At 42.8% G+C, this 143,848-nt stretch overlaps 7 protein-coding genes across 14 annotated transcripts in view; 3 read left to right on the top strand and 4 right to left on the bottom strand.

Moving 5' to 3' along the window:
* The window catches only part of LOC139374137 (N-acylneuraminate cytidylyltransferase-like), a 19,626-nt gene extending 4,453 nt beyond the window's left edge, over positions 1–15,173 (top strand). Inside the window, exons 4-8 of the mRNA XM_071115140.1 lie at positions 8,004–8,134; positions 8,517–8,611; positions 9,986–10,157; positions 12,622–12,784; positions 14,044–15,173. Coding sequence (XP_070971241.1) covers positions 8,004–8,134; positions 8,517–8,611; positions 9,986–10,157; positions 12,622–12,784; positions 14,044–14,261 — 779 coding nt within the window. The 3' untranslated portion in view covers positions 14,262–15,173. The remainder of the gene's footprint in view (positions 1–8,003; positions 8,135–8,516; positions 8,612–9,985; positions 10,158–12,621; positions 12,785–14,043) is intronic.
* Positions 15,174–18,532: 3,359 nt separating this feature from the next.
* Positions 18,533–22,712, bottom strand: LOC139374136 (sialic acid synthase-like). Its single transcript, XM_071115139.1, has 6 exons — positions 22,452–22,712; positions 21,292–21,507; positions 20,335–20,434; positions 19,974–20,128; positions 19,502–19,768; positions 18,533–19,154 (listed from the first exon to the last, which is right to left on the bottom strand). The coding sequence occupies exons 1-6, from the start codon at positions 22,581–22,583 to the stop codon at positions 18,945–18,947; spliced, it is 1,080 nt and encodes a 359-aa protein (XP_070971240.1). The 5' UTR covers positions 22,584–22,712; the 3' UTR covers positions 18,533–18,944.
* A 107-nt stretch (positions 22,713–22,819) lies between these two features.
* Positions 22,820–32,446, bottom strand: LOC139374135 (sialic acid synthase-like). Its single transcript, XM_071115137.1, has 6 exons — positions 32,315–32,446; positions 31,607–31,822; positions 31,389–31,488; positions 31,067–31,221; positions 30,449–30,715; positions 22,820–26,191 (listed from the first exon to the last, which is right to left on the bottom strand). Exons 1-6 carry the CDS (start codon positions 32,444–32,446, stop codon positions 25,988–25,990), a joined length of 1,074 nt encoding a protein of 357 aa, XP_070971238.1. The 3' UTR covers positions 22,820–25,987.
* Positions 32,447–44,466: 12,020 nt separating this feature from the next.
* On the top strand, positions 44,467–55,685 carry LOC139374854 (clathrin light chain A-like). 3 transcript variants are annotated; one of them, XM_071116009.1, is made up of 7 exons: positions 44,543–44,834; positions 48,947–48,984; positions 49,279–49,396; positions 49,706–49,817; positions 50,918–50,971; positions 53,045–53,080; positions 54,625–55,685. In XM_071116009.1, the coding sequence occupies exons 1-7, from the start codon at positions 44,642–44,644 to the stop codon at positions 54,794–54,796; spliced, it is 723 nt and encodes a 240-aa protein (XP_070972110.1). In that variant the 5' UTR covers positions 44,543–44,641; the 3' UTR covers positions 54,797–55,685. The 3 variants fall into 3 exon arrangements, with proteins under 3 accessions (XP_070972112.1, XP_070972110.1, XP_070972111.1); XM_071116010.1 differs by lacking the exon at positions 53,045–53,080 and having other exon boundaries at positions 44,544–44,834; positions 54,625–55,035; XM_071116011.1 differs by lacking the exons at positions 50,918–50,971; positions 53,045–53,080 and having other exon boundaries at positions 44,467–44,834.
* Positions 55,686–62,157: 6,472 nt separating this feature from the next.
* Positions 62,158–104,254, bottom strand: LOC139374853 (bifunctional UDP-N-acetylglucosamine 2-epimerase/N-acetylmannosamine kinase-like). Of its 2 annotated transcripts, none has more exons than XM_071116008.1 (13): positions 104,001–104,254; positions 77,398–77,609; positions 76,821–77,067; positions 76,188–76,395; positions 75,127–75,279; positions 74,305–74,517; positions 73,864–73,951; positions 71,917–72,130; positions 70,425–70,554; positions 69,727–69,948; positions 67,571–67,753; positions 67,235–67,354; positions 62,158–64,780 (listed from the first exon to the last, which is right to left on the bottom strand). In XM_071116008.1, exons 2-13 carry the CDS (start codon positions 77,589–77,591, stop codon positions 64,545–64,547), a joined length of 2,208 nt encoding a protein of 735 aa, XP_070972109.1. In that variant the 5' UTR covers positions 77,592–77,609; positions 104,001–104,254; the 3' UTR covers positions 62,158–64,544. The 2 variants fall into 2 exon arrangements, with proteins under 2 accessions (XP_070972109.1, XP_070972108.1); XM_071116007.1 differs by lacking the exon at positions 104,001–104,254 and adding an exon at positions 83,541–83,750.
* Positions 104,255–111,221: 6,967 nt separating this feature from the next.
* Positions 111,222–124,198, top strand: LOC139374134 (complexin-1-like). 2 transcript variants are annotated; one of them, XM_071115135.1, is made up of 4 exons: positions 111,222–111,542; positions 113,991–114,108; positions 118,186–118,364; positions 122,970–124,192. In XM_071115135.1, exons 2-4 carry the CDS (start codon positions 114,078–114,080, stop codon positions 123,162–123,164), a joined length of 405 nt encoding a protein of 134 aa, XP_070971236.1. In that variant the 5' UTR covers positions 111,222–111,542; positions 113,991–114,077; the 3' UTR covers positions 123,165–124,192. The 2 variants fall into 2 exon arrangements, with proteins under 2 accessions (XP_070971236.1, XP_070971237.1); XM_071115136.1 differs by lacking the exon at positions 111,222–111,542 and adding an exon at positions 112,884–113,162 and having other exon boundaries at positions 122,970–124,198.
* A 365-nt stretch (positions 124,199–124,563) lies between these two features.
* LOC139374866 (tropomodulin-1-like) lies at positions 124,564–143,027 on the bottom strand. Of its 4 annotated transcripts, XR_011627738.1 has the most exons (11): positions 142,685–142,982; positions 140,528–140,740; positions 138,762–138,918; positions 136,508–136,624; positions 134,493–134,582; positions 131,832–131,962; positions 131,276–131,383; positions 129,825–129,968; positions 128,728–128,872; positions 127,158–127,433; positions 124,564–126,872 (listed from the first exon to the last, which is right to left on the bottom strand). XR_011627738.1 is itself a non-coding variant. In XM_071116044.1 (10 exons), exons 2-10 carry the CDS (start codon positions 140,651–140,653, stop codon positions 126,814–126,816), a joined length of 1,077 nt encoding a protein of 358 aa, XP_070972145.1. In that variant the 5' UTR covers positions 140,654–140,740; positions 142,685–143,027; the 3' UTR covers positions 124,564–126,813. The 4 variants fall into 4 exon arrangements, 2 of the variants coding, with proteins under 2 accessions (XP_070972145.1, XP_070972146.1); XR_011627739.1 differs by lacking the exon at positions 140,528–140,740 and having other exon boundaries at positions 142,685–142,944; XM_071116044.1 differs by lacking the exon at positions 127,158–127,433 and having other exon boundaries at positions 142,685–143,027.
* Between the last annotated feature and the right edge of the window lie 821 nt (positions 143,028–143,848).

Raw genomic sequence — 143,848 nt, 5'->3', positions numbered from 1 at the left:
CGTTTTTGAAGTTACTAGTCTGAAACCTTGAATATAGACTGCTGACACCCTGTGGAAGCCATAGGAATGATGACCTAATATTGCCATTCACAGGGTTAGGGTTAGGGATAGCGTTAGGGTTAGATTCTGGTTGGTTTTTCTTTGGATTTTCTCCTACCATATCTATTGTGTTATATTATCTATCTATTATATATATATATAACATAATGTTAACTTTCACTGCTATGCGGATGACACACAGCTGTACATTTCAATTAAACATGGTGAAGCCCCAAAATTGCCCTTGCTAGAAGAATGTGTTTCAGACATAAGGAAGTGGATGGCTGCAAACTTTCTACTTTTAAACTCGGACAAAACAGAGATGCTTGTTCTAGGTCCCAAGAAACAAAGAGATCTTCTGTTGAATCTGACAATTAATCTTAATGGTTGTACAGTCGTCTCAAATAAAACTGTGAAGGACCTCGGCATTACTCTGGACCCTGATCTCTCTTTTGAAGAACATATCAAGACCATTTCAAGGACAGCTTTTTTCCATCTACGTAACATTGCAAAAATCAGAAACTTTCTGTCCAAAAATGATGCAGAAAAATTTATCCATGCTTTTGTCACTTCTAGGTTAGACTACTGCAATGCTCTACTTTCCGGCTACCCGGATAAAGCACTAAATAAACTTCAGTTAGTGCTAAATACGGCTGCTAGAATCCTTACTAGAACCAAAAAATTTGATCATATTACTCCAGTGCTAGCCTCTCTACACTGGCTTCCTGTCAAAGCAAGGGCTGATTTCAAGGTTTTACTGCTAACCTACAAAGCATTACATGGGCTTGCTCCTACCTATCTCTCTGATTTGGTCCTGCCGTACATAGCTACACGTACGCTACGGTCACAAGACGCAGGCCTCCTAATTGTCCCTAGAATTTCTAAGCAAACAGCTGGAGGCAGGGCTTTCTCCTATAGAGCTCCATTTTTATGGAACGGTCTGCCTACCCATGTCAGAGACGCAAACTCGGTCTCAACCTTTAAGTCTCTACTGAAGACTCATCTCTTCAGTGGGTCATATGATTGAGTGTAGTCTGGCCCAGGAGTGGGAGGGTGAACGGAAAGGCTCTGGAGCAACGAACCGCCCTTGCTGTCTCTGCCTGGCCGGTTCCCCTCTTTCCACTGGGATTCTCTGCCTCTAACCCTATTACAGGGGCTGAGTCACTGGCTTACTGGGGCTCTCTCATGCCGTCCCTGGAGGGGGTGCGTCACCTGAGTGGGTTGAGTCACTGATGTGGTCATCCTGTCTGGGTTGGCGCCCCCCCCCCCCCCCCCCCCCCCTTGGGTTGTGCCGTGGCGGAGGTCTTTGTGGGCTATACTCAGCCTTGTCTCAGGATGGTAAGTTGGTGGTTGAAGATATCCCTCTAGTGGTGTGGGGGCTGTGCTTTGGCAAAGTGGGTGGGGTTATATCCTTCCTGTTTGGCCCTGTCCGGGGGTGTCCTCGGAATGGGCCACAGTGTCTCCTGACCCCTCCTGTCTCAGTCTCCAGTATTTATGCTGCAGTAGTAGTTTATGTGTCGGGGGGCTAGGGTCAGTTTGTTATATCTGGAGTACTTCTCCTGTCGTATTCGGTGTCCTGTGTGAATCTAGGTGTGCGTTCTCTAATTCTCTCTCTCTCTCTTCCCTCGGAGGACCTGAGCCCTAGGACCATGCCCCAGGACTACCTGACATGATGACTCCTTGCTGTCCCCAGTCCACCTGGCTGTGCTGCTGCTCCAGTTTCAACTGTTCTGCCTTAATATTATTCGACCATGCTGGTCATTTATGAACATTTGAACATCTTGGCCATGTTCTGTTATAATCTCCACCCGGCACAGCCAGAAGAGGACTGGCCACCCCACATATGCTCTCTCTAATTCTCTCTTTCTTTCTCTCTCTCGGAGGACCTGAGCCCTAGGACCATGCCCCAGGAATACCTGACATGATGACTCCTTGCTGTCCCCAGTCCACCTGACTGTGCTGCTGCTCCAGTTTCAACTGTTCTGCCTTATTATTATTCGACCATGCTGGTCATTTATGAACATTTGAACATCTTGACCATGTTTTGTTATAATCTCCACCCGGCACAGCCAGAAGAGGACTGGCCACCCCACATAGCCTGGTTCCTCTCTAGGTTTCTTCCTAGGTTTTGGCCTTTCTAGGGAGTTTTTCCTAGCCACCGTGCTTCTACACCTGCATTGCTTGCTGTTTGGGGTTTTAGGCTGGGTTTCTGTACAGCACTTTGAGATATCAGCTGATGTACGAAGGGCTATATAAATAAATTTGATTTGATTTGATTTGATTTGATATTCTCCGACATTATTTTAACATTTCTACAAACTTCAAAGTGTTTTCTTTCCAATGGTACCAATTATATGCATATCCTGGCTTCAGGGCCTGAGCCACAGGCAGTTTACTTTGGGCACGTCATTCAGGAGGAAATTGAGAAAAAAGGGGCCTAGCCCCAAAATGCAGGTGTAGCAAAATGCATGTGTTCCAAACTCCAAAAGTGAAGTAGTATCTAACAATTCACAACAATACACACAAATCTAAAAGTAAAAGAATGGAATTCAGAAATATATAAATATTAGAGCAATGGCTGAGTGGCATTCACTAAAATACAGTAGAGTACAGTATATACAGTGAGGGAAAATGTATTTGATCCCCTGCTGATTTTGTACGTTTGCCCACTGACAAAGAAATGATCGATCTATAATTTTAATGGTAGGTTTATTTGAACAGTGAGAGACAGTATAACAACAAAAAAATCCAGAAAAACACATGCCAAAAATGTTATAAATTGATTTACATTTTAATGAAGGAAATAAGTGTTTGACCCCTGTGCAAAACATTACTTAGTACTTGGTGGCAAAACCCTTGTTGGCAATCACAGAGTCAGACGTTTCTTGTAGTTGGCCACCAGGTTTGCACACATCTCAGGAGGGATTTTGTCCCACTCCTTTTTGCAGATCTTGTCCAAGCTATTAATGTTTCAATGCTGGCGACTCAAACCTTCAGCTCCCTCCACAGATTTTTTATGGGATTAAGTTCTGGAGACTGGCTAGGTCACTCCAGGACCTTAATGTGCTTCTTCTTGAGCCACTCCTTTGTTGCCTTGGCCGTGTGTTTTGGGTCATTGTCATGCTGGAATACCCATCCACGACCCATTTTCAATGCCCTGGCTGAGGGAAGGAGGTTCTCACCCAAGATTTGATGGTACATGGCCCCATCCATCATCCCTTTGATGCGGTGAAGTTGTCCTGTCCCCTTAGCAGAAAAACACCCCCAAAGCATAATGTTTCCACCTCCATGTTTGACGGTGGGGATGGTGTTCTTGGGGTCATAGGCAGCATTACTCCTCCTCCAAACACAGCGAGTTGAGTTGATGCCAAAGAGCTCCATTTTGGTCTCATCTGACCACAACACTTTCACCCAGTTGTCCTCTGAATCATTCAGATGTTCATTGGCAAACTTCAGACGGGCATGTATATGTGCTTTCTTGAGCAGGGGGACCTTGCGGGCGCTGCATGATTTCAGTCCTTCACGGCATAGTGTGTTACCAATTGTTTTCTTGGTGACTATGGTCCCAGCTGCCTTGAGATCATTGACAAGATCCTCCCGTGTAGTTCTGGGCTGATTCCTCACCGTTCTCATGATCATTGCAACTCCACGAGGTGAGATCTTGCATGGCGCCCCAGGCCGAGGTAGATTGACAGTTATTTTGTGTTTCTACCATTTGCGAATAATCGCACCAACTGTTGTCACCTTCTCACCAAGCTGCTTGGCGATGGTCTTGTAGCCCATTCCAGCCTTGTGTAGGTCTACAATCTTGTCCCTGACATCCTTGGAGAGCTCTTTTGTTTTGGTCATGGTGGAGAGTTTGGAATCTGATTGATTGATTGCTTCTGTGGACAGGTGTTTTTTATACAGGTAACAAACTGAGATTAGAAGCACTCCCTTTAAGAGTGTGCTCCTAATCTCAGCCCGTTACCTGTATAAAAGACACCTGGGAGCCAGAAATCTTTTTGATTGAGAGGGGGTCAAATACTTATTTCCCTCATTAAAATGCAAATAAATGTATAACATTTTTGACATGCATTTTTCTGGATTTTTTTGTTGTTATTCTGTCACTCACTGTTCAAATAAACCTACCATTAAAATTATAGACGGATCATTTCTTTGTCAGTGGGCAAATGTACAAAATCAGCAGGGGATCAAATACTTTTTTCCCTCACTGTACATATGAAATGAGTAAAACAATATGTAAACACTATTAAAGTAACTAGCGGTCTATTTAAAGTGATCAGTGATTCCATGTCTATGTACCTAGGGCAGCAGCCTCTAAGGTGCAGGGTTGAGTAACCGGGTGGTAGCCAGCTAGAGATGGTTATTTAACAGTCTGATGGCCTTGAGTTAGAAGCTGTTTTTCAGTCACTCGGTCCCAGCTTTGATGCACCTGTACTGACCTCGCCTTCTTGGATGATATGGGGGTGAACAGGCCGTGGCTCGGGTGGTTGTTCTTCTTGATGATATTTTTGGTCTTCCTGTGACATCGGGTGCTGTAGGTGTCCTGGAGGTCAGGCAGTGAACCCCCTGTGATGCGTTGGGCAGACCGCACCACCCTCTGGAGAGCCTTACGGTTGTGGGCGAAGCAGTTGCCGTACCAGACGGTGATACAGCCCGACAGGATGCTCTCAATTATACATCTGTAAAAGTTTGTGAGGGTCTTAAGGGCCAAGCCAAATTTCTTCAGCCTCCTGAGGTTGAAGAGGCGCGGTTGCGCCTTCTTCACACTGTCTGTGTGGGTCGACCACTTCAGATTGTCAGTCATGTGTGCGCCGAGAAACTTGAAGCTTTTCACCTTCTCCACTGCGGTCCCGTCAATGTGAACATGGGCGCGCTCTCTCTGTTGTCTCCTGAAGTCCACGATCAGCTTCTTCGTTTTGTTGACGTTGAGGGAGAGGTTATTTTCTTGGCACCACTCCGCCAGGGCCCTCACTTTCTCCCTGTAGGCCAGGGGTGTCAAAGTCAAATGGACGGAGGGCCAAATAAAAAAATCAGCTACAAGACGAGGGCCGGACTGTTCGAAAGTTCATTGAAAAATTTTTAAATGACGCATATAGTCTAGTGAACCTAATTGAACCTACTGAAAACCTAACAAATATATTACAATATGATCAGATAAATAAAGCAATATTTTCTTATGGCTCTGTCAGTAATCTTTAATTTTCAACAGACACAAAAGACAAATTTCCTTTATATAAATATCCCCATAACATGAACATTAAATGAAAGAAACCGGTATTCAAGGCACCATCAGTAGACTATATTTTCTATTTTAGCAAAAGTGGGCTAAATTTACTTCAAAGAAAAAACAATAATAGCAATTTTCTATCATCCACTCAACTGAAATATTTTTAAAATATAATTGGATTGAAATACAAAAAAATAAAGTGCAAAAATCTATTAATCAAAAACAACACTTTGTTTAAGGAGAAGTAACATGCAGTGAAAACAAATATTAAATTTTAACTTTTAAACTTGAACTGAGTAAAAACTCTAAATATGTGATTGCACAGTAATGTTCACTTGTTTGAGGTTGAGGGTGATACTTGGTGGTGTCCCATCTTTTCCACAAGTTCATCAATGTTCGGGGTAAGGCTCTGAGCTGAAGAAATCCTCAGAATTGAGTGGAGGTGTTCAGCAGTAAGTCGACTTCTGTGTGATGTTTTGTTCAGGTTCATCAAAGAAAACAGTTGTTCACACAGGTATGTGCTGCCAAACATAGACAACGTTTGAGCAGCCTGGATGCGCAGCTGGGGCATTGTGCCGGGGAGGAAACGGGCAAACTCCGCAGCACCCACTGCCGCATATTTTTCCCTCAGTGCATCATTGCATTGGAGGTCAATCAACTCCATTTGGAGGTTTGGTGGTGAGCTTTCCACGTCAACAGCAAATGGGTTACCGAGCAGTTCCAACCTGCTTTTTTGTGCTTCAAAGTCAGCAAATCGGCGTCGAAAGTCAGTGGTAAGCATACCTATTTTATCAGCCAACTGTGTGCTCGGGAACGCACTGGTAGAGAGCTTCTCTTTCATGGTCTGGCAGCTGGGAAAGTGGCTCAAATTTTCTTTCCGCATCTGCGTCTCCCACAGAGTCAGTTTGGTTTTAAATGCCTTCACTGTACTGTACATATCAGAGATGACACGATCCCGACCCTGCAGCTGCAAGTTTATTGCATTCAGATGACTCGTAATGTCACACAGAAAAGCCATTTCACACAGAAACATTTCGTCTCGGAGTTGTGTTGTGTCTTTCCCTTTGCTGTCCAAGAATAGACAAATCTCCTCACGAAGCTCGAAACATCTTTGAAGCACCTTTCCCTGGCTTAGCCATCGCACCTCTGTGTGATAAGGCAAATCACCATGCTCCGTTTCTAACTCCGTCAGAAATGCCTTGAACTGGCGGTGATTCAAACCTTTGGCTCTGATAAAGTTAACTGTGCGCGTGATGATGCTCATTACATGCTCCATTTTCAAGGCTTTACCGCACAACGCTTCCTGGTGTATGATACAATGATAAGCTGTCAGCTCACCTGTCGCGTTTTCCTCTTGCATCTTTTCCCGTATCTTCGCCACCAGTCCGCTCCTGTGTCCACACATCGCAGGTGCTCCGTCGGTTGTCAAACCCACGAGTTTTTCCCAAGGCAGCTCCATCTCATTTACACATCTTGACACCTCTTCATACAAATCATGCCCCGTAGTTGTGCCATGCATAGGACGTAAAGCCAAAAACTCCTCTGTCACGCTTAGGCTGGAGTCCACTCCGCGGATGAAAATTGACAACTGGGCAATGTCAGAAATGTCGGTGCTCTCATCCACAGCCAAGGAATATGCAATAAAATCTTTTCCCTTTTTCACAAGCTGCTCTTTTAGATTGATGGACAACTGGTCTACTCTCTCGGCAATGGTGTTTCTGCTCAGACTCACATTTAAAAAGAGTTGCCTTTTTTCTGGGCAAACTTCGTCACAAACTTTAATCATGCAGTTTTTGATGAAATCCCCCTCCGTAAATGGCCGGGCTGATTTAGCGATCTCTTCTGCCAAAATAAAACTGGCCTTGACAGCAGCCTGGCCTTGTGATTTGGCTTTTTTGAACAGAGCCTGTCGAGATTTGAGGCCTCGTTTTAATTCCTCTGCCTTTTGTAGCCTTTGTTCCATGTCCATATTCTTGTTTTTGTCCGCGTGTTTCGTTTCATAATGTCGTCTCAGATTATACTCTTTCAGTACCGCCACACTTTCTCCACACAGAAGACACACAGGTTTTCCAGCTACCTTCGTGAACATATACTCCGACTCCCACCTTGTTTGAAACCCCCGGTTCTCAGTATCCACCTTCCGTTTTGCCATTTTTGATGGGTATCTGAAAGTTAATTTTACTGTGATGCTGACGACTGCTGTGCCAATAAATATTGAAATGAAGCAGCCTACTGCTCGGTGCGTCACCTTTGCATTGTGGGAAATGTAGTATTGGTGCGTGTAAAAGATCTGCGGGCTGCCGGCTTGCTGCGGGCCGGTTCTAATAATAAATCAAGATCATCCCAGGGGCCGTAAAAAACCTTCTTGCGGGCCGGATGTGGCCCGCGGGCCTTGACTCTGACATATGTGCTGTAGGCTGTCTCGTCATTGTTGGTAATCAGGCCTACGACTGTTGTGTCGTCTGCAAACGTGGTGATTGAGTCGGAGGCATGGCCACACAGTCCTGTGTGAACAGGAGTAAAGTAGGGGGCTAATTACACACCCTTGTGGGGCCCCTGTGTTGAGGATCAGGGAAGTGAAGGTGTTGCTTCCTACCTTCACCACCTGGGGAAGGCCAGGACCCAGTTGCACAGGGCAGGATTCAGACCCAGGGCTTCAAGCTTAATCATAGTATTAACCCTAGTTAGAACCTATTAACTGATATTGATTATTTTGCTCTCTCCTCTTCAGGTAGTGTAGCCACCAAGCCACTCAACCTTGACCCGTCTAACAGGCCCCGGAGACAGGACTGGGATGGAGAGCTGTGTGAGAACGGATCTTTCTACATTCATACCAGAGCGACAATAGAGGAAGGCCTGCAGGTAACTGCCACTATACCCCATCGGGGCCCATAGTCACAAAGTGTTTCAGGATAGGATTGTTGGTCCAGGATCAGTTTTCCCTTTTCTATCATTATTAATGAGATTGTATGGGCATGGAGGACCTGGTTCTAGATCAGCACTCCTATCCTGAGACGCTTTATGAACACTGGTCCTGATGTGCATATCTGCTGCTGGAGGTGAACCTTATTTTCCTCAGGTGATCAATAATGTTTAGTCATTCAGCGGATGTGAGCTTGACCAGAGACAAAAGACACACTGAGAAATCGACTTACTGATCTATAATTCTAGATCTTCTATTGTCAACTGCCGTTGTTTCAAATGATAATTGAAAATCACCTTTCTCTTGCATTGTCTTTCTCAGGGGGGAAAGTGGGCTTACTATGAGATGCTGCCAGAGTACAGTGTGGATATTGATGTGGATATCGATTGGCCCGTGGCAGAACAGAGAGTACTGAGGTAGTCTGAAGTCACTGACTCAGAGCTTCAAATTCTCTCTCTCTCTCTCTCTGTGTTTACTTGAACAAACTTTATCGGTGTCCCTTCCACAGGACGGTTGAGCTAACGTAGGCTAATGCGATTAGCATAAGGTTGTAAGTAACAATAACATTTCCCAGGACATAGACATATCTGATATTGTCAGAAAGCTTCAATTATTGTTAATCTAACTGCACTGTCCAATTTACAGTAGCTATTACAGTGAAAGAATACCATGTTATTGTTTGAGGAGAGTGCACAATTTTGAACATGAAAAGTTATTAATAAACAAATTAGGCACATTTGGGCAGTCATGATACAACATTTTGAACAGAAATGCAATGGTTCATTTGGATCAGTCTAAAAATTTGCACATACACTGCTGCCATCTAGTGGCCAAAACCTACATTTCAACTTGGCTGGAATAATACATTATGGCCTTTCTCTTGCATTTCAAAGATGATGGTACAAAAAAAATACAAAAGAACAGTTGGTTTTTTCTTTGTATTATCTTTTACCAGATCTATTGTGTTATTTTGTCCTACGTTCCTTTCAAATGGTAACAATAATATGCATATCGTTGCTTCAGGGCCTGAGCTACGGGCAGTTAGATTTGGGTATGTCATTTTAGGCGAAAATTGAAAAAAAAGGGCGGATCCTCAAGAGGCAACACAATTAACATTGATGTAACACAGAGGAGTCATTATACAAATGCATTTCCCTGTGTGTTCTGGTACAACAACTGCTTGGCATTCGACCGCAAGGCGCTACGAAGGGTAGTGCGTATGACCCAGTACATCACTAGGTCCGAGCTCCCTGCCATCAAGGAACTTTATACCAGTCGGGGTCAGAGGAAGGCCCTAAAATTGTCAAAGACTCCAGCCACCAAAATCATAGCCTGTTCTCTCTGATACTGCACTGGAAGTGGTACCGATGCACCAAGTCATGAAACAACAGGACCCCCAAGCTATAAGACTGCTAAATAGTTAGTTAAATAGCAAACCAATAGCTACTTGGAATATCTGCAATGACCGTTTTTGTAATAATCTCTTTTGACTCATCACATGATGTTTATCTAGCCCATTGTCCTAGTCACTTTATCCTTACCTATATGTACATATCTACCTCAACTACCTCGTATCCCTGCACATTGACTCGGTACTGGTAGCCATGTTATCATTACTCATTGTGTATGTATTACTTGAGTTAATTTTTACTTTTTTTCCCTCTCTCTCTGCATGGTTGGGAATGGCCCGTAAAAGTGAGCATTTCACCTTTAGTCTACGCCAGCTGTCTGCGAAGCATGTGACAAATAAGATTTCTTGATACAATTGTATTTGATTTGTTCCTCTCCAGGTTTGGTTACTTTGGCCTGGACAAGCCTGAGGCGGTGCGTCTGCTGCTGTGTAACGTCTCCGGCTGTCTGACTGACGGCCGCGTCCTCATCTCTCTTTCTGGAGAGGAGATGGTCTCTGTCAACACCAGAGATACCACGGGTATCCGCATGCTGCAGGGAGAGGGCGTGGAGGTACGTCGACTGTAGATATAGAACACATAGAACATATAGGACATACACCAGAGAGGGAAAGGAGATACGGTTGCAAAGATAACTTCGATGAATACGGATGATGGAAGATCGACGTCGATTCGTCGTTGGAATTTAAAAGATCACATGTGGTAACAGCAAATAGTGACAGACAGGCTTTACTTTATTTTTTTTAATTTTTTTTACAGTTGAAAGAGAATCCCAATCATGTGATTACTGCTTCCACAAATACATGTGTTGTCTATGTTGTAAATAGGAATTTCCAGGTGAACAAAAAGGAGAGGGTTGGTAAAGTCAATCTAAAATATATCGGTTTTATTACAAGTTGCAACAGGGAGACACCATCTAGCCCAGAAGCAGAGAAAATGTCTAACTGACCTCTTGGAGACGGGACCTTTCTATCCTAATCAGACAGCGCCAAATGTTCTGTAAACACCAGCCAGAGAGGCTTGTAGGAAGACAAAACAAAAAGGCAGCGACTGTCAGCTGCTACAGAATCACAGTGTTCACAGGATGTAATCAGTACAATACAACAGTGAATAATCAGTGTGTCCTTGTACATCCCGTCTGGCGTCAACCACTATCAACAGATAGGAGAATAATCCATAACATTCAGTATCAAGTCTAGTGACCATCAACCTGCACCTTGAGTGTCACAAATAGAACACTGGAAATCATGTGTATTACAGGAACTCAAAATATGCTAAACATTGTGTTGATCACTCCAAACCAAAGATGAACTTTAGTCATCTTAAATTTCCCAATTACATATGAAAAAAAGGAGACAATTCATTGTTTTGATAGTGAAGTTAGAGGTCATCCATACTCAACAGGGGCGGCAGGTAGCCTAGTGGTTAACCGAAAGGTTGCTGGATCGAATCCCCGAGCTGACAAGGTAAAAATGTGGCGCTCTGTCCCTGAACAAGGCAGTTAACCCACTGTTCCCCGGTAGGCCGTCATTGTAAATTAGAATTTGTTCTTAACTGACTAGTTAAATAAATAAGAATAGGCGGACTGTGATCTGGACCCAGAACGGGGTCAGTACAGACTGCGGGTTCTGACCGAGTTTTTAAAATAATAATTATATAAATATAAATACAGTTTGGGGGGAGGGGGACATTTTGTCAGGATTTGACTCATGGTATGATCTGAACACACATAAGACATGGAACATGTGTAGAATTGCAGGCAAAGAGTTTTAAAACTGCACATTTTTCTCTCTGCCAACAGGAGGGGTGCGAACAGTTTGGGGTTGCGAGGTAGAGGTTGGTTAATATGCTGATAAATGACAATATCCATCCGAACCTTTGCCATCTCGGAAATTTGTGTGACCGTACCTTCTGAAATAGTATTCGAATATAATGACTTTATTTTTCCAGAAGACACTTCAGTTGTGGCAAGTCAGATAAGATAAAGATATATAGTAAACAAAAAAATGGCAACATTCACACGACAGTGACAAATTCTTACAAGATATATATACACTTTGTGTACAAAACATTAAGAATACCTGCTCTTTCCATGACAAACCCACTGGGTGAAATATGATCCCTTATTGATGTCACTTGTTAAATCCACTTCATTCAGTGTAGATGAAGGGGAGGAGACAGGTTAAAGAAGGATTTTTAAGCCTTGAGACATGGATTGCGTATGTGTGCCATTCAGAGGGTGAATGTGTGCCATTCAGAGATTGAAGTGCCTTTGAATGGGGTATGGTAGTAGGTGCCAGGCACACCGGTTTGTGCCAAGAACAGCAACGCTGCTGGGTTTTTCACACTCAACAGTTTCCCGTGTGTATCAAGTGTGTACCACCACCCAAAGGACATCCAGTCAACTTGACACAACTGTGGGAGTCAACATGGGCCAGCATCCCTGTGGAACGCATTCGACACCTTATAGGGTCCATACCCAATGAATTGATATTAGTAACTCAATATTAGGAAGTGTGTTCTTAATGTTTTGTGCACTGTGTATATATTAGATAAATATAAGTCACAAACATCTAATTTCCTTTAAAAGCCATGCTATAGAAAAAAAATAAACCCCTGTTAGATACCCAAGTCCAGCACAGTAGCCAAGTTACTGTCTGCCCCTGGTACGTCTAGATAAGCCACAGCTCAACACTGAAACCACCACCCATTAAACACACACAGGCTACTATTTACTCTAGCTGTCATGTGTATCATGTTTCAGGAGGAGACCCAGATGCCGACAGTGTTGAAGTAACACCGTTTATTGCTAGAACAGGGGGCAGGCAAAACGACAGGTCAAGGGCAGGCAGAGGTCAGACATCCAGATCAGAGTCTAAAAAGGTACAGAACGGCAGGCAGTCTCGGGGTCAGGCAGAGGTCAACATCCCCCCCCCCCCCCCTAAAAAAAAGCACACATCAGAGCTTGCATAGAACACTTAGACAATAAATCAAGTGTTTTATGCTGTCTCCTCCAGGTGATCCTGATCTCGTCCAGTGAGGACCTGACCAAGGCCTTGGCTGACAAGCTGTCCCAGAGAACGGGCTGCGAGGTCAGACAGCTGGGCAAGGACATCCAGGGTGAGGCCAAAGCCATGATGGACGACAGGGATCTGGGCTGGAAGGAAGTTGCCTATATGGGTAAACTCACTATTCTTTTCACTTAACTGACTACTAGTACTAATATTACTACTACATTTACTTGTTTAGTGATCATTTGTAAAGTGGCTCTCTATTTGCCTTCTGCATGTAGGTTAGGCTACCACTGCAGAAAACTACTGGCATTGTTCTGAGTTCATGTCACTGTCAGTCAATTGATATTTATGGGCAATGTCAGCTGTCAAGTCCTGGAGAAATTGAGATTCAATTTCTATACTGAACAGAAATGTAAACCTAACATGTAAAGTGTTGGTCCCATGAAACATGAGCTGAAATAAAAGATCCCAGATATTTTCCATATGTACAAAATGTTTATTTCTCTAAAATGTTGTGCATAAATTTGTTTACATCCCTGTTAGTGAGCATTTCTCCTTTGCCAATATAGTCCATCCACCTGACGTGTGGCATATCAAGAACCTGATTTAAACAGCATGATTGTTACACAGGTGCACCTTGTCCTGGGGATAATAAAAGGCCACTATGTGCCGTTTTGTAACAAGTTTTCTCAGGTTTTTGAGGGAGCATGCAATTGGCATGCTGACTGCAGGAATGTCCACCAGAGTTGTTGCCTGAGAATTTAATGTTCATTTGTCTACCATAAGCCGCCTCATCTGGCACATCAAACCGTCCTCATAACCACAGACCACGTATAACCCCGCCAGCCCAAAGACCTCCACATCCAGCTACTTCACCTTCAGGATTATCTAAGAACAGCCTCCCGGATAGCTGATGAAACTGTGGGTTTCAGAAACCGTCTCAGGGAAATTGTCAGAAACCGTCTCAGGGAAGCTTATCTGCTTGCTCGTCATCCTCACCAGGGTCTTTACCTGACTGCGGTTTGGCGCCGTAACCGACTTCAGTGGGCAAATGCTCAACTTCAATGTCCACTGGAACGCTGGAGAAGCATGCTCTTCACGGACAAATCTCTGTCTTTATTTCAATTGACTGATTGCCTTATATGAACTGTAGCGTCAATTGTTGCATGTTGCGTTTATTTTATGTTCAGTGCATGATTTCAGTAATTCATTTTTAAGATTTCCCTAAACCCAAAATTGGAAACTATTCATAAAAAAAAATCAATTTCTATGATTTCCTTAAATCATGTAATGTTTTTGCATATTTTATCCATGTTGTGTTTTTGCAACATACTAATCATCCTATGAATACTTCCAGAACCACCTTATGGACACTTTAATAGATAAACAAACTCATCTCACCCCTCCATTCCATCCCTCCTACAGGTGCACCAGATGCACCAGATGTTGACTGTCTGAACCTGGCTGGGCTGAGTGCAGTACCCCGGGATGCCCCAGTGGTGGCAATCAATGCTGCTAAATACTCCTGCCACAATGTTGCAGGCCTCGGGGCTGTGAGGGAGTTTTCGGAACTCATCCTGCTGCTCAAGAAGAAGGCCAAGTCTCAGATGGAACAGGACCGCATCCACAGAGATACATTCTAAACTCTAGAATGGGTTCTAAAGTCACAGAGATACATTCTAAAGTCACAGAGATACATTCTAAAGTCACAGAGATACATTCTAAACTCTAGAATGTGTTCTAAAGTCACAGAGATACATTCTAACGTCACAGAGATACATTCTAAAGTCACAGAGATACATTCTAAACTCCGGAATGGGTTCTAAAGTCACAGAGATACATTCTAAAGTCACAGAGATACATTCTAAAGTCACAGAGATACATTCTAAACTCTAGAATGTGTTCTAAAGTCACAGAGATACATTCTAAAGTCACAGAGATACATTCTAAAGTCACAGAGATACATTCTAAACTCTAGAATGTGTACTAAAGTCACAGAGATACATTCTAAACTCCAGAATGGGTTCTAAAGTCACAGACATGCATTCTAAACTCTAGAATGTGCTCAAACTCTAATCTGGCTCAGATATGTTCTAAACAAAGAGTTGCATTCTTGAAGCCTGAGTGCCAGTCTGTCTTTACTCGCTTGCCAGCTCCTTGTCATTCCAAACATATTTGGCATTACAATTCCAAAAAGAGTTAACTAGAGAGCAGAAACAGACGGGCACTCAGGTAATTTTATTCTAGACTATCAGACAAACCTAAACTCGTGCCTGTGCTAAAGATTAGGCTAAATGACTTTGAAGCTTATTGACAATCCTCAATACTTTCTCTGGAGTATTTACTCACTTTCATGCACTTAGCTCAGGCTGAGCTAACACCTTATAAACTCAGCAACAAAAAAGGAACGTCCTCACTGTCAACTGCGTTTATTTTCAGCAAACTTAACATGTGTAAATATTTGTATGAACATAACAAGATTCAATAACTGAGACAAACTGATCATGTTCCACAGACGTGACTAACAGAAATGTAATAATGTGTCCCTGAATAAAGTGTGTGTGTGTGTGTGTGTGTGTGTGTGGGGGGGGCCTCGGTGTAACGCTCATTCCTTTGGTGATAAATGGAATCTGACCATCACCCCAGTGAGACAAAACCGCAACTCTTCAGTGAAGAGCACTTTTTGCCAGTCCTGTCTGGTCCAGCGACGGTGGGTTTATGTCCATAGGCGACGTTGTTGCCGGTGATTTCTGGTGAGGACCTGCCATACAACAGGCCTACAAGCCCTCAGTCCAGCCTCTCCCAGCCTATTGCGGACAGTCTGAGCACTGATGGAAGGATTGTGGGTTCCTGGTGTAACTCAGGCAGTTGTTGTTGCCATCCTGTACCTGTCCCGCAGGTGTGATGTTCGGATGAACCGATCCTGTGCTGGTGTTGTTACACGTGGTCTGCCACTGCGAGGACGATCAGCTGTCCGTCCTTTCTCCCTGTAGTGCTGTCTTAGGCGTCTCACAGTACGGGCTTTGCAATTTATTGCCCTGGCCACATCTGCAGTCCTCATGCCTCCTTGCAGCATGCCTAAGGCACCCTTTACAATGTTTAAACCCTTACAATGAAGATGTGTGAAGTTATTTTGATTGTTACGAATTATCTTTGAAAGACAGGGTCCTGAAAAAAGGGACATTTCTTTATTTTGCTGTGTTTATCAAAAGGTGTGCATAATTATTAGGCAGCTTCATTACCTCAGGTAAAATGGGCCAAAAAAGAGAGATGTAACTGACACTGAAAAGTCCAAAATTGTAAAATGCCATTCAGACGGATGCAACATTCTTGAAATAGCTAAACTATTGAAGGAATGACCACCGGACAATCAAACGGTTCGTTTGCCAAGTGTCAACTGGGGCGCAAAAAACGCAAAAGACTTGAGAAGAATTAAACGTCAAGCTACCAGGAACCCACTCTCCTCCACCATATTCCAGAACTGCTACCTACCTTGGGTGTCCAGAGGTACAAGGTGTCAAGTGCTCAGAGACATGGCCAAGGTCAAGAAGGCTGAAACACGATCACCGCTGAATAAGATTCACAAGTTAAAGCGTCAAGATTGGGCAAAGGTATACCTGAAGACAGGTTTTAGGGTCAGATTAAATGAGTGTGACTGTTGATGGACCAGGTGGATGGGCCCGTGGCTGGATCAGTAATGGACACAGGGGCACCACTTTGAGTCAGGCACCAGCAAGGTGGAGGAGGGGTACTGGTATGGGCTGCTATCATTAAGGATGAGGTAGTTGGACCTTTTTGGGTTGAAGATGGACTGAAACTCAACTCCCAAACCTGCTGCCGGTTTCTGGAAGATTCTTTCTTCAAGCAGTGGTACAGGAAGAAGTCCTCAGCATTCAAGAAGCCCATGATCTTTATGCAGGACAATGCTCCATCACCTGCATCCAAGTACTCCACTGCTTGGCTAGCCAGCAAGGGCCTCAAAGATGCCCGAATAATGACCTGGCCCCCTTCCTCACCTAATTTAAATCCTATTGAGAACTTGTGAGCCCTTCTCAAATGTGAGATTTACAGTGGGGGAAGAGAATACACGTCTTTGAACAGCATTTGGGAGGCGGTGGTTGCTGTTTCAGTGAAGTTGATCGTGAACAGATCAAGAAACTGACAGACTCCATGGATGGAAGGCTCATGACAGTTATTGAAAAGAAGGCTAGCTATATTGGTCACTGAAAGGCTATAGTTGGAGCGAAAACCTACAGGACAGTAGCTCACTTGGGAAAAGTTTGGAGAATCCTGACTATAGTAGTCTAATTGCATCGCAACAATTAAGTAATTTTCTTATAAAACTTTATAACATGCCCAATTTTGCCATACTTGTACCATAATAGTGATTTGTTATATTATCACATCCTAGTGGGCATAAGTGGTTAAAAATGTATTTTCTAACAGTTTTGCGGTGTTAACGTCTTTTGAACCAGTTTTGCTCACTGGGATATACAGCGCCTATGGAAAGTATTCAGACCCCTTGACTTTTTCCACTGTTAGGTTACAGCCTTACTCTAAAATTGATTGGTGAGGGGAAAGAAAACAAAATCCACACATTATCTCATAATGACAAAGCAAAAACAGGTTTTTAGAAATTTGAATATTTAGTCAAAATAAAACATTTACATAAGTATTCAGAGCCTTTACGTTGTTGAAGCACCTTTTGCAGCATCGAGTCGTCTTGGGCATGACGTGTCAAGCTTGGCCCACCTGTATTTGGGGAGTTTCTCCCATTCTGCTCTGCAGATCCTCTCAATCTCTGTCAGGTTGCTGCACAGCTATTTTCAGGTCTCTCCAGAGATGTTCGATCGTGTTCAGTCCAGGCTCTGGCTGTCCAGGTTCTCATGGTCGGCAAGTCTTTGGGTGCCTTTTGGCAAACTCCTAGCGGGCTGTCATGTGCCTTTTACTGAGGAGTGGCTTCTGTCTGATCACTACCACAAAGGCTTGATTTGTGGAGTGCTGCAGAGATGGAAGAACCTTCCAGAAGGACAACCATCTCTGCAGAGGAACTCTGGAGCCCTGTCAGAGTGACCATCGGGTTCTTGGTCCCTGACCAAGACCCTTCTCCTCCGATTGCTCAGTTTAGCCGGGTGGCCAGCTCTAGGAAGAGTCTTGGTGGTTCTAAACTTCTTCCATTTAGGAATGAGGCTACTGTGTTCTTGGGGACCTTCAACGCCACATAATTTTCCCCCAGATCTGTGCCTCAACAAAATCCTGTCTCGGAACTCTACAGACAATTCCTTCGACCTCATGGCTTGCTCTGACATGCACTGTCAACTGTGGGACCTTATATAGACAGTTGTGTGCCTTTCCAAATCATGTCAAATCAATTGAATTTACCACAGGTGGACTCCAATCAAGTAGTATAAACATCTCAAGGATAATCAATGGAAACAGGATGCACCTGAGCTCATTTTCGAGTCTCATAGCAAAGGTCTAAATACTTATGTAAATAAGGTGTATTTTTAATTAATACATTTGCAAAGTATAATTGATTGATCTTTCGTTCTCAAATGAATTCCTGGTAAATCTGGTTGAGAGAATGCCAAGAGTGTGCATAGCTGTCATCAAGGCAAAGGGTAGCTACTTTAAAGAATCTCAAATATATTTTGATTTGTTTAACACTTTTTGTTAGTACATTATTCCATATGTGTTATTTCATAGTTGATGTCTTCACTATTATTCTAAAATGTAGAAAACAGTAAAAATAAAGAAAAACCCTGGAACGAGAATGAGTGTCAAACTTGACTGGTACTGTACATACGGTATGTTTTCACTTTTGACACTCATTTGTACCAGAATTTTATCACAAAATAATATAATTGCAATCAAGGAGTGTGATTTCGGATGAAAAAGGTAAAGATGACAATCATTAGTGTTTGGCATTTTGTATTTGACATTTTTGTAGTGCAATCAATTGTGCAATTTAACAAAAATGGCCATTTCATTTATACATGAACAGTTAAACATTGAATTAGAATGCAATCATTTCAGCCACTACTGAACATAGTTTGTATTTTCTCTTCTTAACTAGGCACTTGTAGTCAAGTCTGAATCATTGAATGTTTGTTTCCATCTAGTAAAAAAAAAAACATGAAACCAGAAAAATAAAACATGTCCCCGAAACTGAGACTTCTAGGCCTCTAAATAATATCTATATTATCGATGTTCCCACAACCACCTTTTCACTTTTCTCAGCCTGTAAAAGTGCATTGTGTTGTTTGGCATTGTGGTTAAGGTATTACAATGGTTACAGTAGGCTATTACCAGGGTGATTACGCAACTCAGCACTTGATCTTCTTGCCGTAGCTTTCGACCACGTCTGGGGTGATACTCTCGTCCTCCTCCACGTCCTCTGTGACGGACTTGCCCACCAGCTGGTAGATGTCTTCGGGGGGAACGCCCTTCGGCTCGCCCACCTTCACCCCCAGCATGTCCATATTCAGCACCGTGCCTTTGGGGATCGGCACCTTGGCCACCACTGATTTCCCCAGCTGGAAGAGGACACAATGAATATATTAAAATAAGTTCTGACATCCTTTCCTGTTTGAAGCAACATTATTGGGCCCAGTACTTTGGTATAACAACAAACCAAGAAACCCTAAAAATCAAAGATCATATAGCCTATAGGGTACAGAGTTTTTCCAGGTCAGATGACAAGATTAGGAAAAAAAAACTCCTAGCCCTAACACACACCCACCCCTGAATTGGAATAAATGCTAAATAATGTTTGTAAAAATAAATACCCCATTGTCTTGCATCAGATTGCCATTAATAATTGCAGTTGGCCGTCAGGCTATGTGGTAAGAATAACAATGAAAAGTGCCCATCCAGGAAGTACCTTATCGTGGCATGGCTTCTCACAGGGCAGCATCTGCTTGATGCTCGTCCCCAGAGACCTCTCCACCAATCGGATGGCTTTCACCAGCTCTGTCAGCTCAGAGGGCTCCAGAGAAGCTTCGTGGTCACTTCCCTTCCAGCTCTTGTCCAGGGTCACATGACGCTCAATGACCTTTGCCCCCAGCGCCACTGCTGCCACGGAGATGTGGACCCCAGACTCGTGACCGGAATATCCGATGGGAATATCAGGGAATTCCTTCTGGTATTCCTATGAACAAGATTATGGGTCATTCTCCTGCCTCGAAACATGTATTCTCTCTGGATTTAGCCTTAACCACAGACTAGCACTAATGGTCCATTGATTTATAACATAAATAAGATGCACCGTGTGTTTAGGGGTGACAAGGTTGACAGCCAACTTTCTGATCTTGCCTGAAACAACTCCTTCGTTCAAACCAATGAAAAACTCTTACTGCGATGACACGCAGGTTGACATCTTCAGCCTCCAATGGGTAGGCACTGGTGCACTGCAGGATGCAGAAGTTCTGATTGTGTTTCTTGACTGTCTGGTAGACCCGTCTCATTGTCTCCATCGACTGCATCCCACTGGATATCACCATGGGGCGACCTAGCATTAAACCAAAGAGATTTGAGATTCATTTCATCAACAAAAAAAACGCTTTGCTTTATCCTCGATATTCAACATTTTTTACTACACTTTCAGGGGTATAAAGTAGACCAAATAATCAAACTACCTCAGAAGCTAAAATGTTCATTTTTACATTTAGCAGCCAAAGACAAATATCTATCATACTGTAAACTTTAATCGCTGACCTTTTTTAGCAGTCTTTTCCAGATAGGGAAAGTTGTTGGTGTCCCCTGAACCGACTTTGAAGAAAGGCACATCAAGCTCATGTAGAAACTCCACAGCCATCTAACAAGAGATACAACAAATAACGAACAAATAACTAATACAGTTTTGATATGCATTATACAGGCCCATTCAATATAGTACCACAGGAGTCAATAGACCCAAAAAAAGCCTAGCAGTCAAACAGGGAAATGGTTCCAATTGTTTTTCCCCCATTAATTTTTCCCCATAGGGGATTTCAGTAACACTTAAAATAAGGGCTGAGTTTCATGTAGGATTACCCTGGTGTGCCGTTTTGATAACTGTTTAAATCTCTCTAGGACAAGGTGACTTATCAATATATTTGCCTGTATTTACCCCACAAAAATGAAATGCTAATTAGCAGCTAATGTGGCCATCATAAAGAACTACAAATGCCATGATGACATGAGTCGAGGCAAAGATAAGAATCTCTGGATTAATTTACTAATGTTAGCTAAATGTACCAGTGAATAAATTGTCTACACGTCTTTAAAAATGTACAATCCTGTGAACTGTCTTGTGCAAGTTTTAAATTGACAATATCTGTCAGCAAAGGTGTCAGTTGGAGACGAAGTTCAGGAGTGCAGGGATTTGTTGTTTTGCATGATGTCTACTTTGATGCTAATTAGCATTTTTGAATCTGAGCATAAATAGAGCTGAATATGTTAATAAAAGTCACCCTGTCAGATTGAGATTTACATGGTTATCAAAACACCATGCCGGGGTAAAGATACAGGAAACACAGCCCTTATTTTAGGTGTTTCTAAAATTCCATATGGGAAAAATGTATTGTGAAACAATTGGAACCATTTCCCTATTTGACTGCTAGATTTTATGGTTATTATGACACCTCCACTATGGGGCTCTATGGGCCTATTCCACATCAACATCATTCTTACCTCATCCATTCCTGAAGCAGTAAAGAAAATTCCAACCTCCTTTGCATAATTCTGCAGCTCTACGTATTGTGTATGACTGAACTCAAGGTGGCGCTTGTGCTCTCCGTAAGTCTTTCCCCAGGATTGTTTGGAGGTGTAGGGACGCTCCAGAGCACGCTTGTTGAACTTGTACTCAAGTTCACTCTTCTGAAACTTGGCGCAGTCTGCCCCACAGTCCTGTGAATTGATTTCCAATATGAGTAGGGTCACATAGTTGTAAAATGTGTTACCAATGACGATGAGAAGGGAACCTTGTTTCAAATCTTCTCTCATTGATTGAGACAGGTGGGTCCACACCCCAAAGTGCCCCATGCCATGATGACGCTCACCTGTCTCGAACAATGAGAGAAGATTTGAAATAGACAAGATGGCGACAAAGACGTTGTTGGATTACTCATGGAGCAAAACATGAATACATTTAAACGCATCACCTGCAACTGGACACTGACATTTTAGAAGATGGATGTTTGGCTGAATCAAAAACAAAGATAGTATTGCCAAGTTAAGGTTGGTTGAAATGTCACTGTGCTACACCAAACAGTACCTAACCTGTAACTCAGGCAAGAAAGGCATTTCACTGTACTTGTGCACGTGAAATTAAAAAGCTTAAACTTGACTTGAATGGATACCAAAAATCTTTGGTTAGATCACATTATAACATAAATCTGTAGCTTACACAACTACTGCCTTTTCATTAAACAGTCAAATGGTGTGATAATTGTGTGTATATGAGGTTGGGTATCTGTTGTGCCACATCTCTGACTCAGGTAGGAAATCCGTATCCACCAATATCAATCCTTACTAAATTGACCAATATATGCCCATGGTCTCATAAATACAGCCCCAGCAAGCAACAGAGCAGTTAGTAGCAGAGCTACTGTCATTTTACAGTCCTGTGGGCACTGGAATCGATCATTTCCTCATTGGCACAGTAGCAGGACAGTAGTTAGACACGAAGCAGCGTCATTCAAAGAGACTGGACTGTCAATTGAAACTGCCAAATTGGTCAAATACATGTATACTAAAGTAGCTGCTAGTTTACTAGCAAGTAAGTCAGTACCATGGTCCCCAATACAGCAGCTGGGCTATGAAAACTGATTAAAACATTCTACTAACATTACCTTGGCCATCTTTATCATTTTCTTGGCAATTTCGATATCTCCCTGGTGGTTCTGTCCAATTTCTGCAATAATGAAACAGGGGTTAGAACCCCCAATCATCCTTCCAGGACAAAGCTCGAATTTCAGAGGCATTTTGGAAATGTGATAAATCCGGTTTCCTAAAATTTTTGTTGCGGTAAAATGTTCGCTTGCTCTGAGCGAGTGGTACAGAGACGGTCAGGTGCGGGTTCTCGCGGAAAAAGTCGAGCTAATTTCCACGTTGCACATCCGGAATCCACGTGGTTTCCTCTCCAATCATGTTTCAAAATAAAGGTTCTCCATTCACTCACAGGTCATTTCAGGATTCTCAAGAGTCAAAATGTGAGACACTGTAATGAGTAATATTTTATTATTATTATAGGAGCAGTCAATCATTATCTGTATACATTGTATTTTACTTTTTAACACCAAATTCTATTTCACATCCTCTGATATAGAAAAGTAAACATCCACCACATGTATATAAATACTTGTACCTTATATAGACAGTCAAGTCTACTATATTCGGATCTAATCTGTTTGTTCCCTAACTTGCTTCTGACTATACATCGCCCAGTGCCATGTTCAGTAGCCAAACGTTGCAGATAGAAATGCAATGAATAGAGCCGAAGTGATTCCTAACATGCAAACCAGGCATTACAACGTAAAGTGATGGGCCAGGTTATATGTTTGGCTAGCTCAATCTTGATGTGACTTGGATTTAAAAGAATAATAGCCTAGACTGGTGCAATACATATGGTGGAAGGAAACTCTCTTGCCCATGTTTACACCAATCCAAAGCTTTAAAAAAAACTTTAGTAGTACATGTAAGAAGAATCAAGTAGACTACCTTTACTTAAGTGAAAGACAGAGAGGGGGTGGGACGGGACAAATTAAGTCAAGGCACATGTTATGCTTATGCAACATTGTAGAATTTTGAAACTGAAAAAACAATTTTTGGATGACAGCCAGGTGTATTTTGTTACGCCGAAATTAACATCTGTTTTTAGAGGAATGAGGATGAACAGTCCGCCACACAAACCTTTTTAAAATTGTCCACAATGAACGCTTGTGATGCAGTGTAAATATTATGTAACTAATAACATTTTCAGCCAGAGTTTATTAAGGTTAAACGTAAGATTCACTAACACCTTCAAATAAGGTTAATAAAAAACAGCTGCAACAAAAGCAACAAAAAAAAAACAACAGCAAAAAAAAATCCACATTTAACATGATATGTTTATGTAATATTGTAGAATTTTGCATCTGAAAAACATATTGAGTGACAGCCAGCAGTATTTTGATTGTTGACAGAAATGAACATCCGTTTTTTTAATGATGCAGGTCAACAATCCACCACACAAATGTTTTTAAATTGCCAACAATTAACACTTGTTAGGTAGTGTTGAATACTCCTGGCTCCTCGCATAGTCTTTAGACGTGACAGACTCGATTAATAAATTAAACAGTGCTTCTTCTCTCTTTTTAAACTAATTTGAATGAGGTTGCCAAGTTTCTGCTTCTGGTTGCCGTTGACGTGGAGCTAGTAATAGCTGGAGGCTGTCTCACCTTGACTTCATCTTAATTTTATTTAATCTCTGTTCGACACTGGCTGCCATCTTCTGACACTACAATACATTTCCTTTTGTCCTTTCCAGGAATGTACTCTAAATAATCTCATATGGGGTTTTGACTTTCTTCACTGATAACTAGTGATGCACAAGCTAGGCCTATTTGAAACATCACCATCTACTAGAAGCATTTAAACCGCCGGAAACTTGAAAACCAATGACGTATATATACCCTGGATTGCTATTGGTACTCCCTTGTTGGAGAAGTCCTCCATAGGAATGAATGTAATTCTACAGTATTTCAATTAAATATTTAAAGGAAAAAATGATATGTATTTAAGTATGTTTTGTTGTTGTAGTGGGCACAGTAAAAGTAGTACTCTCTCTCTAAAAAAGACTAAGAAATGTTTTATATATTTTTTCATTTTTTATGTTTAGCTCACATAATATAATTTCAAAGTATGCTTTAAGGTGTTAATATAATACACATGTCAAAAACTAATGTAGACATTAAAAAATGCATTTCTATAGCTTCCAAATGAGGAGTGCCAAGATGGCTATGCGGTGGCTTCAATACAGCGCCCCCTGTCAGTAATCCAGGGTTTATACACATCAGTGTCGAAAACCCCAGTAGTATTTTTTTTTTTTTAAGGTCTTGAATTGTAGTTTCAGTATAGTTTTAGTTTTTCAAATATTTGTCTTAATTATTTTATTTCAAAGATACAAACACACGTTGATTCTTGAGGAGGAGAGATTCATTAAAGATAATTAACTAGGTTTCTCTTTTCATCTGTGGTGTGGATTTATCGTTGGAGTAGAGAAACACACGATTTTGTACGACTCCGGGTCAAAATTGTAACAAAGAACCAGCTAAATTCAGGAAAATATGCATGTCAGGCAAAATACCAACTCAATGTTCATCTCCCAGGACAAACTATCTAGCAACAGATAGCGACCTAAATGTCTATGATTGTTTCGAACTGTCCACAAATGAATATAGTTTGTTCACAGTTGCCTTTGATATTTTAACCTGAGTGTCATGAGTCGCATCTGATGTGGATGGACAAAATCAACATGCGAATGCATGCGTGTGGCCGCTTCACCAAACCAGCCCCTCAAGTGCACACACCATGCGCACATGTTGATTTCGACTATCCCCATCAAAAACGTTCATGACAAGCAGGTTAAATTAGAAAAACAAACTACAGTATATTAATTTGGGGACAGGTTGAAACACACGACTCATTCACGGATATTTAACTATTGCTAGCTAATTTGCCCTTGGACATAAACATTGGTTTGTTAGTTTAAATATGGGGTCCCATTTTTTGCTGGATCTTTGCAGAATTTTTTGTTGTCATACAAAATCATGTTCTCTACTCCGACAATTAATCCACAGATGAAAGGGGAAACCTAGTTCGTTTAATCTCTTCTCGTTCATCTTTCAATCACCCACGTGGGTTAGTATGTTTGTGAAAACCAATGAGTAGATGGGAGAGGCGGGACTTGCAGGCATTAAGGGTCTGAAACGGAACCAAGTTCTATTTATCGCCTGGCTATGCCCATTGATGCGCATGAGCAGTTAAATGATTGAATAATGGGTACATTCATTTTGCGACACCCCAGCACGCAACGTGGCTGTCTGGTGATACTGATCATATGTCGGATTGATGGTCTGTTTACATAGCGGGTTGCGGTAATTAACGTGGCAGGTTAGGTGAATTAACGTGGCTGATTAGGGGAACCAACACATTAGGTTTGGTGAAATAACAGCAGGTTATGAGACTGAGGTTAAAGTGAGGAAAATAATTGGGGTTAGGCGTTGCTACAATACTGACATGACCATTAGATGAAGATGTATGCCTACTCAATCTAGCCAAAATGGTAGAAATGTAAACAGACCATCAGTGTCATAACACTAGTCTAGTCAGCATGTTAACATGTTTGTCAGCCCTTGTTGTTGTAGATGTCCACCATACGTTGTGTGATGCTCCCATCCTCCTCCACGTCCTCTGTGACGGCCTTGCCCACCAGCTGACCCATGTCTTCAGGAGAGACACCCCTCGGCTCGCCCACCTTCACCCCCAGCATATCCATACTCAGCACCGTGCCTTTGGGTATCGCCACCTTAGCCACCACTGACTTCCCCAGCTGGAAGAGAAAATAATACAGAGATTTCCTCCTACAGTATGTGCTGTTGTAGGTTATACAGTACAAAGATAATACTTGATGTAAGGGAGGTTTATGACAAACATAATGGGCCTACCTTTTAAATGAAAGTGAATATAACATAATTTTTGGAGAAAGTTATTATTACAAATGTCAATGGGAAAAATATTTATTTAGTATATTATTGATATATGTTGTATATTTTGTATATGTAGTGCCTTCGCAAACTATTCAGAGCCAAGCACTTTTTCCAGATTTTGTTACATTACAGCTTAACTCCAAAATGTATTAAATAAAACATTTTCCTTATCAATCTACACACAATACCCCATAATGACAAAGCAAAATCAGGTTTTTAGAAATGTTTGCAAACATAAATACCTTATTTACATTAGTATTCAGACCCTTTGCTATGAAACCCGAAAAGTGTATTTTGTATTTGTTATGAATCCCCAGCTACTCTTCCTGGGTTCCAGCAAAATGAAGGCAGTTTATACAATTTTAAAAACATTACAATACATTCACAGATTTCACAACACACTGTGTGCCCTCAGGCCCCTTCTCCACCACTACCGCATATCTACAGTACTAAATCCATGTGTATGTATTGTGCGTATGTTATCACGCGTGTGTTTCTATGCATGTGCCTGTGCCAATGTGTGTGTTGCTTCACAGTCCCCACTGTTCCATAAGGTGTTTAAGAAAAAAACATTTTTAAAAATCAAATTTTACTGCTTTAGTCAGTTACTTGATGTGGAATAGAGTTCCATGTAGTCATGGCTCTATGTAGTACTGTGTGCCTCCCATTGTCTGTTCTGGACTTGGGGACTGTGAAGAGACCTCTTGTGGCATGTTTTGTGGGGTATGCATGGATGTCTGAGCTGTGTGCCAGTAGTTTAAACAGACAGCTCGATGCATTCAACATGTCAATCAATACCTCTCACAAATACAAGTAGTGATGAAGTCAATCTCTCCTCCACTTTCAGCCAGGAGAGATTGACATGCATATTATTAATATTACCTCTCTGTGTACATCCAAGGGCCAGCCGTGCTGCCCTGTTCTGAGCCAATTATTGCAGTTTTCCTAAGTCCTTTTTTGTGGCACTTGACCACACGACTGAACAGTAGTCAAGGTGCAACAAAACTAGGGCCTGTAGGACCTGCCTTGTTGATAGTGATGTTAAGCTAGAGCAGCGCTTTATTATGGACATACTTCTCCCCATCTTAGCTACTACTGCATCAATATGTTTTGACCATGACAGTTTACAATCTAGGGTTACTCCAAGCAGTTTAGTCATCTCAACTTGCTCAATTTCCACATTATTTATTACAATATTTAGTTGAGCTTTAAGATTTAGTGAGTGTTTTGTTCCAAATATAATGCTTATAGTTTTAGAAATATTTAGGACTAACTTATCCCTTGCCACCCACTCTGAAACTAACTGCAGCTCTTTGTTGAGTGTCGCAGTCATTTCAGCCACTGTAGTAGCTGACGTGCATAGTGTTGAGTTATCCGCATACATAGACACTGACTTTACTCAAAGTCAGTGACCCTCAGCACACAGAAATTGAGCTCAGGTGTGTCCTGTTTCCATTGATCGTCCTTGAGATGTTGCCGCAACTTGGAGTCCAACTGTGGTAAACTAAATTGATTCGACATGATTTGGAAAGGCACATACCTGTCTGTATAAGGTCACACAATTGACAGTGCATGTCAGAGCAAAAACCAAGCCATGAGGTTGAAGGAATTGTCTGTAGCTCCAAGACAAGATTATGTCGAGGGACAGATCTGGGGAAGGGTACCAAAACATTTCTGCAGCATTAAAGGTCCCCAAGAACACAGTGGCCTCCATCATTCTTAAATAGAATAAGTTTGGCCAAACTGAGCAATCGGGGGAGAAGGGCCTTAGTCAGGGATGTGACCAAGAACCCGATGGTCACTCTGACAGAGCTCCAGAGTTCCTCTGTGGAGATGGAGGACCTTCCAGAAGAACAACCATCTCTGCAGCACTCCAGCTATCAGGCCTTTATGGTAGAGTGACCAGACAGAAGCCACACCTCAGTAAAAGGCACATGACATCCCGCTTGGAGTTTGCCAAAAGGCACCTAAAGGACTCTCAGACTATGAGAAACAAGATTCTCTGGTCTGATGAAACCAAGATTGAACTATTTGGCTTGAATGCCAAGCGTCACGTCTGGAGGAAATCAAGCACCGCTCATCACCTGGCCAATACCATACCTACTGTGAAGCATGGTGGTGGCAGCATCATGCTGTGGGGATGTTTTTCAGAAATAGGGACTGGGAGACTAGACAGGATCGAGGGAAAGATGAACTGAGCAAAGTACAGAGAGATCCTTAATGAAAATCTTCTCCAGAGCGCTCAGGACCTCAGACCGGGGCTAAGTTCACCTTCCCACAAGACAACGACCCTAAGCACACAGCCAAGACAACGCAGGAGGGGCTTCGAGCAAGTCTGAATGTCTTTGAGTGGCCCATCCACAGCCCGGACTTGAACCTGAATGAACATCTCTGGAGAGACCTGAAAATAGCTGTCTAGCTGTCCTCATCCAACCTGACAGAGCTTGAGAGGGTCTGCAGAGAAGAATGGGTGGAATACGCCAAATAAAGGTGTGCCAAACTTGTAGCGTCATACCCAAGAAGACTTAAGACTGTAATTGCTCCCACACTCTTGGCATTATCTCAACCAGTTTCACCTGGGATGTTTTTTCCAACAGTCTTGAAGGAGTTCTCACATATGCTGAGCACTTGTTGGTTGCTTTTCCTTCACTTTGCGGTCCAACTCACCCCAAACCATCTCATTTGGGTTGAGGTCAGGTGATTGTGGAGGCCAAGTCATCTGATGCATCACTGTATCACTCTCCTTATTGGTCAAATAGCCCTTACACCGCCTGGAGGTGTGTTGGGTCATTGTCCTGTTGAAAAACAAATGATAGTCCCACTAAGCACAAACCAGATGGGATGGTGTATGGCTGCAGAATGCTGTGGTAGCCATGCTGGTTAAGTGGGCCTTGAATTCTAAATAAATCAGACGGTGTCACCAGCAAAGCACTGTTACACCTCTTCCTCTATGCTTCATGGTGGGAACCCCACATGCAGAGATCATCTGTTCACCTACTCTGTGTCTCAAAAAGACACAGCGGTTGGAACCAAAAATCTCAAATTTGGACACATCAGACCAAAGGACAGATTTCCACCGGTCTAATGTCCAATGCTCGTTTTCTTGGCCCAAGCAAGTCTCTTCTTATTGTTGGTGTCCCTTAATAGTGGTTTCTTTGCAACAATTTGACCATAATAGGCCTGATTCATGCAGTCCTCTCTGAACAGTTGATGTTGAGATGTGTCTCAACATCAAGTTAACTTTAATGAACTTATCCTCTGCAGCAGAGGTAACTCAGGGTCTTCCTTTCCTGTGGCGGTCCTCATGAGAGCCAGTTTCATCATAGTGCTTGGTGGTTTTTGCGACTGCACTTGAAGAAACATTTGACTGACCTTCATGTCTTAAAGTAATGATGCTTATTTGAGTTGTTCTTGCCATAATAAGGACATGGTCTTGTACCAAATATGGCTATCTTCTGTATACCACCCCTACCTTGTCACAACACAACTGATTGGCTCAAATGCATTATGAAGGAAAGAAATTCCACAAATTAACCTTTAACAAGGCACACCTGTTAATTGAAATGCATTCCAGGTGACTACCTCATGAAGCTGGTTGAGAGAATGTCAAGAGTGTGCACAGCTGTCATCAAGGCAAGGATGGCTACTTTGAAGAATCTCAAATATAAATATGTTTTGATTTGTTTAACACTTTTTTGGTTACTACATGATTCCATATGTGTTATTTCATAGTTTTGTTGAAAATATTTAAAATAAATAAAAACCCTTTAATGAGTAGGTGTGTCCAAACTTTTGACTGGTACTGTATGTACATGTATTATTTCAGTTTTACATTTTTTATTAACTAGCAAAAATGTCTAAAACCCTTTTTTTTGTCTTTGTCATTATGGGGTATTGTGTGTAGCTTGATGAGAGGGAAAAAACAATTTAATACATTTTAGAATAAGACTGTAACATAACAAAATGTGGAAAAAGGGAAGGGGTCTGAATACTCTCTGAATGCACTGTATGTCAAAAATATACTAAATAAATATTTTCCCTTTACCATTCAAAAATTATGTCGTATTTATTTTCATTTAAACCTTCTGAGGCTAACTCACCTTAACATGGCAGGCTTTCTCACAGGGTAGCATCTGTTTGATGCCCGTGCCTTGGGCCCGCTCCACCAAGCGGATGGCTCTGACCAGCTCTGTCAGCTCAGAAGGCTCCAGTGACGCCTCGTGGTCGTTGCCCTTCCAGCTCTTGTCCAGGGTCACGTGACGCTCCACGACTTTTGCCCCCATTGCCACTGCTGCCACAGTGATGCTGATTCCCCTCTCATGGCCAGAATATCCGATGGGAATATCAGGGAATTCCTTCTGGTATTCCTACAGTATGTAAGGAAAAGGGAGAGTAAAATTCCATGGGTCAATTCATTTCCTTTAGTGGTGGCCTGAACAGAAATATGTTAAATTCTTGTTCTCTCTCCCGCTCTCCCGCTCTCCCGCTCTCTCGCTCTCCCGCGCTCTCCTCTCCTCTCCTCTCCTCTCCTCTCCTCTCCTCTCTCTCTCTCTCTTCCTCCCTCCCTCCCTCCCTCCCTCTCCCTCTCTCTCTCTCTCATTGCTGTGCACTTGACTCAACCTATGTTTCCCTATGATGTTACTCTGGGGTGACAACAGATATCTTGCTGATCCTGCCTGACAACCCTTTCCTTGTACTAAACCAATGGGAAGTCTTACTGCTATGACACGTAGGTTGACATCCTCAGGGTCCAATGGGTAGGCACTGGTGCACTGTAGGATGGTGAAGTTCCGATTGTGTTCCTTGACCGTCTGATAGACCCGTCTCATTGTCGCCATTGACTGCATCCCACTGGATATCACCATAGGCCGTCCTGAGGTTCAACAAAGTTGTAATTTCAACAGTAACTGACTTTACTGATATGCCGCACATTACCCATGTGGACTGCACATTCAGAGTATAACATTTCACTTTTACCACAGTCACAGGTGATAAAGGTGTAGTACATATATAACACAGTGTTAACTTAAATCACTTCACCTTTTCTTGCAGTCAGTTCCAGATAGGGGAAATTGTTGGCATCGCATGAGGCAACTTTGAAGAAGGGCACATCGAGCTCATCCAGGAACTCCACAGCCATCTGACAAGCGAAGCGAAGCAGTTGGGATGGTCATGCATGTTTTGCTTGAAATCCGGAATATCTACACAGTCGCAGCAGACGAATTCAATAGACATGTATTAATGGAATGACCTCTTACCTCGTCCATCCCAGAAGCGGCGAAGAAGATTCCAACCTCCTTTGCATATTTCTGGAGCTCTCTATATTGTTCATGACTGAACTCTAGATGGCGCTTGTGGTCACCGTATGTCTTTCCCCAGGAATGTTTGGAGGTGTAGGGACGCTCCAGAGCACGCTTGTTGAACTTGTACTCAAGTTCACTCTTCTGAAATTTGGCGCAGTCTGCCCCACAGTCCTGTGAATTGATGCCAACATGAGTAACAGCACCAAACACACACACACACACACACACACACACACACACACACAATTTCCGTTTATGCAAATCCACGCACAGCAGCAATAGAGTATCAGGAACACAGCAGAAAATACCTCCCCCTCAGTCCTGCCATTTCTACATTAGCTTTTGATTTGAGGTTATTAAAGGAAGATTTACATGGGAGGGATGCAAGATGAATAAGATGCTCCACACTCATACATGTATATGTGTGCCTTTCTATCCGATTCTCCCAGAGAATCTTGTCACCCAACCTATTATATTTAACTGAAGCTTAAGCCACACTAAAGGGCAGTTACGCTGACACAGATTAAGCCTTGTCCTGGACAACAAAAAAAAAGACTTTCAATGAAGACCATGTTCTGTATTCAGCATGCTTTTTGTCCATAACTGTGTCCAGGAAACCAGTCCTTAAAGTCTTACAATGTCTCTTCATTTAGCTTCCATTACCTTGGCCATCTTGATCATTTTCTTTGCGATTTCAATATCTCCTTGGTGGTTCTGTCCAATTTCTGCAATAACGAAACAGGGGTTAGAACCCCCGATCATCCTGCCAGGACCAAGTTCGAATTTCAGAGTCATTCTCAAAATAAAAGTGATAAACTAAGTTGGTAAATGATTTAAAGTCTATGGCAAATAATTTTTTAAGGGTGAGATTGTCAGAGGCAATCTTGCACGGTGGAAAAAGGAAGAAATTGCTTATCGTCTGCCCTTTTATCCAAATCCTTAAAGTCAGCCCATCCAATGATATGCCAGTATCCTGACCAGTTATGCAAAAAGTGACAGGTAGGGCTTATTGTTTTTTTTTTGTTGCCTGGATGCCAGTCTGTTTCTTTTCACCTTATGGAATTGTTCTCACGTTATTGTCATTTGACAAGAGCCCAAACAAATCTGGAACCAGGCAACAACAACAAAAACGCAAATAAGATGTAAACAAGGATATTTGCAAATACATTCAATAAGGAAATGGGTACAGTGATAGATACCAAGTTCTCTCTCGTGCACAGTTCAGACAATTAGTGAAGGAGCTGTTGTTGTTTTTTTACTGGAAGAAAGACCCACGTTGAACGCAGCTTTATGAAAACATTATTTACGTTGAGTGTAAAATACTGTTTTATATTATTGCTTTATATCTTTACCTTTTCATAGAATTATATCCTCTTTGATTGTTTCTTATATATCCTTAGAGATTGAAAGTAGGGTTAGGTTCAAAGCTCTTTGTGTATGACAGTGGACTGTAGGAATGCGCACTCCCAATAACTCAAGGCCTCTCATATCACAGGACTGATTAGAAGTCTTGTGATATGCACAGAGAAATCCTGGGTGGTGGAAAAGTACCGAAGTACATCTTTGTGGAAGGGAGAGGTTGAGAGCCGAGGGTGTAAGTGGACACGGCGCTGTCTGGAATGCACTGTATTCGGCTGGACATCTTTGTTGAGTACACGTTTGAAACGTCACTTTGAGTCTGGGCTCTTTTGTGTGATAAATATGTTTATGGTTTTTTGAGATATGGGTCTTCTTATCAATCGGCGTTGTCGCCAGGATATCACGCTTAAGGAACAGAGAGTTTTCTGTGGAGAGTGAAGCTTCAAATGTTTAAACAAATCTTAGATATGGCCATTTAGGAAACATCCTGTGCGTGTGCGTGTGTGTGCGTGTGCGTGCGTGCGCCTGTGTGTGTGCGTGCGTGACAGTTGGATGTATCCCGTCTGTAACAGGTGGACAGCGCAACCGTTACTAAATCCGAGGGGATAGAGATAGTATTTAGAACTCAACAGCGTATGGTTCTGGGGTGGGAATTGTATCTAGTACAGATTCCCACAGGAGAAGAATATATTGTACATGTACAAAATATTCCTAAATAAATGAATGAATCTAGAAATTTAGACTGGAAAATGAACACAATTAGTGAGATACGATTGGTGCCCGAAAGGATACATTATAAAAACGCCACAATATCACCCACAACTTGGAATGAAAGTCGTTTTAGAAGAAGGAGTCACTGCTTATTGGGAATAAACGTGGGTTCCAATATAGGAACTTCTGCCGAAGTCGTTGCCTCTCCTTGTTCGGGCGGTGCTCTGCGTTTGACGTCACCGGTCTTCTAGCCATCATCGATCCATTTTTCATTTTCCATTGGTTTTGTCTTGTCTTCCCACACACCTGTTTTCAATTCCATTCATTACCTGTTGTGTATTTAACCCTCTGTTTCCCCTCATGTCTTTGTCAGAGATTGTTTATTGTCAGTGTAGTGTTTTTGTTGCATAGGTGCGCGACGGGTCTTCGTACCCATATTGGTTTATGTTCTTTTCCTGTTTAGTGTTATGGAGCATGTTTTTATGACATTATTAAAAGACTCCATTTTACACTCCGTTTGACTCTCCTGCGCCTGACTTCCCTGCCACCTATACACATATGCCTGACAATATGATGGGAATGAGAGACATTGTCCGTTCGTTGAACCTGTACAGGAGAGGGAGAGGCAAGGACTGAGAGCTTTGTGGTGATGTGGCTCTTCCTGCCTCCCAATCCACCGACCGGTGGGCACAAACAGTGAAGCAAACAGAAGAGAAGTTTAAAAGTGTGTATATAAAGGTTGTCACGGTAACTTTCCAGAGACAGGAAAGGAACGTCTCAGGGGATGTGTTAAAAGAAGTGATCATGGTATGTTATCACTGAGCTATAACTTGAACTACAGACAGCCTCCAAGATGGCTGAAAACCGATTTGTGGGGGGCTGACATCTTGCTAGTTCCTGTTTCAGGAGCTCATTAGTACATGACCACTGGCCCAGCCAAGACGTGCATTCCAGGGCAAGCCAGAGTAGGCCGAAGATATTGATTAGTGGTGGAGGGGAAATCTGCAGGCGTGAAGAACCACTACACAACCCTGACACAACTACTGAAAACAGGACTAAGAGGACAGTGCTTCAGCTTGCTCAATATGTGCACCTCAGGAGACAGTTGGATGCTATTTTCTGTTTAAGACAACAAAAGATCAACTTGTTTCAAACTTATTGAATGTCCTTGAGTGGCCCAGCCAGAGCATAGACTTGAACCCGATTAAACATCTCTGGGGAGACCTGAATATAGCTGTGCAGCAACACACCGCACCGAACCTGACAGAGCTTTAGAGGATCTGCAGAGAAGAATGGGAAAAACTTCCCAAACACAGGTGAGCCACGCTTGTAGCGTCATGAAGACTTGAGGCTGTTATCGCTGCCATAGGGGCTTCAACAAAGTACTGAGGAAAGGGTCTGAATAGTTACGTAAATGTAATATGTCCGTTTTTTATTTTTTAATACATAGGCAAAAATGTTTATAAAAAACTGTTTTTGCTTTGTCATTATGGGGTATTGTGTGTAGCTTGATGAGAGGGAAAAAAAACAATTTAATACATTTTAGAACAAGGCTGTAACGTAACAAAATGTGGAAAAAGGGAAGGGGTCTGAATACTTTCCGAATGCACTGTGTGTGTGTGTGATATATACATATATATATATATTTTGTTATACAAGGTGACTGTACTGATTGATAAACTTTTTTTTTCCCTCAATCTACACACAATACCCCATAATGGTAAAGCAAAAACTGTCACTATGCTCACAACAACATTATGTATAGCCAAGGACATTATGAGTGACGTCAAACCACTAATAGGAGCGATGTCTGATGTACCGTTTTCTGTGACTACATGGATCTCTTCAAACTTTCTTTTCATGATGTCACGATCGTCATATGGAGGAGACCAAGGATCAGCTTGGTAAGCGTACATACTTCTTTATTAAAGCAAGAACACTGAACAAAACGAACCATGACGCAAATATGGCTAGTGCAGACAGGCAACTAAACATAGAATAAGAACCCACAAACTACCCAAGGAATATGGCTACCTAAATATGGTCCCCAATCAGAGACAACGATAAACAGCTGCCTCTGATTGAGAACCAATCCAGGCAACCATAGACATATAAACACCTAGACTTGCAAAAAACCCTAGACAATACAAAAACTAAACAAACCACCTCTTGTCACACCCTGACCTAAACAAAATAACAAAGAAAACAAAGATAACAAAGGTCAGGGCGTGACACAAGATGAGTACAGCATGAGGCACTTCATGTCCTGCTATCCAAAACAATCAACAATTGCTTAATCAGAGTAAGAACGGTTCAAATAATATTTATTTAAAAAGGAATATTTTAATTAAGAACAACTATGTAAGAAATGATTAAATCAAATAAATTAATTGAAGAAGAAAAAACCATACAGCCCTGGTCTATGATGTTCTTCTCTCTTTATAATAAGTATTTAAGGCTGTGATGGATGGCGTTTAAACATATCTAATTACCCAAAGGGGTGAAATGAACTCCGTCACGCAGAAATAGGTGCGGTTATTATGTTTCATGTGAGGATGGCTAACCCAGTGCCTTTCCAAAACCTGAACAAATTTGCTAAGCACATTGTTTACACATTTCCTTGTTCTGTCTATTTTGCACCAGTGAGGGGGGCATCCTTCCTCACTTTTACAGCCTTGGCTGGACGCAATGTGCAACACATCCTAAATGGTCAGAAAATCCGAAAATGGTGATAGAAAATGGAGTTTCATAAAGAAAGTATGCATATTTTCTCTCAGGAGTGCTGCTTGAGTTATACCGAGATCGAGTGCGTGGGGTGAGCATGGAGGGATCACTTCTAAAGTCCACTTCTAGAATGGACATTTAAGGAAGTTTGCAGCAGCTCAGGTGAGAGATCATCTAGTTTGGAAAATCCAACTATCCCTTAGATATTGACATCGAGACCCACTCTGACAGGCATGAGTTAAATTGTATTTGTCACATGCGCTGAATACAACAGGGATTGCAGTGAAATGCGTACTTACAAGCCCTTAACACAACAATGCAGTTTTAAGAAAAATACCACAAAAAAAAAAGAAATAAAGTAACAAATAATTCAAAAGCAGCAGTAAAATAATAACAGCGAGGCTATATACAGGGGGTACTGGTACAGAGTCAATGTGCAGGGGCACCGGTTAGTCGAGGTAATTGAGGTACTATATACATGTGGGTAAAGTTATTAAAGTGACTTATGCATAGATAATAACAGAGAGTAGCAGCAGCGTAAAATAGCAAGTAGTCTGGGTAGCCATTTGATTAGATGTTCAGTGGTCTTATGGCTTGGGGGTAGAAGCTGTCTAGAAGCCTCTTGGACCTAGACTTGACACTCCATTACCGCTTGCCGTGCAGTAGCAGAGAGAACAGTCTATGACTAGGGTGGCTGGAGTCTCTGGTAATTTTTAGGGCCTTCCTCTGACACCGCCTGGTATCGAGGTCCTGGATGGCAGGAAGCTTGGCCCCAGTGACGTACTGGGCTGTATGCACTACCCTCTGTAGTGCCTTGCGGTCGGGGGCCGAGCAGTTGCCAGACCATGCAGTGATGCTCTCGATGGTGCAGCTGTAGAACCTTTTGAGGATCTGAGGACCCATGCCAAATCTTTTCAGTCTTCTGAGGGGGAATAGGTTTTGTCGTGCCCTCTTCACGACTGTCTTGGTGTGCTTGGACCATGTTAGTTTGTTGGTGATGTGGACACCAAGGAACTTGAAGCTCTCAACCTGCTCCACTTACAGCCCCGTCGATGAGAAAGGGGCCGTGCTCGGTGCTCCTTTTCCTGTATTCTTGATCACGTTGACGGAGAGGTTGTTGTCCTGGCACCACACGGCCAGGTCTCTGACCTCCTCCCTATATGCTGTCTCGTCCTTGTTGGTGATCAGGCCTACCAATGTTGTGTCATCGACAAACTTAATGATGGTGTTGGAGTTGTACCTGGCTGTGCAGTCATGAGTGAACAGGGAGTACAGGAAGACACAGAGCACGCACCCCTGAGGGGCCCCGTGTAAGTGTCCATGGTTCTTTTAATAAGAAATACTCAACATGAACAACTGAATACAAAAAAAATAAACGTGGAATGAACGAAACCCAAAACAGTACCGTGTGGTGAAAAACACACACACGGAAACAAACACCCACAAACACACAGTGAAACCCAGGCTACTTAAGTATGATTCTCAATCAGAGACAACTAATGACACCTGCCTCTGATTGTGAACCATACTAGGCCGAAACATAGAAATCCCCAAATCATAGAAAAACAAACATAGACTGCCCACCCCAACTCACGCCCTGACCATACTAAATAATGACAAAACAAAGGAAATAAAGGTCAGAACGTGACACGTACTGACAAAAGTTAACGCTAGAAATGTAAGATTAATAAAGTTTATGTTGACGTTAGTAGGATACTGTATATACACTCAGTGCCCAGTTTATTATGTCCACCACCCCATTCACAAAAATGTATCGCTCCTACCAACTGTTAGTAACGTGGCCGAGACATGCTATATAAAGCAGGCAGACAGGCATCGAGGCATTCAGTTACGGTTCGACTGAACGTTACAATGGGCAAAACAAGTGAATTTAGCGACTTTGAGCGCGGTATGATCGTTGGTGCCAGGCGCACCGGATCCTGTATCTCAGAAATGGCTGCCCTCCTGGGCTTTTCTCCCACGCCAGTGTCTAGGGTTTACAGAGAATGGTGCGTCAAACAAAAAACATCCAGTCAACGAAAGTCCTGTGGGCGAAAAAACAGCTTCTTGATGAGAGAGGTTGAAGGAGAATGGCAAGAATCGTGCAAGCTAACAAGGCGGGCCACAAACAAATAGCAGCCCAGTATAACAATGGTGTGCAGAACGGCATCTCGGAACGCCCAACTCATCGATCCTTGTCATGGATAGGCTATTGCAGCAGACAAACACACCAGGTTTCCCTCCTATCAGCTAAAAACAAGAAGGAGCTGTTCCACGGGGCACGCGATCTTCCAACACTTGACAATTGAGGAGTGGAAAAACATTTCCTGGTCCGACGAATCCCAGTTCCTGTTGTGTTATGCTGATGGCAGTGTCAGAATTTGGTGTAAGCAGAACGAACCCGTGGACTCATCCTGCCTGGTGTCACCGGTACAGGCTGGTGGCGGTGGTGTAATGGTGTGGGGAACATTTTCCTGGCATACGTTAGGTCCCTCGATACCAGTTGAGCAACGTTGGACAGCATGAATGTACCGCCATCCGATCTGCAGCAAATGCATGATGCCATCGCATCAGCATGGACCAACATCCCTGTGGAACGTTTACGGCACCTTGTAGAATCCATGCCCAAAGAATTTAGGCTGTTCTGGAGGCAAAGGTGGAGTCAGACCCAATGCTAAACGGGCCACTGAGTGTGTACATATATGTCTCCCTTTCTGGAAATGTATGTTCTGCCAGTGTCTTTTTGGGCTAAATTGAGGGTCGAATTATAGACTCAATTTTGAATCACCCTTTCATGGAGTTTCGGGGTGTCACAAAGTGCATGAGTCACTGTCCCAGTAGTATGTGTGGCAGTGACAGCTAAATTAAATTACTAACTGGGTCTATTTGGCGATGTCCATAGTTTTATTCCGTCATTCTCATCAATGGCTTCGCCATTGAATACTTTGACAGAAGTGGGGAAGCAGGGACAAGACCCAGTAGACTGGACACTAGTGTCAAGAAGAGTTTGGGAAGTTAAAACAAGCACTGTGCTAGTTCCTCGCTCCGGGAATACCAGATAGGGAGTTTGAGATGTTTGTGCACGAAGATAAGGGGCTGTCATTCTAAATTTGGGTTGTATCATTTATCAATAGTTCCAATTCGGATTCGGACAGGCGAGAGACACAGAGCGCTGTCCCTGAACTGTGAAGAAAGCACCAGGGGCAGGGCGGGTGCGCTGCTCACACACAGCACCACATGATGAGTGTGAGAGAAACCTGTCTCTAGTCTATTTGACTATTCCTTGAATTCCCTTATGGATGAAAATGATTTCCTTTTGAATTTATAAAGGGTTACAATTATAATTTGGCTTGGGTGATTCATTATGTTTGTTAATCTGATTCATTTATTTTTTTTATTCTGCTGAGGAAATATTGAGTTACACTGCCAAGGGCAAGACATGGGGGGGTGTTATCATGTAATATGGGGTCATCCTGCGAGTGGTTTCTGAAACAAATTGAATCTTTGTACAAACTAATCTAGCTTCTCGACCTTAGAAGAACACCCTCCCTAATTTAGACTCACTAAGTTATGGAGGGTTTCCTCCCAAGGTTGAGATAGAAGGCCCTACTGTAGACTCCAGCCGCTAACAAGCTACTCTGTATCAGTGGTTATACCAACAACACTGATGTAATGGTGAAGCTAGTCACCTAGAAGCTTAGACAAATATTGTCTACTGGTTTATTGAAACTCTACAATCAAGCTGTTGTGATATGTTGAATTTGATTACTGTAACCAATTATTGCAATTTCATACTCTGTTGACTACATAACGGGAGGGTTTTACTGACGAAGGAAAACCCCTTGAACGATTAGCCACAGGCCCAATATACAGGAATCCAGTTCACCAGAGGAAAAGTTGTCTGTGTTAGTGGTCGCTCATCTGCTGTGGAGGGTTATTAGGAAATATGTGACTAAGAGTTTCGTTGAAATGACGTGAAAACAACGTTGATTCAACCAGTGTGTGCCCAGTGGCATAGAATGAAGTGAGGAGGACATGGCGTGGGAACACATTTTGTAGTCCTGGGGGAAGACTGAGTGGGAGCTTGGGGAGGTGTATAGATCCTTTATTTTTGTCAATCTCAGCAGAAAAGCAGCCCAGGTCAGTCAAGAGGTGGGAAGCGCCGGGTTTCTTACTTCTTTCTTCAAGTATATCCACATATTAGTATGTGAGTCTATTGTAATGCGTTTCTATGTTTTTCTCTCCATCAAGTGTCTGTTAGTACACTCTTGGATCTCCAGCAGAAGGAGGAGAAAAAAGGTCAAAAGCTCCAGTTGGAATGTTAGTGCCTATTGTATAAAACATTTAAAAGGGGGGACTGATAGAATGTAAATGACTGTTTTACAGCATTATCATTTTAGTATGAAAATATTGTTTTTATATATCCTTAGAGATTGAAGGTAGTGCTAGGTTTAAGCTCTGTGGGTATGAGAAGTGTAATTATTTAGTGGACTGCAGTGGACTGCAGTGGACTGTAGGAATGCGCACTCCCAATAACTCAAGGCCTCTCCTGACTGATTAGAAGTCCTGTGATATGCACAGAGAAATCCTGGGTGGTGGAAAAGTATTGAAGTACATATTTGTGGAAGGGAGAGGGTGAGAGTTGAGGGTGTAAGTGGACACGGCACTGTATTGAATGTATGTATTCAGCTGGACATCTTTGTTGAGTACACGTTTGAAACGTTACTTTGAGTTTGGGCTTTTATGATATATAAGCTTATGGTATATTGAGATATTGGCGTGTTTTTCATTGCAAGCAAGAAGGAATCTCCATTGGAATGTGCATATCAGTTAACCATCCACTACATTCAAAAGAGGCAGATATCTCTGGAAATTAGTCACAAGCAATGGACCTCAGTTGAGTTCAGGAATTTTGTGGCCAAGTTAGGTTTTTGTGGGTGAACCACGGGGAATGCAAATAAGGATATTTACAAAGGAAATAGGAAGGCTATAGCGAGACAATTATTTCATTAAATGTATGATGTATCAATTAATTATATGACAGGTCAGGGCAGGCAGAGGTCAGTAATCCAGAGTGCCCTGACCCTGAGCCTGCCAGCTGTTCTGTGGCAGAATGGTAAAAAAATGGGAAAGCTAGATAACAAGAACGAGAGAAAGACAGGAGCATGGGAAAACCATTTGATGAAAAACAACTGGCAACAGACAAACAGAGAGACGTGGGGAGACCAGTGATGAAGTCCAGGGATATGTGAGACCAGGGACGGTGAGGGACAGGCAGTGGTTGAAGTGGACCAGCCGGAGCTTGCCGAGGAGTCTTGGTCTGTGCACAGATCGTGCAGACGGCGACGAACGCAGAGACGTCCGGGACCATGGTAGGCCACCAAATGCGTTGCTGCACAAGGGCCAGGGTCCGACGGGAGCCCGGGTGGCAGGTAAGTTTGGAGGAGTGGGCCCACTCCAGGACCGAGGGACGGGAACAAACATCAGGTTATCTGGGCCCCCCTGGGGTTCGGCTGGGAATGCTGCGCCTCATGGACCTGCTTCCCTATTCCCCAGCTGAGTGCAGTCGCCAGGCACGAGGTGAGAAGCATGGTCTCAGGGTTCGAGGGTGTAGCCTCGTGGCTATAGCGGCGTGAGCGCATCCGGCTTAATATTCTTGGATCCCAGTCGGTAGAAGAGGGAGAAGTTAAACTGGGTGAAAAGCAGGGCCCACCTAGCTTGCCTGGAATTGAGACGCTTGGCGGTGCGGAGATACTCTTCTCGTGATCCGTTCACACAATGAAAGAATTTTCCGCCCCCTCCAACCAGTGTCTCCACTCCTCCAACGCCATCTTCACCGCGAGAAGCTCATAATTCCCGACATTGTAATTCCTCTCCATGGCGTTGAGACGATGGGAGAAGAAGGTACAGGGATGTAAGTTGAGGTCCAGGGCAGAATGAAGGGACAGGACAGCCCCCACTCCGACATCCGAAGCATCGGCCTCCACCACAAACTGACAGGATGGGTCAGGATGACACAATATGGGAGCTGTGGTGAAGCGGTGCTTGAGGTCCCGAAACGCCCGGTCCGCAGCAGGGGACGACGTGAACGGAACCTAGGGAGAGGTGAGTGCAGACAGGGGGGGAAGCCAGATGCTCTAACCCCGGATAAAGCGGCGATAAAAGTTGGCAAATCCCAGGAAACATTGCAGCTGCACTTGGGACGTAGGCTGAGGCCAATCCACCACCGCTCTCACCTTCCCGGGATCCATCTGTACATTCCCTGCAGCGATGATGTACCCAAGGAAGGGGATGGTGGAGCAACTCCAGAAAGACAGGCGCACGGGGAAACCGCTGGTAGGCTTGCTGAAACAAAATAAACTGGCAACAGACAAACAGAGAACACAGATATAAGTACACTGGGGTTAATGGGGAAGATGGGCGACACCTGGAGGGGGGTGGAGACAAGCACAAAGACAGGTGAAACAGATCAGGGTGTGACAAAAAAATGCTCATTCATGTTGGTTAATTCAGGATTCAAAGATAATCTTTGAAAATATATAGTTTAGCTTAGTCCACACAAAACATAAATTACATGACAGAGCACAGAGCAGTTATAGACAAGAACAGACAATATTAGAATAAATAAAAAATAAGAGTCAGATTGTCAAGAAAACAAAAATACTTCTTACACACTATTAATATATAGGTATTCATAGTATTATACACAGTACAGTTCAATTAGATATTTTAAAAGAAAGGAGGCCCTGTGACACTGTTTAATTTGTTTCTGTTTTTTAAAACTTTTTGCCTGAGTAATCTCTGGTCCAAAATGAAATGGTTATATACATAACTAAGCGACAGATTAAATCAGTTTTTGGTTTGGGTACAGTAGGCCTAAAGAAACCCACAGTGGTGTGTCTGGTGGGGAATATATAGTGCCATGCAACTTATTATGTGACTTGTTAAGCACATTTTTACACCTGAACTTAGACTTGCCATAACAAAGGGGTATTGACATTTCAGCTTTTCATTTTTTATTAATTTGTCAACATGTGGAAAAATATATTTACACGTTGACATTATGGGATATTGTGTGTAGGCCATGACAAAAAATCTCAACATGGGGAAAAAGGTTAAGGGGTATGAATACTTTCTGAATGCACTGTATGTCTGCTTGACTTTGTAGTATTACGCAACTAGAAGTGGGTTATTTCTATGGGTTTCTTGTCAGTAGCTGCTTTATAGTCTGGTCCCAGATCTGCCAACTCCATTGCTGTCTTTGTCAAGCCAAACAGAGTTGGCATTATAGCACAAACAGACTGTCACTCAGGCTAGAAATGACTCCTTCATTGTTAATAATTATTTAAAAAGTAACCTTTATTTAACTAGGCAAGTCTGTTAAGAACAAATTCTTATTTACAATGATGGCCAACGCTGGGCCAATTGTGCACCGCCCTATGGGACTCCCAATCACAGCCAGATGTGATGCAGCCTGGATTTGAACCAGGGACTGCAGTGACGCCTCTTACACTGCTGCGCCACTCTGGATCACCGGATCTAACTAAGAAATGCATTTTGAATGTAATACAGTATAGGCATACAGTAGACCATCACTGCCATAATAGGCACCAATTATCAAATAGACCACTTGAGTGAAAAGAGAAGTGTATCAAATTGGTTATAGATATCAGATACATCCCATAACCCATTGATTATACATATTAAATTAACATCAGGAGAGTTGAATATTATGATCACAGGCTAGCAAAGATTTTTGACAGTATATATCACGTGTCATCTCCCCATTTGCCCTTTAAAGAGATATGAAATATGATTGTTTTTCTTTGAACCAATCTTTGCTTTTTTTATAGTGCAGACAATATTATGCACACTTGCTGTACCATGCATATAGATTATATTCATGAAATTACTAATATTCTAATTCCAAATTCTTTGACAACCCTGAGATGCAAGATTGCCTAACCCAACGCACGCTAGATCATGGGACCCTTACGTAATCAGGTACAATCATATTCCTTGTGTGGTTGGTGCACAGCACAGTCAATAAAAATTCCTCGTTTCTGACTGGCCCTGCCAGAGTTTCCGCTTTTTCATTGTCTCCTCCCTTATCTCTTGAGCTGATCCACTGATCTACTCCCCCATTAGATACTGTAACGTTATCAATAGCTAGCCACCACCATCAAATAGCTAGATATGGACGATTTTGACATGCTCAGCGCACCACAGGCTGCGGCCGGCAATGGGACGGACGAAGACCCCGCTGCCGCATTCTTGGCCCAGCAAGAAAGCGAGATCGCGGGGATTGAGAATGACGAAGGATTCAGCATCCTGGACAGCGGAGAGGTTCCAACATCGCTAGACAATAATCTGACAGGCGATGCAAACGGTAACTGTGTTCTAAAAACTCTTAATTTAGCAAGTTACAGTTGCTAGCTCGTTCGTATTATTTGGCTGGGTCAAAGCCTAGCAAATTGGCTATAACTGATTAGCTATGGGCTAGCCAGCTAGTGTTTACACAGTTAGCTAGCCATCTTAATTAGCTAGCTAGCCAGCAAACGAGCTACATTAGCAAGCTACATCGACTGTCTGCAGGAGACTTAAAGGAAAGAGATTACGCGAAAAACAAGTAACGTCATTTTAGCTGGCTGGATCCGATATTTCAGACCATCTATTTAAAATGTTTGGGAAACTAGCTCGTAATGCGCAAGGTGACGCTAGTTTCGCTAACGGCGCTAGTTAGTCTCTACATTACATGTGTATATGCTAGTTAATAACGTAACTTTACTTATTGATATTTTGATGTTTGTGAAGTGTCGTGAATAAACTAACAGAAAATATAGTGTATTTGAATGACCGGGAAGTTAGTTATTGCGTCTATTTCCTGTCATTGGATTGATCCCACTGCACCAACAACATTACTGGCCACTTCATTACTGCAATTTGATATATGGCCCAATGATCATTGGACTTACATACAAAACTGTCGTCTTCAGGAAGTTAGATTATTGACCATTAGTTAGCTACATTGGCCAGAAGCAAGTTCATGTTATGCAACTCTTTAGGGGGGGGGGGGGGGGGGTGTACATGTTCATCTGTACAAACATCTGTACATCTTCATCTGTACAAACAATAGAACGTGAGTATAAACATCATTGGACCACACAGCCGTCATACCGCTCAGGAAGGAGATGCGTTCTGTCTCCTAGAGATGAACATACTTTGGTGCGAAAAGTGCTGATCAATCCCAGAACAACAGCAAAGGACCTTGTGAAGATGCTGGAGGAAACCGGTACAAAAGTATCTATATCCACAGTAAAACAGGTCCTATATCGACATAACCTGAAAGACCGCTCAGCAAGGAAGAAGCCACTGTTAGTCTGGCTTTTTTCTATCGGTTTTGGAACTGCACACGGGGACAAAGATCATACTTTTTGTAGAAATGTTCTCTAGTCTGATGAAACAAAAAAAAGAACTGTTTGGCCATAATGACCATCGTTATGTTTGGAGGAAAAAGGGCGAGGCTTGCAAACTGAAGAACACCATCCCAACCGTGAAGCACGGGGGTGGCAGCATCATGTTGTGGGGGTGCTTTGCTACAGGAGGGACTGGTGCACTTCACAAAATAGAGGAAAATTATGTGGATATATTGAAGCAACATCTCAAGACATCATTCGGGAAGTTAAAGCTTTGTCGCAAATGGGTCTTCCAAATGGACAATGACCCCAAGCATACTTCCAAAGTTGTGGCAAAATGGCTTAGGGACAACAAAGTCAAGGTATTGGAGTGGCCATCACAAAGCCCTGACCTCAATCCTATAGAACATTTGTGGGCAGAACTGAAAAGTGTGTGCGAGCAAGGAGGCCTACAAACCTGACTCAGTTACACCAGCTCTGTTAGGAGGAATGGGCCATAATTCACCCAACTTATTGTGGGAAGCTTGTGGAAGGCTACCCAAAATGTTTGACCCAAGTTAAACAATTTAAAGGCAATGCTACCAAATACTAATTGAGTGTATGTAAACTTCTAGCCCACTGGGAATGTGATGAAAAAGAAATAAAAGCTGAAATAAATAATTCTCTCTACTATTATTCGGACATTTCACATTCCTTAAAATAACGTGTGATCCTAACTGACCTAAGACAGGAAATTTTTACTAGGATTAAATGTCAGGAATTGTGAAAAACTGAGTTGACATGTATTTGGCTAAGGTGTATGTAAACTTCTGACTTCAATTGTAGCTACAGTGCCTTGTGAAAGTATTCGGCCCCCTTGAACTTTGCGACCTTTTGCCACATTTCAGGCTTTAAACATAAAGATATAAAACTGTATTTTTTTTGTGAAGAATCAACAACAAGTGGGACACAATCATGAAGTGGAACGACATTTATTGGATATTTCAAATTTTTTAACAAATCTAAAACTGAAAAATTGGGCGTGCAAAATTATTCAGCCCCTTTACTTTCAGTGCAGCAAACTCTCTCCAGAAGTTCAGTGAGGATCTCTGAATGATCCAATGTTGACCTAAATGACTAATGATGATAAATACAATCCACCTGTGTGTAATCAAGTCTCCGTATAAATGCATCTGCACTGTGATAGTCTCAGAGGTCCGTTAAAAGCGCAGAGAGCATCATGAAGAACAAGGAACACACCAGGCAGGTCCGAGATACTGTTGTGAAGAAGTTTAAAGCCGGATTTGGATACAAAAAGATTTCCCAAGCTTTAAACATCCCAAGGAGCACTGTGCAAGCAATAATATTGAAATGGAAGGAGTATCAGACCACTGCAAATCTACCAAGACCTGGCCGTCCCTCTAAACTTTCAGCTCATACAAGGAGAAGACTGATCAGAGATGCAGCCAAGAGGCCCATGATCACTCTGGATGAACTGCTGAGGTGGGAGACTCTGTCCATAGGACAACAATCAGTCGTATATTGCACAAATCTGGCCTTTATGGAAGAGTGGCAAGAAGAAAGCCATTTCTTAAAGATATCCATAAAAAGTGTTGTTTAAAGTTTGCCACAAGCCACCTGGGAGACACACCAAACATGTGGAAGAAGGTGCTCTGGTCAGATGAAACCAAAATTGAACTTTTTGGCAACAATGCAAGACGTTATGTTTGGCGTAAAAGCAACACAGCTCATCACCCTGAACACACCATCCCCACTGTCAAACATGGTGGTGGCAGCATCATGGTTTGGGCCTGCTTTTCTTCAGCAGGGACAGGGAAGATGGTTAAAATTGATGGGAAGATGGATGGAGCCAAATACAGGACCATTCTGGAAGAAAACCTGATGGAGTCTGCAAAAGACCTGAGACTGGGACGGAGATTTGTCTTCCAACAAGACAATGATCCAAAACATAAAGCAAAATCTACAATGGAATGGTTCAAAAATAAACATATCCAGGTGTTAGAATGGCCAAGTCAAAGTCCAGACCTGAATCCAATCGAGAATCTGTGTAAAGAACTGAAAACTGCTGTTCACAAATGCTCTCCATCCAACCTCACTGAGCTCGAGCTGTTTTGCAAGGAGGAATGGGAAAAAAATTCAGTCTCTCGATGTGCAAAACTGATAGAGACATACCCCAAGCGACTTACAGCTGTAATCGCAGCAAAAGGTGGCGCTACAAAGTATTAACTTAAGGGGGTTGAATAATTTTGCACGCCCAATTTTTCAGTTTTTGATTTGTTAAAAGTTTGAAATATCCAATAAATGTCGTTCCACTTCATGATTGTGTCCCACTTGTTGTTGATTCTTCACAAAAAAATACAGTTTTATATCTTTATGTTTGAAGCCTGAAATGTGGCAAAAGGTCGCAAAGTTCAAGGGGGCCGAATACTTTCGCAAGGCACTGTAGCTAGCTAGTTCCAATGAATGAATCGTTCATCGTAAAGATATTGCCAAACCAAGCATTTATGTACTAGGGCACTAGACTAGAACAGGAGGGTATCATTTGTGGAACGTTCCAACAGGAATCTGTTCCAAAAACTTTGTAAAATACAAGGTTACCAACAAACAACGCATACAAGGTAGTATGATCAATTCACCTAGCTAACCAGCTGCCGAATAGGCACCAACTCGTAGCTTATTCTTAATGTTTGTCCATAGGCTACCAGAGTGAGGACAAATATTTTTCGGAATAAACGTGGTGAGTGAATTGAATGATTTAGCCCACTCCTTACCTGGTATCTTGTTCTGCCGCTATACAACTTTGTATGTGTTTATTGGCAACATTGTTATTTCCAACGTTTTTGGAACAGATTCATGTTGGAACATTCCACAAACTATACCCACCTGACTAGAACAAACCAACATGTAGTATTTTGCAAGCTTACAACTACAAATCCATAATCTGAATTTGATCCTATCCGTCTTAGAGTAAGACGTGTAGTGAGGTCTGATACACACCCACTCTGTGATGTGAATTGATGATGTAGGCCATTTCATTGTCTTTGATATGGCTTTGTTCGTGATGAATGGTTCATTTTATTTGCAGATGCAGTGGACGGCGCTGTCAATGGAGACCTTAATGAGGTAATATCTTATGTTTTCCCATTTTGTCTTACAGCAGAGATTGTGAATATATCGACTCAATGGAAAACATTAGAATACTTAACCATGCATGTTTTGTTTTAACATAGCCTAATGAATTCTAAATGCCATGGTTGTGTCATATTATTGACCGTGGTTGTGTTCAATAGGCACAAAACGGAAGAAAATGCTCTGGAACAGAGTGAGAAAGGGGGGAGTTGCTATCTACTGGTCCAATGAGACACATTTAACGTTGCTACAGTGTGCCCTGTTGAACACCACCCATGTGTTTGTTAGGAGAGCAATGGCCCGTCTGATGCATACTCCGCCATCTCCAGTGCCGACCGGCTGCAGGCTGAGCCAGAGAGCCTGCGTAAATGGAGGGAGGAGCAGAGAGAGAGGCTGGAGGTCCTAGGTAAGGAGAGGCCCCTGGTATATCCTGGTTAGAGGGCCATAGCAGCGTAACAATAGAATAGAAGGTACCAATGTGACTATTTACAGTTGAATCCAAAGCGCCGAGTGCCCAATTCTAACACCACAATCTTTGGAAAACGTATGGCCCTGATTAGCAATGCAAGAAAAACACTGAGCACATTTTGCTGATGTTGAAATCGCCCCTGGTTTTTAGAAGTCTTCTTTTTTTTGTGATGTCATTTTTCAAGAGAATTGCACGTACTGTGTGAATCATAAGACCTCTTCTTCTTCCTAATTTCCCCTTCCCCAGATGCTAACTCTCGTAAGCAGGAGTCTGAGTGGAAGGACAAGGCCAAGGTAGAGCTGGAGGAGTGGCACACTAGACAGGACGAGCAGCTGGAGAAGACTAAAGTGAATAACAGGTAAAAATGCATAGAAAGAGTCTAGTCATTCTATTTCTATGTAAAAACAGCCCCAGGTTGAGCCAGGAGGACTAAAAACCCACTGGACTCCAAGGAAACCTTTGGTCCACTGACTCCCTTTTCTCTACAGGAGCTGTGGAAAGGAAACCCTGTCCATTGAGTGTAAATGACACTCTGCAGAAATCTCCTTGCAGAATAGTTTAGTTATTGTGCAGCAATTGTTCCTATTGGTCCCTCTATGTTCTCTACGACCTCTTATGTGTTTTAAGGTTTATATAGGCCTACATGAAAAGACGTAGGCTAGCTGTGTGCAGTCTCTGGTAGACCAGTGAAAAAGATCAGTATAGTATGTTCCGGAATGAAAAATGATCATGTATATTAATTCTCAGGGTCATTTTATTTCTGATAATGGCCTGGAGCGGCAATCCAAGTCATGCATGGTGTTGCTAAAGAGGTGAAACAGCTGTTGCTAAATGACGAGACCCCAGAGTTGACCCTTGACCCACAAGCCTTTTGAGCACGGCAGATTCAGAAATATCTAGTTGAGGTCAGGAATTATAATATCAATTGGTGTTAATATCTATCGAAATATAACAGGACAGGCCCAGCAGCAAACAGAAATGTAGGATGTTTAAAATAATATATATATATATATATATAAGTTTGATAAGACTTAGGATAAGGGTTTTGGAACGCCTTGCCTCCAAGGGCTCAGACAGTATAAAGTCTAGTTTTCACTAACTTGAGCGTCTGTAACCCAAGCCCTCCCTCTGCTCTGAATAATGTATCAGCCAATGTTCCAGTCTCTGTCTCATGTCTAGCTACCTCTAACCTGCCTCTGTTATGTTGTTTGTAGTCTCTTTGTATATAGGTGCATCCGAAATGGCACCCTATTCCCTATGTAGTCTCATAGTCATAGTCTCTGGTTAAAAGTAGTGCTACTAGGTAGGGAATATGGTGCCATTTTGGACGCAGATTACTGTACGAGTGAGAGCTCTGGGCTGGGTTTGTTCTGTCGTTTTTGCTCTTCTCCTTTTTACCGCTCTCTCTCTTCTCTCCTGCTTGCTGCTTTCCTCTGGGACATCCCCTGTGTCTCCCAGGGTTCTGGATGAGGATTTCTACAAACAGCCCTTCTCTGACCTGATTGGTTATGTGTATGTTGCTAAACTAACATTTGTTTCTTTTTTTTCCCCCCCACGTGACGTCACTCGCGTCAATCGCACGCCGCATCTTCCATTTTTAACACTAATTTTTACGTTTGGCTTTTTCCCCCTTCATTTTTTTGTTTGTTTTGGTTTTACGTTATTTTTCGAAGACGTAGACTTTCATTTATCTTGAGCGTGCGTGACTGTTTTTGCGACCTTTAAACCCACCAGGTGTCTTTTACAATTTTTTTTTTTTTTTTTTTTTTAATGCAGTGAATGTGTGTTGGCTGAATGTCATTGCATCAGCCTTAATGCTTAATGCTCAGTTTTCGTATGAATTATGTTGCCATAACTCTAGTGTAGTAAATCCAGTGGCCATTTTTCTTTTACTTTGGTCTTGTTTAATTACATCGTCCATGATCCATCTATATGTCCCTTCATCTCATCACGACATCTCATCACGCCATCTCATCACGCCATTTGCAAATGTTTTTGTATTCTTAGATCCCTTTTTTTAAATCATCTATACTTGTATTATTCATATGTGCACATGGAAAACTAGTTATAGAAATTGACGCTATGTAGAAAAACATTGGTTAGGTGTGTCACTTGGCGACGCACTACTTTAAATGTATTGACGGAACCGTATAGCTGCTACCTCGGCTACCTCAGCTGCGTGTCGATACCGTGTGGCTAATGTCTCTAGTAGAGTTAAGACTGTAGTTTTGTTTCAAGCAACTGTGTCTCCAACTTTTAACAGTCCTATCAATATAGTAGTACCTTCATATAATATGCAGGCGTATTATCTGAAGGTTAACTTTAGTCTGTTAAATACTATTTAAGAGATCTCCTGCCATTTGAAAGGCTATTTATTTATATATATCTGCTTTATACCTGGTAACCTGCAGCCTTTCGGGCTCAATAAGGCTCCTGAAAAGCTGTGCAAAGGCAACCATGTTGTTGGAGGGCCGTTTCTTTCCAACATTATCCCAACATTATCTCTGCTGTTTCAGCGTCTTCTAGAATAACCACACACACACACCCCCTCGCACAAATAACTGCAGAGATGGGTGTTTTTTTTTTCTTCACAGGAGTTATTTATGCAAATAGCTATTGTACTGTACTAGAATGTCTGTTGGTTGACATAATGTTGAACGGACACTCTGAATCCCTCATTTGGAGAGCGTCATTACAATTTTTTACGAATGAATACGCCAACTTGGTGGCCATGTGGTTGGAGTGTCCGCCCTGAGATTGGAAGGTTGGGAGTTTGATCCCTGGCCGAGTCATACCAAGACTCTGCATTAAAGATGTATATTTTGGAGGGGGGGCTGCAATAGACTAGCGTCCTGTCCAGGGTGGTGTACTTGTACAGCTGCCTCACGCGACAGGAGATGGGCTCCTGTTCCTATGAGCTGTTCTGGCTAGCACAATCCAAGGCTCGTACGAGGCGACTTATGACAAAATCCAACAGTTGAAGTCTATTTTCAATAGCCTGCATAGCCTGATACTGTCGCAGAGCCCTGCATGTAGACAGTCAACTGTTGCGTTGATGTCGCTAGTACGTCTGTATTTCTAAACTGAAAGCTCATTGGATACACCGTTGCTTCAAACAGGCGAATGTGATCTGCTTAGAATCTGTTAATAGCTACTAGCATCCCACTGTCTACCATAGAATGACATGCTACTGTTGTTGCCCAACTCGCACTCTTAGTATTGCAGCCCTTGTATCTATCTGCCATTGAATTCATTCGATCGCTAAAGAGCAAAGGTTCCCATATAACCAAACGTCCTTGTCTCTGCCAAAACAAAGACCCACGGCTACTGAGACCAAGGGGGCACATATTTTTGCCTCACCCAACCAACTCAATGGCACAGCAGATGAAGGCTGCAAGCTAAGCACACTTAGTGCACAGAAAAATAAAAAGAATCCCCCCCCCCCCCCCTCTGAAATGACTTTTCTTCTCTCTGGGAAAATGCATGCTGGCTTCTGTCATCTGCATAAAGCTCATTTACTTTTCATTTCTATATATCTGACTTGTGATCTGTTTCTCCTTGTTTCTTTTCCTATGCACCTTTAAGCACACACATTAACCATCCTTGCTACCGCCTAGACCAGTTAAGTAAAAAAACAAAAAGACAATATCCTAGTAGGGAGAAGTGTATATTAGCCTAGAAAAATGGCAAGACAATATTCAATAGTGGTGCACAATTAGACTAGGCTGTAGTCGAGGCTCTCCAACCCTGTTCCTGTAGATTTTCGCTCCAACCCTTAAAAAAAAAAAGATAATGAACTGATTGATAAGCTGAATCGGGTTAGTTACAGCTGGGGTTGGAGTTAAAAAGCTACAGGGTAGCTCTCCAGGAACAGGATTGGAGAGCCCTGCTGTAGACGAATACAAAATCCACTGCCAATTGAAATGATTTTAGAAGCCGGGTGTCCCTTCTGTGATACGTTTGGTCCACTAGTCCTGTTCGTACCTGTAGTTTCGTTGTGACAGTGACTTTTCATTGGCTTCTCATCCCCATTTTGCTCTGTGTATTGTGTTCTAGTTTATAGAGGGGGTCTTTCAATTTTCTTAACTCTTTGGCAGTGGAAGTGTCCTGTCTTGGGTGGGTGGGTTTGGGTTTTGCTATTCCCCCTGGCTTGCATTTCAAAATGTCTTATTGTGATTGTGGCACTATCATTTTTTATTTATTTCATTTCAGTTATGTATGCTAAGCCTTCTAGTGGAATTAGATGCCCTTTTGGGTTCGGTATCGGTGTGAAGATTGTGACATGTCAATCAAAAGTCTCTTATGGTTATTATATCAAGTGTTTGCTGCATTTCAAATGGCCTGCTTTCCAACCGCAGCAAAATGCATGGCAAAGTCTCCGGTATCCAGGTTTTGGTTGTTAAAAAGAAAACGAACTTGCCACTAAGCGCACTCATCAAGCACAAGTATAAAGGACATAGAACAAAACATATTCCTAATGCTATACTTGGATCTTGAGAGAATATTTGAACGTAACCAAAAGGCAAGTTACCCCCCCCCCCCCCACCCAGTTCTGTGACGAACTGCATTTTTAACCAACCAAACCGCGTTTTAACCGTTCCCCCCAAAAAACCTGCGCTTCCTTTTTTCCCAAAACCCCTTGATTAGACTGACAGGGAAAAGCAGGTAACTAGCTAGCTGTATGACTGGGGTTATAGGGGGCATGCTGTATGATCCAACCCTGTTCTCTTCATCTGTTTTTGATGTGGCCACCCGGAGAATGTTTATTTTTTTGGATGTACTGTAATGTAGTTGGGTCTCCACTGCTGTCTACTCGACACTTCCTCCTCAAGCAAAGGTTTCTAGATTCAGACCTCACTAAAACTGTTTGACTAAAACGCTGGAAAATCCATGCTAAAATGGCACCATTTTCATAATTTATCTTTTTTTTTTTTTTTACGTTATTGTCAACTACCAAATTGATTTGTGTCATGCAGGTAGTTTAGATCCATTCGGCATGTATTTCTATGGGGATTCCCCATGTCTATCCCTGTGGTGTTGCAGAGGAGGAGGTGGTGTGTAAGTGAACAGCAGTAAGGCCCTCTGTAAAACTCTGCTGATCTCTGGGGCCCAGGCCTGCTCCCTCCCTCTCTAAAGCGCTGTCCCCCTCCCGTGTTGCCTTGCAGAGCGGCCGAGGAGGCCATGCTGTCGGACATGGACGAGAACAACCCGGGCACCGAGTGGGAGCGCGTGGCGCGCCTCTGCGACTTCAACCCAAAGTCCAGCAAGCAGGCAAAAGACGTGTCCCGCATGCGCTCTGTCCTCATTTCCCTCAAGCAGGCCCCTCTGGTCCGCTAACCCCCGCCCCCCCCTTCGACTCTATTAGATGTCTCAATTCAGTCCCTACCACTCCCCTTCGCACTAACCATTCATTCAGCGTTTGCAGATCTGAAAGCTCTGGATGCGTAAAAGCAGTGTCTTGGTGGAGCTTCCACGATCCACCATGTCGCTTTTCACCTTACAGATCTGTTAACGTTGAGGGGCCGAGGGGAAAGGGGGTGAATTGAGACGGCTGTATCTCTACCCTAACCCTCTCTGGACCCAGATTACAACCAACCTCTCATAGGGCAATGTATCATTCCCCCCCCCCCCCCCCCCCTTACCCATCTACCTACCCGAGGTCGTCGTTGTTCATGGATGGATATTATTCCTCTCTTCCATCTCCCTTTCCATCATTAAAGAACAAAATAAGTATATACGCATTTATTTTTTCTTTCTATTCTTTTAAGGACCAAAGTCTGTTTTTATTAAGTGTGTTGGAAACCCATTTAGAGCCGGCTTGTGGCATTTATTGTGACTATTTCAATCTATGCATTTTTCCCATTTGAACCACGAATCAAGTACGGTAAATATCTATTTGTGTGTGTGTGTGTGTAAGCATCAAGGTTGGGGTCAATTCCATTTAAATTCCGGTCAATTCAGAAAGTACACAATTCCAAATCAAATTTTTGCTAATTGAAAAGCATTGAAGAGAATTTGAATTTCAGTGTACTTCCTGAATTGCAACGGAATTACCCCCAAACATCATGTGGTGTATTATGTACTCTATATGTGTGTACCTATGTACATATACAGGCAATATATAAATTGACATTGTGGTTAAGATTTACTGTAGCCCATGTGTTGCTTAATGTGTTCGTTGTCCATCAATTTCAATATCAGTAAAACATGAAACTTTTGTCGTCAACGTCGTTATTGAAGTGTTGTCCGTGACATTCAAATTATTATGGTTGCACCTAATTGGTGGAAGTAAAATTTCAGGTGAGACAAATTACATTTTAATTATGTTTAGTGTTCCCTTAGGCCCTCCACCACTTTTGCTGTTTGTTGTATGGCCTTGGGTTCTCTCTGGGTTCAAAAGAATCTGGTGAAAATTAATCTGGCTTCAAATTCATCTCTGGTGAAAATGGCAGAGAGGAAGAGGTGAAGCGAGAGGGGGTTTTCTCCTGTTCAAATCTGTCCACGGGAAGCAGACCGCCTGCCTTTTGGATGACTCCCATTGTTAGGGCAGAGACAATCATCTCAAGTATGCAGTATCTCAAATGGTCAAACCGAAGTTGCCTACCTTTGATCAAAGCCACGCTGTTGGTTGGGAGGTGGCCAGTCAGAACGTGACATCTTTGAGCTTGAATCTGTTCAACCAATAAATGGCTTTATTAGTTATGTTCATGTATATTTGGTGTAGCAACAAGCTATTGTGGATTTTTACAAATGCAACCTAATTTGGAACGTCTGTCAGGAGTATTCAACTCTTAAAGCCAATTTCTGTTTGATCCGAAAATGTGGTCGGAGAGGCCGAATTGAGTTCCGTACGCATTGCCGTGTGCCTCCCAAATGTTTTAACAATGCGGAGGGCTCCGCACTGACATGATTGGTTGGCGGAAGGTCCTGTTTAAACAAACTCACTTCCTTGAGAACTTCCTTCACAACAGCTCTACTCAACTGTACTGCTCAACGAAGCACAAGAAGTATTAAAAAGCCCTGACTTCTGCAGAGGCTGTATCAACGTAAATACTGCACGGCCAATGCAGACGTGGGCTTGACAATGCGGTGCCTTTAACACTACCGAGGTCTGGAGCCTGCTGGTTTTCTGTTCTACCTGCTAATTAATTGCACCCACCTGGTGTCCCAGGTCTAAATCAGTCCCTGATTCGAGGGGAGGAATGGGGGGGAAGCAGTGGAACTAGCTTCAAGGTCCAAAGTTGAGTTTGAAGGAGTTTATGGTCATTTCATATAGGCTAGATATACACTGCTCAAAAAATAAAGGGAACACTTAAACAACACAATGTAACTCAATCGCACTTCTGTGAAATCAAACTGTCCACTTAGGAAGCAACACTGATTGACAATAAATTTCACATGCTGTTGTGCAAATGGGATATACAACAGGTGGAAATTATAGGCAATTAGCAAGACACCCCCAATAAAGGAGTGGTTCTGCAGGTGGTGACCACAGAGCACTTCTCAGTTCCTATGCTTCCTGGCTGATGTTTTGGTCACTTTTGAATGATGGAGGTGCTTTCACTCTAGTGGTAATATGAGACAGAGTCTACAACCCACACAAGTGGCTCAGGTAGTGCAGCTCATCCAGGATGGAACATCAATGCGAGCTGTGGCAAGAAGGTTTGCTGTGTCTGTCAGCGTAGTGTCCAGAGCATGGAGGCGCTACCAGGAGACAGGCCAGTACATCAGGAGACGTGGAGGAGGCCGTAGGAGGGCAACAACCCAGCAGCAGGACCGCTACCCCCGCCTTTGCGCTACCCCCGCCTTTGAGCCCTGCAAAATGACCTCCAGCAGGCCACAAATGTGCATGTGTCTGCTCAAACGGTCAGAAACAGACTCCATGAGGGTGGTATGAGGGCCCGACATCCACAGGTGGGGGTTGTGCTTACAGCCCAACACCGTGCAGGACGTTTGGCATTTGCCAGAGAACACCAAGATTGGCAAATTCTCCACTGGCGCCCTGTGCTCTTCACAGATGAAAGCAGGTCCACACTGAGCACGTGACAGACGTGACAGAGTCTGGAGACGCCGTAGAGAACGTTCTGCTGCCTGCAACATCCTCCAGCATGACCGGTTTGGCGGTGGGTCAGTCATGGTGTGGGGTGGCATTTCTTTGGGGGGCCGCACAGCCCTCCATGTGCTCGCCAGAGGTAGCCTGACTGCCATTAGGTACCAAGATGAGATCCTCAGACCCCTTGTGAGACCATATGCTGTTGCGGTTGGCCCTGGGTTCCTCCTAATGCAAGACAATGCTAGACCTCATGTGGCTGGATTGTGTCAGCAGTTCCTGCAAGAGGAAGGCATTGATGCTATGGACTGGCCCGCCCGTTCCCCAGACCTGAATCCAATTGAGCACATCTGGGACATCATGTCTCGCTCCATCCACCAACACCATGTTGCACCACAGACTGTCCAGGAGTTGGCGGATGCTTTAGTCCAGGTCTGGGAGGAGATCCCTCAGGAGACCATCCGCCACCTCATCAGGAGCATGCCCAGGCGTTGTAGGGAGGTCATACAGGCACGTGGAGGCCACACACACTACTGAGCCTCATGCTGACTTGTTTTAAGGACATTACATAAAAGTTGGATCAGCCTGTAGTGTGGTTTTCCACTTTAATTTTGAGTGCAACTCCAATTCCAGACCTCCATGGTTTGATAAATTTGATTTCCATTGATAATTTGTGTGATTTTGTTGTCAGCACATTCAACTATGTGAAGAAAAAAGTATTTAATAAGAATATTTCATTCATTCAGATCTAGGATGTTATTTTAGTGTTCCCTTTATTTTTTTGAACAGTGTATAATAGCTAGGCTATGAAAACATTCCCAGAGGACTGAAAAACCTGCTGGTTTACGTTGTCATACTCTCTTGACATAGTACTTTACATTAAAGGAATTCATTGTTCAGGGAAGGGTATTTACATAATTTTGGAAGCCAGGCCCATCGCATCTCACTGTATTTGTACATGGAAAACAGTGTGGTGACATACCGTAACCAAGTGATACATCTATAACAGTAAATATTAGGCTGAACGCGAGAGAGGCATTGTTGATGGCCACGTTCCACCCTCTATGAAAACAGAGGAGGCATTCCAGTCAGTAGCGCTACGTTTCCTCTAATCACTGGTAGGTGATGGTCTGACTGACTGTTGCTCAGGTGAATTGTCTGACTCTAGACAACTACACTGAACAAAAATATAAACACAACATGCAACACTTTCTTAGATTTGACTGAGTTACATTTCATATCAGGAAATCAGTCAAATGAAATACATTCCTTAGGCCCTAATCTATGGATTTCACATGACTGGGACTACAGATATGCGTCTGTTTGTGTCACAGTTACCTTAAAAAAAAGGAAAACCAGTCAGTATCCGGTGTGACCACCATTTGCCTCGTGCAGCGATAGAGTTGATCAGGTTATTGATTGTGGCGAGTAGAATGTTGTCCCACAGAGGTAGGGTTGCAAAGGGTCAGAAACTTTCCGGTAAATTTCCATGGGAAAGTTAAGCCTGGGAATTTGTGGAATTTTGCTTAAATTCATCAAAAAAGTTGGCTTATAACAGTGAACCTTTTTTTGTGGGAGAGACAAGGCAATTCTAGGTCTTGTGGCATATTTTGGTTAAACTATCCCCAATTCAATGGAATTGAATTGCATGTACAGCTGATTCTCAAGATCTTGCATACTAATGAGATGCTATTGGAGCCCACAACTACTACACTGTCTGAGCCAAGGACTACATGCCTTTTGGTAAGTTTTGATTACAATACTGGGTGGGGTGAATATATTTTGACCTTTTGTTATCTAGTAAATAGTAGCCTACAGAAAAGTGTTTAAATAATTTCTAACTTGTTAATTTCTGCTAGTTAGTTTTTTCTACTATGTGGGTTTTAGCTTGCTTGAGACTGCTAACTGAGTGTTAATTCACCTGTTTCCATACATGTTTCATTTTAAAACATTTATACAAAGGAGTTGTTTAATCTAACTGCTTAACTATTTATCTGTACATGGAATTGTATTTTTTGTTTTTTTACAAATCTTTTCAAGGACAATGCCGAGCACCATCTGATGTGTGGAGACATTTCACTGCAGCTAATGTAGAAGGAAAAGCGGTGTACATTTGCAAATACTGTGCCAAATCATGTGAAGAATGCAACAAAGATGCAGAATCATCTGGCCACGTGCATAAAGTTCCCTTAGCGCTCACAACAAGCAACCGCTGGACAAAAATCCCTCTACTTCTATTCAAGGTGAAAATGATGAATCAGACACCTTAACGATTTCAACAGCACATGGTCTTCCTGGAATCAGACATTTGTTTGACTCTATGGAGGAACGTAGTCAGAGAAACGCTGATGAATGTCTTGCTCGAGCTGTGTACGCAACTGCTCACAGGCAATGTGTATTGGAAGAGATTTCTGAATGTTCTTCGCCCAGCATTCACTCCTCCAACCAGACATGCTTTATCTACTCATTTGCTGGATGCAGAGTTCAAGTGAAGGTTAAGCAGATCATAGAGAAAGCAGACTGTATTGCAATCATCTCTGATGGGTTTTCGAATGTTTGTGGGCAAGGAATAATTAACTACATCATGTCCACCCCTCAACCAGTATTCTACAAGAGCACAGACACACCAGTCTCTAGATTGCAGATGAGCTGAATGCAGTCATCAATGACCTTGGACCACAGAAGGTATTTGCACTGGTGGCAGACAATGCTGCGAACATGAAGGCTGTTTGGTCTAAAGTGGAGGAGTCCTACCCTCACATCACACCTATTGGCTGTGCTGCTCATGCATCGAATCTGCTCCTCAAGGACATCATGGCACTGAAAACAATGGATACACTCTACAAGAGAGCCAAGGAAATGGTTAGGTATGTGAAGGGTCATCAAGTTATAGCAGCAATCTACCTCACCAAGCAAAGTGAGAAGAATAAGAGCACCACATTGAAGCTACCCAGCAACACCCGTTGTGGTGGTGTTGATGTCATCATGTTTGACAGTCTCCTGGAGGGGAAGGAGTCTCTCCAAGAAATTGCCATATCACAGTCTGCCGATATGGACAGCCCCATCAAGAGGATCCTCCTGGATGATGTATTTTGGGAGAGAGTGGTAAACAGCCTGAAACCTATAGCAGTAACCATTGCACGGATTGAGGGAGACAAACCCATCCTGTCTGATGTTCAGACTCTGCTTGCAGATGTAAGAGAAGAAATCTGTACTGTCCTGCCCACTTCACTGTTGCTCCAAGCAGAGGAAACTGCAGTTCTGAAATATATCAAAAAGCGTGAAGACTTCTGCCTGAAGCCCATACACGCTGCAGCGTACATGTTGGACGCCAAGTAAGCTGGCAAGAGCACCCAGTCTGGTGCAGAGATCAACAAGGCCAATGGTGTCATCACCACTGTCTCGCCACCTTGGCCTGGATGAGGGCAAGGTTCTTGGCAGTCTGGCGAAGTACACTTCCAAGCAAGGGCTTTGGGATGGAGATACAATATGGCAGTCGTGCCAACATATCTCATCAGCTACCTGGTGGAAGGGACTACGTGGATCTGAGGCTCTTTTCCCTGTTGCCATCATCATCCTCCAAATCCCACCAACATCAGCCGCCTCAGAGCACAACTGGTCCTTGTTTGGGAACACACACACCAAAGCACGCAACAGGCTGACCAATACAAGGGTTGAAAAATTGGTGGCCACCCGGGAAAATTTGAGGCTTTTTGAGTCTGACAACGAGCCATCCTCAACCAGGTTGGAAAGTGACAGTGAAGATGAGGCCTCAGAGTCTGATGTTCAAGAGGTGGACATTGAGGAGGTCCAGGGAGAAGACATGGAAGCCTGAGAGGAAGACAACCAAATCTTTAGTTTCTAGACTATCATTTTACAGATGTTGAAAACGTTTTTGGGAGATGCGATGGATCATTCAATATTAACTTTCTTTTGTTGTTCAGTGAAATCATGCCATGTGAAGTCGACTCATTCAATTTTATTTTTTTCTATTGAAGGATTTAATAATTTGTAATTGTCTCCTTATGATAAGGTAAAAGGTTTGTTTGTCTCCATATGATATAGTAAATATATCCAATGCAATTAATATCTACATTCAAATGATATTAATATTAATTGCCAAGGAACTTTTCCACCTCTGAATATTCCCCAAAATGTGCAACCCTATACAGAAGCCATGCAACCTCATGCTGAAACATGAGGTGATGGCACGACAATGGGCCTCAGGATCTCGTCACGGTATCTCTGTGCATTCAAATTGACATCAATAAAATGCATGTGTGTTGGTTGCCCATAGCTTATGCCTGCCCATACCATAACCCCACCGCCACCATGGGGCATCCACACAGCGCCGACGCCATCTGCCCGGTACAGTTGAAACCAGGATTCATCCTTGAAGAGCATACTACAATCCTGCAGTCAGGGTGCCAATTGCACACTCCCCTGAGAAATCTGTGGCATTGTGTTGACTTTTATTGTCCACAACACAAGGTGCACCTGTGTAATGATCATTCTGTTTAATCAGCTTTTTGATATGCCACACCTGTCACGTTGATGGATTATCTTCCCAAAGGAGAAATGCCCACTAACCAGGATGTAAACAAATGTGTGCACAAAAGTTGAGAGAAATAAACATTTAGTACATATGGAAAATATCTGGGATCTTTTATTTCAGCTCATGTTTCATGGGACCAACACTTTACATGTTGCGTTCATATTTTTGTACAGTATAGATTTGTGTCAGTCTATGACATGGTCAAAACAGACAAAAGAACAGGGGTATTGCCACAGGACTACTTTGTATTGTCACATTTGAAACCATAACCATAACCCATGTAAATACGTTTTTTTTTTTGTCCTTTACCAAGTAGATACCTGGCAATTTCTGTACAGTAAAAGTGTGCAACTGTTTTGTGAACCTGATGCGATTCTATAAAAATCACACTACTACTGTGACCAAACAGCTGGAGGCGGATCATGCTTGCCAACTGGAGATGAAGGGCATGGGAAGAAATCAGCCATTCTGGTTTGCGGCGTCTCAATCGCACCACCACCTGATTGTAATCACTATGCCCCGGGTTTCTCTGCAGCTCAGTTGGATGGTATAACCTGGAGCTTGTATCACCAGGATAGTGGATTCGATTCCAGGGATTAGTGGCAGATTATACACTAAAACGTCACTGATTGTGATGACAATGAGTGACAAGGTGTGTATGACATGGGAAAGTGCGTTGTATTATGTTAAAATATTTCATATTCAGTGTTTATTTGTATACAGCAGTATTGGATTTAAGCCAATTTTCCCTCAGGGACATTCAAGTTAAATCCTACGATAGCACAAACAGACTGGCACTCCGCCAAGCCCTGTGGTGTGTTTACGATGTAGCCTTGTTCAGCCACACCTAAAACCATGAATAGCATCTAATGAACCATATTAATCCATCCACCCATCCGAAACTGACATTTTCTTGTGTGTGTTTGATGTGTAAAATGTGTACACAGTAAACTCTTCAAATATGACAGATCAAGGCAATAACAAAAAAGTGCACATAAAACAAAACAAAGAATGATAGTGAATACAAGTGATTTGGCAGCACACCTTCAATTGAAGTGCACAGTCAAGACAACTATGACATACATAGCATAGGCATTACATTTGAGGGTACGGCGTAACTGTGGTCCTAGAGAGAGAGAGTGGTCCTAGAGTGGTCCTAGAGAGAGAGTGGTCCTAGAGAGAGTGGTCCTAGAGAGAGTGGTCCTAGAGAGAGAGAGTGGTCCTAGAGAGAGAGAGTGGTCCTAGAGAGAGAGAGTGGTCCTAGAGAGAGAGAGTGGTCCTAGAGAGAGAGTGGTCCTAGAGTGGTCCTAGAGAGAGAGTGGTCCTAGAGAGAGTGGTCCTAGAGAGAGTGGTCCTAGAGAGAGTGGTCCTTGGGTAAGTGGGTTGCAGAACTGGTTCCAGTTCCACATGCTCAACTTAAATGATTGAATGGTAATGAATCATGTGATTGATTGATTGAAATGAAACATTTAACGTGGCGGAACCTAAAACATCTCCTGGGGGCATTTGGTTTTCCAAACCAGCAGTAACGTTTGTTTGCCGATTCCAAAATGGAGACAAAATAAGATAAAGTGGCGCAAAGTGCTTACAGCTCGGTATGACAAATACATACAGTTAAATATGTCATAGCAACATGCTGCTTTCATAGCGTGGCTTCAACAATAACATATTGTACGTTTAGAATTAAGACGTAACAAAAACATGGAATTATGAGGGTCAAAATATGGCCAGTAAAGCATAAATGAATACGAATTTGGTCACATCTTTTGTCTGGACACACCCAACCATTTACTCATACTGTGGCTGTACTCATATTACTGTATAGGCTGTTATATATGTATCCACACACACTACTAATTCAGTAAGGTAGTTAATAGTACTACTATTTCAGCACTGTTGTTTATAGTACTACCATTTAAGTACTGTAGAAATTGTATTATGTTGACATTGAAAATTAGACTATCACTGAAGACCCCTTTGGAAAATACCCAACTTGTCATTGTCTAACTGAAATAAATGACCGCCAACGGTTCGTCCAATCGAAGGAGTCGATAGCTAGAAGAGCATGTGCATGTCATATTGTCCCATCTGGGACAGCAGCATAGATGTAGGCCCTATTGAGTAGATCTATCTGTAGATGCTACCTTCTATCTTAGCCATTTCTATTTGCTAATAACAAATCTTTCTACACCAGGGAATTACAAGATATGTCCCTCCTCCTTTGGGGACCACAAATGAAAACTAGAGCTTGACAACTGACCAATGGTTCTTAATAGATGCACCCGTTGTGTAGTCCATTACTGTAATGTTCTTAATAGATGCACCTGGTTGTGTTGTCCATTACCGTAATGTTCTTAATGGATGCGCCTGTTATGTTGTCCATTACCGTATTGTTCCTAATAGATGCGCCCGTTGTGTAGTCCATTACCGTAATGTTCTTAATAGATGCACCTGTTGTGTAGTCCATTACCGTAATATTCTTAATAGATACGCCTGGTTGTGTAGTCCAGCACCATGCTAGCGGCCCCCAGTAGGGCGGGCTCTTCGAGGTCGGATGTCAGGACCTGGATGCGCTGGGCGGAGGTGAGGGCTCTCTGACCTATGACCTGCTGGACAGGTGCCTGGTAGTGGGCGGCCAGCACTCCCGACAGGATGACCAGAGAGGGGTTGACCACGTGGAGGATGTTGACGATGCCCACTCCGAGGGCCATGCCGGCTGAATGAGGAGGAAACGGGGGTGAGGAGAGTGGTTAGCTATAAAATACAGGGTGGGTTTCATACAGATGCACTATGATTCAAACTGGCTCTGGACTATGATGTCAATGTCACATTTGATATCTTGTTGTCATGCATCATATTTCAGCTAGTAAATGAAAATGATCAAACGTATTTATCAAACGTATTTAACCAGGTCAGTCATTGAGGAAAAATAAATGTACAGTGCTTTGAACTTTCACATTTTGTTGTGTTACAATTCAATCTATTTCAATCCTACTTTGTAATTTTTGGTCATTGATCTACATAAAATACTCCATAATGTCAAAGTGAAAAGAAAATTATACATATTTTTTTTTACAAATTAATAATTAAATAACTAAAATAGTCATTGCCTTTTTTTAGGCAAGCCTAAATTATTTCACAATACAGATGTTGTTATATGGACTGTGCAATAAGGCTTGACATGATTTCTGGATGACTACCCCCATACATACAACATCCAAGGTCCCTCAGTCAAGTATTGAATTTCAAGCATAGATTAAACTACAGATTTTATTTAATTTAACTAGGCAAGTCAGTTAAGAACAAATTCTTATTTTCAATGACGGCCTAGGAACAGTGGGTTAACTGCCTGTTCAGGGGCAGAACGACAGATTGTACCTTATCAGCTCGAAGGGTTTGAACTTGCAACCTTCCGGTTACTAGTCCAACCACTAGGCTACCCTGCCGCCCCAGGGAGCTTTTCGAAAGCCTCATAAAGAAGGGCAGTGATTGGTAATGGGTAACTTTTTATTTATCCATTATTTTATCAGGTAAGTTGACTGAGAACATGTTCTCATTTGCAGCAACGACCTGGGGAATAGTTACAGGGGAGAGGAGGGGGATGAATGAGCCAATTGTAAACTGGGGATTATTAGGTGACCGTGATGGTTTGAGGGCCAGATTGGGAATTTGAAAGACGGCACCCTACACAGGGCAGTGTCCCCAATCACTGCCCTGGGGCATTGGGATATTTTTTTAGACCAGAGGAAGAGTGCCTCTTACTGGCCCTCCAACACCACTTCCAGCAGCATCTGGTCTCCCATCCAGGAACTGACCAGGCCCAACACTGCTTAGCTTCAGAAGCAAGCCAGCAGTGGTATGCAGGGTGGTATGCTGCTGGCATACAAATTGAATATCGGTCCCCCCTACGGGACGGTTGAGCTAATGTGATTAGCATGAGGTTGTAAGTAACAATAATTGTTTTTTTCTTTGTATTATCTTTTACCAGATCTAATGTGTTATATTCTCCTACATTCATTTCACGTTTCCTTTCAAATGGTATCAAGAATATGCATATCCTAGCTTCAGATAAATGACATGCGAAAATTGAAAAAAAATGGTCCGATCCTTTTTAAGCATGTTCACGTTAATAATTATGCTGTGGATGATGCATTAAACCACCCAGACACATCAAAGATACAATCGTTCTTCTGAACTGAGCTGCCGGACAGAAAGGAAGCTGCTTAGAGATGTCACCATGAGGCCATTGGTGATTTTAAAACAGATCAAGTTCAATGGCTGAACATTGTAGTGACTCCAAATAAATGACAGCGTGAAAAGAAGTATACAAATATACAGAATACAATTATTCCAAAACTTATATATGTATGCAACAATGCACTAAAGTAATACTGCAAAAAATTGTTTTTGCCTAAATGCAAAGCCTTATGTTTGGGGCAAATCCAACAACACATCACTGAGTAACTGCCTCCTTATTTTCAAGCAGGGTGGTGGCTGCAGCATGGTATGGGTATGCTTGACATCGGCAAAGACTGGAGAGTTTTTCAGGATGAAAAGAAACAGGATGGCGCTAAGCACAGTCAAAATTCTAGAGGAAAACCTGATTCCGTCTGCTTTACACCAGACATTGGGAGAGGAATTCGCCCTTTTAGCAGGACAATAACCTACACTGGAGTTGCTAACAAAGAATACAGTGAATGCTCCTGAGTGGCCAAGTTACAATTTAGTTAAATCTGTTTGAAAATCTATAGCAAGACTTGAAAATGGCTGCCTAGCAATGATCCCAAAAACCCTGGCAGAGCTTGAAGAATTGTGAAAAATATAAAATGGCCAAATATTGCACAATCCAGGTGTGCAAATCTCTTATGGAGACATACCCAAGGAGACTCTCTGCTGTAATTGACTCAGAGGGGTGAGGATTTATCTAATCAAGGTATATTAGTGCTTTGTTTCATTCATCTTTTTTTTTTATGTTAAATTTTTCTTCCACTTGAAGAGTATTTTGTGTAGATCATTGACAACATAAAATGTAATACCACTTTTTAACAATCAAAATGTGAAGAAATCCAAGGGAGGTGTAGACTTTCTACAGGCACCGCATCATTTAACTTATGAAAGAGTAGGTCTGATTTAAGGTGACGTTCAACCAACATAACGAGCGCGGACCCACCTGTTCTGAGAACGGCTCCAGCCTTGCTGTTGCCCAGGCGGGCTGCGTTGATGAGGTGGATGGCGCCGACGGACTCGGCCTTCTTCAGATCCACCATCCCCTCCACCTCCAGCAGTTCCTCTGGAGAACCAAACAGACACAGGCCAGGGGTCAAATCAACACCTCTTTTTCATGAGACAAAAGACGTGCCGTTTTAAGCTTTGCATCCCTCCCTGGTGAAGACGGACACCCAATGTGTGCCTGGTTCAATGCATTATAACCACCATGCATGATGCTTTTCCGGTTTTAAGTGAAGGGTTACCTAAAAAAATAAAATCAAGAAGTGTTCTAACTAACCGTCATGGAGCCTCTTGGCTTCTCTCTGCAGGGCCATGCCTGATGCGTAGGCCTCGATGCAGCCACGGCTGCCACACATACACTCCGGCCCGTCCAGAGACACCATGATGTGGCCCAGCTCGGCCGCGCAGAACGTACTGCCGTGGATCAGCTCGTTGTGCTGGATGATGCCCCCGCCGATGCCTGTTCACAAATCAAACAGAATGGTTAGTGGCTTCCTGATCAGCACAACTACCATATTTGTTAGGGGTCCTTTGTTAGCAAGGTTCTGACACCCCTATAGTGACAAATGTTGTTTTGATGGGTAGGTACACTACGTAGCTACGCTGGCATGAACGAGCAATCCTTAATAGTGTAACGACCCTGGGTTTATAAGCGAGGAAATTGACCCTGCCGCAGGAGCATGCTTTTGCGGCACAGTCGGACCTCGGGCTAGAAGGTCGAGGGTTCGAGGCCTGCTCCCTGCCTGTTTCATTACAATATGTTGTGACTCACAAAAAAACTAAACGTGTGGCGTATCTTGTGCACCAGCTTGATGATAGCTAACATTCGCTATCTGACTGATTAGCTAGCTAATTGTTACGTTCGTTCCTTGATCAATGACAAACCGGGAGGGGGGGGGGGGTTAACTTTGACTAATTAGATACTTCAGCCCAGAAATACAACGGTAGAGCAGCGTAGCGATCAAAACAACGTCATTCGTCACTATGGGCGACGGAACTTTGCTTAGAACGGATCCTGTGCAAATCAGGAAGAAGCCATGATTATTGGGTCGCTACACCGGTTCAGAAATGACACACACACATTACACACACACATTACACACACACATGAGAGAGAGAGAGTTCTGTCCGGTTTTTAGAACGGCTGCCATGTCAGCGTCTTTATTCTCTACATTTTGGAGATGTAACACGAGAGCGCCTCCAACAAGTCCCTCTATGAAATGACCCGCTGTAAACAAGCAAAACAGAGAGGGGGGGGAATTTAACGGACGTTTTTAATGGATTGACATGCGTTTCCGCGTCTGTACCGTGTCGTGGTGTCAACAAATTGCAGATCTGCTTTCACTGGACATATTCATTAGGTATCGAAAACTAGCAGAAATAAAGAGCACAACACAGAAGCGTCAATTATCACTTAGCAACGGCTTCGGAGGAGAAAGTGGAGCTCTCAGGAAAGTTCAGACAGAAACCACATTGGCCCAAATCTAGATATGACTGGTTAAGAGTAAGTAATTAAACGGACTAATATTTGCATTTTATATGCATTAGTTAAAAATGTCCGCTTTCGGAATGTGGAACTTGACTATAGAAAATCATTCTATTGTTATGTCGGATATCAAAGACCAGAGGCATGGAAAGAATGTCACCACGCCCGGTTTGCAGACAGTAGAAAAACGTTTCCAACCCCGAACAATTATGCGCAGGTGTGTCTGTAAACTGTAAAAAGACGTTTGACATGGGCGAATTATTTTGTCGTCAGTGAAATCCGACAAAAATGGCTATAGATGCTTTTTTTTGGCGTGTATAGCCTCTGTTGATCGAATAACCAGGTGTCGCAACGTTAAAGCTTTAATTAAGCTGTCATCAACCTATGATTTACACATTAGCACTGCGTTAAGAGGTTATATGCAAACAGGTGCGGTCATCGTTGCTATCGTTTCCAATGCCTCAGATTTAAAAATGCCATTGCCCTCAGGAAAAGTTCAAGTGAATTAAAATAGGAGATCTTAACAGTATCAGTAGCATTGTCAAAACATGGTTACGGCGAGTTTTTTTCCCCCTTTAGTCGCTCACGTTTGTAAAAAACGAAATCAAAATGATTTGCAAATGCCCCAAAGACAATCCCTCATTCAACAGGGGGTAGCCATGGAGGACTGTGCTCCAGGACACAAATCCAGGTTTTTCCAATACCTTTTCAATCCACTCAAAATGAAAAAAAAAGTACCGACTGACATTTGATTGCCTAGTTTCGATTGCACGCTATCCACCCACACGGTCATTGTTTCCTATCCATCTCATCTGGGTGTGGAATGTATTCTCAACCTTTGAAAATAATCTAACCTTTAAGTTAAAAAGGTCATAATGACAATCGTGCATATTTCATAGAAACACAATGAACAGAAAATGAATCAGCAGAATGAACGGTAATAGTACCTGTTCCAGTGATGATGGTGACAAAGTTCTCCACTCCTTTGCCGTGGCCAAACTTCTTCTCTGCCAGGGCGGCACAGTTGCCGTCGTTGTCGACCCAGACGGGCAGGTGGAGGGCGTCAGAGATGGGGGTGCGGATGTCGATGGAGCTCCACTCCTGGATCAGCTTGGTGGAGTGGAGGATCACACCCTCCTGTGGGTTCACCCTGCCCCCAGTCGACACACCTGAGGGGGGTGGAGGAGAGCAAATCAGATCCTGTCAAACTAGGGGTCTTTTCCTACTAGCTACTAACAAGTTCTTCATTGAGGAAAAATGTACTTACGACTGTGATATGTGGTCGTCTCACCTAGCAACCTTAAGATGAATGCACTAACTAAGTCACTCTGGATAAGATCGTCTGCGAAATTACTAAAAATGATTATATAGTGAGAAAAATAGGGTCTACGCAGACTTTGAAGCATATTTATTGTCGCGGAGCACAACAAACTGGGGCAAGAGATTGGGACGTTTAAGCATTTAAAACATTGAATAAAGTCAAGTCATTTGACACAAGTACAGTGAAATGGTTCAATTGCAAGCCCCGCCCAACATTTGGTATAGTCAATGTGCTTGACACATTCGCATAAGAAAAGGTTGCCATATTCAAGTGCAATTCAAAGCATAAAAAGGGACATTTCATGAAGGAGAGAAAGCCACATACCCACTCCCAGAATCCGGCAGTTGAGTTGAACAGCGTCAAAGACGGCCTCCGCACACATCTTCAGTATCAGCTCGATCCTAGCCTCGTAGGTTTTGGGGTTCCCCTGAGAGTACTTCTTCACTATCTTACCCTACAATTAAAAAATACGTATATAAAAATAAATAAAAAAATCAGACCAACACACTAATATTTAAAATAAAATGTTCCTTAAAATGACATTTCATTCTGTTGCCCATAATAAATAATAAAGTATATGCCAAAAGAATAAAGTATATGCTATTTAGGAGACGATTTTATCCGAAGCGAGTTAGTGATCTATCGGTGGCCCCAGCAGAGCTCTAACCCACAACCCATATGAGTGTCTTGCTCTACCAACTCAGCCACAGAGAACCAACACGTTTTAAATTGTTACCCACAAAGATATTTCATGCAGATCAATCCACTTGTTCAACACAATCAACCCGTAAGTACAGTTGGTACATTATTTGACAAGGAAGGCCACACAAGGAAAGGAAAACACAATGTGTTGGTTGACAAGTCAGTGCTTGTCTGACCCTGATATAGATATAAAGAAATCTCTGACGTCTCAGAAGAATGTTATACCTCACAGCCACGTTCACCTGAGCGGCAGATGCTCATGGTGTTAGTCACGTAAAATCAAAATTCGGCTAATCAAGATAAAAACGTGTTAAAAGACGACAGACGACTTCCGTTAGGCTAAAGAATGATCGGATGACATTCTAATCTAACCATTAGTCATGAAGTTGGAGAATAGAAGATATGACTTCTCACGGTTGACATTTGTGTTCAACTCCAACTTACTCACTGACGAAAAGCAGTTTTAGACAATACAAATGCCCGCGGCAAATAATAACAAATGACAGTTCTCTAGCGCTTTACACAATCTGATAGTGCTTCAAAAGAAAAAAACAAAACAAGCAATACATCACGAGTAGCCTGGCTATAGTTAGGTCAACCAATAGAGGCCAAGTCTTTGAGCGCATGCATCCTCCAAAAGATGGAGAGGGACAGTTCATGGCTTGATCAGGCTAGAAATGGTACAGGCCTGGGGCTTCTTCCATGAGAAGTGCAACGTTACAAAAAATATGGCAGAATTGGCTTAATTCTCGGTCGTGTTGAAAGGCCATCTTGGTATTATGGTAAATAGTTCCATCGATCATTTCTTTAGTACACTTCTAGGGACCTTTGGTGGTTATGGGCATTCTACACTACCAATCACCATTACAAACCTGAACTAGTTGGGTGTAGAGGGATGATGAACCCACATGGATGGTTAGACAGAAATCAGAGAAGCACACGGCAGTGAGAGAATAGATGGATAGTGTAATGTACTGTATGTTTATTATGCTGATGTATGACCAGGAAGAGGATTTATGCTTTTAACCAATCCCGACTAATAATGGTAAGATGAATAATAAATCTAACACTCAGTGTACCCCCCCCCCCCCCCCCCCTCACCACTACCACGTACCCGCATGCTGACGATGGCCACGCGGAGGTTGGTCCCCCCCAGGTCGATGGCTAGGGCGCCCTGAGTCTCCAGGATGTGGTCGATGTCCTGGGAGATGTCCCACTCCCTGATGGGGGGGAAGCAGAAGGTCTTTTGCAGCGGCTCATCAAGGTCGATGGCCTGCAGGAACTTCATGATGCGAGGCACCGCATTCCCGTCGCCGTAGATCTTTGAGCTGGGGGGGCGGGCGGTCACACGGGATGAAGAAGAGGGGAATTTTAGTGAGATTTCAGTTCAATGTGAAAAATGGAAATTGTGAGGGTTACTATAAAAAAATAAAAATACACACTACCATTCCAAAGTTTGGGGTCACTTAGAAATGTCCTTTGTTTTTTGAAAGAAAAGCACATCTTTTGTCCATTAAAATAACATCAAATTGATCACAAATGCAGTGTAGACATCGTTAATCTTGTAAATTACTATTGTAGCTGGAAACGGCAGATTTTTTTATGGAATATCTACATAGGCGTACAGAGGCCCATTATCAGAAACCATCACTCCTGTGTTCCAATGGAAGGTTGTGTTAGCTAATCAAAGTTTATCATTCTAAAAGGCTAATTGATCATTAGAAAATGCTTTTGCAATTATGTTAGCACAGCCGAAAACTGTTGTTCTGATTAAAGCAACAAAACTGGCCTCCTTTAGACTAGTTGAGTATCTGGAGCATCAGCATTTGTGGGTTTGATTACAGGCTCAAAATGGCCAGAAACAAAGAACTTTCTTCTGAAACTCGTCAGTCTATTCTTGTTCTGAGAAATGAAGGCTATTCCATGTGAGAAATTGCCTAGAAACTGAAGATCTCGCACAACGCTGTGTACTACTCCCTTCACTGAACAACGCAATCTGATTCTAATAAGGGATCTAATATGGCTTATCAAGTCACTGCTTCGGCGCAGTTTTGCTTTTTACAACTTTCTCATCATTACCAGAGTGTATCGGTCTGACAGTGTTTAATAGGGAATGATGTTACAAAACAGTTTTTTTGGGGGGGACACTATGCTTACGAATGGGTTTAGGAATACTGACACGTTCCAGTTGAGAGACAAGTGCACTCTGATCGTCTCAATGATAATTTTGGCCAAGTAAGTGTCAGACCTGAGTGATTGACACTATCAAACACATCAGCAAGTGGCCACTCCAGGGTTATTTCAGCATAACATTGGCGACAAGTCTGAGGTGCTGAGTAATGGGCAGGTCGGTCTCAGTCTGGATGCTCTGGCTGCTGTGATTGGATGGAGTGTGCGCAGCTGACAGAGGACAATCAGCACTGTCTTTTATTTTCTGTTAGTGGGCACTGGGCACGATCGTAATCCATCCCCAACTCACCAGTATGTCGTGACAAACTCAGTTTTGGACTTTGACCAAAATGATCTTATTTACAGTTTGTAGTCAATTTTGACACTAGAATGAATGTTTCTGACTCGTATCGATGCCACATGGGCCGTTTAAAACCAAATAAGTTGGTTCTAAGTGGCGGTTCACCTTTAAGTTCAGTTCAGAGTGATTCAGAGTTTCTGTAACACACACTTTCCAGTGTTCCGTTTGTGACACTCAAGGTGCAGGTTGATGGTCTTGATGGACTTGATAGTGAATGTTCTGGATTATTCTCCTATCTCTTGATAGTGGTTGACGCCAGACGGGATGTACAAGGACCGAGGACACACTGATTATTCACTGTTGCATTGTACTGATGACATCCTGTGAACACTGTGATTCTGTATCAGCTGACAGTCGCTGCCTTTTTGTTTTGTCTTCCTACAAGCCTCTCTGGCTGGTGTTTACTGAACATTTGGTGCTGTCTGATTAGGATAGAAAGGCCCCATCTCCAAGAGGTCAGTTAGACATTTTCTCTGCTTCTGGGCTGGATGGTGTCTCCCTGTTGCAACTTGTAATAACGATAATGCTAACCAGGGGTATCTCTTCCCGAACTGCAGCTCCAGGGCATGGTAGATCTTATTCTGAGTGTCTGCGTCTCGGACATGGAGGACGTTTTCACCTGGAAATAAAAAAAATACAGCTCAACATCCTATAAGCATTCATAATGGGACGACTTGAAGAATGGCAACAAAGCAATCACCAAAACACTCATACTGTATTGGCAAATTACAATGAAGAACTATACCATGAAATATACAATGAAAAGTAACACTGGTAACTACAAGTAGGCCAAAATGGCACACATTTAGTCCAAAATGGCACACCATTTCTCCATTTAGTGCACTACTTTTGACCAGGGCCCATATTCGAGCACTATATAGGGAATGGGGTGCCATTTTGGACTAAATGGACATTAGTAGACCCCCCTACCCTGCCATTTTGGACTAAATGAACATTAGTAGACCCCCCTACCAGTCTCTCTCCCAGTCTGCCTGGACCCCAGGTTGATGACGGGGGTCCCGAATGCCCCGGCCTCTCTGACGCCACAGCTGCTGTTGCCGATCATGGCCCCAGCGTGACACACCAGCTGGATGAACTGCTCGAAGGGTACGTGCTTCACCGCCCGGAAGTTAGGGTGCTGCTCCACGCCCTTCTTCCTCATCACACGCACCATCTCCTTACTTCCTGTTGGGGGTCGTCACGTAGACGGGACAGGGGTTGCCAGGAGTTACAAGACGGAACGGAGAAGACTATGGGATGTCTAATTTAACCGACCCCTACACAGTCTACACTTGGACATTCAACTGAATCAACTGCAGCCATTTCTTGTTTTGCCGTAGTGCTTTGTTGGATTTTAAGTACTGTAAACTTGGTTTCTAATACTTTCTGAGGGACATTCTACGCCCTTCAAACCAGTCCTATCCCTAACCATGAAACAGACTGAAGGATTCAGCCCTAGACACTAAATTCCCTTAGGCATTTACTGTACATTCTGTTGGCATTAGATGAGACACTTACTGTAGCGTGTAAGATGAAACCCAAAACATGTCATGCTTGTTCCTAGCCAATTACAGAGGAGGGAACATGTATTAGATCTAAGAAGGATCAAAGACATGCAGCTGAACTAGAAAAGCAGATCCCTTCAACAGAGCAGCCTTCTCACACTATTGACCAAGGGAGGGTTGACACTGTAGCTCCAGCTCCACGATGTGCGTGTGGGGTTGCGCAATATGACGGCGCCAAGAGGAGCGAAATGAGGAAAGGGCGACGAAAAATAGAGAATCCCTCACTGACCTGCGTCTATGTTGGGGAAGAGGACGAGCGTTCGCTTGTTGAAGGAGATGAGGGCGTCCAACATCAGCTCGTAGATCTTGACGGAGTTCTTGATGTCAGTGGTGACCGGGTGCTGCAGGGCCACGATGTAGTCGTGCTCCTTCACATTGTCTCCTGTGGATGTCATTTAGAACATTCTCAGCATTCTAGTACTTTCTGAACTGGGGGAAGTCAACAGGCTACCGCTGCCACTGCTCTTTCTGCCCTGAAGGGACTAGCTAAAAGCCCCAGAAATCTATGAACTGATTTAACAATATTCTTATGATAACACGTTTCCCACATCTTTCCACACCGAAGGTACTAACTACTGTACCATATACCACTATATAGTATAGTGATACCTACTATACCACTGTCCTAAAGTTGGTAATAAAAGGCTGGCCCTTTCAACCTGATTGGCCTGCAGCCCTGTCAATCACCCTTTATTGAAGCCTCCCCTCATTCCAACCAATCAGGTCGCTTGGATGCACTCCAGGGCACCGCCTACTCACACACCACGTTAGGGTGCGTTACCTGTATCTCGAGAAGACAAGTTGTTGGGATGCTGACAGACTTTTCACATGCTGTTTCTGAAGTGTGGTGCGTTCATTGACAAGTGCGTGTTGGAAATGAATAGTGGGTTCATGTTGGGTGTAATACCAGCCAGGGTTAGATATGACAAAGACACTGCGACTTTGTCACCTTGGTGATGTAAAGGCAGGACATCAAACCTAAAACAAAAACGCCATCGCTGTCCTCAGTCCAGGTAACTGTAGCTGACTAGGCCATCAAGGTCAGTACAAAATGCCGACCAAGAGATCAAATAGGAGTTCAAAACTGGTGCTGTGCAGAAACTGTAGCCGTCTTAGTTTGGGTGCCTGACACTGACAGCAGAGGTTGTAATTCCCTGCCTGACCAGGAAAAACACTGGGCCCTGGAACCTGGCTATTAGTCTGGTATTCTGCATTGAACTGCATTCCCCCACTGAAAAAGTTGGAACGCCACTGATTTAGGGGTGAAGGATAGGTTACTACTACACGTACCGAGCCAGTTCCTGATGATGTCCATGTAGTCGTCGCGGTGATGGGCGGCCAGCAGCTTGTCGTAGGAGGGGCAGCCCGCCAACAGGATGCGAGTGTGGTCCTCACACATGGCGATGAGGTGCTGTTCGGCGGTGCGGGTGCAGCAGGCGTGGTAGTGGGCCAGCTTGGAGATGGCGTGACGGATCGAGTCGTCGATGGTGCCGCTCACCTTTGGATGGGAAAGGAGGAAGGAGCAGACATCAGGATAAAAAAGTATATTGTCTCTGTGGCGGTTCGTTGAGTGTTTGAAGCACTGCCATTGCCCTTAGGGAACAAATAGTTATTTTTATTGAACCAAGACCATCATTATCTCTGTTATGTTGCCTTCTTTGGTTTCCAGGACTTCTGTGTATTTTTGGTAACCTCGTTATTTTTTATGGTAATAAGCAGGTATTAACTCAGTAATTACATAGTTAGATGGCAATTACATGGTAAATAGTAACTAAAATACACCAAATGACATTTAAAAAACATCCTATATCAAATACCAGGTGGAGGGAGCAACTAATATTTTAATCTAGTTATATTCGGCTCCCAACACTACTTCCGGAAAAAAACTTCAGATATATGACATCACTTCCTCCATCCCCTCACCTCTCCTCCCTCCAGGTGCAGGATGCGAATGTTCATCAGAGCGGCAGCAGTTGCCAGGGCGAGGGCGTCAAAGCGGTCGCCGTGGACGACCAGAACGTCGGGACGGAGACGGTGGAGGACATCTGGCAGCTTGACCAGCGCCAGACCCACTGACTCCACCATGGCGGCCTCGTCCTCCCCACGCACGATGGTGTGCAGCTTGGAGCCGATGTCAAAGTCATCCTGCTCGATCATCCGGAACGTGTTGCTAAAGGAGGACAGGTGGTCAAACCAATCATTTAATGAATGAATGAATACATCCTATTAGACGATTTATAAATACATAAAGTTGATTCAACTAAGTGAAATGAACAATAAACAAAATATCGTCACGGAAAAAAACACAAACTCAGATTTATTCCCAGTGTGGTCCTCATTAAGGACAGGAGTTTTTCCTGGTCAGGTCAAGCAACCCGGAAAATGACATGATTACGCAAATAAACAATGACTGTCATTGTAAAAACATTGGCAAATAGCTGTGATTTCAGTGGATCAGGAAAAACTAGTTCCAGCACACCCACATTCAGCTCAAACTCACCCATAATCGTCAATGAGATGGGAACCCAGCACCACCACTTCCAGCTCAAACTCATCCGGGTTGGCCTTGATGCCAAACATGATGGGTGCCAGCTTGGAGTAGTCTGCCCGGTTACACGTTGCCACGCACACCCGCAGCTTCCTCATGGCTTTGCTCTCCTCCATCTTGTCAGTCTTCTCTCTCGTCCTCTGCATTCTCAGATAGTACAGTTCCTGGTGAGCAGAGAGAGATGATGGTGTTTAGAGTTGAGACGCTGGAATGTCAGTCAAAGGAAGCTGTGATGAAAAAAGTGAGGTTTATAGGAGTGGCCTGTGGCCCGATGCTCCTCATCATGTTCTGTGAAGGGAGTAGTACACAGCATTGTACGAGATCTTCAGTTTCTTGGCAATTTGTCACATGGAATAGCCTTTATTTCTCAGAACATGAATAGACTGACGAGTTTCAGAAGAAAGTGATTTGTTTCTGGCCATTTTGAGCCTGTAATCGAACCCACCAATGCTGATGCTCCAGATACTCAACTAGTCTAAAGAAGGCCAGTTGTATTGCTTCTTTAATCAGTACAACAGTTTTCGGCTGTGCTAACATATTTACAAAAGCGTTTTCTAATGATCAATTAGCCTTTTAAAATGATAAACTTGGATTAGCTAACACAACGTGCCATTGGAACACAGGAGTGATGGTTGCTGATAACGGGCCTCTGTACGCCCATGTAGATATTCCATTAATATTCCAGCTACAATAGTAATTTACAACATTAACAATTTATCAATTTGATGTTCTTTTAAAAATGGACCAAAAATGTGCTTTTCTTTCAAAAACAAAGGACATTTCTAAGTGACCCCAAACTTTTGAACGGTAGTATATATATATATATATATATATATATATATATATATTATTTTTTTAATAACCTAATAGCTATCCCACCTCGCACAGCAACACTGCCTGATGGGGGACTGTGAGCACTCTAAGATTTGTTTTTAGAAGCAAATGGGCACAGGCATAAAAAGTTGGTCTAATTTACTTGAAAGTCTAAAGTGAGACTTTCTTGGCTATTTACACACGTGATACTCCAGTGGCCCTGTTACCAAAGTAACCCGAAAGGGGCGTCTAAACATTGTCTGATATTTCTTAAACTACTCAAGGTCACAGAATATTAAATAGAGCAATATACCACATTACTACTTACTAGTAAGACATTTCTTGTTTTAGAAACATTAAGTATGAACATCCATTTTTATTGTGTTTGTGTAATTATGGCAACACCCCCCCAAAATTGTTTTTTTATCTACCTGCCACCGTGGCTGGTATACCAAAAGTAAGTCTTAGTCATTATCCCCTTCATTTGAGGAAAACAGGCCTATCTTTGCGAGAGGGAGGGAATCTGATTTCATTGGTCCTCAACTTCTGGCTCACACACTTCATTTCAGGATAAATGGAGTTAGCCTGCCCCGTTTGTTCTGAACGATTCATTGCCATAGAAATGTACCTGGCTAAAAAAGGTGAGACGTTCGTGTCACCGGTTATCCCGAGTTGACTTCCGAGTTGACCTCTGAGTTGACCAAAGCTTCCTTGCCAACTCCTCAAACCAGATTCATAGTATAGGGCTATGGTCTGCTGTGTCAACTAACTATGCCTGGTGATCCGCTCTTGTTCAACCAACAAGGCTACTTCTATCAACAACTCTGATCGAGACTACAACTATCTAGAGGGGAATGTCACGAAGCAGGATCAATAAGTTAGCCAGCTAACTTACTTCAAATGTGCCGAAATAACTTCGAATTATTTCGGAATATATGCTACAAATTGGTATGGACTGATACGATTGTTATCCAAGTTAGCAGGATCACCAAGTTAGCCAGCTTTTGTAGTATGCCCCTCTGATCCGACTACAACAACTCTGATCTGGGGCTATTCTCACAAAGAGTCTCGGAGTAGGAGTCCTGATCTCGGATCAGAAACCCCCCCTGTACAGTCATTATAATCTAAAAAAAGGAAAAACTGATCCTAGATCAGCATTCCTACTAACTGCGACACTTTATGAATATGGGCCCTGGGCTATGCTCATCTAATATACACTACAACAGTAACACCTCGTATCGTATCTCCACGCAGGACAATACTCACATGGGTTCTCCTATTATGTAGGCACGGTTGCATGAAAACACACACACACAAAAACTAGACCACAAAACTCATTAACAAACAAATACTAGCCTTATATAGTCCTGTCCTCATGGACAGACACCGGTTCTGATATGGAATGGCAAGTCTGACAATTATCTCCACAATCATTGGATGGCTACCTACGACAACCAATCACAGCTATGATGTTGAAGGCGCACAGTGAAGGGATCGGAAAAGTAATAGGTCAAGAGTTCAGTGCCTCCGCTGACATTGAATGTGATAAAGGGTTAGAGAGAGGCGGGGGTCATAGTGATTTGCAAAAGCAATAGACGTATAGCAAATCGACCACAATGATTTGTCGTTATCAACCAGTGGTGGAAAAAGTACACAATTGTCATGCTTGATTAAAAGTAAAAGATACGTTCATAGAAAATGACTCAAGTAAAAGTCACCCAGTAAAATTCTACTTGAGTAAAAGTCTAAAAGTCCTTGGTTAAAAAATATACTTCAGGATCAAAAGTAAAAGTATAAATAACTTCAAATTCCTTATATTAAGTGTGTGTATTGGACCCTTTTCCTGTCCTGCTAAGCATTCAAAATGTCTGATGGTCTGATGAAACCAAGATGGAAATCTTTGGCCTGGATGCCAAGCGTCACGTCTGGAGGAAACCTGGCACCATCCCTACCGTGAAGAATGGTGGTGGCAGCATCATGCTGTGGGGATGTTTTTCAGAGGCAGCGACTGAGAGACTAGTCAGGATCGAGGGAAAGGGTTATTGCGTGTAGATTGATGAGGAAAATAAATATTTTAATCAATTTTTGAATAAAGCTGTAACGTAACAAATGTGGGGAAAAAAGTCAAGGGGTCTGAATACTTTCCAAAGGCACTGTATATAAACATGCTTCTGTGTGTTTTGTTTGTAAGCTCAAAAATGGACAGTGATGTCCAACGGGCCGTTGAAAAACAAAACACTTCCTCATAGAATATGGGGTCATCCTGCAGGTGGTTCCTGAAACTAATTCAATCTGTGTGTGAATCCATTAAGTCTTAACTTAAGGAGAGTCTCCTCCCAAGGTCTAGAGAGAAGGCCCTGCTGTACACTCCAGCCGCTAACAAGCTACTTGTATCTGTGGTCTCTCGTGTCAACGCTGATGTAAATGGTTAAAGTTGGTTACCTGGAAGCTTAGCCAGATATGGTCTACTGGTTTATTGAAACTCTACACTCAAACTGTTGTGATATGTTTCAATTTGATTACTTATTTTAAAAAAAGGCACATGACACAAAACCAAGTATAAAAAAAGATAGTCACAAAAAAGTAAAGCTTTGAGAAAATTTACTTTTCTCCCGGGTGCTCCGTCATGGCTGCCTGCTTCGGCATCTGCTCGTCTCGGTCAATAAAACATCTCATACTCTGTAAGCCATCCTGATCTCTCTTCATCATCAATTACCTAGAGTCCTTCGACAGCCTTAGCCAATTTGTTTCATTCTACTATTACAGAATGTTTCTGCAGTGAACATATTATGAATGTACTTCGGAGGTATAAATATCAATGAAGAAAAGTGTTGATATAGCCTACTCTAGACTACGCTGTAAGATCGATCAAAGTCTAAAATCAAATTCAACAGAACCAAAAATATATTTTTTAAAACGAGTCAGAACTGATACCACGTCAAGATAGATCATGGGATAATAATTACACAGTATAGGCTAACCCCTGATAAGATCAACGTCAACAAAACAAAATGATTGTGGACTTCAGGAAACAGCAGAGGGAGCACCCCACTATCCACATCGACGGGACAGCAGTGGAGAAAGTGGAAAGTTAAGTTCCTCGGCGTACACATCACGGACAAACTGAAATGGTCCATCCGCACAGACAGCGTGGTGAAGAAGGCACCACAGCGCCTCTTCAACTTCAGGAGGCTGAAGAAATATGGCTTGGCCCCTAAGACCCTCACAAACTTCTAAAGATGCACAATTAAGAGCATCCTGTCTGGCTGCACCACCGCCTGGTACGGCAACTGCGCCGTCCATAACCGCCGGGATCTCCAGAGGGTGGTGCGGTCTGCACAACGCATCACCAAGGTCAACCTACCTGTTCCTCCAGGACACCTACAGCACCCAATGTCACAGGAATGCCAACAAGACCAAGGACAACAACCACCCGAGCCACTGCCTGTTCACCCCACTACCATCCAGGAGACGAGGTCAGTACAGGTGCATCAAAGCTGGGACTGAGAGACTGAAAAACAGCTTTTATCTCAAGGCCACCAGACTGTTAAAACAGCCATCACTAACACAGTGAGGCTGCTGCCTACATAGACTTGAAATCATTGGCCACTTTAATAAATGGATCACTAGTCACTTTAATAATGTTTACATATCTTGCATTACTCATCCCATATGTATATACTGTATTTTACACCATCTATTGCATCTTGCTTATGCCGCTCGGTCAATGCCCATCCATATACTTATATGTGCATATTCTTATTCCATCCCTTCAATAGAACTGAGACTGGAGAACAGTGAGATGTCTTCCACCAAGCTGTGAAGTAATAATTGACTCGCAGCAGAGCGGCAGTGTACAAATGCAGCTGTAACAACGCCCAGGCAAACAGACTCCTAAAAACAAGTGCAGTCAAAAGAACACAACTGTAAAGGTTATGGTGCACTACTAACTACAGCTTAATACTGACAGACGCGTCAACAAGTAACACAAGCCTGGGGCGTTCCTGGAGGTGGTCTAAAAATGGGACTGTGCCAGACGTTGTCCATAAGTAATTCCCTTTGAGGTTTCAACTTCGGAGCAGATGATCGGCGGTGATAAGTCATTCAACGCAAACGGAGACGTTTAAATTTGGTTTCCCAGACCCAGATTAAAGACTTCTCCACTGAACATTTATTTTTTATTTATTTTTTAATCTAGGAGAGGCTAAATCAAGGCTGCTCACCACAGCATAGTTGACACCCAGTTAAAAAAATGTTTTTTAAAACAAACCTGATGTAGTACAGAGCAAGGCAGGCCTACATTCAGGCACCGTCACAGCATCCAAACGACCACAAATACTGAAAGACGCCTAAGTTGACCGTTTCCCTGGGATATCGAGGCATAGCCCGTGAACCGCTCTAACTTTCATAAAAAGATATGGCTAGTGCCCCAAATGCTGTGACATTCTTAACATAAAGGAGTCAAAAGCTCTGACGACCATCAGTTGGCCTCATCAATGTATTAACCTACAACCGAACATTGTATGCATGTCATCTTGGAAACAAACCCCTTTTATTCAATGACATGTGGAGTGATGAAAGACACGGTGCCTCAATTGAACATGTCACATTCACATAGCCTCACAGTCATAAGGCTACGCTAGCAACCAGAAGAGAAACCTTCGCATTTTTCAATGAACTGGCCAACTAACCACACAGTACAGTTTGAGCACAGCCATACAAAGAGGCACAAAAAAAATCCCATTCAACTGCAACGTGAAATTAAATCTTTATCCTTTGGTTTGTTGAACAACGAGAAGAGAAACATTGGGCAGTCCATGCATTCATCACAACAATCCAACCAACCCATCCATCCTTTCTCTGCATCTCTCTCCCTGACACACACACACACAGCCTGCATACTACACCGGATGTCTCACTGAAAAGCTAACATGCTAGCCAGGCATTTTTCCTCCCCACACTGGTTTGGTTCTTAGGGTGCGTTTACATAGTGAAAAGATCAGAATTGGGCTGCCTAATTGGTATTTTGACCAAAAAGATCAGCTCTGAAAATGATCGGATGTGAAAAAAAGCTGATGTGATTGGTCAAAAGAAAAAATTATCTGAATTTGTCTGCCTGTCTAAACATAGCCTTCGAGCCAGATTCCACCCTCCCTCTGACACACACTGCCCTTGTTTCCAATGAAGTGTCACAAGACCGGGGCTGCTTCCTATTCTGAGCGATAAGGGGAGCAGCAGCATGCGAGGAGGAAAAAAGGAGGATAAAAGCCACCTTGACTCACATGAGGGTTTCTGCCTATAGGCCTTGGACGCATGGTCAGTCCACTCTGCGATCCACTCCTCTCCCTCTCTCTTTCAGAGCTCCCCCTCTCTCTATCCTTCTCTCCTCCTTTCTTTGGTCTCTTTGCTTCCCTTCGGATCATTTGAAAGTCTCACTGCAAAAGGCTAGCTGGTCTTCCTCCTAGCCGACAAAGCAGCAGCAGCCTGCCGAGAGAGAGAGTAAAGAGGGGAGGAGGGGGAGGGGCCTTCCCTCATCTGACTCAAGAGAGCCCTGATTGGCTGCTGGGCGAGAGGGAACAATTGAAGCTTCCTGCATCGAAGCCTCTTACAGCCAGGGCCCAATATATTACAGACTGACTATGATCTCAACAACCCAGATAAATCAATGCTTAGTAAGAAATGTGAGGCCAATAACCATATATTGATAATGAAGCAAAGTATTTTTTCTCCCTAATGTTGCAAACCCAGCTTTCTGTTGTCACCCAGAGTCACACCCTGTTGTCACCCCCAAGCTAAAGGCTCGTCACACAATATTTTAAAACAGCAGGTTTTTAAAGGACAATAGAGTTCAGTCATGTTCTTTGTTGTCGCAGAAAATCAAGTATCATGATTTGTGGTATTGCAATACTGGTACCGTGACAACCATAGGTCTGGGAATCAATTACCATCATTGCCCCCTTCCTAATCAATAAATATGTCAGTATCAACACATCAGCAGTGAATTATAGACCAAAGGGTTTCTTGAAAACACTCCAAGAGCCCCTCTCTTTAACCTTAGATGCACTCTCAAACCAAATGTAAAAAAATTATACAGAATAAAACATTTCTAGAACATTTCTTCCTACTTGAAGCTTTTCATTGTGATGGAGTCAAACCCGTTTTTCTTTCGTCTGGAGTCATTTTGTCTGCCTTCCCAGTTCGTTGGAGTGGCAGTCACAATAGTTGTAGTAGATATCACTTGATCAGCCACCCTTTAAAGATGGTAGACCTAGCTTAGCTCTGAGCAATATGGACAAATCTATGGGGTGATTCACAATAAGCTTTGTTGTACAATTAAAAGGTCAAATACACTGCATTTCATATAGTCAGATAATCTAATGAATTCAGGGTTATACCTAGCCTAAATTTAAGCCTTCCACGACCATAAGATCCACTAATAATTGAATCAATATAGTTTTACTGTTTTTTTTCAATAATCACTGATCTGGCTTTCAAGTGCATCTATGAAAATGTCCTTTTCGTTACAAATTTAACCCAAACCCTGCATAACGCGCATTCACTAATAATATCTAACTTCTTGTAGCAGGCATTATAGAAAATTAACACAAGTCTCAAACAATCTCGCAAGCCCACGTTCTAGTGAGTAGCCAGATAATCTTTATATTTAAAGTCTAGCCAACGTGGATCTATTTGCTAGCTAACAACGAGGTAGAACAGTTGGAATGTTATGAACACACCCTTCTCTCCAACTGTTTGAACAGCATGCTAGCCTGTCTACTTTGTTCAGATGTTGAATTCAAGTGGACTACCTTGAGATAACAAGTATTCCTTATATAATTGTGTTTCATGCTTATTGCACATTTATAAAACTGATTAGACAGCTAGTATAATAGTCTTTGGCAAAAATGCTTCTGGCGAACCGCAATGGCCCGGTGCCACAAACTGAACATTAATTTTCCAGAATAAATGTTCATTAATACTTCCGTTTTAGTAGTGTCTGCCCTGCGCCCAATTTGAGTAGTTAAGACATACAAGGAGTATCGTTAGAAAGGCTAACTTCTGTGTTACAGTAAAATAATGTTTCAATTTGTTTCGGTGTCCATGTGACAGATTCCGTTGGATTAAACCTCAGATGCAAATAGCAAGTTGAAATCTCGTTTGAGAGGAATGAGTGATATGGTTGAGGGGCTTGGTGTTTGTGAATGTAAATGACACGGTTCACAGCCTACAGTCACTGCACTCAGCACAGAAGGTGCAAAGGAACCAATAACAACAAAAACACGAGAACAGGCGGGACATACATGCTCATAAAAACAACTTGATTCTGATAATCATTTGGAATATTGCGCAAAAACAAATTAATTCGACATCCCTAGCCGAAAGGAATAATTAAGTCATGTTGTAGATATTCTTGCCCTGTCTACATACCACCTAGATGAGACGAATGCGAGGTGGGTGGAGGACTGAACATATTATATGCTAGACACGGAATTCACAGGGACCTCACAATACGATATTATCGTAACGACCCTGGGTTTATAAGCGCGGATGTCGATTCTGCCGCTTGAACATGCTTTTGCGGCACAGTCGATAGCGCGCTGGACTTCGGGCTAGAAGGTCGAGGGTTCGAGACCTGCTCCCTGCCTGTTTCATTACATTATCGTGACACTTATGTGACGATACCATATGCATTGCTATTCTCAGGATTTCATATGCGTTTTATTTGATACTGAGATTTTATTGCGATTTCATGTTCCAAACCCCAGATAACGCGTGTACCTTTGGCCGACGTATGTATATCTATCTATGTAGTTTGGAGAAGATATCAATGAGACATCAGAACAGAATGTCGATGTATAAAACAATGTAGAACTGTAAGATGTAGGCATTCTAAATACATCAAAGTCTTGCCGTTTATACAGCGTTTGCTAATTGGCATCTTCCCAATGTATCCTGTATACATCGTGCCTACGTTGGGCAGACATACGTGTGCTATCTGGGAACATATTGCGCACTACGTCTGCTTTCAGAGAGACAGAGAGCATGATAACATTTGTTTTGATCAGTCATGAAAATAAAGTAAAAAACATGCTGGCTCACTATTTAAAAAGATGGGAGAACAAGCTATAGGATGAATACTGGAGTTTTGTCACAGGCACAGCCGACTATCGCTGGCTAATTACTATTGCTGTAGATACGCCTAGGCCCTAAACACTTAGTGGGTGTGAACTGACATCTGCCAAAGCCAGGAATTTTCCCCATCATGGAACATGAAGTTGGAACGTAGCCTGCGCCTCTACACATGCACGTACTCACACGCCTAATTTTCTCTTGCAAAAAAAAAAAAAGAAGCGTCTTCTGTGCTGAATAAAGTTTCCACTGTTGTTCAAACCCGAAGGCTGACGCATAGGCCAAATAAGTAACACAGACCCGGCCTAGTAATGAAAAACGTACAATAATTTGATGATGACATTCTCCATTCCAGACGCATGAAGCAATCATGAAGGTTTCTCACATTTCAGTTGAACAACTGACTAGGTATCCCCCTTTCCATACCTATTCTCCCCCAGCCCCCAATAAAACAGTAGGCCAAATAGAAGGGCCAAAGTATCACCTCACTGTTCAGGCTTCCCCTCTAAAAAACAGTGCAGAAGAAAGAGCGCAAACAAAACTAAAAGAAGGTACCACCAACCTAGCCTGGACTCCACTCTTTTAAGCCACAGTCCACTTCGAGCGAGATAGCTGGTCATTGTACCACGTGGTCTGTCGCCCCCAGGCTAGTAGTACTAACAAATATGTTTACTAGCCTAGTTCCAAGAACAGCATAGGCCTAATTCCAGTCAGTCACAGATAATTAGCCTAATAATTATAAGGTGACACATAGTTATTAATAGTTGTAAGGTGAGATACTAAGCAACATTTTTTTTATTGAACCTTTAACTAGGCAACGTCAGTTATGAACAAATTCTTATTTACAATGAAGGCCAAGAAAAAGTGGGTTTAACTGCCTTGTTCAGGGGCAGAACGACAAGAGTTTTACCTTGTCAGCTCGGGGTTTTCGTTTAATGGCCCAACGCTCTAACCACTAGGCTAGACAGATACCTGGTAATAACAGTTGGCTTCCAGGCATGACATAGAACTTAATTCAGCATGGGCTATTGACACACTGGGTGTGGATTGATACAACCAAATGGATCCAGCCAACAAGAAACATGTCAGCTTGAGCACAGTGTGAAATGTGGTCAAAAAATGATACATCTAGGCCTATCCTGTGTCAGAAACAATCCACGAAATAGGCTACAATCGCAAAGGGAATGACTAGGTTAGTTGTAGCTAGCACCAGAATGATTATGGATCCTTTTCTTACACAACGTCATGATACTTGAGAAATAGGCTAGCTTTCACCTCATGTTGCGACAGAACCCGTTAGGACTAACTCTAGTACTCCTATCCAATGTTCCTTCCATGCCAATATCGGAGTTGAAATAACTACTCCCTTGCAACTGGCACTTCCAAAACGTCACTTGACTAATAAGCGTAGCTCAGGGCTGAATCAGGTTCCACAACTGGGGTTGGAGTAAAAACCTACAGGATGATGCCAGGAACAGGGTTGGCATCAGTGCTTAATTTGGGCCGGATTCTGCCGGAACCTCTGTTTTGGACTGCCGCTTTCCGGGAACCTATTTGCCAGAAACAGTTACTTCTCGCACAATAATTTTCACTTTGCAGTTAAAGAATTTGAAAAAAAAAAAAAAAAGAGTTCAATCAGGTTGACTGCCCTCCTACTTAAGCCACAACAAATAAACTAAAATCTGTGAACAAACATGTTTTCACAACTAAACATATTTCACCGTTGACAGCCCCTTTCTCTGCACACTCAAGAAAGGAATGAAGGAGAGCGAGAGGTGATGGAAAACACAATGGAGAAATATTGTGTAGCTAAAAAAAGTCATGTTAGCCTATTAACTATAGAAATATAAAATATTCCCCATTACTATCGAAAATCAAATATAAATGCACTATATATTGTAGGCTAACTATTCTGTGAGCTGCCCTACATAATCAATGTTTGAAACGTAGCGTAAGAACCAGTCCATATAGTATGCATAATAACTGTCCACACTCAAAGCCGATTTCATTTTGCAGTTGACGAATTACAGTGTATTCAGTCAGACCCCTTGACTTTTTCCACATTTTGTTACGTTACACCCTTATTCTAAACTGGATTAAATGAAAAATGTCCTCAATCTACACACATTACCCCATAATGACAAAGTGATATGTTGACATTTTTGCAAATGTATTAAAAAAAAGTATTTACATAACTATTCAGACCCTTTCTATGAGACTTGAAATTGAGCTCAGGTGTGGCCAAATTGAGCAATTGGGGTAGAAGGGCCTTGGTCAGGGAGGTGACCAAGAACCATATGGTCACTGAAAGAGCTCCTCTGTGGAGAATGGAGATGGAACCTTCCAGAAGGACAACCATCTCTGCAGTACTCCACCAATCAGGTATTCTGGTAGAGTGGCCAGACGGAAGCCACTCCTCAGTAAAAGGCACATGACAGCCCGCTTTGGAGTTTGCCAAAAGGCACTAAAGAACTCTCAGACCATGAGAAACAAGATTATCTGGTCTGATGAAAGCAAGACTGAACTCGTTGGCCTGAATGCCAAGCGTCGCGTCTGGAGGAAACCTGGCACCATCCCTACGGTGAAGCAATGTGGTGGCAGCATCATGCCGTAGGGAAGGTTTTTAGTGGCATGGACTAGGAGATTAGTCAGGACCGAGGGAAAGATGAACGCAACAAAGTACAGAGAAATCCTTGATGAAAACCTGCTCCAGAGCGCTCAGGTGCTCAGAGTGGGGTGAAGGTTCACCTTCCAACAGGACAACGACCCTAAGCACACTGCCAAGACAACGCAGGAGCGGCTTCTGAAAGTCCTTGAGTGGCCCAGCCAGACCCCAGACACTTGAACCCGATCAAACATCTCTGGAGAGACCTGGAAATAGCTGTGCAGTGATGCTCTCCAACCAACCTGACAGAGCTTGAGAGGATCTGCAGAGAAGAATGGGAAAAACTCCCCAAATACAGGTGTGCCAAGCTTGTAGCGTCCCATCTAAGAAGGCTTGAGTCTGTTATTGCTGCCAAAGGTGCTTCAACAAAGTACTGAATACTTATGTAAATGTCATTTTATAGATTTGCAAAACATAATTATTATTTTTATTTTAAATGGGCGAATGAGCTAATATTGTGGAAAGAATATTGGTTCCATCAATGTAATTGTCTGCATCATTTCTAATCCCCCATATATTTTTGGGTAAATACACATGCATACATATACACATATATACATACACATACCTATATAGACATACAGTGGGGGGGAAAAGTATTTAGTCAGCCACCAATTGTGCAAGTTCTCCCACTTAAAAAGATGAGAGGCCTGTAATTTTCATCGTAATTTTCATCACTTCAACTATGACAGGCAAAATGAGAAAAAAAATCCAGAAAATCACATTGTAGGATTTTTAATGAATTTATTTGCAAATTATGGTGGAAAATAAGTATTTGGTCAATAACAAAAGTTTATCTCAATACTTTGTTATATACCCTTTGTTGGCAATGACAGAGGTCAAACGTTTTCTGTAAGTCTTCACAAGGTTTTCACACACTGTTGCTGGTATATTGGCCCATTCCTCCATGCAGATCTCCTCTAGAGCAGTGATGTTTTGGGGCTGTTGCTGGGCAACACAGACTTTCAACTCCCTCCAAAGATTTTCTATGGGGTTGAGATCTGGAGACTGGCTAGGCCACTCCAGGACCTTGAAATGCTTTTTACGAAGCCACTCCTTCGTTGCCCGGGCGGTGTGTTTGGGATCATTGTCATGCTGAAAGACCCAGCCATGTTTCATCTTCAATGCCCTTGCTGATGGAAGGAGGTTTTCACTCAAAATCTCACGATACATGGCCCCATTCATTCTTTCCTTTACATGGATCAGTCATCCTGGTCCCTTTGCAGAAAAACAGCCCCAAAGCATGATGTTTCCACCCCCATGCTTCACAGTAGGTATGGTGTTCTTTGGACGCAACTCAGCATTCTTTGTCCTCCAAACACGGTGAGTTGAGTTTTTACCAAAAAGTTATATTTTGGTTTCATCTGACCATATGACATTCTCCCAATCTTCTTCTGGATCATCCAAATGCTCTCTAGCAAACTTCAGACGGGCCTGGACATGTATTGGCTTAAGCAGGGGGACACGTCTGGCACTGCAGGATTTGAGTCCCTGGCGGCGTAGTGTGTTACTGATGGTAGGCTTTGTTACTTTGGTCCCAGCTCTCTGCAGGTCATTCACTAGGTCCCCCCGTGTGGTTCTGGGATTTTTGCTCACCGTTCTTGTGATCATTTTGACCCCACGGGGTGAGATCTTGCGTGGAGCCCCAGATCGAGGGAGATTATCAGTGGTCTTGTATGTCTTCCATTTCCTAATAATTGCTCCCACAGTTGATTTCTTCAAACCAAGCTGCTTACCTATTGCAGATTCAGTCTTCCCAGCCTGGTGCAGGTCTACAATTTTGTTTCTGGTGTCCTTTGACAGCTCTTTGGTCTTGGCCATAGTGGAGTTTGGAGTGTGACTGTTTGAGGTTGTGGACAGGTGTCTTTTATACTGATAACAAGTTCAAACAGGTGCCATTAATACAGGTAATGAGTGGAGGACAGAGGAGCCTCTTAAAGAAGAAGTTACAGATCTGTGAGAGCCAGAAATCTTGCTTGTTTGTAGGTGACCAAATACTTATTTTCTACCATAATTTGCAAATAAATTCATTAAAAATCATACAATGTGATTTTATGGATTTTCTTTTCTCATTTTGTCTGTCATAGTTGAAGTGTACCTATGATGAAAATTACAGGCCTCATCTTTTTAAGTGGGAGAACTTGCACAATTGGTGGCTGACTAAATACTTTTTTGCCCCACTGTACATACTTTAAAGAAAAAAACTGTATTATTATTCCCAGCAAACCCTACCACCGATCCCCCAATTGGAGTAAACTAATAAACACTTTGGCTTTTACCTTCAATTTATACATCTTATACATATTTTGCATTCACAGTCTATTTTACAAGAGTTATTTGTTTGTTTTTAGTCCTTCCTCGATTTCTGATGTCCATCCAGTTTGATTTCTATTTGTAACTGTGCTATTTCACAAAAGTTCTGAACATATATACATTTTACAGACCCCGTATGTTCTACATGTTTTATCTTGCTATTAGTCCCTTCAGCTCCTCTCCCATCTATCTCTCAACATCATCCATTTTGGATTTCTATTTGCCATATATTTTTCAACTGTGCTGTGATGCTTCACAAACAACTTGAACCTTTCTATTCTCATAGCTTCTACAGTTTGTAAATTAAAAATAAACATTTTTGCTAAAATAATTATTATATTATTGATCGATTGACTATGGCTTTTCAAATCACCCAGTATTGCTGTCTGCAGCGTTAGTACTAGGCAAATGTTGCAATTCTTCAGCCATTCCTGGACCTGTGACCAAAAACAAGCTACATATGGACAATACCAAAATAAATGATCTAATGACTCTGCCTCCTCACAGCAGAATCTGGGTACATCGAAAATCTCTTCCCAACTATTTAGCAATTTATATGGCACAGCTGTCAGTTTTTTGGTCCTTAAATGAAATTGGTATATGTTTTTATTTATCACACTTTTCTTTAACCATTTATGTTCTTTAATACAGGGCCGACATACTTTTTTCCCCCTTCTACTTTCCTCTTCCATTTTTGTGGTAATGCTGCAATTAATTGGTTGTAATTTTGGGTAGAGCAGACATTTCCATATGTCTGTGTTAGCTGCATATATGACATAACTCCACCAGTCCTATTTATGATATCATTCACAAAAATACTTCTTAAAACATTTATTCAAAAAATAGTTTTTTAAAAATCAATAAGTATATTTGAATTTAACCACAATATTTGTTGTATTATTTGTTCCGTCTTTTCAGGTGGATTAAACTGAAATTGCAACCAACTTTCTAAGGCTATATTTATTTTGGAGATCATTTCCTTTTCAAACAATCGAAAGTGGGCCGGTGTAATCTGAAAAGGGAAAAAGGCCCTTCTTGAACATTGGTACGAATGTCTCATCCTATTTACTAGAGAACCAGTTTGGATTTAAGTATAACTTTTGTATGACTGATGCCTTTACTGAGAGGTCTAATGCTTTAATATTTAATCATTTCTGCCCTCCGAATTCATATTCGTTATATAAATAGGCCCTTTTAATTTTATCTGGCTTGCCGTTCCAAATAAAATTGAATATTTTATGTTCATATAATGTAAAAAGCAGGTCACTAGGTGTAGACAAAACCATAAGCAAATAGGTAAACTGTGATATGACTAAAGAGTTAATCAGGGTGATTTTTCCACAAATCGACAGGTATTTTCCTTTCCATGGTAGCAAGATCTTATCTATTTTTGCTAACTTTCTATAAAAATGTATTGGAGTGAGATCATTTCTTTCTTTTGGAATTTGTATAACGAGTATGTCCACATCTCCGTCAGTTTATTTAATTGGTTAACTACATGGTAATGTAAAATTAGCATTTTTTTAGCGATCCAATACGTAATATCATAATTTGGTTTTAATCCAGAGAGAATAGCAAAAGTATCTAGATCCTCTATGAGGCCGTGTAGAGACTAATTGTCGTTTTAAAAGAAAACATGAATCATCAGCATACAATGACACCTTACTTTTTAAGCCACGGATTTCTAATCCCTTAATATTATTGTTTGATCTAATCTTAACAGCTAACATTTCGATGGCAATAATAAATAGATATGCCGATAATGGACAACCTTGTTTTACTCCTCTAGAAAACTTTCTGAGAGGTAGCCATTATTTACTATTTTACACCTAGGGTTACTATACATAACTTTAACCCATTTCATAAGAGATTCCCCAAAATGTAAATATTCTAGGCATGTATATATAAATTCCAGTCGTACTTTATCAAAAGCCTTTTCAAAATCAGCTATGAAAACCAGGCCTGGTGTCCCCGATATTTCATAATATTCTATTGTTTCCAGTACTTGTCTTATATTATGTCCAATGTATCGTCCATGTAAAAAACCTGTCTGATTAGGATGAATAATATCTGACAATACTTGTTAATTATATGCGCCAAGCATTTTGCATCACAACACTGAAGTGTAAGAGGTCTCCATTTTTTTTAAATGAAATGAAAACATATTCTTAAAGTACTTTACTTCCTCTTTCAAAATATAATTTGGTGAATCATGCGTGACTCCATCAATTGTAACAAGTTTTAACACTTTTTTGTTGGTAGCATTTCTATATTATATAGATTTGCAAAACTTTCTAAAAACCTGTTTTTGCTTTGTCATTATGGGGTAGTGTGTATAGATTGATGAAGGGGAAAAAGGCTGTAACGTAACAAAGTGTGGAAAAAGTCAAGGGGTCTGAATACTTTCCGAAAGCACTGTGTTCAAAAGCCATCTTAAATCTATGGGCTTTTTTGTTGTTCCGCTGTATAATATATTCAGTTTTTTTGGGAGAGGCTTGGGCTCATATTTATACGTATGGATAAGCTAGAATATTCGTATGGGTGTTCTGCATGCAACGTTTAAAATGCAGAAAATCAGCATCTTAGTTCTGGAACCTGCCTGGTACATATAATTGAGAGTGCAGGAGTAATTGCTTTATGTCAAAGAAAGGGATTCATTTGTGCCTTGTTTGGATTCATTATTAGTTCTTGTATTTTCTTTTTCACCATTTTAAAACCAATCGAGGGACTTATGGTGCTAACTAGCACAAGCTAAAGCATAACAGTGCAATACATCAGATTGTTGATCCATTTTTTTTGTACGATTACATATATTATTTTACAATTCAATGTGATCATTGATGATTCAATGTGTCAAATGTTTTATTGTAATCGGTCCCTAACATTATTACTACGGTTATAATAAATCTTACTCATAAAAGAACATCAAAACATCAGTTCTTTCCCCATCTCCTCCAATATGTACTTGTGGCATTTCGCCAGCTCTGCCATCTGCAGGGTGTCATTCGATTGGTCCTTGTTTGCTTAGGCATAAAGCCTGAGTCCTTGGCCTTCCTTTGTGCAAATATCATAGCCACGTCTGATAAAGATTTGTTTTTCTCCCTCAGGTGTTTGAAATTCGTATGAATTTTTAACCCTTATTTTACCAGGTTTGAGGGACGGGTTGGAATGGTACAATGAAACAACCTGAAAAGTATACTACAAAGCCGGATCAATGTTTTTTATATTTATTATATTTAACCTTTATTTAACTAGGCAAGTCAGTTAAGAACAAATTCTTATTTACAATGACGGCCTACCAAAAGGCCTCCTGCAGGATGGGATAAAATGTATATATTAGAGGTCGACCAATTAATCGGAATGGGCGCTGATTTGCGTTTATTTTTTTGTGTTTAAAAAATGTTTTTTTTTAACACCTTTATTTCATCTTTATTTAACTAGGCAAGTCAGTTAAGAACACATTCTTATTTTCAATGATGGCCTAGGAACGGTGGGTTAACTGCCTCGTTCAGGGGCAGAACGACAGATTTTCACCTTGTCAGCTCGGGAGATCCAATCTTGCAACCTTAGTTAACTAGTCCAACGCAATAACGACCTGCCTCTCTCTCGTTGCACGCCACAAGTGCACTCCACTCTACTGCCTGTTACGCGAATGCAGTAAGCCAAGGTAAGTTGCTAGCTAGCATTAAACTTATCTTATAAAAAACAATCATAATCACTAGTTAATTTCACATGGTTGATGATATTACTAAAGATTATCTAGCGTGTCCTGCGTTGCATATAATCTGACTGAGCATACAAGTATCTAAGTATCTGACTTAGCGGTGGTAGGCAAAAGCAGGTGCGTAAACATTCATTCAAACAGCACTTTCGTGCATTTTGCCAGAAGCTCTTCGTTGTGCGTCAAGCATTGCACTGTTTATGACTTCAAGCATATCAACTCCTGAGATGAGGCTCGTGTAACCGAAGTGAAATGGCTAGCTAGTTAGCGCACGCTAATAGCGTTTCAGACTTCACTCGCTCTGAGCCTTGGGGTGGTTGGTCCCCTTGCTCTACATGGGTAACGCTGCTTCGATGGTGGCTGTTGTCGATGTATTGCTGGTTCGATCCCAGGGAGGAGCGAGGAGAGGGACGGAAGCTATACTGTTACACTGGCAATACTAAAGTGCCTATAAGAACATCCAATAGTCAAAGGTTAATGAAATACAAATGGTATAGAGAGAAGTAGTCCTATAATTACTAGAATAACTACAACCTAAAACTTCTTACCTGGGAATATTGAAGACTCATGTTAAAAGGAACCACCAGCTTTCATATGTTCTCATGTTCTGAGCAAGGAACTGAAACGTTAGCTTTCTTACATGGCACATATTGAACTTACTTCTTCTCCAACACTTTGTTTTTGCATTATTTAAACCAAATTGAACACGTTTCATTATTTTCTTGAGGCTAAATTGATTTTATTGATGTATTAAGTTAAAATAAGTGTTCATTCAGTATTGTTGCAATTGTCATTATTACAAATACATGTTTTTATTTTTTTATTTATAAAATCGGCTGATTAAATCGGTATCGGCTTTTATGGCCCTCCAATAATCGTTATCGAAAAATCAAATCGGTCGACCTCAGATATATATATATATATATATATATATATATGAGACAACACACACACACACAACATGACGAGACAACACTACATAAAGAGGGACCTAAGACAACATAGCAAGGCAGAAAAACATGACAACACAGCATGGTAGCAGCACAACATGGTAGCAGCACAAAACATGGTACAAACATTATTGGGCACACACAACAGCACAAAAGGCAAAAAGGTAGAAACAACAATACATCACACAAAGCAGCCACAACTGTCAGTAAGAGTGTCCACGATTGAGTCTTTGAATCAAGAGATTGCGATACAACTGTTCAGTGTGAGTGTTTGTTGCAGCCCGTTCCAGTTGCTAGCTGCAGCGAACTGAAAAGGTGAGCGACTCAGGGATGTGTGCACTTTGGGGGCCGTTAACAGAATGTGACTGGCAGAACGGGTGTTGTGTGTGAAGGATAAGGGCTGCAGTAGGTATCTCAGATAGGGGGGATTGAGGCCCAAGAGGGGGAAGTGAGGCCTAAGAGGGGGAAGTGAGGCCTAAGAGGGTTTTATAAATAAGCATCAACCAGTGGGTCTTGTGACAGGTATACAGAGATGACCTGTTTACAGAGGAGTAATAGAGTGCAGTGATGTGTCCTATAAGGAGCATTGGTGGCAAATCTGATGGCCGAATGGTAAAGAACACCTAGCCGCTCGAGAGCACCCTTACCTGCCGATCTATAAATTATGTCTCCGTAATCTAGCATGGGTAGGATGGTCATCTGAATCCGGGTTAGTTTGGCAGCTAGGTTGAAAGAGGATCGATTACAATAGAGGAAATCAAAGCTAGATTTAACTTTGGCCTGCAGCTTTGATATGTGCTGAGAGAAGGACAGTGTACCGTCTAGCCATACTCCTAAGTACTTGTATGAGGTGACTACCTCAAGCTCTAAACCCTCAGAGGTAGTAATCACACCTGTGGGGAGTGGCATTCTTCTTACCAAACCACATGACCTTTGTTTTGGAAGTGTTCAGAATAAGGTTAAGGGTAGAGAAAGCTTGTTGGACACTAAGGAAGCTTTGTTGTAGAGCATTTAACACAAAATCCAGGGAGGGGCCAGCTGAGTATAAGACTATCATCTGCATATAAATGGATGAGAGAGCTTCCTACTGCCTGAACTATGTTGTTGTAAATTGAGAAGAGCGTGGAGCCTAGGATTGAGGAGCCTTGGGGTACTCTCTTGGTGACAGGCAGTGGCTGAGAAAGCAGATGTTCTGACTTTATACACTACACTCTGAGGTAGTTAGCAAACCAGCGCAAAGACCGCTCAGAGACACCAATACTCCTTAGCTGGCCAAAGCTTTGGCCAGGTCAAAAATAGCAGCACAACATTGCTTAGAATCAAGGGCAATGGTGACATCCTTGAGGACCTTTAAGGTTGCAGTGACATCCATAACTTGAGCAGAAACCAGATTCTATACCAGAGAGAATACTATAGACATCAAGAAAGCCAGTCAGTTGATTATAAACATGTTTTTCCAACACTAAAATAGAAATAGGCCTATAACAGTTAGGATCAGCTTGATCTCCCCTTTTAAATAATGGACAAACCGTGGCTGCCTTCCAAGCAATGGGAACCTCCCCAGAAAGGAGAGACATGTTAAAAGGGTTGGAGATAGGCTTGGAGGTGATAGGGGCAGCAACCTTAAAGAAGAAAGGGTCTAAACCATCTGACCCAGATGTTTTTTGGGGGTCAAGTTTAATTAAGGAGCTCCTTTAGCACCTCGGACTCAGTGACTGCCTGCAGGGAGAAACTTTGTAGCCGGGCAGGGGAAAAAGAGGGAGAAGCATCAGGGATAATCACATTAGAAGGGGTGGGAGATGAGGACATTTTGGACAGGCAAGGAGGCATGGCTGAGTCAAATAGGAATCCTGACTTAATGAAGTGGTGATTAAAGAGCTCAGCCATGTGCTTCTTGTCAGTAACAACCACATCCTCAACTTTAAGGGACATGGGCAGCTGTGAGGGTTTATTCTCCAGGTTTTTAACCGTTTTCCAGAACTTCTTGGGGTTAGACCCACAGAGAGAGAACTGCTCCTTAAAGTAACTAACTTAGGCCTTCCGGATAGCCTGAGTGCACTTATTTCTCATTTGCTTAAACGAGAGCCAGTCAGCCTGAGTATGCGTGTGCCGAGCCTTCCGCCAAAATGCAATTCTTGAGGTGGAGTAACTCTGCAAGATCACGGTCGAACCAGGGGCTGAGCCTGTTTTTAATTCTCATTTTCTTTATGGGGGTGTGTTTGCAAACAATACCACTGAAGATGTCCAAGTGTCTTCAACAGAGGGGATCAAGCTGATTCTATACCAAGATAGCCAGCTATCTTTGATAAGCAACCAGAAAAAAAACAGACACAGATCTCTGGACCCATTCACCTGCTGTCTGTTTACATCCTCTTAACCATCCGGGTCCAAGCAGAGGACACTGCATAGACACTGTTTGCATAGACACTGTTTGGATAGACACCGCAATGCTCCATCTATATAGCGAGAACATTGTTTGCAATAGAAAATATTGAGAATCCTACATCGCCTATCCCAAACATAGACCCTGATTAGGCAAGGTATATTAACATGCCATATATTTGTTTGCGATAGTTACAGTAAGCTCCAAAAGTGTTGGGACAGTGACACATTTGTTGTTTTGGCTCTGTAGTCCAGCACGTAGGATTTGAAATGATATAATGACTATGAAGTTAAAGTGTAGACTGTCAGCTTTAATATATGGATGTTAGACTTGAGGTAAGCAACACTGAAGCATGCATGAGAGCACCAGCTGTTCTGGATGACTGTGTGATAACGCTCTCGGTAGCCGATGTGAACACAAATTTTAAACAGGTCAACATTCACAAAGCCGCTGGGCCAGATGGATTACCAGGACGTGTACTCAAAGCACACGCAGACCAACTGTCAAGTGCCTTCACTGACATTTTCAACCTCTCCCTGACGGGGTCTGTAATACCTACATGTTTCAAGCAGACCACCATAGTCCCTGTGCCCAAGGAAGCGAAGGTAACATGCCTACATGATTACCGCCCAGTGGCACTCACGTCGGTAGTCATGAAGTGCTTTGAAAGGCTGGTCATGGCTCACACCAACAACATCCTCCCGAACACCCTAGACCCACTCCAATTCGTCCACAGATGACGCAATCTCTATTGCACTCCACACTGCCCTTTCTCACCTGGACAAAAAGATGTGAGAATGCTGTTCATTGACTACAGCTCAGCATTCAACACCATAGTGCCCATGAAGCGCATCACTAAGCTAAGGATTGAGACTAAACCCCTCCCTCTGCAACTGGATCCTGGACTTCCTGACGGGCCACCCCCAGGTGGTAAGAGTAGGCAACAACATGTCTGCCACGCTGATCCTTAACACAGGGGCCCCTCAGCGGTGGGTACTTAGTCCCCTCCTATATTCCCTGTTCACCCACGACTGCGTGGCCAAATACGACTCCAACACCATCATTAAGTTTGCTGACGACACAACAATGGTAGGCCTGATCATCGACAACGATGAGACGGCATATAGGGAGGTCTGAGAACTGCAAGTGTGGTGCTAGGACAACATGTGAGCAAGACAAAGGAGCTGATCGTGGACTACAGGAAAAGGCAGGCCAAACAGGCCCCCATTAACATTGACGGGGCTGTAATGGAGCGGGTTGAGAGCTTCAAGTTCCTAGGTGTCCACATGTAACAGATGTGAAACGGCTAGCTTAGTTAGCGGTGCGCGCTAAATAGCGTTTCAATCGGTGACGTCACTTGCTCTGAGACCTTGAAGTAGTGGTTCCCCTTGCTCTGCAAGGGCCATGGATTTTGTGGAGCGATGGGTAACGATGCTTCGTGGTCAGTTGTTGATGTGTGCAGAAGGTCCCTGGTTCGCGCCCGGGTATGGGCGAGGGGACGGTCTAAAGTTATACTGTTACACACATCAATGAACTATCATGGTCCAAACATACAAAGACAGTCGAAGAGGGCACGACAAACCCTTTTCCCCCTCAGGAGACTGAAAAGATATGGCATGGGTTCCCTTGACACCCCCTCCGCTCTACCTTTTGTACACTGCTGCTACTCGCTGTTTATTATCTATGCAGTCACTTCACCCCCACCTACATGTACAAATTACCTCAACTAACCTGTACCCCCGCACACTGACTCGGTACCGGTGCCCCCTGTATATAGCCTTATTATTATTAGTGTTACTTATTACTTTTTATTTTAGTCTACTTGGTACAGATTTTCTTAACTTCTTGAACTGCACTGTTGGTTAAGGGCTTGTAAGTAAGCATTTCACGGTAAAGTCTACACTTATTATATTCAGCACTTGACAAAAGATTAAATAGATATGATATGGAACTGCTTGCATTAGGTGTGCATTATTAGCTGCCTCATTAAGTCATATTTGGGGACCCTATGAGATTTGTTTTATTCAATTGAGTCTGGTATGAGAAGGGTAATCCCTATATGCAAAAGCAGGGTGTCTGCGGAAAACTGAGAATCTTGGCTATTGATTGGTGCCTTCATGCCTTCATGCCGATGACCTCATTTCAAGATGGCTGCTACCTACATTCCGGTTAGCGTTGTGAAGCACAAACTAAAACACGGAATACGTTGATACACACCGAAAGGCAGGATTCCACAGATCATGAGGATATCTTATTTGTTTGCCTGTGACCTACAGTTATTGATCACCAGCCCCGAGAGTCAAAATATTTATTGCAAAACGTTTTCACCAAACATCTTACAAGGTAAACTGAGATTTTGTCTGTGTTTGAGCTATAGCTACATAGAGGGTATCAAATTAATAATTTGGTTGGTAGGAACAAATCTAGCATATTGCCCATGTTATCTGATGATGTACGACTTAACAGCAACATCGAATGTCCACCGAGTGACTATATATTTGCGCATCAAAAATATGATGTTGCCTGCTTACGAGCGGTAGGCATCCATTACACAGGGGATTGGCTACTATGGCAACTTAACAGTCTTTTAGCCAATGAGATAAGGTTTCCATGGATTTGCAGACGACCTGGGTGGGAGAAAGAAAGGCCTAGACATTTGTTTTACCCCCTTTTCTCCCCAATCTTGTGATATCCAATTGGTAGTTACAGTCTTGTCCCATCGCTGCAACTCCCGTACGGACTCGGGAGAGGCGAAGGTTGAGAGCCGTGTGTCCCCTGAAACACAACCCAGCCAAGCTGCACTGCTTCTCCACACAATGCCCGCTTAACCCCGGAAGTCAGCCGCACCAATGTGTCGGAGGAAACACTGCACCTGGCAACGGTGTCAGCGTGCATTGCGCCCGGCCACCACAGGAGTCACTAGTGCGCAATGAGATAAGAACATCCCTGCCGGCCAAACCCGGTCGACGCTGGGCCAATTGTGCACCGCCCCATGGGTCTCCCGGTCGAGGCCGGCTGCGACAAGGCCAGAACTCAAACCAGGATCTCTAGTGGCACAGCTAGCACTGCGATGCAGTGCCTTAGATTACTGCGCCACTCGGGAGGCCTCGGCCTAGAACCTTTATGCGTAATGAGAACTATTGCTACCTGGCTCAGAGATTTGGAAACGCCCCATAACCACACCTGACACCACTTACTAAAACTTCTGCTCATTTCTAGTTGTTAGGTCTATTAATCCCATTATTTTTCTGATATTGTTCACGTTGTCATCAATAATTCACTGGTAGCTTGTCAATGACATAGGACTTTCAATATACATTTTATTTTTATTTTGTGTGCTTGATCTTGTGTACTCTGAACTATGTAACTCATATCTTCTGATCATTTCCTCACGATCTCCCAGATGTCTTCTTTCCAAATATACCAAGTTTTTGCATGTAACAATCACGTAATTACACATGAATAGCAGTTACCTTTGGGTATGCCTATTCAGGCGGAAATCTACATATTGCCATTACATTTAAGGAGTTGCATGTTCAATAATAGGCTATAGCCTTTTGGCTGTAACGCGATAGACTTACCATTGTTGAATGTTTCCATTAAACTCTTAATGAAAAAATGTCCGGTCCTTGTATGCATGCGTAGGATCAGTTTCACTCTCGCCAAAATCAGTCCAAAATTAATCCAATGCATTTCTATGGGCTTATTTTGGGCCTAAACTTGTCCGCCTGCCTTCCCTGCCTTAGAACCACTCCCATTGTTAGGACGTAAACATAAGCATCTCGTCATTATATATAGATCTTTGATATTATTTTCTGTTGGTCAAGTAATTTCACTGTTTGGAAAAATGGGAACTGTATGGGTATCTTAGATGGTTGGTGGTCTGGCTGTTGGGAGCTAGGGCGGGTGGCCGAGAGGTCGCTGGTTCGGGTCCCCGGGTCGACTGGGTGGGGGCGCTTGACCCTGGTTGCTCCCGTGGGTCTTTCTGGATGGGAGTGTCTGCTGAATGTAAATGTTGAGTGGCTTCACTGTATGTGAATGTAAAAAATGTAATACAAAATGAATATTCAGTTGAGGGTAATTAATAGAATGTTTTGAATATTTATACATTTCCCCCTATCTGTAATACACATGATTTCCAGTGTTTGTGATACTCAAGTTGGGGGTTGATGGTCACTAGACTTGATACTGAATGTTATGAATTATTCTCCTATCTGTTGATAGTGGTTGACGCCAGACTGGATGTGCAAGGACTGAGGACACACAAATGATTTACTGGTGTATTGTGTTGATGACATCCTGTGAACTCCGTGATTCTGTAGCATCTAGCATTCATTGCCTTTTTGTTTCGACTTCCTACAAGACTCTCAGGCTGGTGTTTACAGAACTTTTAGTGCTGTCTGATTAGGATATGAAGGGTCTGCCTCCCAAGATTGTATGGACTAGACATAGGCCTGCATCACACGTCTATTTCGTACCTAAACAAAGACAGATCCTGGTCTGTTTATTTCATACTATATATCTGTATCATATACTATCAAATCTAAAGGCAGTTTATGAAAATAACGTGTTGCTGATTGTGAAATTGCGCCACCCACTGGTAAACAGAGGAATACTAAGAATGTACTTTGATGTACAGTAGTAGGTGGTGGGACAAAATATTTGATTCCACACCCGAAGCAACAAACACTCATCTACTGTATTCTCTAATAGCCAGCACACAGGCCTCCCTCCATACATTCACGCCACAAATGTACATTAAATAATAGTAATGGGCATTGCTGAACTCAGATGTAGGTAGAGAATTAGCCAGTTTCAACTAACTATATATTTCTAATGAAAGGACTAACTAGTCTAGCTAATTAAAATGTAGCTATTTCAATTATACAGTATGTTAGCTAGCTAGAATAAACTTGCCAGGGAATACAAATATTAGGCTAACCTTTACTTTTTAGTTTGAATAGACATTTTTGTAAAGTTAGGCTTGCCATATCAAAGTCAGTCTCAATTTATACAAGTAGCTAACGTTAGCTGGCTACATACCCATTAGCTTAAAAAGCCTAAATCAGCAAGTGATTATGTGGCCCGGTTATGTTGCCAACAAGCTATTAGCAGTTAGCTATCTAAGGGTTGCTGTTAACATCGTTAGCGGGATAACGTTAGCTAGTTAACTCAACCCGCTTTATTCACACTGGTTAGTTAGCAGACAATGACAAATGTAACATTTGGTATCTATATGATGAATAGCTGACTAGTGCTACCTTTCCTACTTGCTAGCTAGCTTACGTGTGCTAACTTCAGCTAATTTCAACTAGGCTAGCTAGCTTTGTGATTCATAGTGAAAATGCGCATATATTACATTAACTAAAATGATAGCGAAGTTAGTTAACGGAGCACAATATGTTTGTCTGGTCTATATTGCGTTAGCTAGCTAGCAAGATAACTTTATCCAAAGGTGTAGTTCCGCTAACGTCAGCTAGCTACTGTAGCTAGGTCGAAGTTAGCTAGCTAGATACCACCAAGCTGGCGCTTGCAATACTCTGAAGCGTGAACGTTGCACTAAATTAACTTGCTACCTACCTTTATTCAAGCAGATCCTCTAATTTCATGCAATGTCTCTCATCATGTCTCTTTCAGATGTAGGCTGGCGTGAACGTGAAATAGTCCCGGTTACTTAATCTCAAACTAATATAACGTTACTGGCACATATTGTGCGCGAAATATACATCTTAAAAAATATATACTTCATTTTATATTCGAGCAGCGCAAATCTCTCACCGAGCCAGTACAATTAGTGTGCAACTGCAGCCTGCAATTTAGGGGTGTTCCTGCATGTGGGCATTCCTGTATCTACAGGAACACCTGCCCCAAGCATCCCATTGGTTCCTGCCAAACACCTGTCTTCGTTAATAGAACAGCGTGGAAAAAGTTGCCCGACAGACGTGGGAGAAGGACACCGTTTACTGGTTACTAGTACGGCAGTTGGGAGGCTAGTTGGTGACACTCTGTGCCAGTTAGCTAGTTAGCTACCCCCCCCCCCCCCCCCCCCCCCCACACACACACACACACACACACACACACACAGTGACCTCCATCGTTCTTAAATTGAGGTTGTTTGGAACCATCAAGACTCTTTATAGAACTGGCCAAACTGAGCAATTGGGGAGAAGAGCCTTGGTCAAGGGAGGTGACCAAGAACCCGATGGTCACTCTGACAGAGATCTAGAGTTCTTCTGTGGAGATGGGAGAACCTTCCAGAACAACAACCATCTCTGCAGCACTCCACCAATCAGGCCTTCTAGCTAGGTATCAAACTTCACTATAGATCTATCGACAAGACATCTAACTATAACATAGACCTTGACTAGACCAGGTTTTCCCCAAACTCGGACTTGCCTCCCCCAACAACAACAACAAAAAAGCTGTGAACCCAGGGGGAGCACCAGGACCGAGTTTGTGAAACCCTGGACGAGACCATCTAAACATCTAACTTCATCGTAGATTTAGGTCTAAGCCAACTCAACCGCACCCAAAAACCAACTGTACCAACTAGACATCTAACTAGTCTAATAATACAGGTCAAGTCCTAGACCAACTTACTTGACCTCTACCTAGACTTCATATTTTGACCTTCTATAAGACTATAGATCAAGACCAACTAGATTGTGTGCCAGTCTGTTCGTACCATCATGCCAACGCCTTGTCACTCTTTGTTCTGATGCCAATCATGTATGGCTCGACAGTGACAGCAATGGAGCTGGCAAAAGCACAAACAGATCTGGGACCAGACTAGCTCTAATCTAGACCAATACTTACAACTCATCTAACTAGAATACATACACTGTATCTGAAACGTGTAGTAAAAGCTGATGCAAGCACACATATTTTCTTCAGAAAATGTACCCTTTTCTAGTTTCTGAAGGATTCTCATTGGCATTTGATGGAGCTCTTTCTCTGAAATGTTTCTTTAATCAATGACTACCCCTGGCCTGGATGAGTTTCATTGAACAGGCCGGGTATCAAATGTGGGTCCTCACCGGTCTATGGTCGTCACCCAACTCATAATATCCCGCTAAGCTAAAGTCTAGGTGTTATCTATATGAACTTAAGGTCTCAGGTAAGGTCACCCATCAGGCAAAGGAGCGCACGTAGCTCAGCGAACTACCAGGCTACCTCTGCTACGACACCTTTCAAGTGATTTTGGTCCTCTTAGGGGAGCATTTTCAATCAAATGTCTGATCAACTCCTTCATTCAGATGTTTCTGAATTCTGCAAATCTGCGTGCTTGCATACAGTCATCAGAGGCAGCAATGAAGTAGCCTACAGAAAAACAGGATTTGAAAAACACAGTTATTTCTCAAGGACTTTCTTCTCTGGGTGTTCCATCTCCAACCCCCTCTATGAATGCAGATACTCTGTGCTGAACCTCCCTCTCTCGCTTGCAGCCACTTCACTGAGCATATCTCTCAGCCTCCATCCTGAGCACAACCCAACAGCAGCAGTGCGGCTTGCTATTTCATAACTGTGCTGCATTGCAGGGCTATTTCCACAAGTGAGGGCTGGATTGCATAAGAGCTGGCTGGTGTTAAGCCTTGAGAGCTGCAAAGTGAGAGAGAAGAGGGGAGTGAGAGAGCGAGGTAGGGGGGTGATGGAGGGGGCGGGTTGTGTGACGCAGTAGGACGTGCACGGAGACCAGAATGCAGACACTCCTTCTTCCCCCCCCCCCCCCCCCCCCCCAACCTCAGACATCATGAAAGAACAGCGCTACCTCGGGGACTAGTCCAGGTAAGTGTTGAATGAATAAAGGGCTGTCACACTGCTGCAATGGGCTCCTTGGAACTGACTATGTTTTCAGCTGGAACCCTATTTCATGCATTTTACACAGACAAAAAAATATATTAAAACATCTTCTTTGCACGCTTAGACTAAATTAGGTACTTGCAAACACTTATTTCAATAGACGTTAGGTAAACAAAGCGAACTACTAGTCCCCAGGTTGATTCACTTAACAGTCGCCTTTGTGAAGTATGTCAAGTATCTGGCTGACTATAAAGTCGCCCCTTAGAAGTCTTAGAAATAGACCTTAACTTCACTGGTCTGCGTCACAACACAACCCCATTACATTTACATTGTCCACAGGGGGCAGGTTATCAGGTATTCCCTGTTCCCCTCTGTTGTCCAGCTCCACTGCTCAGGTGTTCCCCCACAAAACTGGGTTCCCTCTCCCCCAACACTATTAAACAACCAAGTCAAAAGAGAATTTCCCTGTCCACTTTGAATTCAGGTTTGCTTACGGGGCAGTACAGGAAGCACTTATCACAGTGCTCTGTGTTATAGGAGGACTTATCTGGACGAGAAAAGATGAGATAAATATCCAGAGATTGGCTATATCGACAATGTATGTATTTTCCATTATATTTGTCACTTCATTTTGTACAGAAAAAAAAGCTCTGCTCTGTTATGCTCAGGAGCCAGGGCATCTACGTTTGATTTGGATTATGTTTCAAATGTCGGTTGACTAACTGACTTGACCATTTGTATAGTGTTTGCCCTTAACAGCAATTGTAGGTGTAGCCTGTAGGCTACTACTATACGTTACAGGGTAGAAGCTAGGAGAACATCCAATTCACCCCTTTAAAAGCTGTTAATCATTTGAATAATGAATTCAGGAAGTAATTACAGCAGAAAGGAAGCTGTTTGAACCACCCAGACGGTTGTGTGGACCAACAATTCAGTCGCACGACTGCCTCCCTCGATGCACCCCTGCAATTTAAACGCTGGTGTGCTCACTGCGCATCTGATTTGGGTGCAGTTCCCTGGTTTGGTCAGAGGAGGGAGGTAGAACGAATACAGTAAGAGAGAGTGCATTTCATCATCCCTGCAATGCTCGTGAAGGTCTCTCAAGGGCAACCCATCATATCTGCAAAGTCATACACACACACGCAGCCTTGGAGGTATTTCTGTGTGGACCACACAACGCATGTCAATTATGGGATTGTTTATGCACTGCATATGCAATCATCAGTTGAAGTGGAGATTATTTTTAAAGGAGAGGTATGACCTGAAATATCTTTAGAAGATTCGGATATATCTGGTCACTCACTGTTTTCTCCCTCGCCTACCCTTTAAAGCTGTAAAATATGCATGACCCCTTGAATGTATTACCATATGTATTCATGGACCTACACAACGATTAAAAGACCAGCAACAGCAGTTTGTGTGAGTGATTTGTATGCGCGCCCGCCCTTGTGTGCATGGGTTTATGTGTGTGTGCGTGTGAGTCCCGTGTGTGTGTGTGTGTGTGTGTGTGTGTGTGTGTGTGTGTGTGTGTGTGAGTCCCGTGTGTGTGTGTGAGTCCCGTGTGTGTGTGTGTGTGTGTGTGTGTGTGCGTGTGTGTGTGTGTGTGTGTGTGTGTCAAAGCTGGTAATCATGTAATCAATACACCAACACACGTGCTGTGAGGGGTGACAGTGTCAGCAGTCGACAGGAGACGGCAGCATAGAACAGAACAGAACAAATCTCTCTTCAAAATGATTGTGGAAATGCAACATGATTTAGAGCCACCTTTACCACCTACACAACTCCTATTCAACCACTTAATGTTATACACAAATGTTTACACGGATATGGTAATATCATTGTTATAACAAAATATGATCAAATATCCTTTTGACTGTACTTCTCTTTTCAATGCATGACTCACAGTCGATGAGGGACACAGTAACAGCAAAGCACTACACAAACACTGCAGAATAACAAGCTCGCTGTTCTACGAGGACACAGACAGAGAACAAACAAAGCCCTTAGTGAACACAATATCAAACGTTCCCCTCTGCCACTGAACTCCAGAGGATGTTCGGAGCCTGAACTAAAGACATGCCCCCGCACTCCCTGCCTGTCTGCCTGCCAGTCAGTATGTCTGTCTGTCTGTCTGCCTGTCTGTCTGCCTGGTCTACCTCCCCCAGCCTTCCTGTCCTGCCTCCCTCCCTGCCTATACTTCCCGGCATGCCTGTCTGGTCTGTCTCCCCCAGCCTACCTGGTCTCCCTGAATGGGTCGGTTTCCCCCAGCCTGCCTTCCTCTCTGCCTCCCCCTGCCTGGCCCCTAGCCAGAGCCTATAAAGAGTGCTGGGTCAGCAGAGGGTGAAGAGGACCATAAAACAAAGTGGGAACGGCATGACTGCCCCTCATAAAACTACTAACCATCAACTGTGCAGTATCGATCAACAACCTTTAATCAATACAGGGCATATACTGGGGCCCACAGATTTCTCTCTTTCTGCAGAGTTAGCGAATCTAGAACCACGTTATTCAATGCTCTTTGGGGGGGGGGGGAAACTAAGATGGTGGATGGATATCTTTGTGATGATGGATATTTTTGTTTTGCCTGACGGAGGCCTTCGGGTATGGGTTTAGAGGGTTCCCGATGACCAGTGATGAATATCGCTGAGCGTCCAAGTCATTTGGACTGGATCTGGGTTTTAACAGATTAAGTACAATTGGCTTTTTTTTGTCATAGCAATGCAGGGAGAAGTGAACAGTGGGCTGGGCTGCACATCAGACAAGGATAGTAGACTTTTTTTCAAAATACATTTTTAAGAAATATTTGAAGGTTATGGCACAGAGGGTTCAGAAACACTCTGACAAAAGGGGGGGGGGGGGTACGGCTGCAGTCTCGCTAAGGCATTAGTAAGCAAGTCATCACCGAATTCTTTGTTAATCAAACCAGTAATGGTGTGCACGCAAGGATCAAAAGGTATGCATGAGCATACACAGAGAAAGCAAAAACCTGAACAGTGTTCCACTAGTTTACTTAAGTGTGATTTCGCGAGGGCATTTTCCCTATGCGCAGCAGCAAGGAGCGGAAGGAAGCCTGTTGGGGTCCACATCTGGAGCTAATATTCACATTTGACACCAAGACTTTCTGTATCACACACAGAAATACCGTCTCTCTACTAATTGTGTGTTAACATGGCTTTCAGCCAAATATCCCTCACTGCGCTAATTAGATGAACCCAAAACCCTTCAGGAGCAACACACATCCAATGTCATGAACAAACACTTTATCTTAAAAACCCAGAGTGAAAGGGTGTGTGTAGTGTGTGAAAGAGAGAGGACGGTGGGTGGGGGCAATTTAGTATGGGGGGGGGCTAAGAAAATGATCTAGCTGCCTCCGAGTAGTCTAGGAACGGGAGTCGGGACGCAATCTGCAGTACATCTCCAGCTCTCTGTAAAGTATGCAGCACTTATGGACACTTTCCAACTCCCTGTTGTCTGGGCTGTTTCCTTCGCCCAGCCAGACAGAGTCAGGGCCCAGTCAGTGGGGAGAGATCACTCAAAGCTCTTAACATCACAATAGCTGCAGGACGTCCGGCCGAGCTGGACCCGCCCTCGCTGGGGTGTGAACCCTTTACGCATTGCGGTGGAAGTCCAGCTAGGCAGACAGGCAGGCAGTCACACCTCCTCCAGAGACCACAGAGTGCAGTTGATTGACACTAATTTCAAAGAAAACGTGCCCCTCCTCTTCGGCTCTGCTCTACTTCGGGAAAAGCACAATAGAGACAGAGAGAGAGAGAGAGAGAGAGAGAGAGAGAGAGAGAGAGTGTCCTTCAGCTCCGTACAGATGAGGGGAGTTGGACTAAGAATATCATAAGGAGTATGATAGTATGAAAATGTATGCATGCACTACTGCACCACCCAGACGGTGGTGTTGCTCTGGATAAGAGCATCTGCGAAAGGACTCAAATGTAAATGTAAAATGTATGAAATGTACAATTGATTCATATTTCTCAGAATGTAATGACATTGAAAACACTACAGGCCCCCACAACATTTTTCCACAATGTCAAATATCCTTTCCTGATAAATCAAAGCTTTTTTACACGTGACTAAAAGCAACATTTCCCATTGCCAACCACTGTGTTAGCAGTCAAATAGTGAAATGGTTGAATCTCTTCCTCTCCTCCAACGTTATCCAATACAGCTCAATGGAACTCCCAGAATCCCCCTCTCTGGTGTGAGTTTCTGTAACGCAGTGATGTCATTTTTACAGCACACAAGGGTTCTATATAGAGAATGATGGATGTTTGTGTCCGTGTGTTTCGACTGGATACAGTCCCAGTGTTTTGAGGAATGAATGGATTCTATGGCAGCCCTTCTTCTAACCCTCTACTGTAGTCAGTTATTAGTATAGCTGCCTGGCTCCAAAGACTCACAGTGGGGCTTGGTATATAGGCACTAGCACTAGGGCTTGGTATATAGGCACTAGCACTAGGCAGTGGGGCTTGGTATATAGGCACTAGCACTAGGCAGTGGGGCGCAGGCAGCATGTCAAGCATGCCAAGACGAAGTCACCCTTGCAGGGGCTGTTAAATAATGCAAATGTCATTTCGGAGTTAGGGAGCGAGGGAGCGAGGGAGGGAGGGAGGGAGGGAGGGAGGGAAAAGTGAAGAGGGGGAGATTGGAGAGATGGAGGGAGAAAGGGGGAGAGACCGAGAGATGGGGAGAGGATGAGAGCAAAAGAGAGACTGTAGGGCAGGGGGGGGGGGGAATGGCTGAGATAAGTGTGTGTGAAAGAGAGAGATCGAAAGAGAGAGATAGAAAGAGGGGGGGGGAGAGAGGAAGAGAGGGTGAGAGAGAGATTGAGGGAGCAGCTAGGAGACTGCAGATGAATAGTTAATTCATACAGTAGCTTCTGGGCATGTGCAGTGTTGTAGGAGATCTGTTTCTCCTCTCTTTAGGGTCATTTAGCTTTTTTGTTTATTGTTCTTATTTCCTGGTAGATTTTCCTGTCCATGTTCTCCATTGAAAATGGGATAACCTGGCAAAATAAAAGTAAAATAAAAAGTTTAGTAACCTTGTCTGGTTGTCTTAAGCTCAGTTGCTGTAATTGAAATGAGGTGCACCAATGCATCAACTGAAATGTCATGCATTTTGTTTTGATGCTCACTTTTGACTTACCAACGGAATGGTTTCAAATAACCGACAACAGGCAGTAGAAATGAAAAACACGCTCGTTGACCCTGTGTATCATTTTTGGAATGTGGAATGAATGTACCAGACCCAAACCCTGTTTATCATCACAACGAAACACTTCTTCAGCTTCAGATAAGACTAAGATAAAAGGTAAGGGGAAGAAATGGTTTATGACATTTTAAAACCGTTTTCTGAGCATCTTTGGAGCCTGGTGGGGAACATGAATGAAACATGTTCTTCTATCCATTCCCTACATTTGACAGTGGTTTAAGCCTCTAACACATTCTTATTGGTCTCATTTAGCGTTGTTTTCATGCAGGTTTGCAAAGTCACAGTGACTGGAGGAAAATTCATTGAAATGACCATTTTGTCGGGTAATTGGATTCTTGACAAGAAAAGGAGCTTGTTTTATATTCCGTTTTACATTAGATACTCGGCGGACATTGTTTTTTTTGTGTGTTTTTTTTAAAACTCGACAATAGCTATTGAACCAAACATGCCATGAGTATGAAAATTGTATATTCTGAATCAGGGGTGAATGGAGAACAATCCACGCTTTTTTTTTTTGATTTTTTTTTAAATTAAAAAACAATTTCGGATTTCAATCTTCAAATCTCTAAAACAAAGCGTGCCATGATAATCGAACCAGCAGCGTAACACCCTGCATCTTGCATCTGAAGTTAAGCAGGGTCTGTCCTGTTCGGCCCCTGGATGGGAGACCAGATTCTACTGGAAGTTGTGTTGGAGGGCCATACTTCCCTCTGGTCTGAGGAGATCTCAATGCCGCAGTGACGGGGACATTGTCCTGCATAGGATGCCGTCTTTTGGGTGGGACTTTAAAAATCCTATAGCATTTATTGTAAGAGGAGGGGTGTTAACCCGGTGTCATGGCTAAATTCCCAACCTGGCCCCATTCCATCATGGCCACCTAATTATCCCCCTCATTCCTAATCGGCATATATCACTCCTCACCTCTCTAGCTGATGTGTGGTGAGCGTTCGGGCACACAAAAAATGTCCCCGTGCCTCATCCAGACGGGCGCTGCACATTGATGGTGGATGAGGTGAGTTTCCCCCTACTGTGTAAAGCGCTGCGAGTACCTCAGTTGGTAGAACAGCACTATATAAATCCAATCAATTATAATCCGATATAAAACACATTGCACCTCGGCGCAGTACCGTACTATATAGACTAGAACGCTGACTAAACATCGTGCAACCACCAATAAATCAACATATCCATTCTAATGAATTAACGAGCTAACGAAATGGTGCATGACGTGAGTAACCTACAGAAGAAACTTACGTCAGCTGAAGTGTGCATTCACCCTATTTGCGAAAACATTTAGGTCAGACTTTTGAAGGTACATTTATTAGAGAGTTTATATATAGCTAATCTGGGGTATCAAAGTGGCGGTTTGCCAAACGGTGTAACCTAGTAGCCAAATCTTGGGTAATAGGGGGAGCAGACGTTGCAAGTCCGGGGCAGTTTTTGCAGTAGGCTTTTGTCAGTGAAGGCGTGGGACGTTTGGGAGAAGGTTGGTAGAACTCCATGTGATTACCCACCTCTCCTCATCATCAGACAGCAACTGCAGTTCCCTCCCCTGACGCGCGTGCAGTCGTTGTGCAGAAGCCAGGAAGACGGTGGAAATACAGCAGGGATGCTCAGAGTGAGCATCTAAGGATCTCCACACCCTCTTTATTTCGCGACAACTTCCATATTTTCCCAGGATAACTTTGCTATTTTGAGAGATCCAAGGCGCTCGGAAAGGTAATCGCATGTCCCGATCGCAAGACACAAGAGATGTTGATGTTGTGGGACGAATTGGGAGCTGTCCCCCCAACAATGGTGCTGAAATCGCTCCTCGCCCGAGAAAGGAAGTGATTTTTGCCGTTGCTTTTGTAGCTGTGTGTGGGTTCAGACAAGGTTATGTGTCCCGAATAAAGGGGAATAATTTTTTTAAAAACATGATCGTAGGCCCTATTCATTTCAAATTAGCCATGATTGGGATTATGGTTAGGCTACTTGGGACGTCGTAGGCTACAACTCACGGTGCATATGGGTTTTAAACCATATGACTGACCATTGAAAGTTTGACATTAAACGCGGATTATGGACTCGAGGAATTGATTAGCCTTATATATTTCCCTGATCAAATGAACGCTGTTTTCGGCATTGGGGTGCTATATCGTGTCTGGTAGCCTATGCTTACATGAGGCTGCTTCTTCCCATTTGATGTACAGTACAGGAAAGCTTGGCCCCATGCAATGTACTAGGCTACGTTATACCAACGTTGGGGCGGTTATTTACGACACCAGTGCCGTCAATTTATAGCCTTTTTTTTTTTTTACAAAATATGCCCCAAGAAAACCGCTCTAAATTGACCTCTCCGTCAGAATAAATTCATAAAATAGAGTGGGCTATACATTTGAGGTTAGCACTACCCGGAGGAGGTGTAGCCGACAACGCATCTTGTTTGTAAATCACACCATTCAATTTGCTAACTAAAAGGAGGGAGCAGAGACACACGGTCATTGATGGAGAAAGTGAGTTATGGGCCAATATAACCACTGAACCTCTACTGTCTTAATTTCTAAGGTTTCCTTCTCCTGGCACCTGGGAAGCATCTGTCCTGTCTGAGGTGAAACTGTGAATCTGAGGGGAGGCAAGACTTAAAGCATCACCATGAATTTTGTAATGAAGGCAGCTATGGGAGGTAAGTTGATTAACGCGTTGCACCATTACCAGGGTCGTGTCGGACACTCAAATGGCAATGCAGCATATACTGTACACGGGATGGGAAAATACATTACGTGTGCCATTCTTTCAACTCTATGAAGTATTTCTAAGTTAATGAATAGGTATATAGTTATACGCTATATCCATAACATGTATTTTTTTTAGACTAACGTTGTCCCTTTGTCGTTATGGACCAAACTGATGTAGACTATATTAGAAAAAGAAAAAAGGTCAAACTTGATAAGTGAACACGTAGTCTTGACAAATATAATGCTGTACACCTGTGGTACTTTTTTCATCATATTTGCTGGGGTCTTCTGCATTGTTGGGGTCTTCTGCTGCACTGGCTGAGCAGCCTATAGAGATTGTGTGTGGGAGTCGAGATTGCGAGAGGTAGCCTACATTTCTCATTGAAATGCAGGACCAACCACCAACTCTCTGCATAGCCCCGTGCTCTCTCCCGTCTCCATGATAAGAATCCCGAAACAAACAGTAGCATTGCCCCTTTCCCACATACCAGCATTTAAAGTGTTTGATTGCAGATGCACACAGCTACACTCTAATTCTACTTCACACTCATATAATCTAGCCTGTTATCTGTGAATATCAACCAAATGTTTTTGTATCAATTGAACTAATTTAGGCTTCACTAAATGCATTTTTTCCCTTACAGTTAACTTTGAGATACTTGTCACAAATATAATGTTGATTGTCAGCCAACACATTTAAGCAGATAACTTTCATTCATTGGTCCGCCGGTAGTCCACTTAAAACAACAGAGCCTGAATGCAGAGGTACAGCGAAGACAGTAAAGCTGAAGGGATGGACTCCTCAACAGACACATCAAGGAATTAAATACGGCAGTCAATAAATGATCATTTAAAAAAAACTTGATGAACATAACATAATTAACAACTAATTATTATCATGTTTTAAATATATATATATATATATATATATATATATATATATATATATATATATATATATATATATATATATATCACACATTTATCCAGAAATCTCATCTCTGATTTCCATGTATCTGAACTCTTATACATCCCTGCATGATGTCTGTCACCTGACCGATGAAAAACAATTCCACACGGACAATCAAGCTCCAGGTAGCTGGTGACAGAGGCCAGAATCCACCACACTCACTGACTGCACCATCACCCAACTGTGCTTCCCAAATGGCACCCTATTCTCTACGCATAGTGCACTACTTTTGACCAGGACCATATGGTAATAGGCAACCATTTCAGACGCATCCCCAGTCTATTGCTGCTTGCAGTGTGCACTTGCACCCTTCCTGTCATGGATTGATGTGCTTTGGCTGGAGGGAGTTTTCAGCATTGTAAAATCCATGGCGGGACGCATGAGTGGAAAGGTGGGAAAATCGGGATGCAGGCTATGTAGCCTTTTTCAGTGGAATGGTTAGGTGATGTCATCTTTTGGCTCAGGGCCTGATTTGATTGGGGTGCGGAGGGGGGGCACGAAGAAGTGCAGAAGGAGATTATTGACCAGCCTCTTCAGATTGCTGTTATGGCATATGACTCGTACACATGTTAGTACAACTCTCCTCTGTGTTACACTCCTCTTCCGATTGCCTGGGACCGTATTTACAATGCGTCGGAAACGCTGATCGATCTAGGATCAGTTTGGCTTTTGAAATCATAATGGATAAGGGGGCGGATCTGATCGTAGATCAGCACTCCTAGATCAGCACTCACTCCACTGAGACATTTTGTGAATAGAGGCCGTGAATGCCGAAACTGGATGTGCAAGCTATTTTATGATAGCAGACATACACTCAATGGAATCTAGGCCAAGGTGTGTCTTATTGCTGACTTGGCACAAACCGGATCAGACCGAGACCCAGTGTGTCATCATGACTGAGGCAGCAGCTCAAGATTCATCTGAGGAGGATCTGAACTTGAGCAAGACCAGTGTCAGACCAAGACCTAGTCCTTCAAATGAACCCCACAACACGCCACCACATAGTGGAGCCTAATGGGAAACATTGGAATGGAAGGGGGGAAAAAAACATCCACGCACAGGACTATGAAAGACTAACAGCCAATCGGAAAACAACCTCCTTTCCTCTAGCTAGCCTATTTCCCTTTGGCGTCTGCCAATCTGAAGGGACCAGATCTGATAGTTGTAAGATCCAGTATAACGGTGGAGCTTCGGTCCACCTAGACTTCAATTGAGCCTAGGGGAGAATCAGCCATATTTCTCACCTCCAAGAAAAGCTACAGTTTTATTGAGCCTGCAGGGAATCTATCCTGCTTGTGAAGGGTACTGTACTGCCAACAGAAAATAGAATGGAGGCATCTTCAGATGCTCTTCTAGCTCGATAATTGACTGAAAGTCAAAGCTAATCTCATTATTCGAAAGCACTTAGATGAGATTGTATCAGCGAGAGGGTGCACTAAACTGCTTCCTGTATCTCCCAGACTCCCTCCCTCTGTACTGCAAAGCTAATCATTTTCCTTAGTGAGTGTGTGACCTTGAGTTCCTTCAGTGCACAGCCCAGAATCTATAAATAAGGAATTCTACCCCACCAATGTCAAAACGGTAGAGACAGTAGAACTGTAAGTAGAACTCTTCGTCATCCCGAGGAGTGGGATGGCGGAGAGGAGGAGGACGACAAAGAGGAGGACGAGGAGGAGGGGGAGGAGGGCGAGCAAGACGGTTTATGAGATGATGCATAGTTACACAGTTTCATATAAAAGGGCCCTCTTTAATCCTTAATCTAATGTGCCCCACGACGGCATGAAACACTCCTTCCTCTTCAAAGCACATGGCGTGCAATGAAACAGAAAACACACACTGCAGTCATCATCAGAACACGCCACCAAGAACCAGCTGTGGCTATTTATAACTATTGCCCATATCAACTCACAATACAAACTCAGAGAGAGAGACAGACAGAGAGAGGGAGAGAGAGAGAGAGAGAGATAGAGACAGAGGTGGGGGGTTGATGATGCTGCCTATTACTAAGCACAGCTGTTTTTGAAACTGCTGAAACTAACCTGGACTGGATATAGCCTGGTTAAACCAGACTGCTCTGCTGAGTGTGCTCCCCAGTGATTGTATGGTGTTCAGTTTGGTGGCACCATGCTATATAACCTGGATTCTATCTGATCAGGGAGAGAATGTAGATTTGCAGTCAGCTCTATAAGCCCTGACCCACCGACCGGCTACAGGAGCAGCAGTCTCCCTTTTCTCTCTCTATCTCTCTTGCTCTCCGTTTTGCTGCAGTTCTTTTTTATGCTGATGAGCAAGAAAAAGAAAAAAAACAGACTAGCAGCTCACTCCAGGGGGCACAACAGTCTCCTGGAATTCCCTCTTTCTTTCTATCTCTCTCTCTTTCTCTCTCCCCCTCCCTCTCTCGCATGACCAAGCATGCAGTCGTGAGGCACTGTCGGGCAATACCTCGGACTGTAACAGTTCTGCTCATTTGGCAGAATGCTTGCGACTGTGACATAACATTTTTCCTGACATTCAGCATTTCTCTGCATTGAAACGTGCGAGTGAAACTTGGTGTTACGAATGGATGGCTCCACATGAGAACACGATTTAGTTTCTCGTTGTGTGAGGATCGCCGAAAACAGTTCATCTCGTTGCATATTCTGTACTGGGGAAAAAAATGACAAGAGTGCTCCCTCGTCCTTGTCCCAGTGATCTAAAAAAAAACCTCAAATGTGACTACTTCACTGATTGTAAGGCGCTGGATGTCGATTGAAAGTTGCTCTGGATATTGTGTCTGTGACTAAAAATGTATGTAAATGCGGTCTGTTTGGGCCTACCGTACAATATGACAGTCTATGTTAAAAGTAAGTAAGCTTGTCTGACAGTTGCCAATGGCTGTGTCCGAGATCATCAAATCCATGATGCGTTGTGGGTAAATGGTGACTGACTGACTGATCTACAAGTAATAATGAGTAGTTATTTCTGGTGCAAGGTGATTTGTAGATCAGTCAGGTCGGCAGTCGCCTGCACTGTCGGCTGCAATGTCGAACAAGCCCTTTGTCTTTGTGTTACCCAGGAGGGCCACCTGATGTGGGCAAGATGATGGGAGGAGACAAGGAAGAGCCCGACCCCGATGCAGAGAAGAAAGAGGAAGAAAGACAAGAGGCTCTGAGGCAGCAGGAGGAGGAGAGGAAAGATAAATATGCAAAGATGGAAGTGGAGAGGGAATCAATGCGACAAGGCATCAGAGACAAGGTAAACTAAATAATACATGTGACGTTGAACAGTTATACACACTGCCTTTCTATCAGCTGGCAATTTTAGTTCATGTTGGGCCCTGAGTTCTCTCTTTACCTCTTGATCTGAGCTGGAAAAACTCCCGGGCCCTAGTTATTACTAAAAACAAACCATTTCTTTTGGTGAGAAGTAGGCAGATCTGAAGCCGAAAGAGAAAGGAAATTCACAAGGCCTACTTCACCCCTACTCTATCAAGATGTTCCAACACACAGCTTTGACCTAGTAAAGTAGCTATGTTGGCTTATTGCACTTGTAAGGCAAGTTGCTTAGGATTCTAACCTTTTCAAACAGCCTAAATACACTAACAAAATAAACATTTTAATTACTGTACAGGAAGTGAAAATGAGTTTGGTCCGACGGTATAGAGCTGCTAGCTATCCTGTTACCACACTGGCAGAGGCCCCAGTGAGAGCAGGGGTCAGCTAATAGAGCTGCAGTCGAGGCCACTGTTCACTCGCTTGACAGTACTCGCTTGACAGCAACAAAACAATTTCCCCCTTTTCATGGCATGGCCCCCCATTTTTTGGAAGTTTAGCGCAGATTTTTTTCACTTAACAAAAAAAAATGTCATACACGACAAGGCTTACTCGAGGCGCTAGGCAAAAATGAAAGGTCAGTTTTAAACGTCAGAAAAGGGAAACTATTGTAAAACGATGTTTACTCATATCTGGCTACTGGAAGGACTACATTTCCCATGTTACAACGTGTTTAAAGCGGTGCTCCTCTTCAGCTGCCTGATGCACTGCTGCTGCATAGTTGCTAGTGGAGGTTGCTATGTAACCACTAGCCACCACAGTGCAGGAAGATAACTGCTAGGGAATAGAGACTCTGAAAAGCAGAATGGCAGAGGCAGCCAAAGACAGGATGACCTCTGCCTTCCAGCCCGCCTTTCCCTCATCCTCAAGGTTGCTCTCTCTCCTGAATTCTCTCAACGGACTATGATATCAAGGTTGATGTCAGCTTGGTAGCACTGGCCTACACTCTTAGAAAAATGGTTCCAAAAGGGTTCTTTGGTTGTCCCCATTGGGGCGGCAGGTAGCCTAGTGGTTAGAGTGTTGGGCCAGTAACCGAAAGGTTGGTAGAGTGAATCCCTGAGCTGACAAGGTAAAAATCTGTCGTTCTGCCCCTGAACAAGGCAGTTAACCCACTGTTCCTAGGCCGTCATTGTAAATAAGAATCTGTTCATAACTAGTTAAATAAAAGGTTACATTTAGTTTTGTTAAATAGGAGAACCTTTTTTGGTTCCACGTAGAACTATTTTGGGTTCCATGTAGAACCACCTGTGGAAAGGGCTCTACATGGAACTCAAAAGGTTTCTATCTAGAACCTAAAGCGTTCTACCTGAAACCAAAACGGTTTCTTTAAAATGTTCTCCTATGGGGACAGCCGAAAAACCCTTTAAGGTTCTAGACTTTCTAGACTTTTTTTCTAACAGTGTAGTAAAACACAAATAAAGACATATTTATAAGAGACTAGTAGAAGCAGAGAAGAGTTGTAACAGCTCTGTTTTTGAAAGGAATAAAAAAACAAAACCGTTTTTTGACAGATCCTAAAAATAACCCAAAAAAGCACAAAGGCGCTAGTAACAGCTGTGCACAATATGTCAGAGGAAGAAGAGTTGGGTTTCTGTTCTGAGAGATAAATTAATTAGCACAGATTTGTGTTTTCACTCTCTCTGTCACACACACACACCACACATGCACAAAACTCTCTCTTACTTCTAACAGAGTGGGTGACATCACATCTCCAGGTTTCTGTTATTTAAGTTAGAAAATAGATTTTTGTAACATGCTGTTACGTAGGTCTACTGTACAACAATGGCTCACACTACATTTGGTATTGAATCCTGTCCCATTTTCCTGTAATATATAGCCCTGGAATAGCCCTTACCCAGGGTTCCTCAGGGTGTGCAGTTTTGTGCAATAATACACCTAAATCAAATAAGTCAAGGTCCTCAGTCTGGACCTTGACTAGCTGAATCGGGTGTGTTACTGCAAGGTTGGAACGAAAGCCTGCACTTCCCTTCCAGTAGTTCATTCAAAAACGTGCAGCGGATTTGAAGAATATGTCCAAAAACAACATTCTTCTTGTACAGCAAGAGGGCGAGTTTTAATACATCTTTTCCATTTTGAGTTTTTTTCTTTCTCCACAAGATGACATGCCATGCATTCTCCTAGCACAGTGAGAGCACAAAGAATGTTATTTTGGTCTAACCCCAGAGGCCTGTTCCAGTCAGTGGTTTTGATTGAATTACAGCTAACGTGCAATCAGCATCGAGGTCACAGACCCCAGTAATGTGCAGCAGCATTACAGCATTAGAACAGAATGGGTGTGTTTGAGCGGTAAGCCTCACGAAACCGAACTGTAGACAAAAGTTGGAGAGGGAAGTCGGGGGAGGTGCATCTGCAACAGCCCGAAGGTCGGATACTGTAGTGGGTTTCCCGACCCCAAGGCACAGATCAACATTGCAGTGTCAACATTGTTATTTTTTAAAATTCTGTATAAATATCAAAATAAACTTTTCTATACCCCCATAATCACCCACTCACAAACCGAAAACATAACGTTTGTACAACTAATTGGTTAGAGAGAGAGGTCTCAAATGTCACTTTCATTTGTATCCCCTGTAGCTTTAGAATCCTGGCAGCGTTTGTTCCCGTTTCAGTCAAATTTTTGTCCACGTTCACAAGGGTCAGATAAAAACAAACAAACAAACAAACAAAGTGACAAATAGTTCCTCCCACAATGCAGGTGAAGGCTGCACGGTGCAATTGGTGAGAAGGCGACTTCATAAGAAACTGCATGACCTTTGATCAGTAGCAGTGGGTGGGTGAAATCACTGAGGAAGCCAAGCCAAGTCGGTAAAAAACACACACATTACAACAGATGTTGTGATAAGTGTGTTGTTTGCTCTATAACCCATTCGATCATACACCACCGTGATATACAATAAGGCTGTGACAACAAAAAGACAGGTCACAAAGTGGCAGAATAAATTCAACAACACAAACGTTTGTTTCATCTAAAAAACAGAAGGCAACTTCTGTCCGGTGAAGTCCACAAAGCAAATATAAAATATATACATATATTATATACAAACAGTTATCACCTGAAGCAAGTTCATGTTTGACGGTTTATTAAAACAACTACTGATTTAGAACCACAGCACAAAGACAAAAAGGAGCACCGCTTTTCCAGCACCATTTCAACATCATGTGGCTGTCCATGGTACTGATTTCTGTGTGTGTGTGTGCACAAGTAAAACACTTTTTTTTTTTAATTACTCACCCTACTTGTAGACTAGTTGAACACAAATGCCATCCTCCTCCCTTTTATGTTGGGAAAACAGTCTGTGGCTCTATCGTGCAGTGCACTTTTAGTTTTTGTTGTTCCTTACAAGGGGAACAACGAACCAGCTAAGATAGCTAGCTAGTTAACGGGCTCCTTCTAGGCGACATCTAGGATACATATTGAACTTCAATCGTCTCAGTGGCCAGTGGTACAACATATTAATTTAGGGTTAGATCTGAATCGCCTTCATCATTCTTTGTACAGGCCAATGACTAAGTAAAAACTATAATTCAAAATCCCCATTTCCATCCATGGCTTAGGAAAAGGCCGATTTAGCAAGCTAGCCACTGCAGGACGTCAACACAAGCAGACCAAAAACAGAGACGTTTTTCTGAAAATTATGTTTTTTGATTGGTCTGAAGACAAATCCAAACTGGCCTCCCTTGCGGGGTGTTTTGCTGCACCAGGACAATCCACAGTTGAGCTCAGCTCAATAATTATTGGCTAAATACTTTATAATTGTTTCATCAAGGGTGGCCAAATGCTTGCTGGCATCAATCATTCAAATGCTACGGCGACAAAATGTTATACTATTTTGGTCCAGACAGTATCAGATACATGGAATACACACACCGAGACAGAGGGGCTCTGTTTCCCTCACTCGTTGATTTCTCCGATGAGATTCAGCAACTTGCGAATTGACAGAAAATTATGAAAACACAGAGAGAGACAAAAGACAAATTATTTTATAATTGTATTTTTTTTTAATTGTATTTGGGTACGCCTGGCTTCCCTTGGCAGCCATGAATACACACCACTGCCTTTGATCACATGAGTTTTGTAAAGGCCATGCAATCGACATCTAGTCGCAAGTCAGTCAATTTTCATAACCATAATGCAACACACTTTGAAAGGCAGTGACCAACGACGTAACAAAAGTTATGCGCTCGAACGCGCCCAATGTTTATGTTGCCAAATTATTGTTAATGCCGTTATGAAGTACATCATTCTAATATAACTCCACCCCCACTATATTTCCTGACCCAATGCTTAAATGTTTTGTTATTCTTTACATTATTATTGCATTAAAAGAGGGAGACCATTCCTGTGTCCTTTCCCACCTCCCTCCTAACCATGTGGCGTTCATAAGAAGCGTATTTTCTGAGACAATGTTATTATAACGCTGTTACTTTTACTATCCGTTTTCTCCAGAGGGCAGTCTGACACAATGATAGTCATCTCTATTATAAAGCTTTCATCATGTTTTTCCAGTACGGAATTAAGAAGAGGGAGGAGGCTGAGGCTGAGGCCCAGGCTGCTATGGAGCAGTCTGCAGAGGGCAGTCTGACCCGCCCTAAGTCGTCCGTGCCCAAGGGCTGCGGAGACGACGACGACGAAGAGGAAAGCATCATGGACACGGTCATGAAATACCTCCCTGGTCCTCTCCAAGACATGCTGAAGAAGTAGCCGAGCAAAAACGTTTGTTGGAGTTACATTAGGTTGTTAAGGTATCCTTCTTGGTGAGAGTTTTAGATTACTTTTCTGCCCCCCTGCAGCAGAGAGTTAGCAACGGAAATTACAATTTTAAAAAACATTCCTCGCTTCACCTGTTTTAGGTTGGTTGGAAAAAATGAAATAATCATACGTCTTTCTAAAAACAAAAACATCAGAGAATAACACTATAAGCCATATTTTATCTTTAAAGGAAATTTGAAGAATCATATCATGATGTTAGGGTAATGTTTGGTTTTGTCTATGAGGTTTATGTGAAAATGTTTGCACACGTACGTACGTATATATGTCCATATACTGTGTCGTCATGTCTAGCTCGGTATGGCCCGTTGTAGCCATAGGTCTAAACTACATTTTATATTCCAATTCTGTGTACCTTTCGTCTTTGCATGCCATTTGTCAAGTCAAGTTGTGAATATGTACAATATCCTTTTTTCCTCTCGTAGTCACGCAAAACTATATGGCAATAACTCTGATTTTGAATGTCGTTATATTATCATAAGGTATAATGTAATAATGGTTATAAAATGTACGCATTCAGGAATTTCATTTACATTTTTTGGGGGGACGGGGAGGATGACCAGGGTGTATCAGTACTACTTAAAACGTTATGCTTCGACATTAAACCGGAATTCAACAACAACGCTATCAGGATTTGCTATATATATATTTAAAAATAAGTTATTTAATCATGATTTCTAAAGCTATTACAAAATCTGTGTTGACTGGAGGGCTAGCTTTTCCATCACCTGAATAAAAAGGGACATCTGTTTTCCCACTGAACTGCCAGAAGGTTGGTCAAAGTCATAATTAGCTAAGAACAGTTTAAGAATGAAGAGGGTAATAATGCTTGATCATTCTGTTGTACTTGGTTGTGGGTTGGTTGTAAGAATGTAGTGTTGGTAATCAGAATGGAATGCTATCAGCAATAAAAGGGCCATCATGTATGTTCTGCTTGAGAATTAATAAAACTGGTTCACAGACACAAAGGTTGTTTTTTTTCCAATGCTGTGGGAGGTATATGTCTTGTTCTTTAGGGAGATTACATTTGAGAAGGATAGGTTATTGTACAATAGGATAGGTTATTGTACAATAAATATTAACATAGGACGCAACTTAAAAAGTGAGCAATATTTGGGTACTCTTAGCAGGAAATATCCAGTCAGCCACCAATCCCAACGGACCAAAGCATCTTACTTTGGCAGCACCGGTTGGTCCCATCATGTCTCATTGGGGGGGTCTGGCTGGTGGGAATTATGTAGTTCTCTCAACTTTCCCCAAGAGGACGTGTCATACGTGGTTTGGTGCATCGGCCTAGAAGCGTAAAAACGGTACAAATAAACACAGTGCACAATACTTTCAAACCTGATTTATCCATGAACAACAACAAAACACAATCGTGTGAACTATCTTAACAAAAACATACTCAATACTCAAGCAAATGCTGTCGAGAAAGAACAACAGCCAGGCTAGGGCAAGGAAAACACAGTCATATTCAGCAGTAGTTCATACGGGGATGGGTTGTTGTACACACTATAGTTGTCCCTTTTGACCATACAGTAATATACCTAATAAGTAGCATTATGCCCTTTGAATCTGAGGGGGCACGTATCCCCCTCATCCAATATATATATAGTTTATTTTAACACAGATTTAATGATAGGATATTGAATTTAGTCATCAGTGCTCCCCTCAAAAACAAATGGTGCATGACAACTCTGATACCTGGCCACATAGCAACAAAACCTAAAGGGGTGTTCATTAAAGGAAAAATCTCATAGGATCTTACAACAGGCAGGACAAGTCGTTTGTCTTTATGCTTTTTCTTGGGCTTTGATAGGCTACAGAGTGATGACAGTGAATTCATAGTTTGCACACTTTTGGGTTGCAGACACATTCAACTGACAGCATTTCGACCAGCGTAACTGAAAAAAGGGGAGGGGGGAAATGCTGCAACTCCCTTTACTGTGTAACTAAAGTAATCATTTAACATAATCAATCATAACTTGCCATGATGACATGTCATCACATCTGCCGGGTTTAAGTACGGATTCCAAATCAGCTTCAGAGACGGCCACTAAGAGCTGGTCCTATATCAGTTTGTCCGTCAGTGACCAACACACAGGTGAACAAAACAAGTATGCACTGAGTGTACAAAACATTAGGAACACCTTATGAGTTTGGCCCCTCCTTTGGCCCTCAGAACAGTCTCAATTCGTCAGGGCACGGACTCTACAAGGTGTCGAAAGCGTTCCACAGGGACGCTGGCCTATGTTGACTCCAATGCTTCCCACAGTTGTGTCAAGTTGGTTTGATGTCCTTTGGGTGGTGGACCATTCCTGATACACAAGGGACAGTTGAGCGTGAAAATAACACCAGCGTTGCAGTTCTTGACACACTCAACCCGGTGCACCTGGCACCTACTACCATACCCAGTTCAAAGGCACTTAAATCTGTTGTCTTGCCCATTCACCCTCTGAATGACACAAACACAATCCATGTCTCAAGACTTCAAAATCCTTCTTTAACATGTCTCCTCCCCTTCATCTACACTGATTTGAAGTGGATTTAACAAGTGACATCAACAAAGGATCATAGCTTTCACCTGGTCAGTCTTAAGTAGATATCGACTTCGTCACGAAACTGATCTAGAACCAACACTTAGTAGCAACATCTCTCTGTGTAAGGTTTGACCGAGAAGACTTAAACTGACTAGAGATCAGTAATACTACAGAATTTACACCATAACGGACAAACTGATCTAGGACCAGCTTTTAGTGGTTGTCTCTATGGGGTCAACTTTGACAAACAAACAACTTACACCCCAAATGTTTTTAATCTGCAACAATTCCTCTGAACATAGCTTCCATGTACCGTTATGTGCCTTTGCTTACAGACAGCACAAAGTGCAGACTAACAACTTGTCTTATATGAACCTCACACTGAAAAACATTAAGTTAAGTGGTTGCGAAATGCTGAAATCCGTAATGTGGTATTAACATCATAACCAAGTTAAGTCATTGACATTTGAGTCATTTAGCAGACGCTCTTATCCAGAGCGACTTACAGGAGCAATTAGGGTTAAGTGCCTTGCTCAAGGGCACATCCGTCAGATTTTTTTCCACCTGGTCGGCTCAGGGATTTGAACCGGCGACCTTTCACTCTTAACCGTTAGGCTAGCTGCTGCCCTTGGCATGTGGTACAATATACATTATGGGTGTAACACCATTTCATCTTCAACCACAACAAGTTCATCTCCAGTAAATAAACTGACAACAAAATAAATATTTTCTGTATATGTGGGCTGCTTCACTATGTCACAATTACCAGATATTATTATTATTACTGAAGATATCTAAACCGATATCAGTAGAAAACTGTGAAGGGAAAAACATTTTTTTTTTACAATAGTAGATCAACTCCATTCCACAGTAGGAACAAGATTTGCCAAAGCCCCTGACATTCGAATTGGAAAGATTTCTGTCATCGCAGAGGGGTCGAGGTTAGGGTTTCGGAAGCAGGGGTTGATGGGATATCTGTTGGAGTGAGTCTGGCTGAATACGGGGCTGGGCGGGCCCGGGCAGTGCTGCCGCCTGGCACGGCGCTACACGCTTGTCCGACACTTGGGGAAGATGGGACCTCCTTCAAGCCTTCTCTTTCTTACTGTGGTCAGAGAAGAAGAAATTGAAATTAGTCCAACTATTAAAACACATCGGCAGCTTTGGTCAAATCAGGTTTTATTCAAACACAACAAATACTTGACTCAAAGGAATGGCAATGAAGGAAGAGTTTGAAGTTTAGAAAAACAGTTTGAAAGATTTGGGAACAGGTAAAGAAAGCAGGAAAAAAACCTGTTCCAAACATTTGAAAGAGACGGTTAAGAAGAAAATAGAAGCATGAACTGTAAAGAGCCCTTAAGCAAGCAGTCCCCTTCTGTAAAAGACCCACTTAAGAACTACTGAAGAAAGATCTGCCACTGTCGGGAAGAGAAGAGATGACGAGGCGGAATGGAAGGCACCACGCAGGGAGTTGTGGGTAGAACTCAAGGAAAAGAAGCGTCAGGTTGAAGAGGTAGGACGATACAACTGCTGTCTTTACTTTCTTGGTCTTGGGTTTGGCGAGTTTCGGCTTGAACTTTTTTACCAAATGCCCTTTTCAGTTCCGGCACGGACAGAGTGAGGGTGAAGGAATTGTCCGAGTGATGATCAGATCGGATTACCCGAGCTGCAACACAACAGTGGTAAACACATAAAACAAACAAACATAGACACACACACACACACGCGAGCAATATGAGTGAAGCACACGCACACACTTACACACAAACAGTGAGTGACAGTTGTCAGATCTGACATGCATTCTCTTTCACTCACTCTTGACGAGAAAATGTGCTATGATCAAATAGACGTCAACCAAGACAAGAGCGCCTCATGCACATCTTTGGAAGTAGATAGAACTGGTACCATGCCGTGTTCAGGAGAAAATGTCATCGTTATGTAAAACAACCACGATGACACATTGATGTTTGTGTGCAAACTAGGTCAATCATTTCGTTCCAAGAGATTAGTACAAGACCATCTCTTAAAACATTTTTTTACAGTCTTTGTACAAGACCTGACGTGTCTTTGATCATGTGTTTTGGACCCAAAACATTTAGCCTGATGACTCACACTAAGATCTCCCGCTGCTCTGTCGTTCGCTGCAGACTTTATTCTGAGACTGCCGTCACCGAAGTCGTTTTGTGGTGTCGAGGGGCACGAGGGATGTTGTACTAAACAAAGGCATCATCAATTGGATAATCTCTAACCAAATCAGATTATCAAAGCCAATGGTGAATTTTCAAACCGCCGCTTTAGCCACGTGCGTTCTGGCTCTGGCCCAACCTATGGGTTTCTGGACCAATCAGACGGCCCCGAATGTGTTCGGCAACAACCCAAGTCCCCAAATAGACCAATTTGAGGGCACATCCAAAATGGCATCCTATTCCCCATGTAGTGCACTACTTTTGACCAGAGCCCTATTGTACCCTATAGTGAACTATAAAGGGAATAGGGTGCCATTTGGGATGCAGCCCCATGTCTCTAGTGGTGTCTCAGCTGTTGTGAGGGATCACACTGGGAAGTCTGGGAGTGTTTCACTGGAACACCACTTTAGTTCTAGTGAGGTCATCATCCAGGAGGGATCCAAACAGCCGAATGTTGTGATTGGCTTGGCTCCTCCCATTATTTAGTTACATAAAACAGTGATGGTGAATTAAGATGGATTACAATGGGCTACTACGAGGTCTAGTTACAGCCGACGCATGCTCTGCACCTTCTCTAGCAGGTTTCATTAGTTCAACGTTGTTTTGGAAAATGGAGTGAGAGGTGGGTGGGTGTCTGAACATCTCTAAGATTGTGAGTAACGATGGGAGAGAAACAGTGAGTATAAAAGAGATATTTTAATCCATTGTTTGTGAGTGAGTCTTTGAACCTCAATCTCAGCCAGGTTGTTAGCATTAGCAGAACCGTCATCTCACCCAGGTCGTTGTTGTTCATCATGGCGTTGGAGCCCCTCAGCCTGGGGCCCTGCTGGGTAAAGTGGTAGCCAAACTTCAACAACGTGGTATTCTTCTCCAGCATGCTGGCTATCTCCATCTCCACCTTGTTACCTAGCGGCTGGCTCTGGAGGAAGGGGAGAGGGGGAATCCGACCTGGGTTCAAATAGTATTTGTTTCCTTTCCAAATTGAGCGTTTGATTGAGCCTGTCTGCACTGTCAGATGGGCAGCTTAAATAATTGGTGGGGGGAAGATGGACATAGAAGGAATCACCCAGCGGGTAAAACTGGTTGAAATAACACCATTAACAAACCAATTTACAACCAGACATTACGTCATGTAAACCAGTGAACCTAGATGATTTCCCCAATGTCCTGTTTGAAATAACCGGTTACAATGATGCCATTTCTGGTTGTCATTTCAACCAGCTTGTCCGCTGGGTATTGTTCATCCATGACTCAGCACAATGAATAAAATGAAAGGTGACGTTGTTAGTAAAGTGTATAAATATAAAACATTCCGGAATCAAAGAGATTCAGCATAGTTTATGTTAGGAAAAATTATTCACTGGCATGAAGTAGCCCGGCGTGGGCAAAACTGGTTGAAATTAGGTCGTTGCAACAACCAGATTTCAACCAGTTTTGGCTGCAATCTGATTAAGCAGGTTGCAGTGATGTCCTTTTCAGCCAGTTTTCCCCCACTGGGGAGGAATAACGACAACTAAGTGTTCGCACTGGCAGAAATATCACACCACAATGAATGAATTTAATGACTGGCTTTTTACAATCTGACCCTGTTGAAACAGTAGAAGTGGTCCTCGTGACGTCTTATTGTAACTGGTCGGGCTGGGTACAGTGACGGCAAAAATCGGGCGATTCCTCACGAAACCAGGACGACAACAAAAAAAGACCATTTCTTTGGGATTTTCACAAAATGTTTTCCAGAGAACGGTCCTTTAGGAGGAAGGATTGTCGACATGTATTTGACATTTGGCATCGTAAAGCATCATTGAGAAATATATGGGACATTTTGGCATTACCCAGGCCTCCAATAACGATTGTGCTGTATTTCATTGTACCTGGTTGTCGATCTTGAGTTCCTGCAGGGTTGTGTTGGACTGCAGTGAGGCAATGATAGCCAGGATACCCGTCCCTGTGATGAAGTTGGATTCTATGTTTAGACTCTTCAGCGTGGTGTTCACCTTCAGCATCTCTGCCAGGGCCTGAGGCACAGAGACACAGCAAACGGGGACAGTATATTTATACGGGCTATAATTACAGGCATGTCTGTGTCTGAAATGGCACCATTTCCCCTATATACATGTAACAGTGTTCCTTCCTTCCCTCTCCTCGCCCCTACCTGGGCTCGAACCAGAGACACTCTGCACACATCAACAACAGCCTCCCACGAAGCATCGTTACCCATCACTCCACAAAAGCCGTGGCCCTTGCAGAGCAAGGGAAACAACTACTTCAAGGTCTCAGAGCGGGTGACGTCACCGATTGAAACGCTATTAGCGCGCACCCCGCTAACTAGCTAGGCATTTCACACCGGTTACATACAGTACCAGTCAAAAGTTGACACACCTACTCATTCAAGGGTTTTTCTTTATTTTTACTATCTTCTACATTGTAGAATAATAGTGAAGACATCAAAACAACAAAAAAACACATATGGAATCATGTAGTAACTTAAAAAGTGTTAAACAAAACAAAATATATGTTATATTTGAGATTCTTCAAAGTAGCCACCCTTTGCCTTGATGACAGCTTTGCACACGCTTGGCATTCTCTCAACTTGCTCTCATGAGGACCGCCACAGGAAAGGAAGACCTAGAGTTACTTCTGCTGCAGAGGATAAGTTCATTAGAGAGTTACCAGCCCAGAAATTCAAGGCACACCTAACCAGCATGGCTACCACAGCATTCTGAGGCGATACGCCGTCCCATCTGGTTTGCGCTTGGTGGGACTATCATGTTTTTCAACAGCACAATGACCCAACACCCCTCCAGGCTGTGTAAGGGCTATTTGACCAAGGAGAGTGATGGAGTGCTGCATCAGATGACCTGGTCTCCACAATCACCTGATTCAACCCAATTGAGATGGTTTGGGGATGAGTTGGACCGCAGAGTGAAGGAAAAGCAGCCAGTGTGCAAAGCTGTCAAGGCAAAAAGGTGGCTACTTTGAAGAATATAAAATATAAAATGTATTTGGATTTGTGTAACTACATGATTCCATTTGTGATATTTCATAGTTTTGATGTCTTCAATATTACTCTACAGTGTAGAAAACAGCAAAAATAAAGAAAAACCCTTGAATGAGTAGGTGTGTCCAAACTTTTGACTGGTACTGAATTTTTGACCCGGCCACAGGCCCAGGTATCAATGCCAAAGGGAGGTCGCTTTCAAAAATTGAATTTCCAGATGGAGACGACTTTTTAATTAAGACTTGGAGACGTGTACATTCACATTGTCTGATGAAACTGCTACAATCATTTGTGCAGGTGATTTGGTAAAACAGCAATACTCACAAAGGCTACGGGATTATTACTCCTGGTTCCCACCATGCTGAAGCGTTCCACTACAGTGTTCTCGATCAAGGATTCTGCAAAAGCCTTCAGTGTCTTCACTGGAATGTTCTGGAACACAATCAATAAAGCCACACACGACTGTTTGAAAATCGGACGGACGACTAATGCATTTGAAAAAGACTGGAGAATAACCTAAATATAACGCTGACTCCAGAGTAGAGGTTTGCCCTGACCTCTTGAAGTCAGACTGAGAATAGTGTGGTACTATGAGAATACGTGTCTCTCCTTTGTGGGTCCAGTGTGGGTCGGGTTGGTAGAGCACGGCACTTGCAATGCCAGGGTTGTGGGTTCGATTCACACGGGGAACTAGTATTAAAATGTAAAAAATATGAAAAATGTATGCACTAACTACTGTAAATCGCTCTGGATAAGAGCGTCTGCTAAATGACTAAAGGGGGAAAAAAAGGAAATAAAAAAGGTATAGGAGGAGGACATAATGACAGCGTATACATCTTTTTAACTGACCGTGTGCATGTGAATCAACGTAATGTAGCACCTTGATGTTGTTGAGGTTGACCTCCAGCAGGTCAGGGTCGTTCCTCTGCATCCTCAACAGCGTCTCCTCCACGTCAGTAGAGTTGGGCTGCTCATCAGGCACAGGCTTATACTGAGTACACTGGATAACACCTATAGGAAAACACAGGCTTATACTGAGTACACTGGATAACACCTATAGGAAAACACAGGCTTATACTGAGTACACTGGACAACACCTATAGGAAAACACAGGCTTATACTGAGTACACTGGACAACACCTATAGGAAAACACAGGCTTATACTGAGTACACTGGATAACACCTATAGGAAAACACAGGCTTATACTGAGTACACTGGATAACACCTATAGGAAAACACAGGCTTATACTGAGTACACTGGATAACACCTATAGGAAAACACAGGCTTATACTGAGTACACTGGATAACACCCATAGGAAAACACAGGCTTATACTGAGTACACTGGACAACACCTATAGGAAAACACAGGCTTATACTGAGTACACTGGACAACACCTATAGGAAAACACAGGCTTATACTGAGTACACTGGATAACACCTATAGGAAAACACAGGCTTATACTGAGTACACTGGATAACACCTATAGGAAAACACAGGCTTATACTATGTACACTGGAAAACACAGACAACAGAAATATGTTATTATCAATATGTACAGCGCATTCGGAAAGTATTCAGATCCCTTGACATCTTCCACATTTAGTTACATTACAGCCTTATTCTAAAATGGATTTTAAAAAAATAATCTACACATCAATCTACACACAATACTCCATAATGACAAAGTGAAAACAGGTTTTTTTTCCCAATGTATTACAAATAAAAAACAGAAATAACTTATTTACGTAAGTATTCAGACCCTTTGCTATGAGACTCAAAACTGAGCTCAGGTGCATCGTGTTTCCATTGATCCTCCTTGACATGTTTCTACAACTTGATTGGAGTCCACCTGTGGTAAATTCAATTGATTGGACATGATTTGGAAAGGCACACACCTGTCTATATAAGGTCCCACAGTTGACAGTGCATGTCAGAGCAAAAACCAAGTCATGAGGTCAAAGGAATTATCCGTAGAGCTCCGAGATAGGATTGTGTCAAGGCACAGATCTGGGGAAGGGTACCGAAAAAAATCTGCAGCATTGAATGTCCCCAAGAACACAGTTTGGAACCACCAAGACTCTTCATAGATCTGTCAGCCCGGACAAACAGAGGTGGTCAAGAACCCGATGGTCACTCCGTCAGAGCTCCTCTGAAGAGATGGGAGAATCTTCCAGAAGGACAACCATCTCTGCAGCACTCCACCAATCATGCCTTTATGGTAGAGTGGCCAGACAGAAGCTATTCCTCAGTAACAGGAACATGAAAGCCCGTTTGGAGTTTGCCAAAATCCACCTAAAGGACTCTCAGACCATGAGAAACAAAATGATCTGGTCTTTGGCCTGAATGCTAAGCATCACGTCTGGAGGAAACCTGGCACAATCCCTACGGTGAAGCATGGTGGTGGCAGCATCATGCTGTGGGGATGTTTTTCAGTAGCAGGGACTAGGAGACTATTGAGGATCAAGGGAAAGATGAACGGAGCATAGTACAGAGAGATCCTTGATGAAAACCAACTCCAGAGCGCCGACTGGGGCCAAGGGTCACCTTCCAACTGGACAACGAACCTAAGCACACAGCCAAGACAACGCAGGAGTGGCTTCGGGACAAGTCTCTGAATGTCCTTGAGTGGCCCAGCCAGAACCCAGACTTAAACCCGATCTAACATCTCTGGAGAGACCTGAAACTAGCCGTGCAGCGACGCTCCCCATCCAACCTGACAGAGCTGGAGAGGATCTGCAGAGAAGAATGGAAGAAACTCCCCAAATACAGGTGTGCCAAGCTTGTTGTGTCATACCCAAGAAGACTTGAGGCTGTAATCACTGCCAAAGGTGCTTCAACAAAGTACTGAGTAAAGGGTCTGAATAATTATGTAAATGTGATATTTCCGATTAAAAAAATAAAAAAAAACATTTGCAAAACTTTCGAAAAAACTGTTTTTGCTTTGTCATTATGGGGTATTGTGTATAGATTGATGAGGGGGGAAAACTATTTAATCCATTTTAGAATAAGGCTGTAAAGTAGCAAAAGGTGGAAAAAGTCAAAGGGTCTGAATATTTTCCGAATGCACAGCATATAATGTAAATCAGTAATATCAAATGCACTCTTGATGTTCAATGTCGAAAGTTAATAAATATTTGCTGCACTTAGTTTGTTTGGCTAAATCAACACGTTTTTCAATTATATTATTTAACGTCAGAAATGGTGCAACGGAGGATTGTAAAAAGTCTTCAGTTGTAAACAGGAACATTTTGTCCAGTTCTCTTTGGACCTTTGACGTTGGTTCCAGTTCATGTTTTATTTTTAACTTCCCTGAACGGTCTGAAACACGTACGCGTTGGTGCCACTCTTTCTCAAATCCACTTGAAAAGCAAAACCCGAATAAGTACAATACATGAAATGATAAACAGAGGAATCATTGTTACAAACGATGCCCGAGAGCTTTGGCACAGACAGGAGGGATACAGACACACACACACGGTACACTTACCGGCATAGACAGGAGGGATACAGACACACACACACACACGGTGCACTTACTGTTAAGGCCTTGTTTGTTGACTATATTGCTGCTGGCCAAAGCCTCGTAGTACTGCTGGTTACTCATCAGAGTGTGCATTCCCAGAATGGCTGGAGGGAGGGAAGAGAAGAGATGGAGAGATGGACAAAAGGAGGGAGAGAGAGAGAGAGAGAGAACGGGAAAGAAACATTAAGTGAGAGATGTGGAGAGAGGAGGAGGGAGACAATTTTTTTTTTAAAAGTAGTTAGAAACAAAAGTAGAGAGAGAAATATAGTGGAAACAGAGAGAGAGAGAGAGGAGATGGGAGAGAGAGAGAGAGAGGGGGAGATGGGAGAGAGAGAGTACATTGTGTCAAATGACGTGAACACTGAGGGATAAACACAGAAGAGTTGACGTGGGTGTGTGTGCCAACGCTCTCCTCAGCCAAGTAAACATCATATGCTGAACTAAGACAGCAGACAGGACACCCACAAGTGGGCCTTGAGAGCTGCCTCGTTCATAACTCGCAAACATCCAAGCCAAACTATCGGCCCTGCAAAACATTTCACACACAGCAGTAGATAGTCGTCCCTGTCATAGCCAGACATACAAAAGAACAACACGTGCGTCGATGCCAGCGTCTGCAAGTCATTATTAAACACATTGTTTAAATAGCACCTGTCACTGTTGCAGACGTCACACAATGCAGACATTCTCCCTGGCTTGGGTGACCTCTGCTGCCACAGTTAGAACGGTCCCTATGAACTGCAGGAACATGCTTGACTAATCAACATGTTTTTGATTATCGCAAAGATCACGGTTTTAGCTTTAATTTGAACCTTAGTTTTAGCTTTGCTCCCCCCCCCCCCCTCTCTCTTTTACTTTTCAGGGTCCTTAGGTTTTTGAAAAACGCTTTAAATCAAATGTATTATTATGAGTAGTAGTAGTTTTATCTTGTGTCCAGTTTGATGGGAAAACCCAAATAAAATGTGCTTTCTGGACCACCGTAGATGACTTGGAGCACAAATTAACAAAAGGGAGTGAAAAGAGGGCAGAGAGGCAGAGAGGCAAAAAAAAAAAAAAGAGCCAGTGTATTATTTTCATCTGTCAGAATGATAGAGTGTGAGAACAGTTCGTTTTCTTTGAGATAAACAACGGAGAACGAGCCGTCCATTTTAAGCAGCCGTGAAGAGTTAGTTGGAAACTCACCATGAGGAGGCTGTGGATTAATTACAAACCATTGGAAATGTCTGGGAGGACCAAAACAAAACGCTGGCAAACAAACCACTAGTCACCGATTAACACTAACACTTAGGGAAGCGGAGAGAAATGCAGCCAAGATAAATGTGCAGCTAGTGTTAGGGCCGGGACGATAGCAGTATATGAACCAGCAGTACCCGAGGCAAAAATGAAAACACAAAGCAGACCAAACTCTTTGGTCTTTTAATAAAAACCTGCTGTATGTCAAATATTGTGTGCTTCAGTTTGGAAATTAAATGAATGTGACTCTGGATGACAACATAATGATGTTTGTTTCCCGCATTAGAGCAGTTTTCCTGAAGAAGCTAAATTCGCTTTGTGTTTTACTTCCTTGCCACGATACTAACGGGCACTGGTATCGTCGCGGCCCTAGCTAGTGTGTGGGCTGGCAAATACCGCGGCTGCTTGTCATAAGGCCCAGAGAGAGGGCAACCATGGTGTCCAACAGCAGTCATGGAAGGGGTGATGACGATGGCAGCTTATGGGAGGGGGGGGGGGGGGCAGGGAGGAGGAGGAGGAGAAGGGTGGGATCACTAGAAGAGATAGAGGAGAGTTAGAGAGAAAAGGAGGAAGTTACTGACTGGAGGAGTGAACAGCGAAGTTGATTGAGTGTCAGTGACCGTTCTAAAGTGACTGTTTAGTTAGCGTGGATTTCGACTATATTAGCTGAAGTTGGTGAATAGACTGAAAATAAAAGAGGAACGGTGATAGCGGGGAAAGATGGCAAAAAGGGATCTGTTTACGTCCGTCTGTCTGTAAAGGGGAGTGTGCACGTGAAGGTGCATGGTTTTTCTACCGGCGATGTCGCAGATCTCAGCGTCGCTGGCGTTGGCCAGTGCCTCCTCCAGCTCTGGCTCCAGAGATACATTCTCCATGATGGGGTCCACCATATCCTTAGGTATAAAGACTTTACCTGGAAGACAGGGGACAATCATTAATACAACACATGCCAATATTCATCTCCACCCTGCACAGCCAGAAGAAGGACTGGACACATCTAGGAGCCTGGTTCCTCTCTAGGTGTCTTCCTAGTTCCGGCCTTTCTAGGGACTTTTTCCCTAGTCACCGTGCTTCGGAATCTGCATTGTTTGCTCTTTGTGGTTTTAGGCTGGGTTATCTGTAAAGCACTTTGTGACAACTGTTGATGTAAAAAGGGCTTTATAAAATACATTTGATTGATTGAATTTGAACTAGCTCGTTGGAACTAGAACTAGCTCGTTCCTAATGAAATGCTTTAATTGGTCATTTTGACTGCAGGAAAGCAGAAAAATCAATGCCTCGATACTAAAATAGACCGATCATTACCCAATCACCAGTAGCCAACTACCATTACATAGTGAACATGACCATACATTCTGTGAGGAAAACTTCCATTTTAATTCCATCTAGGTTACACCGACTGATAATGGAAAATACAAGGCTGATATGCAATATCATCTCACATCATGGGGCGCTTCTCATATCGTCACTCAGAGTGAGCTGTAAAAAAGCCAGGCAGCCTGTTGGGACAGATGGGGGGCGAAGACCTTGTCGTGTTATACCCAGCCATGTCTGACATGTAGCGCCCCACGTCACGCCGCCCCGGCCAAGCCTCAGAACACCGGAACAGGATTATGTGAACGAACACTGGGGGGGAGGAAGGCTGCAGTGACAGGCTGTGTGTGTGGTCCAAATATCGGCCGTTCTCCCAAAGTTTGCAGACTGTGCACTTGTCTTGAACACTCCCTGTCATGGATCTAAAACGAATATTTGGCTGGAGGGAATAAATCCATAAACGGGAAGTGTGCAAGTGCAGACTTTGGGGGGAAAAAAAGAATTGGGACGTAGCCACAGTCTACCGTATCTGATCTAGGATCAGGTTCCTCCCTGTCCATGTCATCATATTCATTTGGCTCTAAAAGGCTAAACTGATGCTAGTTCAGCACTCCTACTCTGAGACTCTTTATGAATACATGCCCAGAGGTCTGAGGTCTTACTCATATCAGTTCCAGGTCCAGGATCAGTTACAGCACCGTCTGTCCTGCTGGCTTTGACTGTAGCCTGGATTATCTGTTCTGGGGTCTGTGGAACCAGTGGAGATGTTCCAACTGGAAAGTCACCTCACCTTCAGGCTAGCTGCTGGGTGCCAGGATGTAGCAGGATGTTCGTCTCTGTGGTTGGTCGGTACCTGTCATCTATCAGGCTTGGCTGAGACACAGTGCTTGCTTGAGTGTTGGAGATTGGCTACATTGCAGCCGGACTGCACAGAATCAGTGATCTACAAATCACCTCACATCCCAAATAATACTCCTTATGTGATCAAGATTGGAGATTCCGGGCCTCACCTCGCTGAAACTGATCCCCCCAGACTGTACGCTGTCTGGCAGACACACAGAGAGGCAGGCTGATACCCAGCAGGCTACATCTACACCTGAGTGGATATGGGATGAGTCAGCTGGCACCAGGCCCTGATTTCTACCTGGATATGTCCAGATATAAAGAAGGACGAACTAGAGGACTCAATTGCGGCAGGCCCAGTTTCCCAGAACCAGACTGTCTGAGATCATAATTGGTCTGATAGGTAGGCAGACACAACTCAGGCAGTTTCGTAGCTGGATATGTCCAGATATAGGCAATAACAGATGAACCAGCATACAAACTGGGTTGTGACTGGGTCCAGTTTCCTGGAACTAGAAATTGTCTGAGACCACTGATTGGTCCTGATGGATGTAGGACTTTAGGCCTTTATTTAAATGGCTGTAATGTTCTGAAAATATTTGGATTTCGGCCCACTGGGCAGTAGGGTTCACCTCAAAAGGTTATTATCACTGCTTATATTTCCCTGGCCATGGTCCACGTTGGCCTTCAGCCACATCCCCTAGCCAAGCTAGCCCGTATCCCTTCTGTGTTCATAGATCTGACAGGATTACATGTAAACAATAGGAGGATGGCTCCACCACCACAAGTGGAGATGATGCTCAGATCAGATCTAACAGGGTCCTACCTCTCTTCTCTCCAGTGAAGCACAGGCCTATAGTGGTATTCTATCCTGCCGGGGCCTGCGGTCATACCTCTCTTCTCTCCAGTGAACGGAACCAGGTCCTCCTTGTCAGGGTGTTCCTTGGCTTGCTTCTCCAGGTGGGCTACCAGGTTCTCTCTCTGGAAGGTTCCGGTCGGCGCCTTCTTGGTCTGATCCTTCTGCCTCATCCCGGCCGGCAACAGGGCATTCTAAAGACAGGAAGGATTTATCATTGGCCGATAATGCTAACAATTGGTTGCACTTACTCTAGGTAAGAGGGTATTCTAACCACAAGGAAGGATTGTCATTGGCCAATAATGATAGCAATGGGTGGGATTGCACTTGTTTATATACAGCATTTCCACCCACTCTCGAAACGTTAAACATTGAGATAGTAACACACTTCCTAGTGTGACGTATAGCCCGAATGTAAGAGTGAAAGGACACCCACAATCACTAACTGTGTTAAAATAACACTAACAGAAATAACAAAGGCAGTTCCCAGACAGCTATTCTTAGACCGTAGAATGCTAAACCAGGTCCATATTATAGCGATAGACCAATATCTTATCTTAGCTTTCAGCACCTACAGTGAACTGGCCACTTAAAGACACAGTATTTATACCTGACATATCAGTTTAACTCTTTAACATGGCTCTCTGGGAGATCTGGACGATATCGTCAAAAGTCAGGGAAAGATGGACTAGCACCACTAGATGCGCGCGCGCGCGCGCGCACACACACACACACACACACACTCCCCCAGTCATCTAAGCCTGGGCTGGCACTCCTGGTATTGTAGGTGTCCAGACTTTATGTGAGCCGTCGACCATTCATCATAACCCTATTACAGCTTGTGTCAACACCTCGACAGATGAACTACTGACGGATAAAGATGAAGTCAAGCACCGCCGCATTATACAGTATCATACATATCTGATGGGCCTAGAACTTAACATATATTATATTATAAACAACAGGTGAGGCCTACACCATGAGAAATCCCTGTTTTTCTCGACTTTCACTGGGAAGTTGGTTTTGGAAGATGGTCTGAGGATCACTGTATTGTTTAGACCTACAACTGCATATTAGAATTGAATATACAGTGATACGATATATATAGGCTAATATATGATATGAACGTGATATGATAGGTTAATATGTTCATGCTCTATAAGAATTTCAAATTATTATTTTTTTTAAATTAAAAGCATTTAAAAATTAAAGTTATAAAATCTGAAATCAATCTGACAGACTTGGGCTACATCATCACCCAACAACGCTTCCAGCTAAGATGTACTCGTGACAAAATTGGTTTGAGTATCATTTGTCAGTCTTAGTCTGTGGGAGAATCTCAAGTTCCTGCAAATTCCTCAAGTCCTTGCTTCTCGCCTCCTTAAAACCCATTTACGAGAAAGCCAGAGGTCCCACCCCTCAGACCATCTCCTCCAATGGGTTTTGAGGAGGCGAGGCGAGAGGACGCAATTGAGATTCTCCCCGTGTTTCTCAAATGGCACCCTAATGCCTATATAGTGAGCTACTCTTAACCAAGGCTCTGGTACACCTGTAAACCTTAATATCCGAGTGTTATACCACAGTCTACTTCATAGTCGGTTGTATGTTTGGTTGAAGGATCTTTTCATAGTGGTAGACTTTTGAATGTGATAGCGTGATTAAATACACTGTCCTGTTACTCGAGCATCTCCCATCTCTGTTGAGCTTGTACAAAGATAAACGTTTTAGACTTACGTCAGGATCGAACTCCTAGCTCCAGATAACCACGCGCACACACCAAGAAGATCAGAGTTTTAGACTTACGTCAGGATCTAACTCTTCCAGCTCATCCTCCAGCCTCTCTAGCTCTTCCTCTGAGAGTTTCTTCAGTAGTTCATCCTCATCAACGTCCCTGTAGTTCACTACTTCCTTCTTATAGGAGGTGGACATGGCGGCGTGATAGAATCCCAATGACTTCCTCCCCCTCCCCCCCAAAAAAAGGCAACTAAGTGCCCAGCGACGTTTTCAAAAGGAAGTCTGCAAGAAGGTGGATGAAAAACAGACGAGACAAGGTTTAGTCAATATGGTTTGATTGGTCAACTAGCTGAGTCATAAGGCAGACCTACCAGCAAAATCCAAACACCGCATCTATCCAATAGATTTGAGATGAGACTATTGGTAAACACCAATAACGTGATGTGTTGGATAAACACTGAAAAGTGGGCCCTTGACTAACAGAAACTAACTTGTGTTGCTTAATTAAAGGCCTGGAATGTCCAGAGATGCCATTAACATTTTTTTTTGTATGCATTAAGAATGCTGTTTCCAGGTCCAACAACACTACCTTAAGGCAGAGTTTTTGCTGGGTGGGGTTGGATCCTACTAGTGGGTTGTGTCCCAAGCCCAGAGCATGGCTAGAAACATCCCTTACCCTTCAATGTTTGCAGATCTGTAAGATTTAATCAATATAGTGGAAGCGTCACCACTACATTGCTTAGGCCAATACCTACTGAGACAATTCAGATCTGCAAACATCAGAGGGTTAGGGCCTAGGGGTAGGGAGCAAATTAGGACAGGCTTGAAGGGTCATGTAAAAAAAACACTACAATCTTCATGTGGGTCAAAAAAAACATTTGTGAACCACTGCCATTGTACTTAACTTCCGATAGTAGCTATTTTTTTACATGTAGACTACTAACTTTAGGTGGGGGGGATCACGACCCAAAAACATTTTGAAACCACTGTTTTAAGGAGATAGGCCTGCAGGACTTTTCTTTTCTTGAAACGGAAACTGTATACCGTTTAAGAAGCAAACGGAAAAAAACAGGGAAGGACCTACCTGAATTTGTCCAAAACGTTGCAAAACGTTTTCCATTAGGAGTATTAAAAAAAAGAGTTTTTCAACAGAATCGGCGTAATAAATACACCCCAGTACTCTGTCTGTTGTTTGGTTTGACAACTAAACTAGCCTCCTGCTGGTCAGTGAGGAGTTGAATGTTTGTGGGCCAAACTGCAGCGGAAAGCCTGGCCTGCCTCTTAAACCCTGATGGGGGACAGCTGATAAAAACAGCTCCCCTGTCACTCCCAGTCACCTTGGAAAAGGGAACATATCTACAGAGGCCTGGAGTCTGGTGTAGCAATGCATGATTATGAACATAATGACGGTGTCTTGTAGCTTCCTAGCTCAAGGCTATCGTACTACATTACCTATACATTTAAGTCATTTAGCAAAGGTCATTATAAAGTGCAACTTAGTGCATTCATCTTTTAAGGTAGCTAGGTAAGACAACCACATACCATAAGTACTACTTGCTTACACATACAGCACAAATTGTAAGACATTAGGCTAATACAAGTGACATTCAAGAACTTAACACTAAATCTGTCAAAATGCCTGAATTGACAATCTTTTCACAATGTTATTTAAAATGCCCATTTGTTCCAATATAATGTATGTTATGTTAACTGCAAACAATGTTATACTATATTAGGAAAGAAGTGGAGTTGGGAGATAAGTTCATGTTTGGAACGCTTGTAATTGTCGCTATCAGTTTCTGGAGTTGATGCAAAGCAGGCCAGGCAGCAAAGTAATGCAAAAGGTTGTTTTTGTCATTGGGTAGTAGACCTGCAATATTTTGGTATTATTTTTAAAAGAAAGTACACTTCAATTGTGATTTAAAAGCCATAGGTTAAAAGATATAGGTCGGGAATTTATGCAGGCGGACAGCTGTCTGTCATTCATAGGCCGATTCGAAAGAATGCACAACTTTGCATTATAAATACTAAAATGAACAAATTGCTTATTCAAAGTAACAATACTTCATTTTTTTCCCCACACTTCGAGGGAACACCGGTTCCTTTGAAGCTTTAGTTAGGGTCTGTGTTAAATCATGGGATATGGCAAAAGTTATTTATAAGCTAATTATTCGTGAGTTTTTGTATTTGTTAAGGACTAGTCCGCTAGTTTTCATATGCACGTACCTCCTCCACTGCTTATCCCGGCTATTTATAGCGAACGGGTCCCGCTTTGTGACAGTTGAATACTTTGACCAGATATGGATTATTTTCTGGCCAGTCGAGTCACACTAAAGAGTCGCTTCATACAAGGAAAGTAAAAGTACGCCGCAACCAAGGGTGGGAAAAAAAGTTGGGAATCCGCACGGATATCCTCGAATGTTGTCAACTGAGGCCGAGTTGAAATCCTGAAATTTGCTTTCGACTCGTCTTTCAGTGGTTTGCGTAATGTAGTACAACACTCCCACGAAGGCAAAGTAAACTCACCGAACCCCTACTCCTCCTCACCCGGCGCTGCCAGTCAAGTGATGTCACACTTATTCTTCAGGCAAGTGAGCTACATGCGCCATCATGATACACTCGCCATTTACATTACCGTTAGAGTAGACATTACCGGTACATTAGAATAACAGCAAAAACAATAGCGCGTTTTCATCGTAAATAATAAAAACCTTTGTCCTTGAATACCATTTCGTATAATGTTTTAATTGAACAAAATTCACAAAACAGAATTCTCCTTTCATATTCCACTGACGGTATAAAACAGCATAGTAGTTGTACATTGTATGATCGTTCATTACTAATAACAAAGTGGTGCTTTTGAATGAACAATTTATTCAGCTAAATCTACATTCATCCATTTCCTTCAAAAGGTAAGTTAGTTCTGTGAGATGTCACGCACAAAAAGCAAAATAAGTGTCAGTCAAATCAATTTCAAGCATTTAAAAAGTCAAGGTATTGAAAAACGAATTAAATACAGCCGATTTAAGTTATTATTTAAAAGTTCAAATGTATTTAAGTAAAAGACAAAAACAAAATCACAAGTTAGAAGGACAAATGGCTTAAAACAGATGCAAGTTGGTGCTGAATAATAACTAAATCAGCAAATATCTTTCTATGCAAAGTATTTGATTGAAGATTGAAACTGAACGATAAAGGACACTTTTTGTATATACACATGAACGACAGAACCTACTAAGGAGATCGATGGGGTCGGTACTGCTGTTTAATCCCTTTTTCTGTATATGCACAACTGCAAATAGATTCACCCCCCCCCCCCCCATCCCCACCCCACACATACGATAAGGAAGAAGAAAAATCACAGTTCTATGCTTCAGACATTGCTAAGCT

Source organism: Oncorhynchus clarkii, chromosome 19 (genome assembly GCF_045791955.1).
Source record: "Oncorhynchus clarkii lewisi isolate Uvic-CL-2024 chromosome 19, UVic_Ocla_1.0, whole genome shotgun sequence".
Taxonomy (NCBI): domain Eukaryota; kingdom Metazoa; phylum Chordata; class Actinopteri; order Salmoniformes; family Salmonidae; genus Oncorhynchus; species Oncorhynchus clarkii.
The sequence above is the reverse complement of the archived record's forward strand: the minus strand, read 5'-3'. Positions and strand labels throughout refer to the sequence as shown.

Bases quoted from the DNA above. Each gene is read 5' to 3' on its own strand.
- LOC139374136 (XM_071115139.1), bottom strand. From the start codon at position 22,583: ATGCCTCTGAAATTCGAGCTTTGTCCTGGAAGGATGATTGGGGGTTCT. The intron at 20,435-21,291 runs GTAAGAATGATG...ATCTCTTGTTAG, and splicing joins CTGCTTCAGGAATGGATGAG to ATGGCTGTGGAGTTTCTACA. The intron at 19,155-19,501 runs GTACTTCCTGGA...GTCCTCTTCCAG, and splicing joins AGAAGCCATGCCACGATAAG to CTGGGGAAATCAGTGGTGGC.
- LOC139374134 (XM_071115136.1), top strand. From the start codon at position 114,078: ATGAATTTTGTAATGAAGGCAGCTATGGGAG. The intron at 114,109-118,185 runs GTAAGTTGATTA...TGTGTTACCCAG, and splicing joins AATGAAGGCAGCTATGGGAG to GAGGGCCACCTGATGTGGGC. The intron at 118,365-122,969 runs GTAAACTAAATA...ATGTTTTTCCAG, and splicing joins GACAAGGCATCAGAGACAAG to TACGGAATTAAGAAGAGGGA.
- LOC139374135 (XM_071115137.1), bottom strand. From the start codon at position 32,446: ATGACTCTGAAATTCGAACTTGGTCCTGGCAGGATGATCGGGGGTTCT. The intron at 31,222-31,388 runs GTGAAGTGATTT...GTTGAACCTCAG, and splicing joins GGAACTGACTGCAAGAAAAG to GACGGCCTATGGTGATATCC. The intron at 30,716-31,066 runs GTAAGACTTCCC...TACATACTGTAG, and splicing joins TCAACCTACGTGTCATAGCA to GAATACCAGAAGGAATTCCC.
- LOC139374866 (XM_071116044.1), bottom strand. From the start codon at position 140,653: ATGTCCACCTCCTATAAGAAGGAAGTAGTGAACTACAGGGACGTTGAT. The intron at 136,625-138,761 runs GTATGACCGCAG...CCTGTCTTCCAG, and splicing joins GTTCACTGGAGAGAAGAGAG to GTAAAGTCTTTATACCTAAG. The intron at 128,873-129,824 runs GTACAATGAAAT...CCCTTCCTCCAG, and splicing joins AACTCAAGATCGACAACCAG to AGCCAGCCGCTAGGTAACAA.
- LOC139374853 (XM_071116007.1), bottom strand. From the start codon at position 83,681: ATGATCCGAAGGGAAGCAAAGAGACCAAAGAAAGGAGGAGAGAAGGAT. The intron at 76,396-76,820 runs GTGAGGGGATGG...TCCCATCCAAAG, and splicing joins TGCACCTGGAGGGAGGAGAG to GTGAGCGGCACCATCGACGA. The intron at 70,555-71,916 runs GTACGTGGTAGT...TTTTAATTGTAG, and splicing joins TGGCCATCGTCAGCATGCGG to GGTAAGATAGTGAAGAAGTA.
- LOC139374854 (XM_071116009.1), top strand. From the start codon at position 44,642: ATGGACGATTTTGACATGCTCAGCGCACCACAGGCTGCGGCCGGCAAT. The intron at 44,835-48,946 runs GTAACTGTGTTC...TTTTATTTGCAG, and splicing joins TCTGACAGGCGATGCAAACG to ATGCAGTGGACGGCGCTGTC. The intron at 48,985-49,278 runs GTAATATCTTAT...TGTGTTTGTTAG, and splicing joins TCAATGGAGACCTTAATGAG to GAGAGCAATGGCCCGTCTGA.